At 36.8% G+C, this 144,179-nt stretch overlaps 2 long non-coding RNA genes across 3 annotated transcripts; one reads left to right on the forward strand and one right to left on the reverse strand.

The window, feature by feature from the left end:
* Positions 1-9,466: 9,466 nt before the first annotated feature.
* On the reverse strand, positions 9,467-22,045 carry LOC139827011 (uncharacterized). Of its 2 annotated transcripts, none has more exons than XR_011737188.1 (4): positions 21,964-22,045; positions 21,650-21,761; positions 16,804-16,924; positions 9,467-9,842 (listed from the first exon to the last, which is right to left on the reverse strand). It is a non-coding gene; the product is annotated as an uncharacterized lncRNA (long non-coding RNA). The 2 variants fall into 2 exon arrangements; XR_011737189.1 differs by lacking the exon at positions 9,467-9,842 and adding an exon at positions 15,504-15,567.
* A 20,182-nt stretch (positions 22,046-42,227) lies between these two features.
* LOC139827012 (uncharacterized) lies at positions 42,228-106,378 on the forward strand. The gene is made up of 3 exons (XR_011737190.1): positions 42,228-42,434; positions 104,957-105,112; positions 106,037-106,378. It is a non-coding gene; the product is annotated as an uncharacterized lncRNA (long non-coding RNA).
* Positions 106,379-144,179: the final 37,801 nt, after the last annotated feature.

The following is a 144,179-nucleotide window of genomic DNA, read 5'->3' on the forward strand; positions in this document are numbered from 1 at the left end:
TATTGTGAGAAGTTTCATGGCAGTAAAATCTGGGATTTAGCATTTGAGTCACATCAGTATTTTCTGAAGTTACAGGGTTAAATGTAGACATTTTCTTATAAAAGGAAAACCGACAGATAAAAGTCAGTCTCTGTTGCTAATTGAAAGAGGACTTCAAAATAAGGAGGAAAGGGTGGAGAAGGGATGTTTGCAAAAACAAAACCAAACCAGATCGTTTTTGGAGTTATTCCTGATTAGAGTTATCAGCTGAGCAAAATAAAATCACTGTCTCTCCACCTATCAGCTGCATTCCATTGTTACAGTGAAAGAGCTAGCTCTGTAACTAGGTGGGCTTCAATCAATATTCTTCCTCTAACTCTCTCTTTCCCAGAAAATCTTAAGACTACAAACTTTATGGCTAAGCAAAGAAATCTTGATATAACATATCAGCTGTCTCCACATGACCACAGTAATGATTCTCAGGAATAATACAGGTGTGTTAATTTGTGTCATGTAAGTGTGTGCACACAATTGTTATTTTCCAGCTGCTGAGGTATAGACTTGTAAATCCCCATCTCTCTCAGTGTGGGTGGAAGCTGGGTCAACCAAAAGTCTGTAGACTGTGGGGTAGATAAACATTTTAGAATATAAGCTAGAGTTTTGTTGTTATTTCACGGCACAGGAAACAGATATTCTTGCTATTCTATGTACCTTGTGTTCAATATATTTAAGACATGTATGTATATAATGTAAGCTACTTAATGTAGCACCATATCGGACGAGTATCAAGCAGAACTACAGTTAAATCACTAGCACAGTCCTTTGAAGAATATTTCTGAGGAAGTTAGAGTGTCTTGCCTCATCTTCAGTAATCTCAATTGTACATAAGATTCTCTGAGATGACTGAGTAGGGAAGCATAATTCTTCTGTTCGCTGGGCTCACCTTATGTGGTTTTCCTGGAAGTGTTCCACATCTTAACACACTTGAGTGTCATCTGACACCCATAGGCACTTCTCTTAGACAAAAATGGCACTGCTCTCAAGAACTTTAATGATCCTTCCAACACACTATCAAATTTAAATAAAATATATGCTTTTGTTCTTTTAGCAGACTGTCTCTAATAAAATGGCAATATTTCCATGTCAGGTCCCCCAACACCTGATATATGTGCTTCTGGCTTACTTTCAGAATCTGGAATAACAGGCTAGTAATGTTTCTCTTCACCCGTCTCTTCTAACATTCCCTAGCCATTATTGCCTACTCATCCCACTTAAGCAGTACTTTACAAGGCCATTGAAGATTACCTTGCTATTTGTTTCCCAAATTAGTTCAGCTGAAAACTTTGATTTGACACAAGTCCCCAGTCAACAAGGTTGAGCCACTGAAGAAGAATATTGAGATTAAAAAGTCAACTTCAGAAATAAAAAAGCTCACTTATAAAAAGCCTTCATCTCCTTCAGATATCTTCATAGATTTGACAAAAGCAAATTCATAAAATGCTCTTGTTAGTTGTATTTAATTAATACTCTGCAAAGTGTTTTGGATGTCAGTTATTGTGGACACCAGGAAATTTGTTTCTGTTGCGCTTGTGGCAGTGTATGACACAGCTGGCTGAATAATAGCTTTGGCAAGGCTGAAAGGTCAGGAACCCTCTGGGTTGAATATCCTCAAAAGACTGTTACTTATCTGACATAAATACAGGTGTGATAATCTGCAGAGTCTGGGAGGACCAGTATCCCTTACTGAGAAGCAGAGAGCAGGGAAATGTGTGTGAGAATGCCAGGTATGTTAAAACAAGACATTTGGCTGTCAAAACAAAATGCAATACTGTTACCTCAACTTTAGTATGAACACATGTTGTACAAGGATAACAGAAATTGCTAAATAAACTATGAAGCAGTTTCACTATTTAAAATAAATAGAATCCAGCAAAGCGAGTGTTTAGTACAGCTCCCAAACAAAATCGCTTGCTTGCCAGAATGTGTCCCTGAGTTATTTTGGTTAGCTGTATCCAAATGCCATGACTGTGTTTGGCTACTCAAGTTCAGAGCTTATTTTCAAACACTACATGTCCGGATTGAGCGTAGTAAACATCTTTACACTTTACCCAAGGTGTCAAATCATACCAGGCAATGATTTGTATCTTTCTTTTTTAGAATATTATAGTTGCAAAGATGCAAAGAGAAATGGAGTTTTCAAGACCCAAATGAGTGACATTGGTCCTTATGAAAAGATCAGATCTTTAAGAGAATAAATCAAACTTCCAGAAATTGTAGCCCAGTCACTGTTTGCAAATGGAGTAACAAACTGCCATGACTGCAACATTTCCTTGTCTGCTCCGGTGAGTATAACTTGTGGTGGGAGGTAAACAGAGGAATACAGAAGATCAAGGAAAAGGCACTGATTCCAAAAACTTCTGTATGCCTGGGGAAATGTTGTTTAAAGATGATACTGCTTCTGGAGAAGCTGAAGGAAACAACTGAAAAATTAACCTTAAATTATGTTTTAAGATCAATTGTATTTCTATATAGATATTCCTAGTGCTTACCTCATGGTGTCATTGGTCCCATCCCAAACTGAATAATCTGATACTTTTCATATGGTGTAAGCGGCTTGAGTCACTAATAATTTTGCAACAAAGGCTTTTGAATCAAAATTACCATGGGAATAATTTACAAGATCGGGGTTACTCTCGGGAGTGCTTCTAAAAATTTTTTTACTCTTTTAATCCAGTTTTGGTATCCAGTCATTATGAATAGTTCTTTGTGTGTGTATACATGTATATAAGCGATCTAAAAACACCCTAGCATGCTATAAATTGAAGAGATGGAGAATTCGAAAGAATAAAATTATCAACACTTCCTCTGCCTTCTTCCCTTTGATTCTATCTTGAAATTCTGAAACATACTATCAAAATAACAACAACAAAAAAATCCCTGTCTACTTTACATGAAAAATACAGTGTATTGACCTGCCAAAATGCTTCAGCATAGACCAGACTAGAAAGTCTTTTGATTGTGAGTTGAGATCACTTAAAGTATAGAACTTTCTAAAAGTATTCTTCCTCAATCTTTCATAAAATTATCAGGATATAATTTCCAAGAAGCTTTTCTTCCTTCTTTTTTTTTTTTCCTCTGTTCTTAATGCTTTTCCTGAACTTTACCTCCAAGAGAGTTTGCAGGTAAATTGAGTGCACAAGTGGAGGCAAGCATGGGGATTGGCTTACAGGTCTGCCCTGCGGTGCAGCTGGCAGTTCTTCTGATCGACTCTGTGATGTGGTTAGTTTTTCCTCTCCTAAGAACCAGATTCCTGTTCCTACAACGTGCCAAAATAAACAGCTGAGTTTTAAAAGGAACACTTCTGTGAAAGTGCTTTATCAGATCCGAGCTGCTGAGGAGGTGAGAGTCATCAAGGGGACACAGGGTACAGAAGTCAGGAAACTATGGCAAAAATGATTTTTTTTCCCTCTATCTATTTTTGTAAGTGAATTAATATTTATTATATGTTCATGTAATGTGAGATATTGTGGCAAGTAAGCCAATCAGAAATGGACAAATCCTGAGAGAGGACAAGTGGTCCAAAATGCATCTGTAGAAGAATTGCAAATTGGGAGTAAAACCACAGAAATGTTAAAAGACAGAAATATAAATCCATTACAGCTGATTTAAAGTGCCAAGATAGGACAAACGAGGCCAAAAATACCATACAAACCCATACTTTTATGTGTTTTGGCAATTCTCCTTCTGACCTGGCTCTAACAGGAAAATCTAAAATAATATGAACTTAATAATAAAAAAGAGAACCAAATATTGTAGTATAATTCCTATACAAAAGGTTAATTTCATGTTTGATATATACAACAAAATTTAGATGCATCAACCATCACTAGATTTTGACAGTGATGTTGGTAGATTAGCCCATATTAAATTTGGACTTTATGTCTGGGTTTTCATTTTCCATCTTCAGTTATTTCACAAAAATCGGAAACCATAAGCACTGAAAATCACAAGTGAAGCCTCAAAATAATCAAAATCCTATCTTAAAAATCCTAAGTCTCAAAAAGAAAAACAAAGAGAATTTTGAAAATGTATGTTGTGGTCTCTTGTTTCTTTGCGTGCGTATATCTAAGATTACAAAGTATCACCTGGTCATTATTTTACATTTTTTTGTGTCACTACACAGATAATTTGTTGTCGTTGTTGTGGTTGTTGCTGTTTCTTGTTTGTTGGTTTTGTGCATGTGTGTGGGGTTTTTAATTTGTATTTTCCCCCCATTTTTTCTATTAAAACGAAAACTACGATCTTCACGAAATATCTCAACTTCTGGAGCTAAGCACAAAGATTACCCCTCCTTCCATTAATATCATGCTAGGCTTGGAGTAAAGTCCAAACAGTAGAGAGTACTGGTTTTTCTTTTCACATGCTGAGCCCTTTAATCTCAGTAACCCAGTAAGTACTTGTGTTATGGGTGAAACCACAAAACACAGGTAAATCTAGGTGTGCCTGGCCAGAAGATCAAGGAATATGATTATTCCTCTTTAATATGGAATACCGCATTCAGTTTTGTGTCCACTCCCCAGTACATGAAGACATCAATAAACTGGAGCAAGTTCAACAGAGGGCCACCAAGAGAGTTGAGGCTACAGCAGTTGCTCAGCGAGGAAAAGCTTTTTAGCTTGGAGGAGAGACTGCTGCAGGTCATCTTCCCAGCATTTATGGGGAGTTCATCAAGGAGATAGAGTTCTTTTTTAGGGGTACCTGGTGGTGGAATGGCAGACACTGGTCAAAAGTTGAAATGGGAAATTCTGAGAGGTTATAAGGAAAAATTGTTCTCATCAACAAGACATTTTCCCTACTGAAAGTTTGTGAAGACTCTGTTTTTGGAAGATTTCAATATTTGACTGACAGGTCTCTGAGCTGGCTGGTCTGAATTCAGTTTGACCCACTTTGAAAAGGAGTTTGGACTAGACACCTCCTGAGGCCCTTTCCAACATGACTGATTGCGTGATTCTACATATGAATACTTAAATTTCTCAACCCAGATCCACCTATTACCTAATATGTCCACCTAATATGTCCATAGGTAACTCAGTTTTATTCATTGTAATTTTCTTAGGAGTTGAAATTTTGCTCCAGACGGAGTATTATTCAAACATTTAACTATGTGTAGTTTGAAAAGCTTCTACTCTATGATATTATAAACATAACTGACTCTCCAAATCAATTATTTTAAACAGTTTTGTTGAAAATGTTATTACCAAAGGTGAAAGAGAAATTATTGTCATTAATACTGACAGAATTACAGTAACATTACTAAGAAAAAACCAGACTTCTCAGGAGAGTAGGCCAAGTGTGACTAAGCAAAGCAGGCCACTTAAAGGAGAGGAGTGTCTTCAAGAGTCTCTTTCTCTTGAAGTGTAGAGGCAACAAAGGATGTGGTGAGGCTCCTGATTTCTGCATCTTCCTTAACAGATTACATTATTAAATTAAAGGCTGAAAAGTCTAATACTAGAGAGTAGTAGCCACTATTTAACTTAATATTGTATTGATTTAATTTATAGAGGCATAATATTATCCATGTTAGCCTTACATGTGCACAGACAGGTAATTCCAAATGGATGGTTAGTGTGCCATAAATACATTTTGAAAGGCAAAACTGGCTGAATGGTAGTTTGAGAAAGCTGAATAAGCCTGAAAATAGTGTGCAATTAATGTCAATTAACAGTCATCCCTCTGTTTTTGAGAAAAGAAACAACCTAGCATGATGAACAGAAGATATCAAGGATTTTTTGGGGATACTGTAATGGGCTTTTTTTGTTTTGTTTTGTACTTGTAAGTATCAAGTATATTTAATTAAACTGAAGTAAATAAACACCAACAGCTATGTAGGGAAATACAACTGAAGAAGCATGCTTTTTTAAAATGTTTTCAGGCTGGGTACATTTTTATATTAATATGCAGTGCTTATAATCAGAGAAGACAAGTCAACTGAGTTTTGCCAAAAGTTAGAAAACCTTAGTTGGCTGGCAGTACAGGAAACCAAAAATACAAATCAGCTTTATCACTTGGAATTTTCAGCATCACTGCATATGTTATGAAAAGCATATTAGTGCTGCTTAAAAGTAATAAATCTTAGGGGTTTTTATCATGTTACAAGCATACTGCACTGACACTAAGCCAATGAATTCTTAATTTCCTCTTCACGTACCTTTAATTCTTTCAGTCACTCTTTTTCATTTGATTGGATATCATGCACTATTTACCCAGGCATACTACTGCCCTGATTCTAGCCTGTTTTACTGCTTGCCATAGCAATGTCCATACATCTTTTATTTATCTTATTTCTTTCTTTTCTCTTTCTTTTGCTTCTCTTTCTTTTCTTTTTTTTTTTGTGCCTTCTCTCCTTTCTTGTTCTTTCTTCCATTCTGTCTGTTTTGCTATGCCTCTAACATCTGTCTGCATAAACCATCTACTCTTTCTGTCCTTTGGGCAGAGACTATAAGCATCTGTATACTTCTTCACTTGAGGGTAGTCAGGAATTCCCTTTACTACTTAGAACACATAAGCTTATTAAATATTTCCAGGAAAAAATTCCAATTGAAGTTGCATTTTTTTCATTTGTGTATCTCCAAAGCCACTGGGTTGCCCTTCCTTTTTCTGTGGAAACTCCTCTTTATTTGAATGACCTACAAGGAATATCCTCAATTCCTACTCAGCAGCTATACAAATAATTGTTAGCCATTTGCAGTTCAAGGACAATGTCTGTACAGCAAGGTATTTAAATGGGTAGAGTGCCTTTCAGAGGTCCCCGAAAATTTGAGATATCTCTGCAGCCCTGAGAAGAAGGTTACCCCAAATTGGAGGAAGAGTTTAAAATAACTGATTTGTGGGTAGGAAGAGTTTCCTCCCACAGCCAACATGAATAAATTCACTCCATGATCCCTCTGACTGGATGTGCTGCTGCATGGCTTTTGAGGCGTCTTGTCACCACTTCTGATTCAGCCACAGCTAGCTGCCTCAGACACTGAAAACAGTTGTGCTGCTGCCACTAGACGTGATGGGTCTACTTCTCCTGATTCCTTTCTAGCCTCCCTACAGATATACTGCTTTAAGCATATTTATTCAGCTCATTTGTGTGGTCTATTGTTTGACTGTTTCTGAAGTACAAAGACTATAAAAAACAAATCAGTTGTAGGAGGTGGTCTCTTCTAACCTCTCAAAGCAAAATTATATGCTTGGTGAGTCAAAGTCATTAATATCTTTCTTAACAAAGTAAAACATCAAGTTCTGTGATGATAATCCTAACAGTTGTTCCTTCTTAATTGCATTCTTCACTTTTTTGTTGTTGTTGTTGTTGTTTTTTCCCCAGTCTTTGGTAACATTTAAAAAGATAACAACTGTTTAACATAGATATGTTCCTATGGGCAATTATACTAACAAATGAAGGAGCTCATTGATGTAAAATAGAGACATGGCTGTGTGCTTTCACTTTTTTTTTTTTTTCCCTAGCTGCTTCTCAAATCTCTCAAACTTCTCCTTTCCCCTAAATTATTTTGTCAAAAATATCTAGTGCAGTTGCCAGTTAATTCTTGTAAATGCCATCTGTTACACAAATCAGACTTACTGACCCTTTTGTAGTTCTTGCTGCTGTGAATGTGTTACTACCTGCATTTGCATCAGATTCTTGGAATGTAGTTATATTTAGGTGACATGATATCCATAATTATGCATTATATCCATCAGTAGTTGTAAATGAAACTTGAAAAATTCAATTGCAGTTAAGATAATTTCCCACAACTCTAGCTGACTGAATTCTTAATCCTAACCTCACTGCTCCTTGGGAAACATTTTGCATAGAAATAACCAGAACCTTGCCCTTTCTTTTAAGTAGCCATATTAAAAGCAGTCTATTGCTTTCCTTCATAGTTACTTTCAACATCATGTCATAAAAACTTTCCGAGATATATTTCAGAAAAGTCAAAGGATGAAACAAGTATAAAACTGGAAGTGGGTCAATGAAGAAAATCTACTTGTTTCACTAGTCTGATGAGCATTAATTAGAGTTATTTAAGACCAAACTGGAAAAGGTCCCGAAAGTATGTCCTAATAAAACTTTAAAAGTGTCACCTTGCAGTCAACATAATTTATTGTCACTAAGTAAATGATGTGATACAGACCAGATTCTTTACAGCTAGAAGAGTGATTTGAACATCCATTAAACAGAGATTTAACTGATGCTTACCACCACTTATACATGGGTGATATGTGTTATGTCTTGCATTTTTATGAGTTAATGTGGTATAGTTAATGTTAGAACAAAGCACATCTTAGGAGAATGTAGCATAAAATCTGTTTCACAGATGTTTGATCTTGCATTTCATAGTCATCTCGGGTTTTTACGCATGTGTGGTGGGAAATAGTAGTTTCAAAGAAAGACAGTCCACTGCTACTAATCATGTATTAGCAGTTCACTGCAAATTATGGGGTAATAATTCTACCATAGCATTCTGTCAAGGACAAATTATGACAAATGACTCCATAATTAAAACCTTCCTCTGACTAATTGTAGGTGAAGCTGGAGTCATCTCTTCTTTTTAAGGTTGGCTAATACTATCCAACAAAAGACCCCACTTTCATGTCTTAAGAATTTTACCAAACCCTTTGAAAAGACATTTTCATAACAGGTTTCTGAATGTCTTCAGAAATGCAAACCATATGATTCAAATTTTTCTGAGAAATACATTGGGTTCCTCCCTTATTGATCTACTCTCTTTCATCAAAGCTCAAACTCCTCAGAGGTTTGGAGCAGAGTTGTGAAATGACAAAGAAGATCAGGTATTTGTCAAAGATTTATATTCTAATAGACTCTGAAAATGTCCGCATCATGGGAAGACATATGTTTTTAAAAAAGTGTTCACGAACACTTAGGGTTTTGAACTGCTGATCTGTGCTGTATCTGAGCATGGAACAAAAACTGAAGTTCAGTTTGTTCCATCGTTTCAGTTTCTCTATCATTTATTTCAACAAGGTTGAATAAACGTAATTTTAAAAAGACAAGAACTTTCTAGAAGACCTGGAACTGCAGATAGGACAAAGAACACAATCTAGAAATAAAATAGAAAAATCAGAAATAAATCTTGGCATTAGGGAGGAAAAGAAACAGGCTAACCAGACAGAGGCAAATTAGGAAACAGAGCTTCTAATGGAGACAGAAAGTGGGATGTGGGAAAATAGTAACTAGTGTATTGGGGAAAAATGAAATTCAGGAAGACTAGGACTGAGAACAAATGTGGGAAGAGGGCACAAATGAGCTATCAGTTAAAGAGTTAAAGGGAGAGGAAGAAAGGGAACTATCTAAGAGAGTGGCCTAGTGAATTAGGACTCTGACCAGTTAGAACAGGACTTTTCAGGCTATGAGACTGTGAGAAAAAGTAAGAAAATTAGGAAATAATATCTAGATCTTAGATTCTGGAATAACTTTTGTCTGAATCAGAAATTGCTTCAAAATATCTAATGATATGGTATTTGTTTAACACATTTAAAAGTTTCTATAGGTGACTATTTCAATACCTCAATAGTACAACAGTCCTGCAAGTGTCACCTCTGGTTTGGCCAGGGAAACAAAATCCTGAGACTTCAGGAAACACCAGTCACTGGCTTGTGCTTTGTTGAAGACGTGGCAGCAATCAAGGGGAAGATCTTCGTACAATAGTCCACATGGCAAAAACTGTTAAGCTGTAGTTCTCAGAGTACCAGTGCTTCAGGATGGTCAGGTTCCCATCATATGTTTGGATTCTGATAACAGGCATAAACTGGCAGAACAGTGCTTGGCAAGTTCAGCCCAATAACTGGAGAAGGGGACCCTAGACAGCAATAATAGTAACAAGAAGAAGAGGGAGTAAGAGGTAGAGTAGGAAAATGATAAGACATGAAAAACTTAAGGGGGCTACATCAGCCTCACGGTTGCCTTCAAAGGGCCGAATGTAGTTCTAGGACTGGATAAAAGTAGGAGTAGTTACATTTATTCAATTACATTTATCCAGTCCTAAAATTACATTCGGCCCTTTCTTCAAAGGGGCAACCGCAAGGCTGATGTGATCCCCAGTGAAAATGAGTTTGACATCCCTGATTTAGAGCATCACATGCTAGCTCTGGCACAAAGCTGCTATCTATCTGTGGTACTGCAAAATTCTATCATTTATGAACTTCTAGTTGTGAGAAATTTGCCATTTTAGTTGTCTATTTGCCTATACTCTCTCAGTGTACTTGGTCACTCCAGAAGTTTATTTAGAATAACTTGTATCCTGTATTTCATTTAATTGGTAGCCAAACTCTAATTTTCACATTTCTCAGAGTGTTAGGTTTTCTGATATTAAAATAAACTAACTTTTACGTTTAGATCTATTGGGAGTGATTGCTCTAATTGTTTTTGAAGAGATTGCATTATGAACTGTGGTGAAGTTTAGAAATATTTATCTGTGCAGACATTTCCTTTTCACAGTCATCCCAGCACATACATCTGATTGTGGAAGTTACTCCAGGTCAGAAGAAAGGGTTGCAGAATTCTAAGATGTAGGCTTCAGCTATGTTTTTTCTTTCAAATTTTAGGTATTGTCATCTTCATATGAAGAGTCACATTTCTGGTGAGCGTTGCTGTCTTTGCTACCTGTTTGCTCTTTATAATCTCTTCTATAATGCTCTAATGTCTTCTATATTTCTTTCAGAAATACTTTGTCAAATTAGTGACTGTGTTTTGGGAGGTACAGAGACTGCAAAAAACAGAATAAAAGGCTGCATGTATGTAATATAAAACAGTTTCTAGTAGGTTAGCTTAAAGTCATTCCATTAGGTTAATATCTCAATGAGGTAAGGTAACCCAGTTCTATTTTAATGGTCAGATGTTAAACTTCAGGAAACCACCTGTATTTCTGTGCTATTGACATTAGTGAAAAATTAATCATTGGACATCTTAACCAAAATTAGGTTTGTATTTTCACATTTCAATATTGAACTTGTTGGAAGTGGTTCTGAGAATTTGAATGTTAAAATTATTCTCATCCGATCAAGAAATAGAAGCAACAACAAGCGATTCATACCCAATTGTAAAACCTTGCATTTTTGATGGTCACAATGAACTGCTGAAATTGACCAAAATATATTTACACAATGTATTTGACAAATAATTTCAAGAGTACATACCCTGCAGAAACCTAATTCTGCATAAATTGGCTGTTCACAGCCAAAAACCATGCTAAAAGTATATCCTAAAATTATTAGCTATGAGGTATTTTCCTAGTTCTTCCAGTTCTTAATAATGATGATGACTTCCTCCTGTATTTAAATGCAGTCAGATACCACAGTACTGACCCCCATTTAGTATATACATAGACAGAGTGTTTTCTTTCAGTTGTTAACAATATTTTAAAACAGTGTCTTCATTGTATCCCTAGAGATGAATTACTGGCAAGAACAAGTAGCAAACACTGTAGTGCTCTTGAATGCTGAGCTGTATTCTGACTGCACATATAATTTTTTTTTTTAACATATATCTCAGGTCACTGTCAATTCAAGTTGTAGTTAAAGTGAGTTACTACTTCAGGGAGTATTCTTGCCACACAAATAAAAAATTAAGGGAAACTGAGATGCAAATTTTCTTCCTCAGACCAGCAGAAAAGAGGCTCAATGTACTCCTCTCTTAGTTTCATCTCCAAATGAAAACTGGAAAGCCTCTACATGCACTTATATGAGGCAAAACAAAGGTTTTTCCTGGTTTCTGGATTTGCTACTGTTCCATCCCTGTCTCCACACATTCTCACAGGATGCAGACAGAGATGGTGAGCCATAAATAATTTTATTTACATTTAACTGCACGGAGATCTTTCTTCCCCTGTGAACTCTCTGGAAGCTGTCAGTGTTTAGTGATAGTGGCATTCATCGTACTCCATTGCCATTTAAAAACATGTCTATTTGTCTGCAGCTGTTATTGAGAATGAAGATAAAGCTACAGAGGACACTTGATTTGCTTTATTCCCATAGAAGCAGTATATCATCAATTTGAGGTCAAACACCAAGTTAGAGGTGTTTCATTAAAATTTAACCTATGCTTCTAAACTGTCTCATATGAACAGGCGAGCAAGTCACGCAAATCACCGGGGGAGTGATTTGGAGCGAGTTAAATCATTGACCTGTAACCTCAGAATGGCTCTGTTAGTAAAACATTGGCTTTCCTAGTAAAAAAACAGAGGACAGAGTTTGAGGGCATGCAGGGAAGGAACGCTAATGTAATTTTCATATCTGTCAGATGAGTAACTGCAGCTCTCTTAGCTCTGTGTGTAAAATATACAATGCGCAATAATACACTAAGGACATACAAAGCCACAGCAGCCAGTAACTTGAATTAAAACATCAGTTCACTGTAAGGATTACAGAGATTAAAGGTATTGTGGTCCAGGTATAAGTGAAACTGCCTTTCTGTTTTCTCAGCCATACTCTACCACTTGTACCCTGCACAACCAGCTTGAACACTGATTTTTTGCAACTTTGTAACTGCAGGACCATTACACTTGTGCACTATGACAGATCACATCTGATCCTCACTGCAGATGCCATTGTAATATACCATACTTCTTTTTAATGGCAATATAATTCAGTAGTTTGTGTGAAAACACTGTCTGTAACAGACAGAATACTTGACACCTACACTCATTTTTTTTTCTCTCTCCTCTCTCTCTGGTTAATCCATGGCTCAGCTAAGTCAATTTATATTCCTCATCAGTGAAACTGAGATTTCAAGTCCTTGTTTAATACACCTGATCATATTGTGCCTCAAATCAGGCCCTACATGTCATCTGTTGCACACATTTGCTTACTGGTGCCAACTGGAGACTTCCTGCAAACATTCCCTGAGGCAGGCCTACTGCCCTCTACTTCCCTTGCCATGTGCCAACTGCATTGTTTGGAGCCAGTAATATAAATAATACTGATCATAACAAGGGTGTCCTGATCTGGTGATACTCAGGAAGGGTAGTCTATACTAAAAGTGTACAAACCGGCAAGCCTTCTCTGGAGCAGTGTCACTCAACTTGTGATCTGCATGTGACTGGTGGCCTGCCAGAGCACAGCAGGCACTGGCTGCTGTGTCCTGGCCTCCTCAGTGACTCTGATTCACAAGAAACAAACAGCTTTGATTATATCACAGATGCAAACACGAGTCTTATTCGTTGTTTTATGATATTAGTATTTTAAACTAAGATATTTCTAGGAACACTACATAAAGATTTGGCCGAAAAAAACCCCAAACAACGAAACGAAACCAAACAAACAAGACCAAACCAAACAAAAAGAAAAACCCAAACAAACAAAACAAGAAGAAAAACAAAAACAAAAGCAAAACCACAACTTGTTTACACTAGAAGCATAATTGTTGTGACTTCAGCCAGCTATGGAAATATAGCAGTCCATTAACTTTCTGCTAGCAAAGTAACCTAGTTGTCTAGGCAGTAGTGTATGTAGCATTGCCACAACTATTACTTCAATAACCTCTAAATGTAAAAGAAATTTTGTTATCTGCTGCAAATATTGATACGGCAGCTATAATTTGCTATATTTCTTTGTATCAAAATTTGGATACTTTTCATATAAGCCTTATGTTATGGATTTACTTCTTTTTTACTTGCAAGTCTACTCTGGTTCTCTCACAGTATAAATATATAACTAAGAAATATCACCTAAACCTAACACATCACCATGACTGTGTTGTAAGCAGGAAATCAGCTGTGTGAGATGTTACAGTTATTTGTCAGGAAAACAAAACAAAACAAAACAATAAAATGGGCATTAGCCTACAAATTCTCAGAAGTGTGGCTTTATAAAACCAAGGACAGTTTGAAAGAAACAGAGGTTACTACTTTCTTTAGAAATGAATTTCCAGAAAGACTTCCCTGCAACCTTTTTGTAAACATAAGAAAGTAGTTCCCTTTTATTTGACTGTTTCCGTAACAGTACTGTAACAATATTCTTAGGGGAATTTAGTTGCTGTTCCCAGCAACAGAGCATGACACACAGAAGCAGACTGGTCATCAACCTTTCAGATCATGAATGACGACACAAGCTCCAACAATTATCTGATAAATCATGTACCCTCAGGTTCTCTGGGGAAAACGAGCGGTTTGCTACTTTGTTTCACTAATTGAACTTGAAACGTCTGTGTTCATACTCCTGGGTGGACTGCCAAGATTCATTGCTATCCTTTTGAAAGCTACCTGACCTCCCATTGATGTCAGTCGCAGCAAATCGTCTGCCAACAAAATCATAGGGCAGGGGATACCATGCCAGACACGCACCATTCTTCCACTCTTCTGTTTGTTTTTTTTTGGAAGAAGAAAATATAAAAAAAATCATTTAAAGTGTTCAAGGATGAGTGTCTTTTCTTTATTACAGACTACCACTGCAAGTATCACAAGCTTTCACATTTTACTCTTTTGTAATTCTCTACCCTCCAATGCTTTCCTTTCATAAGGCTGGTTTTCATGGCAATTGTCTCCCACCTATCAGTGCTTTGTTCTTTTTTAAACTTATAGACATGACTTTTACACAGTGAAACACCATAATGACAGAATATGCAGCAAGAATGGCAGTCTTTTGTTTTGTTTTTCTACAAAATTATGCTCCAGAACACAAAAAATAGACAAATCCAATACATTTGATTTCAAAGGAGGAGTATGCTTGAATAGGGTAACCAGCTCAATACAATGTCCCCAAGTACAGGCATCCTAAACAGATACATGTAGTTAGGACAGAAGCTGAGCCTGCTTGTCTGACAGAGATTGGTATCAAAAGATCCCAAAGAGAGCATTTTGGTAACCTCAGAAGTATATATTAAGGATTTCTTTGGGCATATTCAAGGCTTTCGAATATCTGCTGAACATCTTATTGCTGAGCAACTTAAAATAAATCCTCAGACTCTCAAGGCACTACACTGACATTGAACCTCTCTTTCTATATTTAAAAATTGTGCATTTATTATTACCATCTGCCTTTCATACTCTCCCAGGTGCTCTATTGATCTATTAGGAACCGCTAGTCCTAAGTGTCTGGCTCAAAGAGCTGCATCTTTCTCTTGATTAACTCTGCAATGCTGCTTCATACTGGCATTCATCACAGCAGAGGCACTGTGTCCCTGGACACAAGAGGTAAGTAAGTGTAACAAAGCACTTCTTAAAGCACGACAATTTTCCAAAAGTGCAAGCAGGCATTATGAATGTACATTGTACAGCCAGGCTTTTAACACACCTAGTTCAAGCCCACTGCAAGGAGTGAAGCAGCACAATTTCCTTCAGTCAGCTCCTGAGGTAATAAAAGCCGGCGGAGAACTGTACTCTGTTATAGTTCTTCTTACTTATTTTTCTGCTAGGTATGTTAACCTTTGGCTTCATAGAGAAATTCCTTGTTTTGTGGTGAAAAATAAAATGGAAAATTTTATCACTCTGACACTGTAGTTTCCAGAAGTTCACATAGATACATACCCTGTAGCCATTTTCCTTCAGGAGATAAATAATCCAAGTCCTTACAGTCTCATAAAAGGATGAACTGGTTGAAAAAAATATACATCTTTCAAAAATATGTAGTTATATAATAATATCTTCATATTGTAATGCAGATTTTGAGACAATTACCTGGTTTTTCCAATAAAACAGGATCTAAATTGAAAAGTAGTCAAAGATTGATTATATTCTAGAATTTGTGTTTGGTATCTTTAATAAACCTGTTCAAAAACGTTGCTGACACTTTTTGGTTTGAAGCTATCATACCAAGGCTTCCTTTGATTGTTCTGATTTCTGAGAATGTATTATTGAAGAAAATAACACCACTTTTCATGGAGATTCTATTTGAGTAAACATACCTGCAGCTTTTGATGAATAAAGAGAAGTAATGGAAGAAATAAAGCAGAATAAATAATTTTAATAATTGAATTCCATAGATACCCTATATTTGACATGCAGTTTTAGGCTTGTGCCAAGTACCAATCACTGAGAAATATCCCTGTTTAAGTTTCATTACTTTTGGGAAGACTTAGTCCTATAAATCCCGTGGGTACTGATAGTAAAACAAAATGATACATAATGGCAAAAAGGTAATAGAATTGAAATATCTGAAGTGACAGGAGAACTCATGTGAGTCTACTATTTGAGATAAATATTTGCGACTTAATTACACAATTGCATCCTCTTTCTTTGGCCATTCAAGCAGATAGACTACATATACCATTCCTGAGCAAAATCTCTCTAACAAAAAGCTGGATTTCCCTGGGCTTTGTTGGGATTGCTTGGTGATGCACATAATGAGCATATTCCCACACTTGACAGCCATTGCACCTTCTTCCTACAAAACTTACTTACTCCTCAGGTGGGTAAACCTGTCACCTCTAAACTCAGTCCTCTCTCTTCCTCAGAGGTCTTCTCAGCAGTTTGCTGTGATGAGGAACACATATCATAGCACAGAAATAGGATGATACCACAATTGAAGCTGGGGTTCTGCCATCTCAGCAGAGGCCTGGACCCAGGGTCTTTAATACACGAGACGAGTCTAACGGTGCTTGTACTGAGCAGGGTTGCACTGAATTTTGTGTGTGCAGCCAGGTCTGTGTCCAGTCCTCTTTGCTCCCAGTCAGTCTGCCAAGGCTCAGTCATTTCTCCTGCTCACAGACTTCAGTGGCTTAGGTAATATTGCCTCACTGATTTATTCCACTGATGCATTATTTTGCAGTTAATTAATTTTGAAATACTTAATTTGTGAATTAGAGTGAACGTTCAGTTAAGCACTTACCGTCAAATGCCATTACGTTTTTTTTCTGAATCCAGCCAAAAGAAAAATTTAACGCCGGAATGAAGTAATTTTTCCTTATTCTCAATCCAGCTTTTATAGTGCAGCATTGACCTAGTTGTAACTGCAACAAAATGAAAACTAATACACAAAACATCCTAGCTCTCTACAGAACACATCTTACTGCACAGACAAATCTGCTGTTTATTCAAATAATGAAGGGTGAAAAACAGAACAAAATCACTTAAAGCATTTTGATGCAGGATGACAAAATCATACCTGCAGAATTAACACAAACACACATGCAGAGAAAACCAGTTTAAAACAGACTGTACATAGAAGGGATAATAAACAGCCTTTAGGGAAAGAAGTTGCAAGATATTTACAGGGTCGAAATCTATTTAACATCCTAAATAGTGCCATTTTATTCACAAACTCATTATGAATTCTAGGGATTGGGTTTGAAAACTCTAGAAACTTAGACAGTATCTTTCACCACTGTAGCTTTATCATGTAGAATTAAAATCCTAAAGGGCTGTGAGGTTTGACTTTTCAATATCTTTCTAGAAAGGCAACAAAAGTATTTCTCAACAGGTATCTACATACAATATATCACAGCATAGCATACCATTCCTAAAACAATATTTCAATGGCTCCCACATATTTTCTATCACTACTCACTGTTTCAAAGGCCATGGATGCTCATTATAAAGACTAGAATAGAAAGCAGTGTAAAAGTGAGTGATCTTACCAAGGGTAAGTCATGCTTGACCAACCTCATAGCCTTTTATGAGAATGTAACAAGGTGGATGGATGATGGCAGAGCGGTGGATGTGGTCTACCTTGACTTCAGTAAAGCCTTTGACACAGTCTCTCACAGCATCCTCACAGCTAAATTGAGGAGGTGTGGTCTAGACAATAGAGTAGTGAGGTGAGTTGCAAACTGGCTTAAGGAGAGAAGCCAGAGAGTGGTGGTCAATAGTGCAGAGTCCAGTTGGAGACCAGTATCTAGTGGAGTGCCTCAGGGGTCAGTACTGGGGCCAATATTATTCAATATATTCATTAACGATTTGGATGAGGGAATTGAGTGTACTATCAGCAAGTTTGCTGATGACACTAAGCTGGGAGGAGTGGCTGACACTCCAGAAGGCTGTGCTGCCATCCAGCGGGACCTGGACAGGCTGGAGAGTTGGATGGGGAATAACCTGATGAAATTTAACAAGGGAAAGTGTAGAGTCCTGCATCTGGGCAGGAACAACCCCAGGTTCCAGTATAGGTTGGGGAATGACCTATTAGAGAGCAGTGTAGGGGAAAGGGACCTGGGGGTCCTGGTGGACAGCAGGATGACCATGAGCCAACACTGTGCCCTTGTGGCCAGGAAGGCCAATGGCATCCTCAGGTGTATTACAAGGGGGGTGGTCAGTAGATCGAGAGAGGTCCTCCTTCCCCTCTACTCTGTCCTGGTGAGACCACACCTGGAATATTGTGTCCAGTTCTAGGCCCCTCAGTTCAAGAAGGTCAGGGAACTGCTGGAGAGGGTCCAGCGTAGGGCAACAAAGATGATTAAGGGAGTGGAGCACCTCCCTTATGAAGAAAGGCTGAGCGAGCTGGGTCTCTTTAACTTGGAGAAGAGGAGACTGAGGCGGGACCTTATTAATGTTTATAAAGATATAAAGGGTGAGTGCCATGAGAATAGAGCCAGGCTCTTCTCAGTGGCAAACAATGATAGGACAAGGAGTAATGGGATCAAGCTGGAACACAAGAGGTTCCACTTAAATTTGAGAAGAAACTTCTTCTCAGTGAGGGTGACGGAGCACTGGAACAGGCTGCCCAGGGAGGTTGTGGAGTCTCCTTCCCTGGAGACATTCAAAGCCCGCCTGGACACATTCCTGTGCGACCTCATCTAGGTGTTCCTGCTCCAGCAGGGGGATTGGACTAGATGATCTTTCAAGGTCCCTTCCAATCCCAAACATACTGTGATACTGTGATCTATAAAGTCTGTTAGCTGTGGCCACACAGCTCTCTATTTGGGAGTCACTGAAATAGGGAGTTTCTTTATGCCAGTGACAAGATAACTTTGTAGCAACAGTTCCTTTAGTTTAGTCAAAATATTTCTTATCGGCTATATATTTCCTTCTTAAAGGAGGAATTTCTGATAGGTCACGTAGTTTGAATCTCCTTTCTCAAATGTATTATATCCATATATGTAGATATATACATCTTCCTTTTCTTTCAACAGCTTAGGTATGAATTGATAAAAAAACAGACAATTTCAGAGAAGAAATGTCAACTAATCAAATCAGAGGGTATTTGCATATCCGTATTTCAGATATTATTAAAGGCAAAACAATTTCTACTTGAACTCTCCCAGCTGAGATGATGTAAAACTTGTCAGAATTATCTTCAGACTTTTTTTACATTATATAGTTTGATTCGACAATGCAACCTCAAAATTACTTGCTTCTTTTGCCACTTTCATGGCTTCTGATTTCTTTGCTGACTATTATACTGAGGAAACTAAAAGGAACAAAGGGAAAAAATTGTTAGTATGACTCATTATTACCTATAAAGAGATGCCATAAATTTGTAATTTAACATTCATGGCATCATAAATCAGAATTACAGTGATACTAAATTAGCATGATGGGAACTAACAGGAGTGAATTAGTGTGAGTATATTAAATATAGCACAATGGGAACAAGTTAATGGAAAAAGAAGAATATGGAAAGTATGAACTCTCCAATAATTAGGTAATGTATTGAAAAGTAAAACAGATGAAAACTGTGTTTATACATATGTTAAAAAAATTCTCACAGTCTCTGCCAGGAATCCTAACTTTGCCCAGGGCTCTGAAACATTCTACATACAGGCTCTGGAAGGGTGAATGGGTCTCACCAAGGAGCTGAGCTGTAGTGACTGGGCAGCTCAGCACAAACAGAACTGTGTGGCACACAGGCAATTGATGAATCTCATATTTAATTTCTAAGGGTGAATTGTATGCTTATTTACAAAAAAGTGGAGAGGAGGGGGAAGACTTATAACAGATGTAAAGGAAAAAAAAATCAAACAAACTTTTTGGAATAGTTCTTTTCACTTGAAGAAACAAATGTATTCCATGTATTGCCTCAGTTAGAAAGTATTTTTGTTTAGTTACTCTTGCTGTTCTTAGTAAGAAACATTGATTACAATTAGAGCCTATCCTGAGGAAACTATCCTAATTCAGGAAAGTGTTTAACATACACTGTGAGTATAACTACATGCTTCAACAGGGACAATAGACCCAAGCATAGTCTAAAGTGTTCCCGCAGTTGTGCCTGAAGGGTGAAGTCTCACAACATTTGCTAAATAAATCAAGATTCAGAGACTGTATTATAAGGAAACAATCTATGGGTTCCAGTAATCTTTGCATGAATTTTCAAAAGTGATTCCTTGTGGTGCAGTTTAAAAATACCAAATTTACCTCTATATTTTTTTTTTTTTTTTTTTTTTTTTTTTGACCGTGAGAAACGAAAGTGACACAGAATAGAGTTCAGTAAAAGCTCATTTTCCAGTTGCTTTTTTGTGTGTGTGTGTGTTTGTGTGGTTTTTTTATTTTTTTATTTTTTATTTATTTTCAGAGCTATCTTTGCTATCTCTACAGAACATCATAGGCATGAATAAAAACATGCTTATTACGTGTCTCAAAATCAGAAACAAAATTCATTATCTTGGTACCGAAATGTCAATGAGCATATTTTAAGCTTGTCTTCTTAAGGAACATGATACTTGGAAGAGAAGGTGAATAAACTTTGTTTAGTTAAGAAATAATAACATTAATTCTTTTAATCAGATTTCTCGGCATTTATTAATAATTTCCTTTGTTACAATATTGCTACTATATGCTAAAATGCTTGCTAAAATTAGTAAAAATGTATTAAATCCAAATGACATCTAAAAGTTGCTATGGTTTTCAAAATCTAATGCGATAAAAATATAGCAAAATTATCATATATTAGGATACAAATCTACCCTAATATATAACATTGCATTCATCCTTTATAAACAAATCATTAGGAGAAAAATAAATGAAAGAAATAAGTTCTTTATATCATTTATATGCAAGCTGAAAACTGTTTTTACAAGAGAGTTCTGTGATTTATTGGCCATAGATTATTAACAAAATAGCCCAATCTAAACATAAATAAATCCATTGTACTGTGAAGATGAAAGAATTATGTATTGTTGTAAAATATAATTTCTCTGAATTGAGTAGAAGCCAAACCAATTTTACAAGCAACAGCTGTGAAAAAATTTGCATGACAAAAATAATTCCGAAACAAAAGCACCAACAGAGTTGAGCAATAAATGTTCTGGACTATAGTTTTCTTGACTTCTAGACCAAATACTTGGTGTCAATATGGACAGATAAATATTGTAACCCTTACTCACCATTTGAAGTACAGAACTGCTAAATCAGTGACAATATGTATTAATAATATTAAAAGTTATTTACCAACATTTTCAGCATGTAAGCAAGATCATTCAGTAAAAATAAACAACAGAGTAAATCTGTATGTAAAAGGGTGATGGAAAATGTTTTGTTTTGCAATCAGTCTTGCTAACATCTATTATTTAAGTATGCACTTTCACAAAAACAAGGAATTTATATTTCTTTTTATTTTTCTTCAAAGAATGAAAAGACTTTCTGTGACAGGAACATCAGTATTTATACAGTAAAACCTTGAAATATAAATACAGCACAGCAGAAGAGCAGAACACAAACAGCCAGCGAGTACAAGTAGCTTAAGAAAGAAAATGCTGTGCTGTGGTTTCACTTGATTTTATTGCTGCATCTTCATTTGTACTCACTTGATTCAAGGTGCTTAAGCTTCATGAAAAAAACTGCAAACAGCCAAGCCTCACAACCCCCAACCGCAGGAACAGCTGGCTATGTTATAAAACACTGAAGAGACAGAGTATACTGAAAGGGAGAAGAAAAAGAATTATGAGCAGTCCACACTTTTTTTTTCTTTTTTTTTTTTTTTATGGATATAATGAGAAAGCTCACAAAATGTATAAATGCAAATTGCCTAGCTACATTAAACTGCTTTCTTTGCATGTACTTACTCTGAAGGGCATTTGCAAAGCATATATTTAGGTGTTTTGTAAGCCACATCACTCACTTAAAGTTTATGTGACACTTTCTCCAAAATCTCCTTCTGCTGAATAGAGCTGTCCAATACTCTTGTGATGAGTGGGCAGTAGTCAGGTTGCTGTGGATGCTTCACAGCCTTGCAGATGGGAAAATGCCAGTTTATGATTTGCTCAAGCCTAGAAATGGTCAATAAGTAAAAGATAGATTTGACTTTAAGAGAATTGACTTCTTAATGCCAGGAATTCTAGGGGATTCCTTCATCTCAGGCTCACACAGGTCTTCTTGGGTGTCACACACCAGGGTTCAAGTCACTGCATGCCTTGCACTGTGCATTCTTCTTTATCTGCATGGCTCATGGGAGAGATTTTAATGTGTTTTAGGGGGTGGCCAGACTGCTCTATACCTGTGCCAGGCTGTCTGTGCCAGCATTCTCAGACATAGGTACAAGGCAGCAGCTGGAGTCAATGTGAAACTGGAAATGCTGGTTCAAAAATCAGTGCCTCCCAACTCACTCCAGTCAACAGACTCTGACAGAGTAAATGCTAAAAAGAGTAGAACAAAATCCAGGTTCCCTACAACATCACCCTCTCCATAGAGAAGTCTCACTCTAGTAAAAACAAAAACAAAATCAAGCAACTCTATAAGCATCCTCAGTCTCCTTCCTTCTCCTGTGCAACCTATCCCATGGCCTCTTCACGCCCCACCATTGCTTCACACAGTCTGCCAGGAATGCAGCAGAACTACACTCCAAGGCATTACTCATATCCCTCTTTCCCTGTTCTCAGCTCTCCACAGGAAGGGCAGGAGAAATTAGCTCTGCTACCTTTTTGGTGGGAAAGATAGAAATAAAAGATTCCCCTGTTCCTATTGCACTTGTACAGGGTGAGTGAAGGTTTTCAGTTGTGTTTCCCCAAAGCCTTCACTGCATCATTTGGTGCTTTATGGTCCCAGAGGGAAGGCTGATGAAGAAACAAAGCCATTGCTAACCTCTCATGAATGGTGGGAATGCTCCTTCTTTTTATTTTATAACTGGACTGTGTTGATATTTGATAATTTTGGTCAAAGAAACTTGATTACATTGAGTAGATTTGCAATTATCTTATTTTCTGGTAAAATGAGTTCAGGTTCAGTATAGACTCATCTTTCTTGGATTAGCTGAGTTTATAAACTGACAAAGGTCTCTTTTTTTCTGATATAATGATTTATAGGCAGTAAGTACATCCTCTTCTCAAGATTTTCATAAATATGGCATAGCAAACGAAAACAACCGACCAACCAACCAAACAAATAAAAAAAAAAACAGAAAAAAAAATCAGCAACCAAAACACTCTCATAGAGGCAGTCCATATTCGTAGATCTCTGAGTTTCCATTCTTGAACAAGAAAGGTTTAGAATTTTTCTCAATGGAAAATATATTAGCATAGTTTTTAAGCTCGAGAGATATTTTCTTCATCCTCCTTCTAACAACTGTATATCACACATTAGTCTTTCTCCTGTATTCCCCAACAAACCAACACTGTGAAACAAAAAAAATCAAGTTTTATATATAAACATGGATATCTGACACCAGAAGAAAGAATTTCAACAAAGTTATGAATATTGAAGATGTAGTTTTACAATGGAAGCAAAGATAGCACTATCTGGTCCACTATTTATAAGGGTGTCCACCGTATCTCTTCAAACAGAAAAAGAAGAAAAAGCAGTGTAACTCAGTATTTGAAGAAGCAAAACTATTTTGTTTTATTTTTGGTTTTCAAAATCTTCAGTGTTTTCCCCAGCCCTGTAGGGCCCAGTACTGAGAAATCTACATTCAGCTGCCCACATGTTTCTTAAAGGCTGAAACTTAATTTCTTTGTTTTGTCTATTGATAAAATGTATTCCCTAGATATAGTATCGTTTTTTGAAGTTTTCACCTAGTTCTCTGCAGATAATGCACACTGAGAGTTGTGTCTTCCAAATCCCTTTCTGAACACTGAATAAGAATTATTCTGAATCTTGCTTCCATTTCTCTTCATGTTTTGGGGTCTCTTCTGCAAAGAGTTGAATCTCTCCATCTATTCCCAGGATGTTCACATCTTTCTCACACAGTTTGTTACTCAAGACATCTTGAGTAGCTTAGCTCCACCTGGAGAATTAACTTAGATCTCAGCATCACATAGTTGCAGATTTGTTTGCCATGTATGAAAACTATAAACAGCTGAGACTTTAAGGAAATCTATTCGTAAGCATTAGAGACTGACAAAATTATGTACATGTCTACATTTCTGAAACATTCAACAGCTGGTTTAGAGGTTTTTGAAGCTTATCATAGGTCTAGTACAGAAACTTCACATTTCTAGAAAATAAACTGTTACTTTCACTACCTCAGATGTTACTTAGTACAAGGATTTGAAACCGTGCTTATGCTGACTCGTGCAGGGGGAAAAAGGGTGAAGTGTCAGAAGGCCTAACATTGCTGTGAGATGCTGTACAGAGAGTATCTTCCTAGAGAAAATAAATCCTGTTGAAATGTAGAGACTGGCACAAGTGAAGCAGTTTTTTTTAAGATTTGTTTCTAAATCGCCTGAAGATGTTCAGTAAATTGCAAGCCTTGGGGATCATCATATGTAGATAAATTTCAACTTAATCTGTCAAACTGCTTCTGGTATGCTATTGACAAATTATCCAGAAGGATATTCTTAGTGCTCTCCTCTTCAAATTATGCCAACGTAAAATACTTGATAAATAAGGAAAGCTAGCAGGAAAATTACTATGATATTGCACAGCTGACCAGGAAATGTGTTTCCCTAGGTTTTCTGCCTACCTCTTTTCTATGAGCTTAGAAATTCTCGAAGACATCATTCTGCCAGTTCTCTATAGCCAATAAGTTGTTCAAATACTGATGGGGTATAGGAACAGCTTCCCTTTCTAAACGTCCAAAAAAACAGGGATATTTGATTTGGTTTTACGTAATTGCCTTTGATCTATATTAGTCATGCTTCCTCTAAATGTTTTCAACTTGCACATCCCTGATTTCCTTTAACTCCAGGCTTTTCTGAGGGTTCTCTAAGCATTATCTCTTACTTGCAGAAACAGGAGTTGAAGCAGGATCATTCCTTTGTGGTTGCCTCTGGGCTGAGTAAGTGGCACAGACCCCTCATCCCAGCCTTCGTAAAGTGCTGGAACTCCTTTATTTTGCCATTCTTTCAGAAGTAGGAGATAATGGGGTGCGAAGACATTTGTAAGTCCTGGACTTTTGCACTAGTGTTCACGATGGTGTGCAGAAGATCAGTAGTCACCTCCTGGAACAAGGGCAATTCCAAAGGAAAAGAGCTCATGCTTAATCAGGACAATTTTGCATTGCTCTTGTGAAAACAAGATGAAAATGGCAACTTTTTATTATTGCTTACAGCTTCATTAAATCTGACAACAATTTCCCATTATTGGAGTATTAGTGAAAATGAAATAATCCTTTGTGGGAACAGCACTTTTAGGGGCTTTGGTAAGGTCTCAGAGGGACTGGGATCATCAGTATGTTACGTTTACACAGTCAGGTCTCTCTTGAGAGAAACTGACTGATCCTGATGTGAACAGTACAGACTTAATATTAGTGCTGTTGTACCCTTCAGGGTTATATTGTCTTCACCTCTGAGATGAAATACATTTTTCCAGTGATGCTGTCACTGCTATTCCCTTACTCTTAATAGTGCATGACTGCTTCAGAAGTAACAGAAGTAACTTCTGATCACTTCAGAAGAGTTCCCTCAACAATTTCCGTCCCAATCCAAATATTACTTTCTTATTGACTCAGGGGCCTGCAATTGTCTTTTTTATCTGAAATGCAAGGTTCCAGTCATATAGTTGACACATCATTTGGTTTAAAGGAGATCAGGTGTATTGTTTTGCCTAAAACTTTTTAAGGATGCAAAACATAAGTCAGGTAAGTATTAGGTAAACATACCTGTGACTTCAGGTGAAAAAAAACTCTCAGCATGTAGCAAGGTAGCCCAGAAAAAAAGATAAAATCATTGATATTTCTGTTGAAACTATGGATAGGCAAATATAGATCTTTTCTGTACAGGCAATTTAACACGTAAGTAGAAAAATGCATTTAAAAATAAAACACAAATTTAAACTCAGGTTACCTTTGTGTAAAAATTGCAGTTTTAGGAAATTCAATATTGCTGCAGATGGGAGTGAGTTTTGTTGACCACTTGCAAAGAATCTACCACATAGGATATAAGCTAGGTTCTGAAAAATTACTCATAGGCCTAGTGAGTGGTAACATTAAACTTCATTTTACATTACTGAATATTCTGAATAGTAAGAGATCTTCTGAACAGTGAGACCTTCAGAGTGCCTGCATGATGAAAGAATGTACAACTTCTTTAGAAAAGTGGCTTATGTGATTTGAGGTCTGTTATCTCTTTGATAGTCATTAAGACTCAACTGCTTCTGAAAATTTTACTCATTTATTTTCAAGTGGAAGCAATTTCTATAGCTCATGTTTTGGTAGTCCTAAACAAGCAATTCTAAGAAGATTCTTAAAATGAATTTGAAATACAGGATCTCCAAGGGAAGAAGAAGAAGAGAAGGTAAGAAAGAAGAGTGTACTTTGAAATGTTATTTGTATCTTTTCACACCAACAAAGGTTAACTGAATCTTTTAATGATTATTTAACTGTACTGAACTCTTGCATTAGAAGTCTTTAAAGCTTTTTTATTTGTGAAGCAGAGCAAATTTCCAGAGTGCATTGACTTAAAAGAGTTTTTTTCCATTGTCTTCAAATTTCACTTTCATGGGCTCAGTGTGACCTCACATCTTTTTCCATACACTGAGCTGCCATGGAGCTTTCTCGTGATGGAAAGCTCATGCAAGCTAAGACAAAAACCATACATATGGATCAGTGTTCTGGAAAAAATTACTAGATACCTTTTGACTTCAACTGGACATATCAGAATTAAAATTAAATACAATAAAAGAAATATATGCATGCTTGCCTAGTGTTGAAATTACAATGAGGAAAATGGATATTTGCTGAATAAGAATACAGTACATGAAATTATACTCTTCATCTGAATGTTACATTTTTTATGTCAGGGGAAGGCCCTGGTCCAGAAAGAATGCCTATTTGTTAAAGTAATTCACTACTAAGTGTCAGAATCTAGCACTGAAAGGCAAAAATTACAGAATAGACTATCTCCTTTCTTTCCTTGTCTCTAACTGTATAACAAGAGTACCAGCCACAGACAGAAGAGAGCTCATAATATAAGTGCAATGGAAATGCTAATTCTGAGATAGTCAAAGATGTGGCCTAAAATCAAAAGTATTTGTTTACATATTCAAAAATACAGAATTTTATTTTTGTAACAACAAATCAGATAAGGAAGCAAAGTAATTCTTTATTTCTAGGACTTCACTCATATACTGATATCCTTTACTAAATTCAATAGCAGATGCAATCATGTCTATCTTTTACTTTGTAGAACTAACATTTCCTCTAAAAGAAGTTCACTAAGAACATTGTATATATGCCTGAAAGAAAGTGCATTTACATCTACCACATAGAATTAGACCAACATGACTTCCTCCTTCACTCCTTCTGCTAATGGCTGGTAAGCAAAATAAGAGTGAGGACTAATAACACCTCCTAGGATTCTGCACATCATTCACAACTGAATGGAAATTACGGCCAAATCAGTGTTAAATCTGGTTTAATTACAGCCCCAAATTTGGGCCATGTTTCAAACAAACTTTTGAAAGACCTGGACTGAGTTCTGAGTGTACTACTGTGCAGAGCATGTACATGCTGTAATGGATGTGTACAAAGGATGAAGGATTTATGGTTTTGGATCTCACCCAAGCTGAATTTTGAAGGCATCACTGAAATTTTCTTTGAACCCTGCACTTAAGGATAACCTGTGAAATTCCAGGTGAATCAAAACCAGTACAAACCCCTGTTTTGTATCCTCTTGTGAACCCATACTATTTCAGCATTTTAAATCCAAATTAAAAAAACCCACATGAAATAGATGTACATGGTTCTAGAAGGGCAGGGATCTGATTCTATAAAGGCAAAGGCCTAAGCTGGTTATTTTTGAAAGAGAATAATGAAAGACTGGATCAAAACTAATATTAAGATAATATAAAATATACTAAGGCATCTAAGAATAGCAAAGTTTGATCTCTTATGGGATGTTTTTGGTAGGCTAAGGAAATAATTTTCTCACTCAACTGTATTCAGACAATGTCTTCTCAATAAGAACAATTTGGAAATGGGTCCCTCAGGTACTGTAGGTACACAAACATTATTACACCTTCACAAGATACTAGCTTCTGCATTTAACCAAGATATATTGTCAGCTCCACTGGTCTCTGAAGTACCTATTCCATTCTCTGTCTAACCCAGAAATGTCCAATAACAACAGCACTGTCCCTATTTAAAGTGGATGTATTAAATCTCTTGATATACATATGTATCTTGAAAGAACAAGTCAATGAGCTGTGTGAAGAGACACCTTTTGAATGTTATTTCATTTGCAAGTAACATCACATTGAATTTACAAATGTTAAATCAAACCAAGAGTTTCTTGTTAGCTGCCAGTAGCACAAAGCTGTTTAGTTCCCTATTTTAAAATACCTTTGTATAGACCACAATACATTCTCCTCTACAAAGTCAGTGCAACTCTGATGTTATTTCTTAAAGCTGGGTGAGAATGCATGATGGTGCTGGCTTTATTCTACTACACTGGTAAAATGTCCAAACTCTCTTGAGGGATAAATTTTTTTCATTGCATTTAGGACTCCAAGGTGCTTCCATCTCCTGAAACACATACAAACAACAAAAAAAAAGTTTCCTTGTCTGCTGTGGAAAACTGAGGTGGCATTGTGCCAAGACTATATTTAGTAATTCACTAGGACATAAAATTGCAGTACAACTTACATCATCATATCTAACAGCAAAATGATGATTAATCTCTAAATCTAAGGACAAGACTGCTGCCATTTTTCCTCTGTCAGGCTTTGGCTTTGTAAGAGTTGAAAAATTGAAAAAGAACCAGTTCAAAATGAGGCATTATGTGACATAAGTAGTGCCATCTTTGATGAATGAAAACTTCGTCAGTTTTAAGGCTTGCCTCTTCGAACAATGTTAAGATGCTATGCATAATAAATAAGTATCACAGAATGAATCACAGAATGGTTGGGATTGGAAGGGACCTCTGGAGATCAGCTAGTCCAACCCCCCTTGCTAAAGCAGGTTCACCCAGAGCAGATCGCACAGGAATGCCAATCCTCCAGACTGTCCAGGTCTCGCACAGCTTTCTGGTGTATAAACCACTCCTCCCAGTTTGGTATAATCAGGAAATTTGCTGACAGTACACACAGTCTCTTCATCCAGGTCATTGATGAACAGGTGGAACAGAACACTGACCACTGTGTAACCCCACTAACTACGGACCTCCAACCAAACTCTCCACTATTAATCACAACCCTCTGAGCTCTGCCATCCAGCCAGTTCTCAATCTATCCCGCTGTGCATTCATCCAGCCCACACTTCCTGAGCTTGTCTATGAGGATGTTGTGAGAGACACTGTCAAAAGTCTTGCTGAAGACAAGATAGACAACATCCACTGCTGTCCCCTCATCTACCCAGCCAGTCATGCCATCATAAAAGGCTATCAGGTTGATCAAATGTAATTTCCCCTTGGTTAATCCATGTTGACTGTTCCTGATAAGCTTATTTTCCTCCAAGTGCTTGGAGGTGATGACCAGAAGGAGTTGTGCCATCACCTTTCCAGGAACGGAGGTGAGGCTGACTGGCCTGTAGTTTCCTGGCTCATCTTTCTTGCCCTTTTTGAAGTGGCAAGTAAAAAGATAAATTGATGACTATTACTACCACTAAACCAGAAAGTATTAAGATGACCAAGGTTATCCATTGTTCCACAAACAAAGACTTTGTTTATCATGTAATATCGTGTTCTATAACTCTGTTTTTTAAACATGTAACAATGATTTTTGAAACATAAAAATGAACGTCTTCAGATACAGACACACTTTTTGAGTATCAACTGACTCAAAGCATCTCAATGAAATTCTCTTATTGTTCAGAAATGATTAAAAGTGCCTAGTTTTTTTTTTTTTTTTAAAGTGTAAACCTGCTTAAAGCACTGAAATATTTGCACATTTTACATTTGGATATTGTAATACTGGTATAGGTGAATAGTGGATCTGCAAAATTCTTTGCCAGTGATTTGAAAGCAAAAAAAAAATCTTGATTCTTCTTTGCTTTATACTGACTGTAGATACATTTGTAGAGTTAGTAGCTATATTGGTATAAAAATGAGGAAGATTTACAGAATTTGTTAAATGCATATTCTAGTAGTATGCAACAAAGTGAACACAACTTCATTTTTACCCACTTTATTTTTTAATTTATTTCTGGTACTTTAGAGGTAGTTTTTAAAAACAAAGCCTTTACAAATTTGTGTCTCCCTGTTTTATATGCTCCAGTACAAATCTCCTCCTTTACTTTTCCCCCCACAGTGTTTCTGTGTATAATTTTCTCTATACAGATCTTTACTCTTTTTAAATGTCATGTTGTAGTCCCTTTCTCTTCCTCTTGCTTTTCTCTCTTCTCTGTCAGACAAAATATCATCCTGCAAATCTTTATATTGCATTAAAATTGATTTGAGTGAGCTTTAATGGAGAAAAAGCAGAATGTTGAACTCTTTTTGGAGCAAGTTCTGTTAGCACAATGCAGTTGCTGTATAGTACAGCATGATGCTATGTAGAATATAAAAAGAAAAACTGAAGTGTGAATATTTTTAAGCTCTATGTTTCTAAGGTTAGAGTTTTGCAGAACTGACCAGGCATTGTCTTATATTTGTTACATCTGATAGTACTTTAACTGTCTAGAGTTTATTTAAATTAAATATTTGGAATTGTATTTGTATTTCTTAATTTTGGGAAATATGCTAAAGCCTTTTAATTTCCATATCAAACTCTGTCATTTATTGTTTTATTTTCAACATGTTTGATACCAAACAAGTAGGACAAAAATTCTAAATCCAGAGAGTATACTTTTTTATGTTGTCCAAAGGAGAAAAATTTGGCCCAGTGTTCTTATTTTCATCCACTATTTAGAAATTCTACTTAAAAGAATGTATTAGCAAATTTCTCTTGTGCCTGGAACTCTACTGAATGTCTAATCTAATGAAATCAAGAAAATGAAATTTCCAGTCTCAGAAAGTGTGTTAACTCACCAATGACCTTTAGCATACGGTAGTCTTTCTGAAGTCAACCTAAAGCTTGGTTCACAGTTAGTAACATAGATGGATTAGATGCCAAGAGAATATTAAGAAAGAAATTGTGGTGGAAGACATTTCAAAAGTTGAATCCCAGAATAAAAGTCATGTAAGTGTTCACCTGCACAGTACACACAGCTAAAGACCAGGAAATGGCATCCACAGGTGGTATGTTCAAAAGTGACCCAAAGAGAGAGACATTGATTCCCTAGGGATATTAAATAAGAGCTGGCACTTCTTTCAGAATTACTTTTGAACATTCCAGCCAAACAGATGCCACATAAAAGTTTCTTAAGAAAATAGTTAGATAAGATCTATTATGATGTTAAATATGAATACAAAAATAGGTGCCTAAGGCTATGGGAGACAGATAATAACAAAAGACAGTGAAAGCGTGGATGAAAATATTTTTCTAGACTTAAAACAAATTAAAAGCTCAGTACTTTTTATAATAAAACTAAAATGGATAAAAAATAAACCAACAGCCCGTTGGCAGAATTATTGGTGTCTCTGAGTCTCTGAAGGTGTGGTGCAGAGTCACAATTTTTATTGACACAAAGTGATTCAACATTTTGCTAACAAAAATAAAAACAGTTTCCCTAAAGGATAACAACTAAAATGTACCAGATTGTCTCAAAGGGCAGTGAATTTGTCAAGAAACCTAGATTTTTGACTTAGCTTTCATGTTTTTTTCTTTCACGTTGTTGATGATGTTAGTGAATATTTGTCATTTATGGTATGGAAAATAAACTTGTTGTGTTAATGGTTTGATATTCAAAATCAAGCTTTCATTGTGGAAAGATTATTAAACCACAAATTTTATTAGAGGTTCTATGAACATTTCTAATCCTCTCCTGTGTATTGAAATCAGATTACTTTTTCCTTATTGGGTTCTACTGACTCCAACTCAGATTGTTTCACCCAATAACACTACCCAAACTTTTTATTCTACTACTGTTTACAGTCTAGAAGAGACAAAATGGTAAATAAAAATATTACAACAATGCCTGAAATTCCTGATAAACTATATATTGATAAATGGAAAGAAGGAGACCATCCCCATCCCAGGTGGGTTATGATGAATATTGTTTCAAGAAGAGGGCTTTAGGATAGATTTTTGACCTTGTTCAAGTTTAAAAACTTATTTCCTCCTCCTAAGACTGTACATTCTTTATGTTGTGTTCTTTATTTATTTTGTGCTTGACCATATAAAGAGAGATCACATAAATCTAAGCCTCTGCATTGCTTGGCTGAAATCAACAGAACTACTTCCAGTTGCACAAAATCAAGCACATGAATTTTTGTAGGATTGGAATCTCACTTGAAGAGACCTCTTCAAGCACAAGGAATGTTATCTTCATATGTGACGTTTAAAGTATGGATGAAATTGAAAACAACATTGTAGGCAAACCCTATTCCCAAAGCTATGCAAGCACCTTGCTCTCATTGGGAAGATCTCATGGGTCCATTCAATCAATTAGATTTTAATGACCCTGCTTGTCAGTCATCTAAGCTTCACTTTGAAGGTTAGAGGACATGTGATGAAATTCTACACTAGATCAGAGAAGAATAATTAATAAACATTATACTCATGCTAAGAATGACAAAGTTAGGCATACATTTGGTATTTCAGTATCAAGTTTTAATTACTTGATTTCAGGACTATGCCAGCAGTATATGCTAGCCAGTTTTAAAAATTATATGAAGTATGGAAAACCAAAGAAACGTAATATGTAGTTTCTATTGGAAAAGGTTATGTATAAATTTTGTAAATACATACACGCAGGCATATTCAACAGTTGCAAAACAAAATTAAGGAATGTGCCTTACCCTGAATTTCCATTTTACACCTATTTCTTCCACATTTTTCCTTTCTTTTTACAAACTGCACCTATTGTCATGACTGTTAAACTGTATCTTCAAGGCACTTGAAAAGTTTTGACTTTAACCGAGATATGTAATAACATTATATTAGTATTCCAACAAACAAATAGCAATATGTTCCTTGACAGACAGTAATATATATATCAAGATGCTCTGTGTGTACATATACATACATATATACACACATTTATATAAAAACATAAACTTTCCTTGATAGATGATTGTATATACATATGATTATACAAACCACAGAGGATGTTTTCATTTATCTTACTTTCAGGAGACTGTTAAAGTGTATAATTTTAATAATAATAATAATAATAATAAACACAAATAAATTAAACCCTCCCTTGATTTTTCTTTCTAACTTTTGTTCAGCTTAAATATGGGATTGTATAAGTTGAAGTCCTCTGTCAGGCTGGTCACAAGGGTTGTCTTCAGTAAGAAAACACCTGTGTAAATGGAGGCTCCAGACCCACATTCCATGAGGTACTTCCATGTTGCATCTGCCTGAAGCAGTCTCTAGAGCACAAGAAACCCCACAGGTCCACATACCATTCCCAAGCAGGTTTTCTAGCAGTTGCTCCACACTGCACTTGTTTGTTTTACACAGCACTCTAACACACGACAAGGACAAACATGTAGACCTGTTGTTATCAACATTGCTTTTGCTAGAGAGTTAGTGCGTAATAGCTGCAAGGTTTGGGAAAGATGAGATACTGAATCAGAAACTCTGGTGAGAGTTACTCATGGGGAGAGGCACAACAGCAACAGACAACTGCTCTGGACACTTTTCCAGTCTTGTTTCAAGAGCTGGCAACAACTCCAAAGGATTTATTCCTCTTTATGTATTAAATGTGAAGGGTAAATTGTCTTCACGGCTTAGACAGGCCTGTTGAACCAGTTCATAACTGAAATTGAACCCCAATTTTGACTTTCAGAAGTGTCTTCTTGGGGATGGCTTTTAGGATTACTTATTCAAATCTTTCCAACACTGTTTCTCAGGGAAAGATCAAATGGTAGTAGCAGTACTCATAAGTACTAATTAACTTTTAGGTCTTCCATTGCCACAACGAAGCCAATGGAATAGAAATGTATCGTGAAGTCAAATTAATCTGTTCTCCAATGACTTAAAAAAATTGGGGAACACAATCCTAGATGGGTATTTAGGAATTTATAAATATATAAGTAGTGTTAATGTACTCCAGTAGCTTAGTCTAGCTGTATAAAGATGGGTTACTGAGTTGCAGTTTAATCTCTTTAAGAAGGCAGAACACATTTGCTTGCTGTACTTTGGTGTTAGAAATAACATAAGCTTTAATTGATGCAACAAAGTGGCTCTCAATATTTTCATATTCATTACTCTTACTTCTTTTTGTGTCTCATTTGCCTCTGCAAATGAGCCCACTGTTGGAATACATTTTATACTACACGCCGATGTCTCTACAGGACCTATTCTAGATAAGTCTGTGGGAAATCCAGACAACTAACCTTGACGGAGCTACAGAAAACTGACCTCCTTCTAAAAGCAAACAACCACTTTTGCCAAAATGTGTTCCATCAAGACTGAATGTCTACCATATTCTAAACATGTACTTACCTTGGCTGTAGCATATGTAACCTTCCTTATACTTAACATAGTAATCAGTTACAGAAGCTATATTAGCTACTGTGAATGACACTATAAATTTCTTCTATAGTCTGACTGTAAATGTCTGGAATTTCATATAAGGAGTTATGTGAAGATTCTTTTGGAAGAAGGACAGATGAATGACTCATCTTTAAACTAAAGTAGATTGCTTCCTGCAATTATTCAGGAAGAGCTAACTAGAAAAAAACAGTTTCCACAAAAATCAGATGAATTTAACATCAACTCTGACTCCTTCTGTACTTCAGATGTTTAATAATGCCAATAATTGCACAAACTAGTTTTACGATGTTACATATAGAAAACAGTGCCCCTAATTTCTGTTTTCTCTGAGCAATCTAGATAGAAATTGTTGCTCAATATGAACATTCCTTTAAATAAATTCAAACCTATGGTAAACAGAACGTATTTTTCAATCATCAAATACTCTTAGACAACAGTATCACAGGTCATTATTTTTATTTATGCAGTTGAATGGGAAAGAAAATGTAAAGTGCAAAGTGTAAATTCAAATATTTTCTATAGTTATGGAAATAATTGAAAAAAAAAGAATATAAACTAAATAAATACAATCGATATTGCAAGTTGTCAAATCACTGCATTCTCAGAAGAATTAAAAAAACAGAGAACAGCTGTTATGTTTGAAGTGTTGTGGGAAAAGAGCACTTTGCATATTTTCAATAGCTTATTTCTTTCTGAAGCCCTTTGCATGATTTATGTTAAAGATAGACTGAAGTTAGGTAGGTTCAAATTGGTCTATGAAAGCCTGCCAAGCAAAGCATAGAGAATTCCATAATTCCTTCATGTGATGACTTTTTCCCCTCAAAAGCACTGAAAAATAATATAACAAGGCTACAACCACGGACAAACACACCTACTTACATGAATACATGCAAGTCTCTTCTTTTGTGCTCTTCTCAAATGTCTTCCAGTGCTCCAAGACTGTTACTTTGCCTGTCAAATCTCAAGTTGGAAGAAAATACATCCCAAATCCATTAGCAGGTAAAGACATCATCAACATTGCTCATGCCAAATCTTTCTTGCACCAGGGGAATTTTTTTCTGTTACAAACTCCCAGGTTCATAGAAAACTGTCCTAGGACAAAATGTCCATGCTCATTGCAGGCAGGTTGGACTAGATGACCTTGGAAAATCCCTTCCAATCCAAACTGTTCTATGATCCTATGATTTTATGGTTCTATTATTTTATGATAGCTTGCTTTATCACATTTAATAAAGGCTTTTTGTGGAAGAACAACTGGAGGTGGATACTTCATTAAAGCTGTTCTGCCAAAATGAAGTCTACCACATTGTCTTAGCCATGTGAGCACAAGGTCTCTTTCCATGGAAACAAACACACACTCATTTCTGCAGATAAAACCCTGCTTCCTGAGAGCCAAATCCACGTCTTTGTAGACATCACTGTTCATTTGCACAACATGCTCTTTTACACCTGCTGGCAATTACACTGTGCATCAGCAGGTCACCAGGAGGAGGTGACATATACAGAGAAACTGCTGCATTTGGAAACCTTCAAATTGAACTTAACCTTCTCAGTTCCCTCCTATTGTCATTACACCTCAGGGCTTCAGCAAGATACAAATGTTGAAAGCTCTTTCGAAGCAGACAGAGGATCCTTTGGGGCCCTAGCCTGATTGTTTGGAGTACTTGTGCAGCCTTCTAATCTGCCCTGTCTCTTGGTTGCCCTAATTGTCGCAAACCTAACCATAAAACCAACTTGCTCATATGGGATGTTGCTTCCTCAGCAGTTTTTAGTGTTCCCTCAGTGGGAGGCCACTTGTCAATCAAAATTAAATTCCAAGCCATATTCTGCCAGTGACTCAGAACTAACCACCAGAGACTCAACTAAGGTCAAACAAGATACATGCTTTACAGCTTAAATGAAAGTATCTTTTCATGCCAAATAACTTTCCCTAATGTTTATACAGCCCATATCTCCATCCTCAGTTGTTTATTTAGAGATACCAGAAGTGCCATAGGCAATTACGTTTACACATCATATAACAATATTAGATAAATAGAAAAGAATTCTGTCTATAGTTATGTTCTCTATATTTTAAGTATTTCTTAAATACTTTTAAAGAATTTTTGCTTAACCAGGATCCAAGAAAAAGATGAGATCAATTCCAATTTGAACAAGGAAGTTCTGCAGTTTATATATGACAGAGACAAGGACTAACTGATTTTTGGGCAGTGTAGTCAATACTGTGTCCTGAAAATAACTGTTTATCAACCCACAATAGAGTCCAACTGAGGGACTTTTTTCCTATGATCACATAACATTTCTGTAAAGAACACGTTGCTAGGTTTTTATCTGTGAGAATTTCTGATGCAGCAATGGGGTACTGATGTGACAATTTCTAAATGTCGTACTAAAATAATGCTGAGCAGATATTACAAAACACTATTTATTAACAGTTATTTGTTTTTTATGTCTGCTTTGATTTTGTTCTTCAATTTCCTAACAGTAGAATTTATTGACAGAAAAGCCTCAAGAAGATAACTTTGATACTGAAGGACATTTACTGATTTAGAATGTATGTTTTTATGATGACAGATATTTACACTAAACTATCATTCTGTCTGTCACAAAACTGAAGAAAAAAGATTAATTGCAGGTGATCTTCTATAATCTAACAAGAGTCAGGGTGTTCTGAATTTTGGAGAACAAGCACACATGTAAAAATTTACAAGCAATTTATTGGCAGAAGCACATCTGAGTTTTGTCAAATAAATGGATATGACTGATCACCAGCACCTACATATAGTTAAGGGATCATTTCACAAACTGCCAATGAATACCTATGACACTACTGAAATCCTAGTATGAGAGGGAGGGAGAGATGGAGAAGAAAGAAGAGGGAGACAGGGAGAGAAAGGGACAGGAGCAAGGATGTAGCAGGATAGAATGAATTTCCTATTCAACTATATACTGGTGTGATTTCTTATTTTAGCATAAAATCAGGTCTTTATTAGGTCATTAGAAAGAAACCTGATGTAAATGACTTATCACATTTTTATAAGGCATTTGGTGAATTCAGCGTTAGAGCAGAGCACAATTTAAAAGCCTGGTTAAAGTCTGAAGTACCATGTAAAGATCTCAGCTATCATTTATCCAGAGAGTAGGTTCCTCCAGGAATAGGGTTTCATAAGATAATGCAGTAAAACTTCTTTTCCTTTCTCCTTCAAGTCCTCATGGGAAAGATCAATGTCAAGGGTTGGACTAATCATGGGAGAGACATATAAGAGTCTGTTAAAAATACATAAATTAAAGTGAAGAAGTTCTCTATACATCACTTACCTATGACGACACAGTAATCCGGACTCAAAAACCACAGTACTTTATTACAAAACATTAAAAAAAACCCATATACATGCATTCTCTAACTGATTTTAAAGGTATGTAAGACAGCTATACCCTTGAAATAGTTTGCAGGACCTCAGTAACATTAACCCCTTTTTATGCTTTAGAAACAATCACAACAAAGATTCAGTTGTCTTTTACGTGTTTGTGTACTGTTAGTAAATACAGCATTTGGTATCCAATTCTGCCTACTTGCAGTCCTCATGTTTTTAGTGTCATACAAAGGCAAACCAGGAAAGGGCATTATAAAGTATTTATCTCTGCTGTTGTTGAACCCAATGAGAGTTTTCTATTACTGAAACCAGAGAAAACAAATAAACCTGGATGAATAATGCAGTTACCTTATAAATTTTTGGAGATTAGATTAAAATCCTGATGAGCAACTTGTATATTGAATTTTGTTAACATTGAGCAATGTGTATTAAGGGTAATGTATTACACATTTGATTTCAAAGGAAGCTGGGAAATAAACACAAAGTTTGAAATTGCAAAAGGCCCGATACACTATGAATCATCCTTCTGAAATGGGATAAACTATGGCACTGAGGAATTATTTTCTTCACTGAAGGGAAAACCTAAAAAAAAAAAAAAAATCTTTCCCTGAGAAAATTAGGAAACCTCTATTGATTCAACTTGAGGCATTTAAATATAAAGGGAAAAAAATAAAGGCAACAAAATAAATAAAAGAGTTACATATCCTTCAGACTAAATCATTGAGCCTGATCACATGAGGGGAATGTTTATGAAAAGGAAAGAAACATTATATATTGTGCAGTTTACTGGTTAACACATTCTTCAGTAGGTGATTGCAAATCCATTTGGCACTTTTCTCATTGACCTTAGAATGCCTTGAGCAATTTCTGTTTTGCCAGGTTCATGAAACCTTATCAGAATGGTTTTTGCTAGAGACTGACGGTCATGGTGCCTTCTATCAAGATCTACATAGGCAAGTAAGACAAAACAAACTGGTGAATTACTAGAAGTGTGTACCACAGAATAGATCCCTTCCCCTCTTACCTTGTTTCACAAGTCCAAATAAATAAAGGAGAGAATATGAGACATTAAGGTAAAATATGGGAACTGCCAGCCAGATTTTGTTTATTTTTTTTTCCTTCCCAAAGTAGAAATAAACATTCTTCGTTAATACATTATCTGTTCTAGATTTAAACTTTTTAGCATAATAAGTTTGTAAATTTTTGGAACCATTCAAAAATAATTTAGGTGACGTGATCTCTGCTATTTTGATGAAAGATATTTTCTTTCAGACCCCTCTCCCCCTTTTGTTTGTTTGTTTCTTTTTGTTGTTGTTGCTTTTTTTTTTTTTAATTTACTGGAATTATTGTTAAACTATAAATGATCAGAGAATTGTTTTTCCCTAAATCCTCATATTGTAAAAAAATAAGCAAGCAATGGCTTTTAGTCTAGCACAAAAGCCTCCAGATGTTGTTAGGTAAATCTCTCTCCCCGTGTACAAACACCAATGAGTAGACACCACGTTTGTTAGTGGCAACACTTTCAGACTTATGGTCCTCCACTCTCCCCCTCTCCTCACTGTTCTTCCAGTTGTCCATTTACTCTGTTCCCGTTAATGCTTCAGTGTTGGTAATCACACACACAAAAAGACTGAAAAGTTACTCCCACTATATGATTTGTCTCTTTGTGTGTTGGATGTCCAAAGAAAGTTCAAATTGCTAAATATTTTATGCAACTCGTTCATTGTTGGAAAACTGTCAATAAAGTCCAGTAGAATCCAAAGCATGCCAGGTGCTTGAATTTCCAGCTAAGACCAGTTTCTGATATCATACACCGTCTTTAAAATCTGTTATGCTATGTTCTGTTTGATCTTTTTAAAGAACACAAAGAACACTGGATTTTCCAAACCTATTAGCAGCTTAACAGATAATTAATTTACTGTAATTCCAAAAAGCACTCATTGCATTTCTGCACTATTTGTTGCCTTGTCTTGTAATCCATAGAAAAACCTGCAGCCTAAAGGAAGTTAGAACAGACAATGACCATAAAACTACTAATGAATGTTTTCTATGGGGGATTTTATCTTGAAGGCTTTATTCAGTGTTTGCTCATTAACATTTGTCTACTTTGACGTACATCTTAAAAAGAATAGCTCTCTCTTATATATACACTTGATAAAGCAGAGACTTAGTTAAATATTTTCTTAGTATGGAACTTTGTTTGAATGACTAACTATTTGTTTTGAAAGTTATTTGAAACAGGAGGTCACTGAACATGGAAACACTACAGCAAATTAGTTAATGATTCTGGCTACTTGCCATTAAATACTACAGTAAAAAGTACAGGAAGAGGGCTGGATACTGTACAATTTGAACTTCCTACAATATTGTTTCTGAAGAATGCTAAAAGAGGCCTTTAGATAAATTTCAGGAATGGTATTTAAAAAAACAGCCTTCATACATAGAGCTCAGAATTTCCAATTTTCACAACTGAAATAAGTTGGTTAGATTTTTCCAATTTCAGATACCTTCCTAGCAAAATATTATTTTAAACAATGAATTACTTCTCCTCTTTTATATTTGTTTTTGTTTTCTGTTCCTAAAAAACATACCTTAAGAGAGGAAGATATCTGTGGAACCTATTTCTAGGAACATGCTTTATTACTATTTGAATCTGATATTTTCTTCTTAGAAGAAAAAATGCTTAAGTGAAATAGTACCTTTAGCTCTCTACAGTAGTATTAAGACTAATGATTTCTCACTTATTACAAAAGCAAAACTCCAAATGCTACCTATAAACTGTCATACCCTCTTGAGCTCTTCTTCCTTGTCTCCTGGGCATTGACTTCTAGTTCCGGTAAACCTCTGTCTCACTCATTACGTTCTCTAACCAACTTACGGTTTCACCCATGATGTCTTTCATGGTAAGCAGGTGTTTCCAATTGAAGTAATCAATGATAGTTCATTATTTTGACATCTCGAGGTTGTTGATGTTTTTCTTTTTTTCTGTATCCTAGTAAAATTTGGATAATCAAGGTTATGTTTATCATATGAAAGAGTGAGCTAAGAGATCTTTAGAGTTTCCTTTAGATACTACTTCTCATCCTCTGATGGAGTAAGAATGAGAACAGTCCTAATGACACAGAGGAACAGCAAAATAAGACACATAAAGCCTCTCTCTGTGCCTATGTGGCTATGTCAAGGAAATACAGTCAATGCATCTCTTTGAGCAGCCTGTTGGATTTCACAGTTGTTGATGAGATGCTCTGTGGAGTCTGTTCACAGCCGGGGCTTCAAGCAGGGAAACCCTCCTGACTTTTGAGCCCAGTGCTTTCCAGCATATAACTGTAAATCTAGGAAAATATGGAAAAGTTATGCTTGAATATTGCATAGGAATAGTAGAAACTTTATGTTAAATTCTACAGAACAAATAATCTGCTGGCAATGAAATTGAAGTTATGAGTTTCTTTTGCAGAAATTACTTGAACTTTCCCTTGTTACTTATCTGAAAGAAGGAATGCACTGGTCCTAAGTGAATCAAAAGTTTAATTTTATGTTTAAATACATTCTAACATGAAAAACAACAACAGAATACAGATTTGTTTTTTAGAAAAACATTTTATTCCATGTGTCTAAGAAGCTTTCCTAAACTGTAATTGTTATAGGAGACTTTAAAGATTTTTAAATTCTTTTGAGGAGTTTCTCCATTTGTAGAAATATTACATGAAACTAATACGTCAACAATCTCTCTCTTATATGGACATGGCCATATTCCTGCCTATTTTTGACACTTGTTGGAAAGGTTTGGAATATTCCCTTTCATGGTGACTCTACTTTTGTTTGGATTATGAACTTCTGCAACATGTAACTCAAAAGAGATTCAGTTTCCAAGAGTAAATAGAGATTGATGAATTGTAGTGATAATTTCTTTATGAAGCAAAGTGCATTCCAAACATTTTTCCCATGACAAAAATGTTCTATTTGCATAAATAGGCTATGTATACAGAGTATATATATATATATATACAGAATAATCTTGCATAGATCTTTGACAACGTAAATTTCTCCCACGACCTGATATTTCTGTGTTTAAAAATCCTATTGCAGCAGGAAACTTCAATGCTAATAAGAATAACAGTTAATAACATACATATAAATGGGGACATTGCAGGCATCAAGATGCTATTTCTTTTTAGAAGATATACATACTTATAAAATAGGAAGCAGTCAATCATCAAGACTCAATGAACTCTTTCCTGTACTGTTACAATAAACAAAATGCATTGTGTTCTGCTGTTGCTAAATAACAACTTTGGAAGTAAGAGACGTGAGTAAATCTAATTTTTTGTTTGTTTGTTTAATCTTTTTTATCAGTGTTGTTCTTTATTGTTTTGTGTTCTACTTCTATTGAAATATAACATCATGATTTTATTAAATTTGGGAAGAATATGTAACAGTTGAAAAAATGCCTTCACACTGTAAAAATGGTATTCAGTCTTTGACACTTTCCAACTTCTCCATCCAGCTAGACAAGCTTTCTGAAACATTTATTCCTGATTAAGTGGAGAATGAAGATAGGCCAACACAGTAGATGTAAGGTATACTGTGTCTTTGACTTAAACTCTGTAACCTTTTAACATTGAATAAAAGGTCTGCTGTGTTAGACAGGTAACTCTGATTTTTACAGAGATTGATGCCTGCTTGAGACTTTGAATGAAATGAGGTCATCTGTTTTGTGTTCAACTACAGAATGAGGATTTATTGTCTCAGTTTATTTTATAAAAGTATGATTATTAATCCTTGTATTTTCATGATCTTCAAACATTTATTTAGTTATAGGTACTGTACATGAATTAGTACTGATGGGTTTTTTATTATTAATACAAAATCACAGTTACAGTGTGGTCAGAACCAAAAACTAGAATTGCTAAGCCTTCCCTGTTAGAAAGCAGTAAATTAGTATAGAATAAATTAGTATAGAATAGCATTAAGGGGTAAAAAAGTAATTCAAAATTATGTTGCAGCAATTAAAATAATGATTTCAGCCAATATTTGCCTTTGAAGAGTAAGAGATTAGTAATTTGAATACATTTTTTTCACATAAATAACCTCACACTTCCTTATTTTTTAAAAAATGTGCAGACTTCCAAAGGATATGTGGATTTATTTCTGTAATTTTAGTAAAACCATTCTTTCTTCTAGTAAACTGAAATTCATGGGTCTGAACTGCTCCCACAGAAGACAGTATCATGACCATTATCTGCTCCTCCGCAATCTAGAATTATAAAAAAGTTTCCTCCTTTGTCATAGTATCTACATACCAGGATAGATTTCTAACGTATACTTAATTTATGTGCTTTGACAAAAGACAGAACGTGAGTATAAGTATCATAAACATGCTGGTTCTGGTTGTCTGGTTAAAGGTAAGTTTTTTCATATACCTAGGGGACAAATACAACTTCTGTGACAAACAAGGACTATAGAATGTCTCCAATAAGAATTTTAACCCTATTTTTCATTTACATAAGTATTTTTCATAATAAATTGTTTCATTTATTAAGTATAATTTGACCTATGCCCCTCAAAACACAGAAATCATTATATTTTTCCCTTAAAAATGATAAAAGTACTTTCTCCAAATAAAAAGGTGGTCTCTCTATACTTTCCACGTAGCAGTAATCACTGGGGTTTATATTCTTTGCACATTTTTAATGTTTAAATGTGATTAAAGGCTCCTTTGATAAAAAATATGCTCTCTACTTCCTTGAATTCCTACATTATTTATGTTGATGCTGCTACTATCTTTTTTTCCCAGTACGACAAAAGTCAGAGGCCCCTTAAATTTAATTGTTCCCTCATAAAAGGTCACAGGTTGTTAGGAACCTCATGTTGTGATAAGCTAAATTTTTATGGGAGGTGGAAATCTTTGCTGTCAGTCACTCCCTAGCATGGTACTTGCAAGTACTTTGGACACTGAGATGGAAAACGCAGAGTTGAGGTTTATGTATCAGAGGAGGAAAAAATTAAACCTCAGAACAAAACAAAACAAAATACAAACCAGAGCTAGTGCCAGAAACCATACACCAAGGAACGCCAACTCTCTCCCTCTTTAACTACTAGGTACATGGCATGAAAGACTGCTTCCAGATCCCACTGAAGTTTGTAAGGATGTTTGCAATCAGCATCAGTAGGCAGGATCAGACCATTACTTTTCTAGCTCTGGGTAACCACAAAATATTAGAAACTAAAATGATGGCAGACTTATTTAAGAAAAAGTGGATTGAGGCATTTCTTCATAAGATTGTCATGTTACATTATCACCTTCCCTCTTTTTGATGCCCTTGTTGCTGGTTTTCTCATGTCAAAACTCATGTATTTCCAACCATAAAAACAATTACGGCAGTAGTTCTTCAAATGCCATATTGTGATACAAAGATGTTGCAGTAAATATCGAGCTTCTCCAACGAGTTGTTGCTGGTGGTCATGCTGGGCATGGGACAGTGCTGCAAGAAAGAGCAGGCTGAAACATGTAGGGTAGGGAAAAAAAGAGGCAAAACCAAGAGAGTTTTCTCCCCATTCCTGCCCTTGAGCTTGCCACAGTCACCTCCTTCCAGCCATATTTCCTGCTCTGCCCCAGCCACCTCACAGAAATTCAATTTCCAGTCCCTCAGTATGTTGGAATAACCTCTCAGACTTCCATTAGTGTACAAATATACATATATAAAACACAAGAAAAAGTGTGTGTTGCAGAGAAGAGGATGAGAAACGGAGTAGAATGACATGTGGAAAAGCGTATGGAGAACCAGGGACATATGGACACCAGGATATGTTTTATTGAAAGTATCAGAGATCCTTGTTTGATATAACTAACTGGCAACATGGGTATTTCAAGGAACTATATCATGTCACACAGCATTTTTCCTGTACTATACCTTTAATATGGCAGATTGTATACACATTTCAATTTTTTGTTTTCATACTTTTGGCTAACAATGTATTAGTAAAGTCATAGGAACATATGAAGAAGTTGAGAAAAGGTAGGGAATAAAATATTTTGCCACAGAAATTCTGTATATGAGTATTACTTATTTTTCTTTTCATAAATGTGCAGTCAGCTCTAGTAGCTCAGTTTATGTTTTGGCTTCAAATACCAAATTTGGCTTGGCTCTGCAACCAAAGATTTTGGTTTATCAGAGGTTAATGGTAGCTTGTCCATTGAAGTTACCCCTATAAAGATATTTGAATGAAATTTTAGAATGTTTTACATAGTTTTCTGATATTTTTTTGGTTGCAAAATGGAGAACATGAATATTAATGCTCAATCAAAAATTAACCTAGAATGCTGACTGTATATAACATAGAAAGCAAGAATGTAAAATACTTCGCCTGATCCAGATCATTTGATAAAGATCACTCAATTATAAATGACAAATGCTAAATAGCAATTCCTTTTCAGTGTTTATGATGCTGGACACACACAAAGAAGAAACATAGAGACAAAGTCTTCATTTATAAGTGTCTTGGGTCTGGCTGGAATGCTGTTAACATTCTTCAAAGCAGCCTGCATGGTGTTGTGTTGTGTTTGTGACCAAAGTGGTGTTGATAACACACCAGTGTTTGAAGTATTTGCTGAACCATGCTTGCATGGCTTCAAGATTTTCTATGTTTCTTACTGCTTGCACTCATAGTAAGTGGTTTGAGAGTGGACAAGAGGCTGGAAAAAGGACACAGTTGCTCAGACCATATGATGTTGTACTTATAAATAAAAGCTGGAGTTTTGGTCTTTCCAAAACAGCTATTACTTGGAGGGTGGATGAGCATTATCCTGCTTATGATAAGCTATGAATGATTGAACAACTGTCCTGCATATTTTTTTTTCCTCTTTTCTCCTTCCTTCAGCTACTAAACTTCCTTTCTCTCAACCAAAAAAGTTCCTTGTTTTTTTTTCTCTTTCTGTTCTCTCCTTCATTCTCCTACATTCTATTGGGGAGTGCAGGAAGTGACTAAGTGGATGGGTGGGTGGGTGTTTAGTTGCTGATCAGGGTCAACACACCACAATATGAAACACATGTAAAAACTGTAGCCAATGGAAAAGGTCTAAGCAGAAATTTTAGCTGCTGTACTGGAAGCAAAATAGCTGTGTAGTGCTGAGATAGATTCACTACCACATGTACAATACTGGTTGTGGCTCTAAAGCTTGCATCCATGCAATACTTCCAATGTTTTTCAGCTAGCTAGAAACTTCTTTAATTCTTATCCAAAGATGAAAATCTGAAGTAATATTTCTTTACTGATCCTAGACAAGTAAATAATTATTTTAACATCTGGTTGTTATTGAAAGAAAACCATATGAATGTGTGAAAAACTGTATTGTACAAATCTTACTGTTGGACTATTGATCATTAAGGAGCAAATATTTATTTTCCAATATGGTCTTGAAGACCAGAAAAGTCCTGGTGTGCTTTTTCACTGCTTTCTGGGATTGCAGATTATCCATCTAATTTCTTCATAACCTAAATAATCTGATGACACATAGTATCAAATTGGAAATAGAAATTTTCTGTGTCTGAAACATAAGAAATTCCAAATTTTTATAATATTTTCTACATCGTCTTTTAATAGTAACTTTTGGTCATCATTCTCCTTTTGGATTGGAAATTTACAGTGAAGGTTTCTTTTCTCACAGACATAGTGACCATTATACCATCCACTGTACACACCTAAAATAATTTGATCCAAAGATTTTATGAAATCTAACATAGAAAAATCATATGCCGTATTTAAGCTTGAAAATAACCTGTTATAACACTCTTTATAAAGGAAGTTCCACCTCACTGGAAAACCATGCTTGCTATCTGCTTTTTGTCTGATCCCAGAGTTGTCCCTGCTTTGGGCAGGATCGTGGAGTGGAGACCTCCTGAGGGACCTTCTCACCTGAGGGATTCTGTACTGGATTGTCAAAGTATTTTTTGTCATGTAAATAGACACAAGGATGGATAATTTGAGGAAACAATTCAAAAGAAAGGAAAAAACTTGTGTGGTTTCCTCAATAGTTCAGTATAAATTGTCTTTCCCCTGCTTCCTCTCTGTCTTTCCGTATTTGCTTGGCTTTGTTTCTTTCTGATTCTGGAAGGAATTGAATTCTTACCCTGACACCAAGTTCTTCAGGCTCCTACCAGTTCTGAAATTGTATATTCCATGACAACAATATTGAAAAACCATATTAATACAGTGTTACCAACTTTTCCTCACTTTAATTCATGAAATGATACCTATATCAAAGACCATCCTAAATCCTGTCCTGAAAAAGGCTTTGGTTTCAACAATTCTCTTCTATATCAAAAGAAAAAGAGAACTTCATTTGCTCAGCTACTTCCTCTCTCTGTTTTACAATGCTAAGGTCTCCTACAATGAGAGAAGTGGATAAATTACCAATAAAAATGCAAGAGAGATGCACTGAGGTTACCCTATAAGCAAGAAATGACAAGAAATGTGGGGGATAAGCAGAAGATGCTGGAAGACCAAATTAATTGTTGGATAATGGGAGAGAAGAAAATATGAGGTCAAATTGGTAAACCCAGTACTAAGAAGCAGATCTGAAGGAGGGAAATTTGCGTCAGACAATGATCATCTGACTTGTTCTTCTAAATTATGAATGGTGACCAACAATGACCATCACACATGCTAATAGTGGACTGACATAATTTAAGAAATACAAACAACACAATACAGTTTACGATGTAACTCAGGAGTATGGGACACTGTGGGAACTCTGTAGATGGAAAAGTGCCACAGTGAAACCAAAAGCCTTTAAAAAAACCCTGAAAAAAAATTACACAAGTGCTTGTGTGCAAACTAAAAAGCCTGAACCAAAGTCTATTGAAAGCAACATTAATCTTCCAATTAACTTTAGTAGGCTTTTCATGGATCTTATTCATGATCATTAAAAATGAAAAACAGGAGTCTCATGATTCATCTCTCATTACCCCAAATATTCATTTAATGAAATCACTACTCAAGTGAAGTTGATGAAGCTCTGCCATTGACTTACAAGAAGCCAGGACCCCTGCCAGGATGACACAAAGTACAAAAAATTGAGGAAGATTCTGCTCTTACCTTAAGCACAGGTAACAAATCTGATCTTTAATTATCATACAAGATGATATCATGTCTCCGGAATAATCGAAAATATTCTTTTTAAAATCCGGCAGTCTCACTTTTCTTAACTTCAGAATAATAATGCCATATTTAAGTTTTATAGAGCCTGACTATCACACTGTACAATTGTTTTTTTGTAAGAGACATGTAAGGCATTATTTGTACAGCTACTTAGTCATTAAAAGTCATATTTTTTCCAATTAAAAACATTGACTGGAAAAGTAGTTCATATGAGAAGCCTGCTTTCCTCTTTCTTAATCATCCAGAAAACAATTAGTTGTCTATGTTTGAATACTACCAAAAACCTTTGAATGATTATATAGTTAAATTAGAAAATAAGGCTTCCCTTTTGTACAGGACATAGGTGTGTGGAAACAACACCTCTGCTTCAAATATTTCACGCAAAAATTATCTTGCATTACTCAAAACATTTCTAATGAAAATGAAGAAAGCCACAGTGTGAAAACAATGTGATATTCCCTCATATCTGGTAAGAGGAAGGTGGAAAATTGTTGTAAACATAATGAACCAATATCTCAGGCCTTGTCCATCTTCTTTATTGTTCCAAAAATTGTCCTAAGCAGTCAGAAAACAATCCAATATAGTTCACAGGGATATAAAGAAAGCATAACATGCTTTTGCCAAATTACTCACAGCATTTCTGACAACGTCAGAGCAAAGTGTCCAGTTAAAAAGTCAACATATTGGTGAACGTGATATCACATCTAACAACCAATCCAGCTCTGACAAGACATGACAACCCCAAAACATTGGAAAACCACTGTAATTTTGGCCAATGGGAACGTGAGGTTAACATGTGTTTGTTTAATTCATTTTTTTATACTACCAAGCTTGTAGAAGAATAAATTTCATGCTGTTTGACTGTCCTAGACAGTATTTTTCTACATATTTGTCATTTTTCACAAAAATTCAGGTAAATAGGTGATTAGATGTAGATGAGACATTCTTCACCAGTACTTCAGAGGAATTTGGAGTGGATGACACCTCAGAATCACAAAAACAGACTTACATTTGGAAAATTTATTTAATTTATTACCAATCAAAATCAGAGTAGGGTAACGAGAAATAAAAACTAAATCTTAAAACACCTTCCCCCAGTCCTCCCTTAGTCCCAGACTTAGCTTCACTCCAGATTTTCTCCACCTCCTCCCCACCAGCAGCTCAGAAGGACAGGGAATAGGGGTTTTGGTCAGTTCACATGTTGTCTCTGCTGCTTTCTCCTCCTCTTGGAGAGGACTCCTCACACCCTCCCTCTGCTCCAGCATGGGTCCTTTCTATGGGTTGCAGTCCTTCAGGAACAGACTGCTCCAGCATTGGTCTCCCACGGGGTCACAGGTCCTGCCAGGAGCCTGCTCCAGTGCAGGCTTCCCAAGTGATCAGAGACTCCTTGAGCCTCATTCACCTGCTCTGCCGTGGGGTCCTCCATTGGCTGCAGAGGGACAACCATCCTCACCATGGTCTTCACCATGGGCTGCAGGGGAATCTCTGTTCCAGCACCTGGAGCACCTCCTGTCCCTCCTGCTTCTGTGACCTTGGTGTCTGCAGGGTTGTTTCTCTCACATAATCTCATTCCTCTTTCTGGCTGCAGTTGCTGTTGACATGCAGACCCAACACATCCACAGACAAAACTCGAGGTATAAGATTAGTTTTAGCATCATGGTCCTGTGACTGATCACAAGCTTGGGGAAGCCAAACAGCAGTTTTGGTCTTTGCTATTCAAAATGTACCCCTACCCTGTATCTGTTTCTTGCCAGGTTTGACAACTGCAAACTACCAGCCCAACTTATCTTAAAAAATACACATAGTCTTCTCTATAGGCAGTCTGTTTGGCCTGCCCAGTGCCACGAGTAGAAAAGCAAGTCAGAATAACACTGGTAATTTTGAATTCTCATAGTATACATATTTCAAATGTAATGCTGAAAATCAAATATATCCAAACTCTTAAATGGAGTGTTTTCTCAGGCACAAAGCAACCAGGACAGCTCCTGTTTAGCCAATGAAAACATTTCTAGGGCACAACTCAAAATTGGACACTGCTGTATTTGTAAAAGGCTGAGTATAATGACTGTGCCTGTGTGGGCTAGTTCCACCCCACTGAAGAAACAGTCACCTCCTGGTGTATTCAGGTCACTGAGGTAACAACCATAATATTGTCTGAGGATGTTTAAAGAAAAAAGGGGCTAAATACATTTGCCTAGTTATTCAAACTCATGCACCAAAGGGAGGGGTAGTAGACAGGAACTTTAGTATCAGGACAGACTACTCATTTCTTCCCAGTTGCCTCCTTACTGACAGGAGAGTCCTGAGCTGGATGTTTTATAGTATTTTTAGGCAAACAAAACAACTGCTTTCCCTTATGAACTAAGTCTTAACTTTAATTCCCTCTCAGATCTGCTGATCAGCTAAAAGAAAGCTAAATTTGCTCTTCATAAATATTTTTTTAAATTAAAAAGACAAGTTTAAAAAGAACACTTGTGAAGTCCCCCATAGAAGTTAGATGGATTGCACAAGGCCTGCACTACTGAGAGTGGAATTTGAGGGGGACAAATACTGATTGGATATTTGAAGCAAGTCATTTTATATATGTTACAGTTCTTCTAAAATGGAAAAAAAAAAAAAGTCCTCTCACTTCATCTACCCACATATTTAAGTGTGGAGAAATGTTTTTGTGTCAGTTAGAAACTCCACATTAAACAGACCTCTCATTTCAATGGTGATCTACAGGTATTACAAAGATTTAATGTCAGTGATGAAAACCACTGATTCTAATCCCAGCTGAGTTTAAATCAATGTGATACAACATTACAGATAACATTGGTTAACATGACTGTAAAGTCTTCACAGACATTTTCGTCAATTTCCTCTTTTCTGAAAATGCTGCCTGCAAGCCAACATCAGGGACACATTAGATTTTGGAGACTATCACAGATCTTCACACAACATAAACATGTTGGAGGCAGGTATTTATGAAGTAAACTATTAATGAACGTATTCATTGACTTGAGTATTTCTTTAGTGAATCACTTTTGCCAAGTAATTACTTTTTAGATTAAGATTGTAGTAGCTCAATTACTCATTCTTACTAAAACTTAGCATTAAATTATTGAAATATATTAATATCTTCTCAAAAATCTGAAACAACATCATGGCTTTATCCTTTTCTCTTCTTTGTACTTCAATTCATTTTCTAATACCAGGTTCTGCAATTGTCTTATTTCATGCGTTAAACTTTTAATATCTATAGATTGTCTACATACTGGGATGTGAATGTTCTACTATGCCTCCTCAAATTACCTGTTGACAGAAAGCCCTTGTATTTAACAAAGCACAGTGGTTTATATTATCTTGTTTGTAAAATCTATTTACACAGCATTCACCCAAATAAAGTAAACGCTATGTTATATAAACTACTTTTATAGACAGAGCTTGTGTTGTTACACCCTGCTGGGAGTTAACTGTGAAAAAATTTCCTGGAAGACAGTGCCCGTTGTTTGGGATACACTTTCAGAGAATGAATACTCAAGGGACACACAGCTCATTACCTCATACCATACTCAGCTGAGTACGGAATGAACATTTTGAAATAAATAAATATCCTACAAGTTACAGCATACTAACCTGCTCTTTGTCATGTGTCTAGGCAATAGAATATTTCAGATACTACAATTAATGCCAAAGAAAAATTCCTTGTGAGACAAAGCATCAGCTTATTCAGACCATGAGAAGGTCAGACAGTTTTTCTGGCCTGGAAGTGTTCTTGTATTGTGAATTTCAGTGTAATCTATACATTCCATCACACCACTGATGGCAAGTATTTTGGGTCTACACATAGCAGAGACACAGAAGAAGATAACCAGCTCTTCATATCTGCAAATTCCTCAGCCATGGCCTTGTTCTAATTCTTCATTATCATGAAAGAATTCTGACTTGCTTATTGCTGTTGTGGCAAAGGTCATTTTTCTAGATTTAGCTGTTTTCCTTTGCACAGAAACCTGCTCAGCTGGGATATCCTGCAGAGTGCTGTTCATTTATTGATAAATATACTTCCTTTCAAATTTGTCAGTCACTGATACACAAGTCTTAGGGAGTCCTCAGAGTTAAAAAAAAAAAAAAAAAGAAACTTAGCAAAAATAGATTTACTCAGGTTATATTTAGGTTAAAAAAAAGTGTCTAAAACTGTGAAGAACAAATTTTTTAAAAGGACTGTGCTACTTAGACACTTAAGTTGTATATATTCACAATATGGTTTAAGATTGTAAATATATTTTTAAATGGCCTTTAGGTACTGTTAAACTTTTCCTACTTCTTGTCATTTTATTAACCCATTAACTGATGGCAATCAGTACTGTAACTCCATCTCTGCATCACTGTTCAACTTTAACAAATGTTTATTTATGTAAAGAGTCTTCTTTATGATTCCAGTGATTTCAAGATGGATCTGCCTTCACCATTTCTCACAGTATTAAATGACAAAGTATGAAGAATTTGTTACACAAATATCACTCCATGACAGATTGCAGATCAGAAATCTTCCCCAGAGAGAAGGTTTCTCCTAGTCTGATTGACTGAATGTCAAACTGTGTGGAAATTGCATGAATGGCAGCAGAGAGCGTGCCCATCTATAAATGACCTATATCTAGATGATGGAGATGAGGGTTAACCATCCAGACATCAATTCCATCCTAGGAGGAGCGTGATGATGTAAGAGAAAGGGAGATGGAAAGAGAGAGGAAGCAAAAGAGTGAAAACAGTCAAAGAGTGTGAACAAGAGAGGTGGGGTGCATGCACGAAATACCAGGGGTTGGAGGAGCAGAGAGGGAAGAGAGTGCTCACATCTGCCGGACATGCCTGCCTCCCTAAATGCCCCTTTACTCTAGTATCCTCAAGCTTTGTAGAAAACCTATTCTTCATCTCTTCGTAGAATCTTTCCCATGTGGCTTAGCTGTGCAAAAAAGCATTAAAAAAAGTGTGGATCCTGCCATGAAAAGTTTGACTTCTTAGTTGCACAACCCACAGAAGAAATAAATTTGCAGCTCTCAAGTTTTAAAGATTTTGACAGTAAAACATTCTTTTACCTGCAAATCTTTTAAAAGTCAGTGTGTATTTTTTGCATGTCTACTTACACATTGCCATGAATGTTTTTATATTTGTATCAAGGTATTTAGTTGGAAAAGGTTAACTTACATGGCCATTGCCCATGATTTAGTTCATTCTTTGGTAGCCACTTTGGAGTTCCCTATAAGGATCTGTGTCTTGGTTTTCTAATGCTTTTTACTTTCTATCTTTATGATTTGCAGGACAAGTGAGAATTAGTTTCCTTCTTAGAAAAGTTTTTTTCTTAAAAATTCATTTCTTTCTGCTAAGAAAGAAACGCACGAAGCAAAAAGATTGTAGGCCCTAGTGTGTTTAATTTGCTTCATGGAAGAGAGGAGAAAATATACATACTATTTTTGAAAAAGATCTCATAATACATTTCTGTCTCACTGCACCATAAATTAGAAATAGGCAATCTGAATTACATAAAAAAAATATGAACATGATTTTCTTTCTGTTTTCTGTAAGCATTGGAGTCATAGGCAACAAGATAGAAATCATTTTTGTCTAGAATGAAGCTAGAATTCTAGTGTCTTTAATGTAAAAAAGTCATTCTGTACTAATTATACTATTCTTACACTACAGGAACTGAAATGAATTAATTGTGACTAAATTGTAACTCACTGTCATTGTTTAGCCCTAGCTGGTGACTAAGCCCCACATAGCCACTCGCTCACTCCCCCTCACATCAGGATGGAGGAAGGGATCAGGAGAGTAAAAGTGAGACAAGTGGGTTAAGATTTAAAAAGTTTGGTAAGTAAAGCAAAGGCTGCACACACAAGCAAAGCAAAACAAGGAGTTCATTCACCACTTTCCATGGGCAGGCAGGTGTTCTGCCATCTCCATGACGACAAGGCTCCATCACATGCTATGGTTACTTGGTAAGGCAAATGTCATCATTTCAAATGTCCCTCAGCTTTATATGGTGAGCATGACATCATATGGTGTGGAATATCCCTTTGGTCAGCTGGGGTCAGGTGTCCCAGCTGTGTCCCCTCCCAACTTCTTGTGCACCCCCAGCCCACTCACTGGTGGGGCGGTATGAGAAGTAGAACAGGCCTTGGCTCTGTGTGAGCACTGCTCAGTGGTAACTAAAACATCCTTTTGTTATCAACACTGTTTCCAGCATGAATCCAAAGCTTAGCCCCATACTAGCTCCTGCAAAGAAAATTAACTCTGTCTCAGCTAAAACCAGCACACTGAGTAACCATAACAGCAGTTTCACTACAGTATGTGGATTTTAGAATTAAATTTTTTGTACTTTCTTTAGTCCAAAGTTTATCTGAAGCATTCAGAATTGTAAGAGTAGACCAAGAGTAAAGAGCTGACTGAAATTTATGACTCTTCATCCAAACACAACTATCAAGAAATAAATTCTTGACACATTCTCAGGTACATTCTTGTCAAAAATGCCAAAACCAGACATGCTATGATTTGATTTAAATTAGGGTTCACTGCCTTGTGCTGCTTATGAGCCAGATATGAGAAATATGACTACAATACTGAGTTTTAGATCACTGAAATGAAAAATACTTTAAGTGTCACTTCAATATTAAACTACAGTCTAGGAAAAAACCTTACCTTGTTGGGGTCAAACTTCACGGAGGATTGAATACTTCTAAAGTATTCACTTTCTGCTATAACTATCTTATGCATCAAAAGTCTTGTGATTAGATGATGAAGATGGTTTATTTAGAATCACAGTTCACTTTTCCTTATGATGATGTGGATATTTTAACAAAAAAAAAAAAAAAAAATTGAGGATTCAACAGGGTTATATAGATACTACAGAATGTTTAGTTTTGAAGAGACAGCGGTAAAACTGAGTTAAAAATACATATTAAAGTGACAGAACAGCTTGCCACCTACAGAACACTGGAAAGATGGCAACACTTCAAGAGGTCAAAATGAGTTCTAGTACAAATATTTTGTTTGTCAAAGGTAAGGCTTTGTGTTAGGCCTCACACAGAACAGATATATGGTACACCTGATGGTAAATACAAAATGGTATATATTTCAGAAGAGAAAAACTTTCCAGTGGAATTCCATTCTGATTTATGAGGCAAGGGCTTCCCAACATCTAACAAGCTGAAGAGAAGAAATGATACATGGATAAACTCATACATCATCTTCTCAGAAACAAGAAGCTCATTTAAAAAATACTTAGGAGTTTGCTCCTTTCCACAGATATCAGTGAGACTTCAACTTGCACAGAAATGTTCTATATATCTGTGGAGGGGCATTGACAATATAAAGGTCAGTTTTAATCCGGATAGTCCTACAGGAGCAGTTTGTGTAAATATTGACTTAACTTTTTGGCTAGGACACATGCACATTCATCTCCTTGACACTCTGGACATGGGAACTGTATTCAAAGTCTTTTAGTTGAATGAGTGGGAATCATGTTGTGTAGACAATGAACTTAGACTTGGCAGATAAGGTTACTCAGAGATTTTTATTTGAAACTTATTCTAGAAACAACAAAAAGGTACTTATTTGTTTCATGAAAATTTTATTCCTGTGCTGACTCCTTTAATAATTTTTTTTCAGTTCTGTTGACTTTCTTCTTCTACTTCCTTAACCAATTTCCCACCATGTGATACTTGCAGAGATGAGAGGATGATGAAACAATGAGATGATGAGATGAGATGAGATGAGATGAGATGAGATGAGATGAGATGAGATGAGATGAGATGATGAGATGAGATCATACTGCCTTTTGAGCAAATGGAAATGTTTTCCTTACACAGTAGAGCATGATATTGTTAGTTTTCCTAGGTTCTGTAGGTAATGCTCAAAATAGAAATAAGATGAGAGAGGTGAGTGGATGAAGTATGGAAAAGAATTTTTTTTTTAACCATTTATTGCAAACTGTAACACATTTCATAAGACTTTACAAAAGGGTAAAGCTGATGTAGATAAGAGTTCTTTTTTCATAGAGGACATTTAGCTTTCTAGAATAAGCACCACAATCCTATAGAGTCCCTTCTCAGTTCTTCACCATTAATAGCCTCCAATTTCTAACTACTGCCAGCTGAGGAACAGTTTTAAATTCAGTGACGTTGTTTACTTGTTTCATATATTTATTATAGTAACAGAAATAGAACATGAAATTTTTCAGAGCTGACACAACTTGGTAGGTACATACTGGGCTCACACTATGACATCCGCAATGTTCTTGTAATAATCCATTCCATCATCTTGATTTCACATCAATCATCATCAGACTTCCCAATCTTGCCATCTATCCCGTTCAATTCAGAACCAGAATTGTATTCAGAAGCAAGCAGAATCCACACTGGAATAGGTTCTTGGGTCTGGGAGATCAATAGGTCAGAACTGCTGAGTGTATGGCTGAGCACCTCAAACCACGCTCTGATACTGATACAACATTGCCTGGAAAACTGAATGCAACTAAATATATGTGTCAATTCTGACAACCATGGTGAGAAACATCAAGATACCAGTAACCAACTTCACTGACTGAGCACCTTGAGCTGTGCACAAAGGAGATCACACTGCCTACTGCACAACACCACTGAAAAGAACACATCAGATTTGTCCCAATGACATATTTGTGACCTGCACAGGGATTATGGGGGATGGAAGCAGCAGTTTTGCAAATGCTATCGAACAAAAAGGAAAAATTTGGCTGATGCTAGGCCTCAGGAAGAAGGTGGTAATCATAAAAGTTAAAATTACTTAGGTACAGAAAAACACAACTTGACATATAGGGTCTAGCTGGGACTACTTGCATTGTAATTACAAGTGCCTTAGTCCTCTCTTTTGCTTTCAGCGTATAAGTTTCAATAACATTCTTTGATTTTAGTCATGTACTTCTGACATGTCTTGAGGCATGCTTACATTAAGAAAAGTTTAAAAGAAAAATGCTTTTTTAAAATAGCATCTGGAAGTACTGGAAATGTTCTTGAATACCACACACTCTTTTTCAATGCACCTTTTTTCTAACTGGCTTCAAAAAAATCAAGTTTTAAAGGAATTACCACTTTTGTAGTTCCAAAATGTACCTTTTAAGCTTCAAAAACATAAAATTTTCTACATTTTCAGATTCAGAAACATATTTTGTCTTATAGCATAGTTTAACAACTTAAATTATGTATTAGAATAACTGAAGGATTAAGAGAATCTGCATAATGCAATGCAAAGGGAAGAAGACGAGAGGCCGTTGGCAAAAAATATTCTTAAAACATACAAATTTGTTCTAAATTTTATCGTTTTGTGAAGTGAAAAAACTGTAGGTAGTAAACTACTGTTTCTTTTTGAAGAATTTTAAATGCAAACACAAGTTTTCCTTCCAGTTTTATGTTATACTTCACTAACAGCAAATCTAATTTTGCTAGAATTTTTTTCTGTATAAAAGTTTCTTTCTCCTTTGTATTTCCCTATGGGATGTTTTCAATGTACTTAGTCTGCACCACATAGTACATGAGCATTATTACCTTCTTTCTCTTGAACACACTTTGCTCTTTCCCAGTGTCAAAGTCTTTACAAAGAGCACTGAACTGGGAATCTTTTAGAACTTCTGTTTAATTGTAGCAGACATGCCAATTCAGGATGCCAACAATAACATACAGTAGATGTTGTGTGTGGTTTTTTCATAGCTATTGGGATAGTGTTTCTTTGACAAACTGGATAATGAAGTAGGATGAGGTGAAGGGCAACTTCTGCTAGACATGTGTACGTGTTAGAAGCCATGTGGCTGAAAGATTTGAATGGCTATTCAGTGAAAAACAAAAAAAAAGTGTCCTGCTAAAATGTTTCCAGTGTCACTTTTAATTAGAATAGCCTCGACAATACATAGTGGTTCATCCGTTTAACAAAGTATGGAAGTTTTAGCCTTGAAACACTTGGTTAAGCAAGTCATTAACTTTGGGGCCCACTCATCATGTGTCAATTCAAGGGTTATGTGCCTTTACTATATATCAAAACATATGTTTTCCCATATTGCTAGAAGTGTTTGTACTAAGTCTAAGTCTAGAGGTGAACATAGGTGTTATCAGCTTTCAAATAACTTCAGTGCCATCTGTCTGAGGAGGGTTGCACAGTTAACTTGAAGAGCAAAGGTGAGGAATAGGTGCACCGCTGCTAATATAATTTCCTGTTCTTCCTGATCAGGTTCCTCTCACTTTCTGAGTTAGCCTGAAAAAGTGATAGTTCAATATGTGTGCCTATAGTCTATTAAAGAAATTATAATCTGATATAAGAAAAAATAACTGGTAAAATAAATCAGTCATAAAGAGTTTTTGTTATTGCTTTGAGAGATATGTGACTTTGGAGGCATAAATAAAGCACTTGATGCATACTCATCTTACACATTCTCAGCAGGCCTTTCATTTCACTGGTGACTTTTTTTAGCACTTTGTGCTCTCTTCCATGGTTCCAAAAGCATTGGCCTTTAACTCACCCTCTGCTCATGCACATTGTTGAGCAAATAAACAAATGCTCCAAAATACAATTTCCTTGATGAAGATATATCTATCCAGCTGCATGCCAAATTTCAACAGCTCCTGAGGAAGCAGAAAAGTTACAAAGTACATGACATGCCTTTGACAAACAATGTCAAATATGAAGACATACTTATGACCGATGGCCTAGACTAAATGAAGTGAGAGTTTCACTTCTATATCAACAACATTAACTAATGTGCAGCCATTATAAATAGCTACAGCTACAGCTGCAGGCATTATACGACTTCATTATGTTGTAGATAAAGATTATCTCATGATCAAGGTAGAACAGTTGCAATTCGTTTTGAGGTGTATCTTTTAATGCAGAGAGAAGAATATTATCAAAATGATCTTCCATACTCAAGCTACAAAGAGAATAACTTTTCAAAGGCAAAAGTCTAGGGCTACCCTCTTAGGAAAAAAAGTCCTCCTAGTCTATGCAGCCTTGCTGCACCTCACCCTACTTTTGATTATTTGAATACTTTGAGATATTTTAATGCCTTCTCAAATTTAATTACAACAAAGTTTTTTTATTAAAAAAAAAATCTTAAATAAGAAAGGAGAAGACTCCTGAAAATAGAAGGAAGGATGTTAAGGAAGGTATGAGCAAGGACGAGTAAGATGCAAAGGAAGTCAGCATTGCCTTTAAAATGAGGGTTTTGCCAGCTTTGCTTTTCACTTAAGTGGGCAAATCATTCTCCTCATGAAGAAAAATTTCAGACTTCTGCAACAGGGAAGAAGAGTGGTTCTATTGTAATATGGACAGAGACTAGTAATGTATTTCTATTCTTGCTCTGTAGTACTTGAGAGGAGTGAGTAGCGCAGAAACAGATTGTCCTTCTGAAGGTTTTCTTGTCTCATCATCAAAGATCTGAAAAGAAATATGCCTTGAGAGACTGCCTTGTTCAACACTGTCCCGGTTTCTTGAGATTCTATTCCAAGAGAAGAAGCGAATGAGCTGGTGCTGTGAAAACACCAAACAACACACACTCCATAGATGGTGCTGCTAGGGAGAGTTACAAAAGCACCAGATAATGCAGAGAAGGAAAGGCCTGAGACCAGTGCAGAAATTTCCAGGATTCTTTATTTCATCTCCTCTGCAATTGTTGCCACAGAGCAATCATCCAGACTGCTGTTCACAGGTACATGAAGGATCCCTTAAACCATTTAAAAAGAGCTAAAGCATCATCCAGAAGGTGTAAGTGGAGCAGACTGGGGCCCAGAGTTGCCTGGAAGAATTTCACCTTTGAGTTCATCCTGAAGGCATGCTGGAACACTTTTTGAATCATAGTTCTTCAAGTGGAAAGAAGAGATGTCCATGAATTAATTAAAAATTTTGCTAAGCCCTTGGAAGCATTGCCTTATATAACTATCAATATGTTAAAAAAATACATGAATAACATAAGAAAAGCACATGCTTAACTTCGCACATACCTTGACATTGATGAAATATGTAGAGACATAGATATGCTTTTATAAAGCAAGCCATTAAATGTTTCTCGTTAAACTGTTTTTCATTTTTCTGGCACCTCTGAAATGCTTTTGGCATCCAAACACATGAGTTCACTACTTGAAGCTGCTAAAACACAAGGCCTGATACTATGCTCTGTAACATTTTTCATCAGTTCCTTTTACAACTCCTAGCTGCCTGCCAAATGTTCAGCTAAAAAGTCTTATCATTTAGCCCTCTGTTTATCTGTTTATTTTGGTTCACCCCCATCCCTTGAAACTGGGAAAAGCAACAGCATACGTCACACGTAATTCTACAAATCTGTTCTGTCTTTTTGGCTGTTCCTCAGTATCTCAGCAAAAAATGTTTCAAAATACACTCTATTTTTTATAATTAAAATAAATTTGAGTACAATTTAATATGAATATGCATGGGTTTTGTTCTACCTTGACATATGTCTTCAATCAAATTTTGTTATTCTATCGGTTCATGGGTAGAAACAGGCTCACTGTTTCTCAAACCATTAAACTGACTCATTTCCATGTTGATTCTGGACATATCACTGTTATCAGAGGAATGGTTCAGCGCTTCAGACTGATTTTGCTGAGAAATGTACTTTAGAACTATCGTTTCAAGCCCCTGTGTTCCAAGCATGTTGTATCTTTCTTTTTCCCCCTGCAATAATAACAACGACACTAATAATGATGACATTTCTCTCAGTAAAGGCATTGAAGAAGTTCAGCATCCATAATACCAACTTGAATGGGAACAGAAATCTCTACATAACTGGCAAAATTATTACCCTCCCTCAAAAAATTTATTATCAAAATTCCCAAGTGGAGTATTAGAGGTTAAAAAATATCATTCTTTAACGAAGCAGCAAAGCCATCCTTTAACCACTTTGCTGACTTTGTTATCCTTTGCAAGGCAAGTACCAAAGATCTAGTGACTGCTGATTGATGAAGCCTATTTTTTCCTGCAAATTCCCTGCAGTCCAGAGAACCATCTCCCTGTGTGGATGGATGGTAAAATTTTTGGCATTCACAGCTCCTGGTTTACACAGTTACCAATTTTTCCAAACAAAGTAGAAGAGTATCTCAGACCGGGAGCAACAAATGTGTTGTTGTTGTTGTTTGCAGATTACAAAGCACTTAGCAGAAGTACTTTCAAAGGCAGTTTTTTTTAAAAAGAAGAAAAAAACTGCATTATCCACACTGTGAAATTTTTCCCAAATGCAAGGTGAGGTAAAAAATCCGTGGTGGTTCTAATGCTTTTTAACTGGTGAGGAACTCAGCAGGAAGCTCAGCAGTGCATGTGCACATGTGTATATATGTACATGGGCGTGTGCATGTATGAATATGGACATATGCACACGCATGTGTGAGCATGTGTGTTCCTCTGTGTGTGTGGATACATGGCACGCCTACAACAGAAGTTTAAGAAAACATTATAAACCAGATAAGTATATGTTCTACAATATTGCAATAATACTGATAAGAAAATAATAACTGTTGTGCATTAGAAACAGAGAAAATGCCCATTACCTTGTAAAGGATCTTGTTACATTCTTGTATAGGTCCTTCAAACACTAGGTCTGATCTGCCACATGCCCATCTCTCACCTTGAGGACAACCAGTGAAATGCCCACTAAGTGCTGCTGTGCAGGCATGTGAATACATGGGAACTTTTAAATATTTGCTGGACTTTTTTTTTTTTAACAAAACAGTCTTCTCAGAAAAGGAAGGTACAAGCACAGTATTGTGCTATAAATTGTCACTACTCACCTGTGAATGAAATCGCAGTAAAACCAGAACATCAGGAGCTTCTATCTTTTTATTGTGTGTTGCTTTCATGCAACATTCTAGAACCTATGAGGACCAGGTGGTCTCCTGTACACTTAGGGAGAAATCTATGTGCTCGGCATGCTCCCTGAAATGCCTGTACACCAATGCACGCAGCATGGGGAATAAGCAGGAGGAGTTAGAATCCTGTGTTCCATCAGAAGGTTATGATCTAGTGGCAATTACAGAAACATGGTGGGACAGCTCACATGACTGGAATGTGGTCATGGATGGCTATGTCCTTTTCAGGAAAGACAGGCCAGCCAGGTGTGGTGGTGGAGCTGCTCTCTATGTGAGAGAGCAGCTACAATGTACTAAATTCTGCCTAGAAGCCCATGAGGAGCGAGTTGAGAGTGTATGGGTCAGGATCAAGGGGCAGGCTGGCAGGGGTGATACTGTTGTAGGTGTCTATTACAGGCCACCAGATCAGGCTGAGGAAGTTGATGAGGCCTTCTATGGGCACCTGAGAGTGGCCTCACAGTCTCAGGCCCTGGTTGTTGTTGTGGGTGATTTTAACTTCCCTGATGTTTGTTGGAAGGACCATTCAGCCAGCCAGCCACAGTCCACGAGGTTCCTCCAGTGTATTGACGATAACTTTCTCATGCAAATGGTGGAGGAGCTGACCAGGAGAGGAGCGCTTCTCGATCTCATCCTCACTAACAAGGAGGGTCTGGTTGAAGCGGTAAAGGTTGAGGGCTGCCTGGGTTGCAGTGACCACGAGATGGTGGAGTTCAGCATCTTGTGTGGTAGGACCAAGGCAATAAGTAGAATTGCAACCCTGGACTTCAGCAGGGCTAACTTCGGCCTTTTCAAGCAATTGCTGTGGGAAATCCCATGGGCAAGACTGTCTGAAGGAAAAGGGGCCCGAGATAGCTGTGTGGCATTCAGGGATTGCTTCTTCCAAGCTCAGGATCAGAGCATCCCCACACACAGGAAGTCAAGAAAGGGAGCCAGGAGACCTGCGTGGTTGAATAGGGATCTGTTGGGTATGCTCAAGCAGAAGAGGAGAGTTTACAGGTCATGGAAGCAGGGGCTGACCACTTGGGAGGAATATAAGGCTGCTAGTAGAGGATGTAGGATGGCAGCTAGGATAGCCAAGGCCTCCTTAGAATAACAGTGGGCGAAAGGGGTCAAGGACAGGAAAAAGAGCTTTTTCAAATACATAGCAGATAAAACTAACACCAGAGGCAATGTAGGCCCACTGATGAATGGGGTGGGTGCCCTGGTGACAGAAGATACAGAGAAGGCAGAATTGCTGAATGCCTTCTTTGTCTCTGTCTACTCTGACGGAGGCTGTCCTGGGGAGCCCAGTACCCCTGAAGCCCCGGATGAAGCCAGGTCAATGGAGGAGTTTGCTTTAGTTGATGAGGACTGGGTGAGGGAGTAAGTAAGAGGTCTGGACATCCATAAATCCATGGGTCCAGATGAGATGCACCTGCGGGTGCTGAGGGAGCTGGTTGAAGTCATTGCTAGACCACTCTCCTTCATCCTTGCCAAGTCTTGGGAAATGGGAGAGGTGCCCGAGGATTGGAGGAAATCAAATGTCACTCCAGTCTTTAGAAAGGGCAAGAAGGAGGACCTGGGTAATTATAGACCAGTCAGGCTCACCTCTGTCCCTGGGAAAGTAATGGAATGGCTTGTCCTTGGTGCCATCTCAAGGCATATCAAAGATAAGAGGCTTATTAGGGGCAGTCAGCATGGCTTTACTAAGGGTAAGTCATGCTTGACCAACCTCATAGCCTTTTATGAGAATGTAACAAGGTGGATGGATGACGGCAGAGCGGTGGATGAGGTCTACCTTGACTTCAGCAAAGTGTTTGACACAGTCTCCCATAGCATCGTAGTTGCTAAGTTGAGGAGGTGTAGTCTGGACAATAAGGTAGTGAGGTGGATTGCAGACTGGCTTAAGGAGAGAAGCCAGAGAGTGGTGGTCAATACTGCCGAGTCTAGTTGGAGGCCAGTATCTAGTGGAGTGCCTCAGGGGTCAGTACTGGGGCCAATATTATTCAATATATTCATTAATGATTTGGACGAGGGAATTGAGTGTACTATCAGCAAGTTTGCTGATGACACTGAGCTGGGAGGAGTGGTTGACACGCCAGAAGGCTGTGCTGCCATCCAGCGGGACCTGGACAGGCTGGAGAGTTGGGCGGGGAATAACCTGATGAAATTTAACAAGGAAAAGTGTAGAGTCCTGCATCTGGGTAGGAACAACCCCAGGTTCCAGTATAGGTTGGGAAATGACCTATCAGAAAGCAGTGTAGGGGAAAGGGACTTGGGGGTCCTGGTAGACAACAGGATGACCATGAGCCAGCACTGTGCCCTTGTGGCCAGGAAGGCCAATGGCATCCTGGGGTGTATTAGAAGGGGGGTGGTTAGTAGATCGAGAGAGGTCCTCCTTCCCCTCTACTCCGCCCTTGTGAGACCCCATCTGGAATATTGTGTCCAGTTCTGGGCCCCTCAGTTCAAGAAGGACAGGGAACTGCTGGAGAGGGTCCAGCGTAGGGCAACAAAGATGATGAAGGGAGTGGAGCATCTCCCTTATGAAGAAAGGCTGAGGGAGCTGGGTCTCTTTAACTTGGAGAAGAGGAGACTGAGGGGGGACCTTATTAATATCTATAAGTATATAAAAGATGAGTGTCATGAGGATGGAGCCAGGCTCTTCTCGGTGGCAAACAATGATAGGACAAGGAGTAATGGGATCAAGCTGGAACACAAGAGGTTCCACTTAAATTTGAGAAGAAACTTCTTCTCAGTGAGGGTGACGGAGCACTGGAACAGGCTGCCCAGGGAGGTTGCGGAGTCTCCTTCACTGGAGACATTCAAAACCCACCTGGACATGCTCCTGTGTGACCTCACCTAGGCATTCCTGCTCTGTCAGGGGGATTGGACTAGGTGATCTTCTGAGGTCCCTTCCAATCCCAAACATACTGTGATACCGTGATAAACCTGACTTGGTATATGTCCATCTCTATGGCTTTGGGGGTTGCCAAAGAATAGCTGAATGAGGGCTGGTTTCTGTATAAGTGCAGGATGCCATCTGACCAGGGCAGTACTGTACCAGTCCAGTACCAGGCTTGGAACTAGCATGTGCTCTAGTCACAAGCCTCTGTGTCAAGATTAATCTAGTGACAAAGAAATAATTTCTTTTAAAACATGCATTTGAACTCTTCAACTGTACTATCCAAGTGAGTATTCAGGTTTCATTAGTTCAGGATGACATGTTTAAGAAGACTTTTTCTGCAGCAGAGACCTCTTATCACCTGGAGTGATACTGTAGTCTGTTCTTCAACACTCTTCATATCATGTGAAGTGCACTCATTGCCAGGACAATTTTTCCTTTTGCTCTGCAGTCCTCAGCATATCTCAGCTCCTCTGTTATCTCTGCTCTCAGCGCTGAAGCTCTGTACCATCTCAGAGGCTCTGAATAACCCTTCTGTCTTTCAGGTTACCTCGTTTTCGCAAGTATGGCTCTACTGAATGCAACTAACAAGGCCAACTTGACCTTGTTGGTTTGTTTTTCCAGGATTATTTTTGTAACTTACTGCATGGGAAAACCTTAACATTTGGCTTACTGAGGCCAAAATTTTTATACATGTTTCTTCATAAGGCCTGGGACTTTTTTAATGCACAAATGACAAAGGACATCTGAAGGTCATTTGTTCATGTACAGGTACCTTCTTTGAAATTTGTTGGTTAGAAGGAGAGTACAGAAGTTAGAAAGAGAGACTGGAAAAATAAAATATTTTCTGGAGATACAATGCTTGTGGTATTTGTAAGCTTAGTTTCATGGGAAAAATAAGAGGGTAGTGAAATCTGTGCTTAATCCTGTCAAATATTGAGTCCTGGATGCTGTACCCCTATTTACTCCTGCTTGCTTCTGGGTCCTGTGGCCCATAATTTCACCTGTATTTTAAAAAAAGATATAATTATGATTAACAGAACAGTTGCAAAAATCACTCATTAGTGAACAGTGTTTTACAAGTGTAGAATACAGCAATAAAACTTCTACTTCAAAACCGGCTACTGCTCCACTATGCTTAGTAACAATCTCCTAGAACTAATTATTTTACGACCCAAAAGCACTAGCAATTTCTTAGTCTCCACACTTACCAGTTTTGTTTGTCACATTGTCAAAACTTTGGCTTCTTTAATCCATTTATCTTTAATGTATCCCTGAAAAAATGGTCAGCTAATGAAGAAGATGATTATTTGAATCATGTTGATTTGTCAACTGGTGTAAATATTGAATGATTAAAAATTGGAACAAAATCACAGGTATGTGAAACACATAAATGCCAATTAGCAACCATACATAGAATGAGGTATATCCATGCAAACTGGTATCTAGATTGTCAAAGTGCAACATGGTAAACTTTAAAAATTATTAAATCAATCAGAACCTAAAATGTTTAAAATGTGGTAACAATTCAGGGAAACCATATCTCCAAGAGTAGAAATGATCTGAGACAAGATTTAAGAAAAGTCTTTTCTGAGGCAAGAAAATGAGGCTTAATACATGGTGGCTGTTTGGTGTCAGAAAGCCTCAACCACCTCCCTCATACCACTTGTCCTTGCCAGACTCTCTGTGCCACCTTTTGCCTAACTCCACACACACACACACAACGTTGTGCAAGTAGGAACAAGTTATTGAATTTATTTCAGTTTAGATTGTGCAGATAGTATCTTCAATGTAGCCATCTATGTGCAATGATAAATACATTGTGAGTTTCATAAAGGAAATACGTTCTGAGTTTCATAAATTATTTTTTTAGCCACAGAATAAATCCTAGCAGTGGAACAAAACTGAAGAATGTATTTTTCCCACAGAGAAGTTTAGAGTAATTTTAATCATAATTCCCTATTACACTACTTTGAACCTGAAGTTAACAGAGGATGTTAATAAAACCTGGTTAACATAAGGTTTTAGTGATAACTTCTTAAAAAATGGGTATATATAGGCAAACCACCATAAAATAATTTAAAAAATGCCTTTTAGAGGGGAAAAAGAGCTAATGTCAAATGGCTGAGGAGCCTAAGAGGAAATTAAGAAAAGGGCTTGTCCTGATGGGTTATAAAATGAGAATGTATTTTTATACCATGAAAGAGAAGCTAATGCACATCTGATATTTTATCATACGCATCACCCGTCCCTGGATTTTCTCAGTAGTTGGCCAAGCTAATCATTGACTAAACTTTCCTCTGCAGTGAGACATGTAAATCAGGAAACTGAACTTTCTTAGCTATATTTTTTTTTTTACCATCAAAACATTCTTGGAAAAATCAAGCACTTCACATATAATCTTAATATTTTAATATGGAAATAAAAATATTCTACTAGAAAGCTCCTTTCAGACTTCAGGTTTTTGTTTTGTTTTTGTTGTTGTTGTTTGTTTGTCAGTTTTTGTTAGTTAATTTGTTTTTACTGGAGAGAAAATGTCCAAAATATTTTCTGATGAGTCTAAGTGCTGAGTAGTGGACACGCTAAATTTAAACTGCATTACACAGTATGCTGAACACATGATCTTTTTCAATCTAGCTGTCTGGAAAAGGTTTTGAGAACTTACCCTTTACTTCTCCAATGTGAACATGTAGGCCAACTGTTTCAGAATACTTACACGGTGCACGCTGGTAGAGACCCGTAAGGATCAGCAAGTCCAAATCCCTGCTCCTTGCAGGACTACGTAAAACTAAACCATATGAATAAAAGAGTGTCATCCAGACGTTTCTTGAACTCCGACAGGCTTGGTGCTGTGACCATTTCCCTGGGGATCCTGTTTCAGTGATGGGCCACCTTCGCGGTAAAGAAACTTTTCCCAATATCCAGCCTAAAATTCTGATGCAGCTTAGTTCCATTTCCTCATGCCTTGTCACTGATCACCAGAGAGAGGAGATCAGCACCTCCCCTACCCCCCTTGAGGAAGTTGTAGACTGCCTCAGCCTTTTCCTCTCCAAGCTGTACAAGCCAAGTGATCTCAGTCACTCCTCATAAGTCTTGCTCTCAACATTGTCTTCACTGGTCTTCTCTGGACACGCTCTAATAGTTTGATGTCCTTCTTCATTCAGCATTTGTATTACATGGTGTGAGAGACTGACACCAAAAACTAATCTGGATGATCTGAAGTTCAGAATAACTGGAGAAGATATCTGGTAACAGCAAAAAACAGCTGAAGAGATGTGAAAGACTTGTCATTTGTGATTCTTCTTGGGCCAAAGTTTTTGTTAAATGTTGAAAGGGAGGAGTTTCTTCACACTAGAACACCTTCCAGGATAAGTAGTTGTGAAGGACCAACCAATGATGAGTGCGTATAAATTTCCCCTAAACATATAGTGCACTTAGAGATTTTTAACACTGACTAGAGCTCTAAATTTGTAAAATGCACTTGACTTAATACTTTGTTGCAGAAACTCTCAAATTAGATTCTTAAATGTTCATCTAAAAGTTAAAATGTATATCCATGACTTCCTCTGTCAGAATGAACACGAAGAATGAATTCATTTTGGACAAACTGGAGCATAACAGTAGACATGAAGAGAAATATTCTGTTAAGCAGTAAGTGCTGCACGCTTGCAACAAAAACAGAACTCCCCCATTCAATTTTGCAGTGCCTTAATATCCATGCAAAGTGTGTGAGGTCAGGAGGCCAGCACCAGATGTTTAAAACTGTAATGATATTTCAGTAAAGATTTTAGTCAACAGGATTTGTAAAACTGGGAGTTGTGATTCACAGCAATGGAATGCATTTTAGCTTTAAAATTTCTATTTTTCACAAAAAGAAAACCCCATCGTCTCAAAATGTCCTAAACATAAGCACACCTTTTATAAAAATGGAAGATAAAAGAGAGGTATGTAGCTCAAATTATTTAAATAGTTTTGGAAACTAAAAGTTATCAAATGTAATTTTCTTCTTTTGCTGTGTTCCCAGATTAACAGTCTACAAGCTTATTGCCATAAGAAAGTATTTATCACAGTCTAACAAAACTCTAGCATCCTTGGAAAATATGACAGCCAAGTGGAATTTGTGCAGACATGTTTCCAAAGTTCATAAATGGGTTAAACTCTCAGAAGTTTAAACTGATTCCAAATTCCTTGAAACCAACCCAAAGCAAATGCAAAAAGAGAGGCAGAGACGGAAGAAGAAAACTTTCCCAACTGTTTGACACTTTCCAGCATGCTACTGTGCATTAATTATTTACATACTAAAGCCCTGCACTTACCAAAGGTACTGAATAATAAAAGTAATGAAAATATAATAAATCATTAACAGTGGGTGTTATAGGCACATAAAAACTAATTACATCTCATTCTGTTTTTGAAATTGCCACATGGTCAAATTTTAGGATTTGAAACTTTGCACATCAAGGGCTTTTATGTTTTGCTTTATTCTTCTGGATACAGTGGAATAATGTAGAATTAATTCTGCTAATGCATGCATGACATGGTGACTAGTGACTGCTTATGAAGATTTGCAGACACTCCAGTTAGAAAAGCCCATTTTCAGACACTTAAACTTTACTAGTCTCTAAGATCTAGGTTGATATTTTTCATGCCACTGTCAGGTTGATTTATTAATTTACTTTTCAGCTATGAAACATAAACCATTTCTAAGAAAAAGACCAGAGAAAATGTATTGTTTTACCCACATTAATCAAAGTAATAATAATGATGCTGATAAAAAAAAAAGGAAAAAAAAGAAAACAAAACAGCTAAAAAAAACCTGGTGGAAGCCACTGTTCAAAAAGCAATTTCACAAGAATACCACTGAAGTCCAGATGTGTCTGTCTTGGTTATTCCCAGTATGATGAAGCCAAATTTAGCCAAGTTTGAAAACTTAGAAACACAACTCAATATGACTAGCAACAGATTTGTGCATGTGAGCATTTCTGTCCTGGCAAAAGAGAATCAGCACTTCAGACTCTGTAAATGTTCCATTTGTACTGCCCACGAATGACCTAGAATTGCAGAAACCTGAAAGATCTCTGGGTTTTTGTGAACTGTAGAAGGACAAAGGTGGGACACAAATATTAAACAATAAACCTAGGAGGGAAATGAACAACTGGAGCCAGTGGAAATGGAGAATGCCCATGTGGCTGGAAAGGTGACCACATGCCAATAAGAGAAAAAAAATGGATTATGAGTCAGGAAGAACTAGCACTAGCTAGGCAAATGGACTGAGACAACAAGGAGAAAATGAGGTTTGGAGGAGTGAGACAAGTGATGAAAATGCAATAGAGTCAGGAAAAAAGAGAAAGATCTGTTGGAGACAATGCAGCATAGATCAGGGATGAGAGTAGTTCCACTCTTCTATATCACATTTCCTTCTCAGACCTTGCAAGTGAGCCAAATTATAACAAGTCTTGTGATTTGTGTCTGCATAGGAACTGCTACTAATTCAACTGGGAAAGTGTCCCACAGTAGTCTCGGTCTCTGTACAGCAGGGCAGCTGACTGCTGCTGTGCTCCCTGTTCCATTTCTAGAATGAGCAGTAGAGCTTTGCGGTCTGGATTTTACCATTCCACAATGCTGATTTTCTTTCATGTCTCTAATATGCCCACAGACTAGAATGACCACGCTGTTCCATGTTGTTTCTTGAAGGCCCCACTTGGTTTCTCTGTGGCACTCTCTCATGCACACACACACACATGTGCACACATACAAACAAAGAAGGTAAAATGAAATCTGACAAGTAATGTAGGTGAAAGCTGAGAAATAATACAGTTATTGTTTCCCACATAATCTTAATTCAGCCTTTTGTGCATGGATTTTGGGGTACAGTTTATAAAACTATTGTATCATTTCGAACACTGAATGGACCTGCACTGGGAAAGAATGAGAGTCGTGACATGGAGACAATGTTACCTACAGAAGTGAAAAGGAGAATGAGACAGAACTTCAGGAAAACTGGTTATAAATGACATGATCAGAAAAATTCAATTTCCTCAAAACCTGACAGTTTCTTGGTTGTTTCCAGTTCTGATTTCAAATAAATTCACAACATTCTTCATTAAAAAAAACCCCAAAACAATTACAACCCTTTTGCCCTTTTTGTTCAGTTAGATGTTATTCAAAGAGGATGAAAGATATGTTGAGAAGCCCCTCATTACCAAAAATAATTAATGAAAAAAGAAATGCTTAACTCCAAACACATCAAACAAAGCATGTTGCCAAATGTTGAAACATTATTTTGTTTTTCCCCATGTTCTCAGCAAAGACCTTGGAGAAAAAAAGATATAATCTTAAGAAGTCTTTTGATTTCAAAAGTTTCTCCAAGTTCTAGTCTCATGACTTCTGCAGCCTTGGGGAAAGAGATGAGACAATAACATGCTCCAGACTTTCAATGTGATGCTGGACAACTCCCTGAAGCTGAACTTTTTCTAGGTCAGCTGCTAATGAACTGTTCTTCAGTTTCTGGTTGTCTAGATTTACGTTCCTGGATGTGACCCACAAAAACAATGGATCCTCACAATGACAAAAAGGTGATAGAGACTGCACTTTGAATATTCCATGTCTGTCTTGAGTTACCTGAAAAATATCCAGGTTCTGCCTGTCTTAAATTTGGCACCTAAAGCTAATGACTGGTCAGCCTTCATGTCTGTACTGTAGTTTGCAATTTGCACTGTGGGACTGACTATAATACTGCACTGTGAAAATGAAATATTTGTGAAGTGTTTGTTCTCAATTGACATATCCCATAATAAATCTCAAGAGAAAATGAATAACATTGTTTTCAGATGTGGGTTTGGCTAGTATGCAGGAAATGGGCCACACAGTGAGCAGCAGGGAAAAATTATTGAACAGTTGCTAATTAAACCAAGTAGAGCTGTGCCAATTTGTCCAGTCTGTGCACAGAATTATACAGAAATCTTGTGAGGGGAAGAGGGGAAAATAGATCTCCTAGTGCACATGCAGAAGAGGTAGGAACTGGGTTTATGTAGGAAACCAATTTCCACATTTCCTTATTTTCAGGATTTTACTTTACTTTTTCCACTTTTCACATTACTTGTGAACAATGTCATTTATAGGGGAACAAGCTACCAATATTTCATCTGCAATGTCAGGATTGCAGCATGTCAGCTTCTAGTGGCAGGTGCAACTACTTTAGCAAACTGATGTTTTTACTATCAACAATGTTATAGAACACTCCTGGCACACAACCTTCTGGATATAGGAGACACGGTGAGGGTCTTTTGAAGGTTATTTATTTATGTTGGAACAATATTGATTTTCACTCTCTTTAGTTTGCTTATGTAATCTACATTAGAGGCAGTGTAAGTTGTGCACAAGGGGCTGTGAGGAAGGACTGCATTTGTTGTTGACATGGTGCCTTTTCCACTCAACATAGGGTCACGTGGCCTGGCAAAGAATCTGCTCTGAACAGCAGCTGCCATTCAGTGATTGACACAAGTGTTTCTCAACTCTTTCCCAACGGTTCTGTGACTTATAGAATAACTCCATGACTACAGATGACCTCCAACATATATACCTGGAGACTTCCCAGAGGGTTGCTTCTTAATGTATTTACAGGTCTTTGACCTTCATAGCTGGTTAAAAGAAGGAAGAGAAAGCAGCTGTAATCCTTCCAGACATCATCAGTCTGAACAAATACTGTCCTAACATGACTCCTTCTAGGCCACATGCCTGGTTGCAGATGCATATTCCTGTATATCAATATTGTCTCCAGATACCTGGCTACTGAAAGACAGGTCCTGACTAGTTTCAACCAAAAAGATAAGAACTTTTTTAGACTACATCCTTATAATTTAGCATGTTAGAACAAAATGATAACCATGAAGAATTCTACCACATCTCTTTTCTGTATATAAGAATCTATTCCACATCAATCAGTCAATCAATCTTTTAAATGTCTGGTTATTTAATTTCTCAAGTAGAATATCACTCTTGCTATCAGCACCATGTTTTCCTTGTAGGCTTGGCAACTATCAGCAACCAACAATCATGAAGGTTTTTCCTGGCATTTCTTTGTCTGGAAGTTGGTATGAAAACAGAAACAACTTTCGTTAGCTGCAGTGGCTATTAGAAACCTCATCTAATTCAAGGGCTAGACAAAAATGAGCAATGCTCAGTGACCTAAATTCCTCACCTATTAACACAATACATATTTTTATTAGAAACCAATGTTTTTAGAAATTTGAAAAGGATGGAAATCCAAAAGGAACAGAAAAGGGGACAAACCTGATGTTTTATAAAGCAACATCTATGCTACTCCTTCCAGCCCCCTCTGTTTCCATCTCTTCTTCTCTTCCCTTCCCCCATGCATCAGGATACTTTCAGGAATAATTGTCAGGTATTCATTACTTCAGTGTCCCACTTGGATTATAAAATACACATTAACACCTACAGACCTGAATTTCCTTCACAAATCTTGTTTTCAAGGCTACTTAGCTTGTGTAGATACTGGAGCCTGTTAGCCTCAGGGACCTCCCAGTCTGTACTAAAAGAAGTATAGCAAAAAAAGATTCTCCTTAAACTCTTAAAAATTCGTTCAGCAAATAGCATATAAGGAGTATCAAGGGCAGCCTGTTTAACCACAAATTGGTTAAAAAATAAATGTTTCTGAACTATTTCTCAGAACCTATTTATCCATTATTCTATCAAGTACTTGAATGAGGTCTAAAAATAACTGTTATGTAAAGCACAGGCTATACACACTGTACTTCCATTCACTTCAGTGCACATGTAACAAACTCAACTGAAGCTGAAAGCTGTAGAGACAGATCTGGCTATATCCATGTTATTGGATCCAGGCCCTTTAGCATAAATTGCACAGGTATAGGGAAATGGGAAGTTGAAACAAAAAGGGAAATTAGAGATTCAAAGTAATTCAGGAGACAGTGCATTAATGAAGAAAAGAACAATGGTGAACTGAGTAAACTAAGTTAAAATACTTGGCTAGAGTTGTGTTACCTTTAAAATTCCAAGAGATGTAAACTAAAAAATTGATTTCTTCAGTATTTTATTAAGGTCCACAAAATGTGTAACACTAATATAATCAAATACTCAGTGAATTATTAATAACCATGATGGAAAGGACAGAGAAATTACAGAAAACTAAAGAAAACAGTTTCCTCTAAGTTTAGAGTGATCAAAGTTGTAAAAAGTAAGATAATTTCATAAGGAAAGTACTAAACACAGAAGCAACCACAAGGAAAGGAAAAGTATTTGCCATCCTCACAGCTAAATTGAGGAGGTGTGATCTAGACAACAGAGTAGTGAGGTGGGTTGCAGACTGGCTTAAAGAGAGAAGCCAGAGAGTGTTGGTCAATGGTGCAGAGTCTAGTTGGAGGCCAGTATCTAGTGGAGTGCCTCAGGGGTCAGTACTGGGGCCAATATTATTCAATATATTCATTAACGATTTGGACGAGTTTGCTGATGACACTAAGTTGGGAGGAGTGGCTGACACGCCAGAAGGCTGTGCTGCCATCCAGCGGGACCTGGACAGGCTGGAGAGTTGGGCGGGGAATAACCTGATAAAGTTTAACAAGGGAAAGTGTAGAGTCCTGCATCTGGGTAGGAACAACCCCAGGTTCCAGTATAGGTTGGGAAATTACATATTAGAGAGCAGTGTAGGGAAAAGGGACCTGGGGGTCCTGGTGGACAGCAGCATGACCATGAGCCAGCACTGTGCCCTTGTGGCCAGGAAGGCCAATGGCATCCTGGGGTGTATTAGAAGGGGGGTGGTTAGTAGATCGAGAGAGGTCCTCCTTCCCCTCTACTCCGCCCTTGTGAGACCACACCTGAAATATTGTGTCCAGTTCTGGGCCCCTCAGTTCAAGAAGGACAAGGAGCTGCTGGAGAGGATCCAGCGTAGGGCAACAAAGATGATTAAGGGAGTGGAGCACCTCCCTTATGAAGAAAGGCTGAGGGAGCTGGGTCTCTTTAGTCTGGAGAAAAGGAGACTGAGGGGTGACCTTATTAATGTTTATAAATATATAAAGAGTGAGTGCCATGAGGATGGAGCCAGGCTCTTCTCAGTGGCAAACAATGATAGGACAAGGAGTAATGGGATCAAGCTGGAACACAAGAGGTTCCACTTAAATTTGAGAAGAAACTTCTTCTCAGTGAGGGTGATGGAGCACTGGAACAGGCTGCCCAGGGAGGTTGCGGAGTCTCCTTCCCTGGAGACATTCAAAACCCGCCTGGACACATTCCTGTGCGACCTCACCTAGGCGTTCCTGCTCTCTCAGGGGGATTGGACTAGATGATTTTTCGAGGTCCCTTCCAATCCCAAACATACTGTGATACTGTTTGATACTGTGATAATATATCCAATGTTCCCCAAACCTAAATCAAGTTCCTCTTATAGGTGAAAAGAAAATCCACTGTGTCTCCAAGCCAAACGCAAGATCAGTAGCAGGAGGATCTGCAACTGTAACATCCCACCAGTCATCAGTACCTATTTCTAGATTAAATATTCCAACTGGTATTCAATTTACTACTGTCTCCTCAATAAATCTGTATTTTATGTCATGGTCTTTTAAACTACTTTTGTCTGCACATTTTGTTTCGTCTGCAAAAGTCAGCTTTGGGACTGTCATCAGAACAGCACATGATGATAGTAAAAGATCGCATGCAAGGTCTATGTGCTCAACAAACGCCTGACATCACTCACCATTTTGATTGTGTCTGCATCACTGATATAATTTTTCTTTCCCCTCAAGATAACAATTCCTACTTTTTAAGATGTGCCAGAATGACCACATAATGACTGCAACATTTCCTTTATGTCTATTTGACATCACCGAAATATCTCAAATGAAGAAAGTATATTTTTAGAGTAGAATATGACTAAATTATCATGATCCCACTTGATGTATCATCAATTCAAAACTACTTCAGTTGGAATTCTTAGGAATGATTGAATAGGACCACATATTTTAGAAATATTTTCTTCTCTTAACTCACTTTGGTTTATTTTAAAGTCTGACTTGTAGAAAATAGACTTCTTGCTGTTTTATTTTGTCAGAATCTTTTTCATGACAAATTATCTCTTTTCTTCACTTGTTCTCATGTTGTGCTTAACATTTCTTTTAAAGAGAACAGAGCAGACTACATAGATCTCTTGAAAAACTATGGAAAAAGATTTTACCTTTTTTGGAGGAAATAATCATGGCTGGAGAAAGAAGATTCCGAGATTACAGGCTGAACTCAAGGCTACAAGAATTTCAAGAAAGATCTCTAATTCTGTGGCTCACATGCTGACTACTGAAAGGAGGAGGGAGCACCCAGCTGTGCCTCAGAGACTGTGAGATATTTCCTGGGAAACAGAAGGGTGCCTGAGGACCTTGCAGCAAGGTGAAAGACTGAACTGAACATGTAAATCAAACCTTGGAACCAAAGATCTATCTTCAAGGAAATTTGGCAGGAAAAGAGCCAATTATAACCTCTTTATTTTTATTATTCCTTCCCTACATACACTTTGGTATTTTAGAGACTTAAAACCTGATGGTTTTAAACTAAAACTGTGTTCTTTCACATCCATCCATAGTTCCTGTGAATACAGAATTTCCCCATTACAAAAAGTGGGGGGAGGAGGAAGAAATCCTAAGACTAGTAGATATCAGACATGCAGATCTCAGAAATTAGAATTCTTCTTAAGGTACATAGTTCTTTCACTGCTTAGTTTATGATTACTCACATTTGTAATGGTGTTTTTCAAACAGGTCCATTTATAACAGAGAAAAAGACCAGAAATAACTTATTATTGTGTGGAAAGAAGAGCCAAAATGTTTGATCTCTTCCTTACTTAGTATTCTGAAATGGTTTTGAAAGCTTTACCATAAATGGAGCTCAGACATTCTCATAGGAAATGCATTTTCAGATGAATATTATCTTCTGGGTTTATTTAATTACTACCATAGGCATTTCTAGAGAAAACCAATGCTTCTAGCTTGAGGAAGAGGATGATACACTATCATAATCCAGACCTCCATTCAATGAAGCTTTATTTTCCTTTAAAAATCACAAATGACTGCTTATTTGGTGAGGCACTAGTCCCACTTAGGTCTGCAACTGAGAAGGCTCAGCAAGGCCAATGTTTTTCAGAAAGACTACTGCCTCTTCACATTAACGTAGGTCAATTCCTATTTTTACCATCTGTGTTCCTGCTGAGAGCTGCCTCTCATCCTTAGGAACTCACTGAGCCTCAAAATGAGAAAAAGCATACCAAGATAACACTCTCCTCTGTCAGTTCTCCTCCTTGCAAAACTCTAGGAATGCTTAAAACCTGAGGAATGCTTGGACTATAAATCTAAGGGAAGAGGGGTTTTTTAGCCTTCATATTGGAAGAGTACTGATGTGGCAAAGACTACCTCTAAATTAGTATAGTTTGCTGTTTAGAATCCTGATGGTTACTGGCTAAACATGGACTTTTCAGAAACTCAGGAGAAATATTGGGGAAGTGACAACTGAAAGGCAAAGAAGATAATGATGTTATTGCTATAATATTAAAATACTTGCAACAGTGAATTTTATTGAGTCTACATCACAGATACGTTAAGTCTGGAATACACAACTAACTTTTGTTTGTATATTTTTGGGCTTTTTTGCATCTTCTACTTACTAAGTAGGTGGATGTAACTGTATCCTAAATTATGAATATTCTGTATAACAATAAAATGAAAGAGAACTAAAAGGAGGTAAAAGTCAGCATAATCTCACTAGCAGAAGAAAGAGGAAAAGGTGTTTACCAAGATCCTGAAAATTACAAGCCTGGTACTTCAGTAATGAACTATTTACACAGCAGAAAAAGATGACCACAGTAAGCTACATGCATCACAGATCTGTTTAATTACTAAAGCTTCAGAGAAGCAGCTACATTCTTGTGTGAAATCTGTCCTTTCAATTTCCATACAGATATCTGAAATTTCTCAGTACCACGGGGCAGACTGATGGCAAGAACTGATTTTATTAAGCTGATCTTGTAGTTTCGTTTAGATTACTGAAAGAACATTTTGCAGAATCCTGCAGCCTCCTCCTTTTCTATGACTCAGTTCCACACAACGCCTTTGGTATTTCTTTCCCTTTTCACTGATATTCTAATCAGCTTTTTTAGCACACTAAGAGAAGAACAAATGAGCCAAAGAAACCCACTAAAATATGCCTTTGGTTATAGAGCTATCCTTTCTCACAATCCTGAAAATGAAATAAGAATTTTGTATTTTTGGTGCATAAGCTCTTCTGGCACCATCTTCAAGACTATGCAGAAAGACTTTTCATAATTACAAAGTGAAAGATGTGTTAATTGTTTAAAAAAACTACCTGTTCTACCAATTGTCACTACAAATCTGTTTGTTTTCAGTTTTCAGTTAGCAATAATCCATAAAAAAGAAAAGGATTTATTTAAAAAAGAGAAGGATAATTAGCCACCTATAAGGGAGTACTTAGTTTAAAACAGACAGATTCAGATCCCTGCTGAAGAATTGTATCTTATCAGATAGTGATTCAAAGAAACAGATCAGATCATCAAGAAGGGTGTAACTACCTAACAGAAAATTATTTGATGACCCTTCTATGAAGTGATTGCTCAGGAGAAAGCATCACTTATCATAAGACTGTCACCTTGTCAAAGCAGATGACTTAATTGGTAAACAAAATGTTATATGGTGGCTGCAAGACAGAGTAACATGTTACAGTTGTGCAGGTCTATCCATCAGAAAAAAAAAAAAAAAAAAAAAAAAAGCAGCTGCCAAACTCAATAGCTTGAAGTGAGTGATGATTTTTCAAAACTCCCTCAACCTGCTGGTCACAATTTTCCTAATACCCCAGGATACCATTGGCCTTCTTGGCCACTAGGGAACATTTCTGGCTCATGGTCAAACTGCTGTCCACCAGGACTCGTAGGTTCTCTGCAATGCTGCTTTCCAGTAGATCAACCCCCAACCTGTACTTGTGCCTGGGATTATTTCTCCTCAGATGCAGGACCCTACACTTGCCCTTGTTGAATTTCATCACATTCTTCTCTGCCCACTCCTCCAGCTTGTCAAGGTCTCGCTGAATGGCAGCACAGCCTTCTGGTGCATCAACCACTTCTCCTAGCTGCTTATCATCAGCAAACTTGCTGAGGCTGCACTCAATCTTTTCATCCAGGTCATTGATGAACAGGTTATACAAGACTGGGCCCAGTAGCGCCACCTGGGGAACACTGCTAGGTCCAACTGCCCTCAGAGACAAGGGACTAGAACACAGCTGGCAGATCTTTAAGGATGCTTTCCGTCGAGCACAAGACCTCTCAATCCCCAAGTATAAGAAATTTGGTAAGGAGGACAAGAGGCTGGCATGGATCAAACTAAAGGGCAAGAAGGAAATGCACAGGTGGTGGAAGCAGGGACAGGTATCCTGGGAAGAGTATAGGGATGCTGCCTGATTGTGCAGAGATAGGGTCAGGAAGATCAAGGTGCAGCTGAAGCTAAACTTGGCAAGGGATGCAAAGAATAACAAGAAGGTATGTCAACCAGAAAAGGAAGGTCAAGGAAAGCCCACCTCTCCAGTGAGAAAGACTGGTAAACTGATAACAAGAAATGAGCAGAAGGCTGAGGGAAACAACTTCTTTGTCTCAGTCTTCACTGAGTCTCTCACTCTTCCCACACTTCTCAAGTGGAAAATGAACTGCAAGAAAGGGACTGAGGGAGCGAAGTCCCACTGTAAGTGAGGATCAGGTTTGTGACCACTTAAGGAATCTGAACATACATAAGTGTATGGGACCTGATGAGATGCATCCCAGAGTCCTGGGGGAATTGGCTGATGTAGTTATCAAGCAGCTCTGCATATTTGAGAAGTCATGGCTGTCAGATGAAGTCCCTGGTGGCTGGAAAAATAGGAATATCACACTCATTTTTAAAGGAGGACTTTGGGAACAACTGACATATCAGTCTCACATCTGTGCCTGGGAAGATCATGGAACAGATCCTCCTAGAAGCTATGCTAAAGCACATGGAGGACAGGGAGGTAATTTGAGACAGTCAGCATGGCTTCACCAAGGGCAAGTCCTATCTGATCAACCTAATGGCCTTATAGGATGGAGTAACTACATCAGTGGACAAGGGAAGGCCTATGGATGTAGTCTATCTGCACTTCTGTGAAACCTTTGACATGGTCCCCCACAACATCCTTCTTTCTCAATCGAAGAGGTATGGGTGGGTGGACTGTTCAGTGGATGAGGAACTGGCTGGATGGTTGCACCTGGAGAGTAGTGATCAATGGCTCAGTGTCTGGATGGACACTGGTAACCAGTGGTGTCCCTCAGGGGTCCGTACTGCAACAAGTGCTGTTTAATATCTTCATCATTGACACATACAGTGGGGTCAAGTGCACCCTCAGCAAGTTTGTGTATGACACCAAGCTGAGTGGTGCAGTTGACACATCTGAGGGATGGGATGCCATCCAGAGGGACCCAGACATGTTTGAGAACTGGGCCAATGCAAATCTCATGAGGTTCAACAAGGCCGAGTACAAAGTCTTGCTCCTGGGCTGGGGCAACCCCTGGTGTCAATAGAGGCAGGGGGATGAAGGGATTGAGAGAAGCCCTGCTGAGAAGGACCAATGTGCACTTGCAGCCCAGAAGGCAAATTGTATCTTGAGCTACATCAAAAGGAGTGTGGCCAGCAAGGTTGAGAGAGGTGAATCTGCCCCTCTGCTCTGCTGTGGTGAGACCCCGCCTGGAATCCTGCATCCAGCTCTGGAGCCCTCGGTACAGGAAAGACATGGACCTGTTGGGGAAGGTCCAGAGGAGGCCACAAAAATGATCAGAGGGCTGGAACACCTCTGCTGTTAGGACAGGCTGAGAGTGTTGGGATTGTTCAGCCTGGAGAAGAGAAGGCTCCAGGGAGACCTTATTGAAGCATTTCAGTAATTAAAAGGGGCCTATAAGATGAGGACAGAATTTTTAGCAGGACTTGTTACAACAGGATAAGGGGTAACGGCTTAAAACTAAAGGAGGGGATATTGATGCTAGGCATGAGGAAGAAACTTTTCACAATGAGGGTGGTAAAACACTGGCACAGGTTGCCCAGAGAGGTGGTAGATACCCCATTTCTGCAAACATTCCAGACCAGGCTGGATGGGGCTCTGAGCAATCTGATCTAGTTGAAGATGTTCCTGCTTATTGCAGGGCTGTTGGAGTAGACAACCTCTGAAGGTCCATTCCAACCCAAGCTGCTTGATGATTCTATTAACTAGACTCTGCACTGTTGATCACAATCCTCTGAGCTCTGCCACCCAGCCAGTTTTCAGTCTGCATTCATCCAACCTGCACTTCCTGAGCTTAACTATGAAGATGTTGTGGGACACAGTTTCAAAAGCCTTGCTAAAATCAAGGTAGACAACATTCACTGCTCTCCCCTTGTCTACCCAGCCAGTCTTATCGTCACAGAAGGTTATCAGGTTGGTCAAGCATGATTTCCACTTGAAGAATACATGTTGACTTCTACTAAGAGCCTTCTTTTCCTCTCCATGCTTGGAGATGTCATCCAGAATGAAGCATTCCGTTACCTTTAGAGGGATGAAAGTGAGGCTGACTGGCCTGTAGTTTCCTTCTTGCCCTTTTTGAAAACTGGAGTGACATTGGCTAAGACTTTTGGATATTGATGAAAGTAATATTCTCCATAAGAGCAATTAGTTTCCACCTGGCTTTTTGTCACGATATTTTCATCCCAAGAGCTCCGAATGCTCAAAATAAGATACATATTAAGTAAAAAGTATCATAATTTTATTTTGTCCCAGTATTCCTTCCGTTATTATTTCCTGAGGAGACTTATGTGCTGTACTTCAGAGTTTAAAAGAATACAAGAACTCTAATTTAGTACTTATGGAATTTATTTTGTCATTTAATGTTCTCTCAGCAACATGATAGTAGACCAACAAAGCTTGAGGAAGATTTGTTTCAAATACAGAGGGAATTGTGCTCTGTTTACAGATTTATTGATTATACTGGCTGTTGCTTAATCAACATATAGAAACCTGACGAATTTTTATTACCCTTCCAAAATACTATTACAACACTGACTTTCTGTAAATTCTGTAAATTTACAGTTTCATTGGTTTTTCTGCATTTTGAACTTTGAGCCCTATGTGTTCCTTCACTCATTCCAGCAGCTAAACCATATGAAGCACAAAATCCAGCATGACCAAATCCTATTTTACACTCTCAGAGACTCAGAATGCTGAAGTCATCAATTGTATATACAAAAATTAGAAAGAAGCCCATGTTATGCAAAAATATTCATAGTCAGATAGCTGTAACTAGATTGACAACTTGGAAAAATTGTGTGGATTTTTTACTTGTTTGTTTTTTTTTGTTTTGTTTTGTTTTGTTTTGTTTGTTTGTTTGTCCGTTTTGTTTTGGTTTATTTTTAAAGAAAAGCTAAATTAACTCCATTAATCAAACAGCAGACTTTTGCTATAATCATGCAACAGCTAAGAAGGAAGGAAAGGTTCCTGGCAGGGTCATAGTGACAAAATATATTTGCATTTAATTGTCGTCAAAAAAAAGAAAGCAACACATAGGTCATCTGCCAAAAGATCTGACTGCCTGATGAAGGAAAAGTTCTCACTTATAGCTTAAAATGCAGCAGGGAGAGCATTCTTGGTAAGGTTCTGCCATCCTCTAGGAATCCAAATATTCCTTTTGAAAGACTATCATAAATGTCATGAACAGATCAACTAGGAGGGATTTTTCTTTCAGTTGTGTTTTTTTTTTTTTATTTTAAGAAATTGTACATCAAGTAAATTTATACCTAAATAATACAGTACTTACATACTCATTTCACTCAGTGTGCATTTAGTATCAGGACTCACACAGTTGTGCCTACTGACATTCTCTATTTGCATTGTCTTGTTTAGAGACAGTACTATATTTACCCAGTTTCATATTTTTAATTAAACAAGTTTCAGGCACAAAAGTTTATGTTTCTGATTCTATTCTTACTGGAGGCACTGTAATTTTTCCATCTTTAGCATGAAGTGAATTCAGACATGGTGCAGTACATGCTGTGGTAGTGAAAATTAAATTATATCATCCTTTCGTCTTGCATTTTCTGCCGCAAATTAGCACTTATACTTTGTTAACAATGACTGAAAATAGTACATTTAGTGATCAGCAAACTAACATTGCTTCATATTTTCTAATGAAGCTGGTTTTTCAGAAAGCTTGTTAAGCATATCACAATCTAAGATTACTAACTGAGCAAGATTACCAACTGAGCAAGATTTAGTTCCAAAAAATGTTTACACTAATCAGTTATTTGTTATAGCTACAGCAGAGAATATCTGACTAAGCAAGACTTCTGGGTTTTGTTTTGAATCAAAGTCTTATGAGATGTAATCACTTTTTGTTCCTTTGTATTTTTTCTTCAAATCTGTCAAATGTAGAAATGGAAATATCTAATACGACACTAACTTGTTATTCTAGAAAAATGATGTTTCATAAAGAGTCATGTTTCTTTAGGAAATATCCATTTTTACCAGAAGGAAAAGTATTTTCATGGGTGTGATACTGGCCAATTTGCCAATCAGTAAAATAAATAAATATATTTTTTGAAGAATCTGGAGCTTTTATCTGCTCAATTCAAAACGAAAACAGAACAAAAAGAAATGGAAACAAAACCAAACCACCAAAAAACATATGTAGTTCTGAATTCAATAGTGTGGAGTTTCATTTGATTCCTGTAGAGCTGGTTTGACCCATCTTATTTAATTGGACTTTTCAATGAATTTGGTAGTGGTAAAATGTAAAGGAAGCGATTGTTTCAATTTTTAGTAAGCTGGTGTTGATTTTCATAAATGGAACCAAATATCATTATAATTATTTTACATGGCAACACTAGGAAATACTACATCACTTTGGAATTTCAGGTAAATTAAAAACATACTGAAAAGTGAAGCCCCAGGCTGCTCCACAAGGGAGTCACAAGAATAGGAGAATATTACAGGATTAAAAAGAAAACCAGAACACCTGTTTTCTTCCCACCAAGTAAAATGCCAATACACCTGAAACAGTCTGTTCAGTTACTTAAAATAATGTACGTGGGAAGTGTTGTTTGTCTGGAAACAGTATTCCTCGTTCTCTAAGTGTTGATATAATTTTAAAAACATTGCTTATGATAGAGAAGATTTTGCATTGAAAAATCTCTTGAGACCTGAGAAGATGGAGAAGAAAGTATATCTTCTGCAGAAAACTGTCATCTAAGAATGTAACAAACTAAATGAAATACGTATATGAAATATATTTTTTGCTCCATAAAAAAAAACCAAACAAAAACCTTTATGAATAGATTAACCAATGCTTTTGCACTTGCAAAGAAAATTGGTTTACATATTTATGTCAAGTTTCATTTTTCAAAATATTTCTACACTCTCTTTGATAGCATTTGTTTTGGCTGATACCATTACTCTTTACTTCACTAGTTATATTATGTTTGTATCATGTTTATATTGTAAACATTGTAAAATGAAATTAGGAATAGCTTAAGTACATTTGCAAATTAGAAGTTCTCTGAGAGGTCATCTTTGGTGTTTATGCTTTTCTTGATTTTATAAATAGCAAACAAATTCTGAACATGAAAAAATACTAAGTTAGGCATTTAAACAAATATGTAATAATAATGATAATAACGAAGAATGTTGAACTTGAAACTTTCTATCTTTAAAATGCAGACCCATGACATTTCTTACAGTTAATTTTAATTAGATTTCTCCTGCTATACCGTGTCATGAAAAAAAAGTTATTTAATTTGTAAAAAATGTTATTTAATTGGCCTAGCAGCAGTATTATCAAAAGTTGAATAGGCTGCCTATGAATTTATAGGCAAAGTGACAGATAGTCAGCTTCTCCCATGCTGTCATCTATCTCATAATTTTCCCCACATCATTCTTATATATTTTTAATAGGACAAGAGAAGGAAAATGAGGGGTGCTTTCCGGTTCCTTTCCCATCCTTGCTTTTATACAAGAAAAATAGAAATAGTGCTTTCCATATAACTGGGATGATCAAAAGGCAGAGGCAACTTTTCTGTTAAATCTGTTCCTCTTCTCCTGGTCTCTACAGAGATAAGATTTATAGCTTGGTCTATTGGTATATAGGTCCTATGATGTTTTATGCTGTTTTCCCATACTGACAGATGCTATTTGGAAACAAAAAGAGAAATGGGAAAGATTTATTACTCAAATGGATTACAGTGGAAACCATTTTACAAAATCTTAGGATTTTGTCCTGCAAGACAGAAGAAAGAAATATGTCAGGGTCAGATTTAAATGTTAATCTAAATTTTAAATTTTTTTTTTTTAACTGTAAACAGCTCTTTCACAACTAATATATCTCATCTGAAAAACAAAACATCTGTATCATGGAAAAAAACCCACCAATCTAGCAGGCAAAAAAATGACAATTGCACTTGAACAGATTTACTATGTGAAATAAGTCATACACATTACAAAAACATTCCTGATAACAGTGACAGATCCACTATGCAGTAGTGTTGGCTTAGGAGCCTTGCTTAAAATGCCAAATTTCCAGCCTTCATGTGCTAGCAACCTGGGTGGACACTAGTTTAAACACCAACTTTCTAAAACTAAACACTCTCAGCTCAAGTTATTATTTCTACACAAATCATTTTGCTGATGTTTCCAAGTTAGCAAAACCAAAATAATGCCTGAAACATCAGTAGGCATCAAACAGAAGAGCTTAGTGGTTGCATTTTTACCGACTTGATAGAAAGGTTAGCTTCAGCTAAGGTGTGCAACAAACCCATGGTACTGAGCTCCCTTGCTATGCACCTGGCCATCTAGCTGTGTCATGAGGAACCCAGCAACCTCCTTCTGCTTCCTGAACTGTTCATTCTCACTTCCCAACTTCTGGTCCTACTGTTAGGAGTCATCGTGACACATAGAGCTTTACTGAAAGCAAGTGGAGGTAGCTTGAGGGACCACTGTCTAAGACAAAGTGCTCTTTGCTACAGATGGTAATGAACTGTGTAAAATCCCATTAGTTTTCAAAGTTAAAGGCCGATCTCATTTTCTTTTACCATTGGTCAGAAGATCACATCATTCTAGGTATTGCTCTTCAACCAGTTACAAGGCCTTGAAAAATGAAATAATCCTCAGGTTTCCTGAGCCAAGCGTATTCCAGTCCTGAAAACATGTTCAGTATCTGTGGTTTTCATTAAGTTGTCTCTAGTTACTGTAATATCAAAGAAAAAACAAAAATGTGGAAAAGGAGATTCCCATTTCTGGAGCTACCACAAGACAGCAGGAGCATAAAAGATAGGTTCCATACCTTTGCACATAGTTTGTGACGGGCTACAGCAATTTGAGACTTCCAATAAAACATCCTTCCTTGTTTAATGGAACGACAGCTAGATGGATCGAGTAGATCTTCAGCTGATGTAATCTTTCCTGATATATTATAATATTTATGGGTGTGTGCATTTATGTATGTATGTATGGTACAGACTTTTCCAAATTTTCACTCAATTTTAGAGATTGTAAGTGCAAAGCGAAGGCGTGCAAGTACTGATGTAATAATTCTGGTTATGGGACAAATTATGCAGGTCCACCCTTTGGCAGACACAACTCAGAAATGCACCTGATATTTTCAATACTTACTTCCTCTCCCTTTGACACATTAATCTGTTGTTGGAAAGTCAGACATTTCCCTCTCCCTTCTTTGGCTGGTGCCTGAGCTGTCTTGGCCAGTAAACAACTGAACAGTGCAGCTGAGCTGGGGGAAATTATACATAGCTGTCAGCTGGACTAATGGAAAGAATACACACCCTGGAAATTATGGTCTTTCAATATTGTTGCACAGCAACATCCTTAGATCCAAGATAATACGAATGTACCCCCTGTTCAAGCAAATGTTTTCCTATAGCATTGCATAAAAGCTCCTTTTAGGCTGCCATGTGATGTGAATTGTTTTACCCTTCAGATGATGAGGTATTTGAGCAAAGTGACATTTTATGTACTTTTGTACTGCCCAGCAGAACATCCCTTTTACTACTGTGTTCTGTAGCAGAACAAAGCCCTCCGTCACTGGCAGCAAGAGAAGTAGGACGTCATGCTCTGTCTGGAAAAGCATCTTCAGTGAAATTGCTTTATGTCATAAAATTTCATTAATCATTTTTCAACAGAAGCAAGTAGCAGAAATAGAGGCTTTTCCTTTATGATATGCTTTATGGGGAGGGGAAGGAGTCCACATCTTTACCTTAACAGTTCAGATTCTCATTGTGACAAGTCAGCTGTTCCAGCATCAAAAGTCCACAGAAAAAGTCTCCAGGAATACAATAGGTAGAACTGTCCTCATTTAGTTAAAGATAACCACCAAAACGTACTTGGAACTTCTGGATAAAAGTGGCTCTATCTTCCAAATTTCTCAGGCATCCAAGTCCCACACACTTGGATCTTCTTAACATCTAATGCTTAAACTTTAGTCTAATTATATTTATAGACAGACATTTGTGGTAGTAGGTGAAGCTAACGTAAGATTTCTCTTTTTCCAATGGTCTTTGTGAAAAGATCTTACTTTATAACTGCACTTTATTGTAGAGGCATCAGTTTTGCTCTGAGTGTCAAAGTACTCCAGCAAAGAAAGAGGGAAAAGCAACAACATGACACCCTGGGGACCAAGCTCGTCTCTGCACTTATTCTTACAAGTAATCCACCATGGAAGTTCTAAAGGTTTTCTGGTGAATGACAACACTAGAGGAGACCTCTCATCTCTCAGTTTTCTGATTTTCTGTGTCTAGAGATGTGACCACAGATTGTGATCTTTCCTTCAGTCCAGGTGTTATGGGAAATCTGTTTCTTTTATCCAGCCAGCTCTCTATGAAATTTCTAGGAAGTTAATTCCGTTCTTTTACACAGCCACCAGAAAGCTCTGTCTGTTCTTCTTCAACAATAATCAAACTGCTAAGTCTATCAGTGTTCTGATTAACACCACACTCAAGGGAGCCCCAAGGTTTTGGAAGGAACACCAGAAACACTTGAATCTTTCAACATATTGGCAGACAAAAGGAGCATCTGGACAAGTAAGAAAGCAAGGGAGTGCATTAAGCACTTTAATACAGTTTACTGTAAAGTAAGCCCTGAATGGCAAGCCTAGTACCCTCCTGACCACCATAAGGAAGTTTGACATACTTATTTCCGTCACCTCAGAAGGTAGCCCTTAGGATTGTATCCTCCATCAGAGGAAATGATGTCCAAATCAAATAAACCAGTGTTAGAACAAATCCATATGGCAAACTTGACACTTCTACATATACAAATTAGGGCTATATTATTAGGTGATCAACCTGAGAAGCCCAAAGAGGGAATTTCAAGACCCGGAGCCAGAGAACTTCAGTATCATTTTTCTTTCCTGATCCTGATATGATGAGAACAGTTTGGATTTTTGCTGAGAGCAAAAACAACTTATTTTTCTCTCCTCATTCCCATTGTCACTAAAAGCATCCACAAATGATTAGGCAAAAGAGTGAGTGAAAGTAGCGAACAGTTCATATTTACCAAACATAGGCCTAGGTTAAAGATATGATCAAGATTAGAGACTTAGCAGTCTGACAGGCAATTCTGGCATTTACCATTCTTTGTGTTTTGGTCACATTGATACATGATTAGACCTCTTTTGGAATTCAATGGTGTCTGGGATTACAAATCCCAGTGCTTGTGGTTTCTGGAAATATGCCCAGGGGATGGTAGAATTTGGCCTCTCAACCTCTTGTCTGGTCTCTGTGCTTGCATGTATAGAAACCCAGACACAGCTATGCTCTGCAGTCTAGATCAGCCCTTTGGATGTAGGTTCTTAAGGGAAAAAAATACACCTCCTGTGTTCTATGTAAGGCACTACGCAGTACACTTCTGAACACTGAAAGTATTAATCTGTCCTCCAAGTTAAGCAGCACTGGAATCATGGATAAACCAGCTTTCACTACACGAACCGTTGTCTGTGAAGATGACAACTGAATGAGTTCAGGCAAATTTTATTAGCTTTCAACAGGACTTGGGACACTGTAATGATCCACACTTTTTCGTTTTCAATGGAAGATTTATGTACCTGCAAAATACATTGGCTCTTCACACTGATAGATAGACAGATTGGTGTTATGTTTCTTGCCAGAATATTTTTGGTTGTTGAAAGCTCTAAGCTGAAGAAAGGGGTAAAACAGAACAATATGGTCTCTTGCAATGGTTTGCATTTGTTTAATGAAAAGTCACCACATTGTAAGATAACTTGGGTAAATATAGCTAAATATGCAGAAAGTCAAGGATGTACTTAATATCGCTGTGACATCAATTATCCTGTTCCTCTCATACAGCAGTTTGCTGTATAGTTACGTAAACCTGGGATACATCCAGATTAAACACATTCTTGCCTGTGTTGCCTTTTTTTTCCAGATTGTTCCACTGGAACTTGCCCAATCCAATTTATATCAGCTGACTTAGTAGTTTCCCCTTATGATATTTCTTCTGGAAATGCAGACTTACAAAAAAGGTCATGCTTTACATGCCATGTTTCTCCAATAGCTGCTTCCTTCCTTTTATTTTCAACTGCAAAATAATATTTCCTAAACGTATTTGGTGCGAAAAAAATCTAACCATAACATTACCTGACCAAAGGGAGACAACATTGTAAAAGTGGAAAAATTAAGAAGCAATATGAAAATACAGTTGAAAACTAAGGGACATGTAGGGTGTTATGAAGATCACACTAATACTACACCATCCAAACAAGGACCTTCACTTTGTGTTGAATTTGGAGTTACACACTTTCTGGAAGGAAGGTGGTTGAAGAAAACATAGCAAGGAGATAAAGAGGAAACAGATCTCTGATCCCTTGGAAGCTACTACTGTACTTTTTCCTGCCAAAATTCATTGCTATTTGGATGGTTCCTACATTATACTTTATAGGCAGTGTCTGGGTTATGGGGTTTGTTCTCTCCATCACTTGTTGTTCTACACTGGTCACAAAATACATCAGACATTAATTCTTTCACCATTGTATGAGGCAAATCAAAGTCACAAGCATAAACATTCATACAAACTTCAGAAACCGCAGTATGGATATTTTTGCAGAAAACATTGTAAGTTACTTCCTGTAAAGACTACTAGTAGTTCAGAAAGGAGTGTTTTGAATGAATTCTGAGTAGTTGAATAACGGTACGGGGTATTTATGAATTTTCTGTACACAATGAAGAAGTGAAGGGCTGCATTTTACCATCTTTTAGTATAGCTTGACTCCAAAAGATTTACATGGAGAGTTTTACACCTAATACATATGTAAACTGCAGGTGGCAAAGGATTTACTTTGTTCCCTACACCTGCCATAAAACCAATGTGGAAACAATAATAGAGATTTGAATTACCAGTTCAATCCAAGAAATTATACAGGTCCTTTGTAGCAAAGAAGACCTCATGTGTTTCCATTTTGAGAATTTAATTGGGAGATACATTTCTGCATGTCCCCTAGATAGTGCTAAATTCAGAGGAGGGGTGTGACTACAGCTATTGCATCCAGTAAACAGTCCACTAGAAACACAGTTACAATCTGGTCTAGATATAGAGAATCTTGATTTTGTTTTGAGTTCATCTTTGTGTTTGATTATTTAATTTAATTGTTTCTAAATCTTATATTCTTTGCATAGTTCTGAACCAAAAATACTGAAAAGGGCTATTTACTGGGCCTTTCAGGATGAGAAAATAATAAAATCAAATGAAAGTCAAGTGTCCTGCTGTTTGATCTGACAAACATTAGTGCCCAAAGTAGAACATTCTGACTTATAAACTCTTCTAACTGCTAACTGTTCCCATTCAAAACAGGCTGACAAGCTTGAAACCATGAGTCTATTAGTAAAGCAATCATCAACAGGTTTTTTCTCTAAACACATGTGGCATTTTTTCATGACAACATTGTCCAGCAGCTCAAAGAAAGAATGCTGAGAAAAGACTAACTGATCCAAGCCTGTTTTACTGTGAAGTAACTAGATGAAGACTTCTTTCTTTCTTTCCACAATTAACGGTAACAAAATAAAGAAATGTAACTGTATTAGCACAAATATAAAACATTATTCCCATCAGCACCAAACCTTTTTAAGGTATTGGATCAAATAAAGACAGTGAGAGTCAACTGGAATTATTCTTAGTGTTAGTCTAGACTCAGATCAGCAAGAAAAAGACATAACATTGCCAACAGGACTAAGGAGAAGAGATGGTTTTACTATTACAACAGTTTTATTTGTTTAGAGTTTCATAGTAACCAAGCTAATCTGAAAATATAGAGCTCACAATGCACAGGGGTTTTCATTGCATAACTGGATGCAAACCACAATATGGTGTGTCATATTTCAAACTTTAACCACAAAGTGATGTAATAGAAGAGTTTGATATGTTATCTAACTACAGACCTATAATCAGCAAACATATTATATTTATGAGCTTTTGCTTAAGAACTAGAAACTAATTGACAGTTCTAAATAGTTGCATTTTCTATTATTAAAAATTCAATGGAAGAAAAGCATACCAAGTGTGAAGGGCCTTACTTAAAAAGGTAAAAACTTCAGAAAGAAGTAAGCAATAAATAAATAAAAGTCAGTTATTTTATATAGTGATGTATATAGCATGGTTTAGGTATATATGTACATATACATGTAGATACATATATGTATGCTTATATGCATGCATATATTAATATGAATAAGTATGTATGTTTATATAAAGTAATTTTGAGTGGAATGTTTTATAGTTAATATTAGTTTTAAAGACTTTTTCATGTACATGTTTTTATAAAAGCAAAATTTACATTACCATACCCAGAACATCAGAAGTTGAAGAACTGTATCCATTTCAAAAGAAAGGATTCATCTGCGTATACTCAAGTTTGTACCCATGTAAAAAAATTTGTATTTCTCTTGCTGTTTGTGTTAGACTAACCAAAAGAGTGTACCCATCTTTTTATTTTAAATAAATAATGTTTTTAATATTCATCGGTAGATACAGGATTCATTGTCCCTGATAGGTCTTTGATGCTGATCTAATAACTCTTGTCCCCAGCTTTCCCGCTCCCCACCCCCTTTTTTAAAGAAAGAGATGCTAACTGGAAAGGATCCAGCTGAGTTATATTGTAATTAGAAGAGTTATACGTTAAACAACAGATTTGTAACAATATGGCTCACAGTCAGTTCTCATTTACTTTCATCCTTGGGATTGGTCCCATTGAAATCCCAAGAATTGTTTTGAGTTACACCCCTGAAATTAAAACCAGAATGAAACCTGTGGATTTTACAGACCAAATCACATGATCATTTGCTGTTAGTCAGAAGTTTCTGTGTATAGGCACGGAAAGTCATAAATCTCTTACAACAGCAAGGATTTTTGGCCAGTTGTGATCATCTTTCAGTAGTGGATGTTCTTGGTCCCAAATGAATGTGAAGCAAGAAAACATAAAAATCTGCAGTTTTACACTGCCTGGATGGGAAACTAGGTGATACTGGGTAGACTTGAGAAAAATTTGCTTTGTGGCATTCAAAGGAATGAGTATTTGCAATCTATAATTTTTCAATATTTATAAAAGGAATGTAATTTTGATTCCGAACTATGAAACAAATCAAACTGATTGAAAGGCTTTTTTTTTTTTCCCGAAAAAAACTATATGCAGTGACATATCATATGTTAGAAAGGCAAAATAAGTGTCTGGAATAGTTGAAATTGTTGTTTAGGCCATAGTGCATGATGTTTCAAAGCTCTGTTGTACCAAGTTGTGGTTTGGAAGGTGCAGCAAATCCATTATATCTGACTCTATGTATTTTACTTAGCTCAATGACATCTGTTCTGTAGCTAACAAAAGCTACCAAGTAGTTCACATTCCGTATTCATCAATTAATACCTTGGTTTATTTGGGATGATATGTTCAGAGACACAGGTAAGTGATCAGAAGGATTTCAATTGGGCAGATATTGATGGGTCACAGAGAGGAATGTTGGAATATCCCCACAGAAACATTTACCCAATTCCCTGGGCTGGTTCAGCAGCTTCAGGTACACCTGCCTGTGGGAAAAGCCTAATGCTAACAGGACTGAGTCTTGGAGCTGAAGGTCATTAAACTGAGAGGAATTAATTACTTCTCAAGTATTCCTCTCTATCTCCACCAAGGGACATTTTGTTTCCAGCCTTTTGCAAAGGCTTTTAGCATAGCAAAAAGCTTAAATCTTTCAGTAGTCCCTAGACAGACTGGTCCTCATACCAACTGAAACTTCGGCTGTGTTGATAGCATTCAAATGCCACAGTGAATGGTTACATTCTTGTTATTCTCCCTTCTCTGATTCTATGAAAAGTATAACTGAAGAAGGCAAAAGACAGGACAATTTTCTCGCTACTGAAAGCACATGAAAAAATTACGAGAATCGAAGTATATTTGGTAACAAGTACATCAGAAGCCTGAAGGTATAAGAATAAGCACAATTTCCTTAGAAATTTTAAATAGCTTATACTGCTCCAGAGTCTGGACTGCAACCAGTAAGGGCAACAGTTAGAAGAAGAAATTTAGTAGCACTTTAAATAAAGGGAACATGATCTAAATTAAAAGTGAGCAACAATGGCTTTGATTTAATACCCATCTGAAGCACACGGCTACTCATTCAACATTCAACATTGTGCACCAGCAGCTTTAAATGTATGGTGAAGTCCTCCAATAGAGCTTTGCAGGTTATTCTGTTTCAGTAATAAAAATCTTGTCTATGTCATCTGAGTAAAATGTAACAAATATTTTTTTAAATTACAGCAGACTTTTTGTAAAACCAAAATAGAGTAAAAATATTTATTACCTGGTCTTATGCAAACAATTATTTGTTTATTTCGGACTCATAGAACACTATGAACAAAATCAACTAGACCACAGTCCTTTACATGCATACGTGAGATCAATATGAATAAAGATTCACAGTCACCTACACCCAACTATGAAGCCTTCAAGATGTCTTTCATAATTATCCATTGAAACTTCATCTTTAGCTTTTAAGTACTGAAAATAGCTCATAGTGATTTTTAAATTTAGTCTTCTTGGACCCAAACCAAAAAGATTTATCTCAACTCTGTGCATCTCTGCATCCCTTTTCATTTTTTTGCATGACAATAATACTTACAGACCCCAGTGACATTAGAGCTGGAACTGTATAAATGTAAAAGTCAACCAATGCTACAGATTGTTTTAAAACATGGTTTTTTTCCTGTTTATGAGGCTGGTGGAATTTTATGGCTTTCCTCACCTATTCCTTCTGTCTACAATCATACATTTGCAAGGTTTACCCAGAAGTATCTGGTTTAGTATAACCTTGCTTCTAGCATCCATAATGACACTGGCAATGATTGATGTAACTGGCTAAGATTTTGGGATGCTTAAGTGTTAGAAACTATGGAAGAGAAACCACTTTTTCAGTTTGTGCTCATAATTTGTCTGCCAGATGTAATAATTTTTGTTATTTTGAGTCTCTAAGTTTTAGTCTGCTTTTCTGTTAGTCTTCAATTGAAAGAGCAGTAGCCGTGATGCGTTGTACTACTGTCAGCAAGAATCAATAATCCTTAACATAATGTGAACCAGCAAGTTTATCTCCAGGAAACAAACAAACAAAAAAAACCCAAAACAAAACAAACAAAAAAAATGAACCAAACCAAACAAACAAAACAAAGAAAAAAACCCCAAACAAACAAACAAATCCAAAACAAGCAAGAGTTTATATATCAGAAAGAGATGTATTATGGATCAAAATAATTCAAATCCTGAACCACCTCTTCTAAACCTGAATGTCCTTCAGTCCTACCTAGTTTGTGTTTCTTATCGGCACAAAACAGTGTAGGGTACTAATCTCTTCCCTCTAGAAGCATAATCCAGCCTTTCAGTTTACTGCCTCTATTCATTCCGAGCTTTGTGAAGCCTAAAGTTCTAGGCACCATAGTCTGATGACTAAGAAATAGGAAAAGGGAGACAGAAATTTATCACTCTCTTCCTGTGAGAATGTCCTTCTCAATCAATAAAAAATGGTCTTCTAAAGTACCCCTTAAAAACATCTAAAAGGACCTTTGTACCCATAAAGTGAGATCTGCGCTTGTTGCCCATCTAAAGATTCCTTAAAACTCTTAGTTTAAATCGGAGAAAACAAGACAAGACAAGAAAGGTTTGTGGTCATGTGCTTGTTGAAGTGTGAGAAACAACGAAAATAACAGCATCCTGGTTTTCATGAAAAGTAGAGTGGTCACTAATTTTTATAGAGACTTTACTAGGACACACCCTGAAAAGATGAAAAGCAGAAGCACATGCAGATCCTTGCTCCCAAGGTAAGTCTTCAGGGAGCATAGTTCGATTTAGAAATACAGCAACTCAGATGGCCACATATAATAGTTTAATGACTATTGAGAAATATTATTTCATCTATGTTGGCCAAATCAATCGGAAATTTTTCAAAACAAGTAAAATATTGCGAAACAGGATAAAGTCCTTTGAAGCTAATAGTGATTTTGCAATCTACCACAACCCTCAAAATGTCTCAGTCCTTTCTGTAGTCACCATATTAGAGGTGGAACAGTAGCTTAGCCTATGTGACAGCTTCTGTGAAGAGGTTAAAATTAAGGACAGCGATTAGTCCCCATTTCAAATGCTGTTTTCTGAAATGGATACGTTTTACAGAAAGCAGAGCAAGAATATTAACCCAAGTCAAATGCACTGTAATTGACTCATCACACACTGAAAACCCTTCTCAATTGACATAAGTAATATTGGAATCAAAGTGTTGCTGGGCTGCATATATTATAGATACAAACCAGAGCTTTGCAATTCCCCTCTGTACCTCTCTGCTTAGTAATTAACAAAATTATAGACTAATACAACTTTCGAAGTCCAGAGTTCTGCGTCTCTTGCCAACTCACCTCCAACAGAGTTGGTTTTCGTAAGTAATTATTAATGCTGTTAGGTGATAAAACACCATCATGATGAAGTGCTACGGAAACTCTGTCTTATAGCGTGAGGTGTTATAAAGATTCCAAGGAGATCATAATGAATAATTCTATAAGATTACTCCTTTCTTGTAATATGAAGAGGCAAATGATGTGTAATTGAGAATGTTACATTGAAGGTACATTTCTTATTCCAGAATGATTCAGCAGATGAGGTGTAAATGTTAAACCACCACAGTGATGTCATCCCCCCACACATAAATCTCTGGAATAAGACCCTGGCAACACAGGTAATGATGTTACTGTACTAAAAGCCAAATATTGTTTAAAGAGTTGCAGCACAGACTTCCCCACTGCTAGCCAAGTGGACCTGCCAAAAAGTCTTCATGAGGCTTAATAAATAATAAGTTAACTCTGATCCTTATGTCAATAGAACAGCTGAGTCAGACTTTATAACTGCAGAGACCATGCAGTAACACAAAAAAATTTTCGCATCACTTACCTAGCAACACTATACCTATCAATCTTTGCATTTGCATGATTCAAGTAAAGGCTTCATCATGTTATTTTTGTTCATACAGGTATGCTTGGATTGTCTGACAGGAAGAGTCTTTATCATTCTTTTATTTCACTAGAGAAAATGTAGGTGTGAATTATTCTTCTCCTAGCAGCAATGAAGAGCAAACCTGATCATCTCAGAGAGGAGAGGCTTTCTGGTGAGCTATGCACTTCCAAGGCAGGAAACATTATGGAGCATGTCTTAAATCCAGGTATACATAATTTGAAAACTTCATTGCTGAGTTAGTGTTTCCTTCCTGGATAGCTGATGCCTCTCTAGTTTAAAAAGCCGTGATATATACTTCATAAGAGTCAGCATGGCAAGTAATGCCTTACAAGTGGTAGAACAGAATTTTCCCTTGATTTCATTACTTTCCCTTCTGACAGAACAAGAAACACCTGTGCAATAGATACACAAAAACGTATTGGAGATCATTGTTTCTTATCAGTCAAGAATATTTTTTTCTAAACATTTCCCTCATCAGCTACACTTATGTTCCTGGATTCCAAAGGCCCAAATTAAATTTGAAACCAAATTTTATTTTCAAGAAGCTTTTATTTGTATTCTTGTATTTCATCATAGCTCAAGCTATAACACAAAGTCGTGAAGTTCTACCAGTTCATAAATTTTAATTTCTTACTCTTTTTTCAATGTGTCTTAAATATAAAGTGAATTTAAAAAAATGAGTCAAAACATTAAAACCCCACTGCCTTTCCCAAGAGCAACAATAAGAGATGAGATTCTTAAGCCAGATCTTATTCAAGTTCCTGCTTACGCATATTTGTACCAGAACTACAAATCAGAACAGACCTTTTCTTTCTAGTGACATCAGAAATGTTACAGAAATTGAGAATATGACTGTATCTCAGCAACTGCCAGGAGAGATCAGAATGCGCAGAGGTCCATAACCATAGCAAATAACAGGATTAAAAGTTGTGTACACCAGAGTGAGAATTTTCATGGAAAATCTAAACAATCTCTGTTCACCCTTCTGTTTGGCTTTTAGTCTGTAAAGTTACGGTGTTCTAAATATTAATCTTCTACTAATCCCATTTGCTCTGGAAATTTTAAATCCTTCTGAAAAACCTTTCCATGGAATTTGACCAAGCTCACCAGTTATTGAGTGAAGAGATATATTGGCACCACCTGGCAACCAAAACTTCCTTCTCTTATACCAAAACCTACCTGCATAATAAATAATATGTAGGATAGTACAGTACCAAATTTGTGCCTTATTTTCAAGTGGTGAAATGCAATTCATTTAAGTTTCAAAGATCAGATGTAGAGCCAATGTATAACAAGAGAGAGCACTGCTTTATCCCAAAAAAGCAGACAACCATGAAGTATATATGTGTATGTTCCAGTTCAGCACTAAACCAGATGGACTCAGATTAGTGTTTTATTTTTCATTTTAATTACTTTGGAGCTTTTCTTTAAGTTTATTTTTAAATAATCTTAGTCTTTTAACCAAGTAGAGGTGATCTCACAGTTAGTGCAAATACTGTTATAAGCAGATTTATAGTCCTTCTTTCTTTCATCCTCTGCCCTCTTTCTTACAGTCATATTAGAGGTTTAATTTACAAGTTTGATTTATGATTGATTGTGAGAAATGGAATTCAGTATGAAATCAGAATGATCACAGGACTGTGAAGAGTTTCTTAATACTTTAGCTAATACATAAGTAACTAATAATCAGTGGTCTTTGGACATGTTACAAACATTTTCATATTTTCTGCATTAAAAATGTATATTATTTTGTCATCTTGTCAAAGCTCAGGAAATCCTAGACAAGCCCAAAGTTGTTACAGTAACTCTACAGGAAAAAAAAAAAGTCACACACACAAACAAAGACCAGATTTTACTACAGGTTCAAGTGCTTGGTAGCCTCCAACTCTAGATTATTCCCTCCTACCACTACCATGTCCTGCTTTTCTTTTAAAGAGTAACAATAAATACCTGTTTATACCATTCTGTATGAAGGACAACTTTCAGAATGAAAATTGTTGTACTTGTGACCTGTTAAAGGGGATATTCTCTTGCATGCTCTTTTAATAGTATCAGAGACTTTTTTTGAGTGGCTTTTTGGTGCAATGATTAAGTAACAAACAAATATGTAGTTTAAGCAATTTTAAAAAGAGAATAGGTTAGTAAATTTGACTAGCACTGATATTTTCTATTTGAATTAACTATAAAAATGGCAATTTATTTAACAAAATGTTTTGATAAATTACTTATTTTCCAGTTGAGCATTAAAAATATTCGAAAGATTGGAATGTTCTTGTCTGAATATTTCAACTATTAAGAATAAATAATTTGATCTTCTTATTGTAGTAAGAGTTTGTTTTTCTTGTCTTTCACCATATAAAAAAAATCAGCTGTCTGAGGTTCCAAGGGTTTAAAATGTGGGTGTATTAAAAAACTCTCATGATTTTTTTTGGTACGTCATTTATCTTACATGAAGATTCAACCTTATAAATATATATTTTGTTCCATCTCGAAACAGGAAGAATTTTTGAAGTATCAGAATGTCTTGCAAAGTGAAACAAAAATAGTTCTTTCTCCTTAGTAGACTTGCCAGACTACACTTTGTTTAATTTAAAAGCAGGATTAAATGAATTACATGTGACATGCTGCTACTATCACAGCCAATGGTGACCTTTATTTAAACAAAAATATTTCTCATTGTCGTCAGACTTCATGTGGTATATTTAACTTACTCCCTGTCAGGATTTGAATGGCTACTTTCAGTGGTTTCAGCTGGACAAGCAGTAGAGTAGAAAGAGATATTGTGATCACAGTGAAGGGAGTTCAGATACAAAGGAGATAAGAAGTTCTAGGTCACAGCATGTTCCCTTAAAGGGCAACAGTCAGGAAATCGAAACCCCCCTCCTCCTACCTGGAATTTGAACTAAACAACAGATGGGGCTGGAGAAAAGTCACGTAAAGTACAAAACATGAAGGCCAAGAAGGTGATTGGAAGTAGTCAGCATGGATTTACAAAAGTAAGTCATACTTGACCAACCTGATAACCTATAATGAAATACTTGGCTTGATAAATGAGGGTAGAGCCATGGATATTGTCTATCTTGGCATTGCCTCCTAAGAAATCCTCATAGAGAAGCTGATGAAGTACGGGCCAGATGAGCAGACAGTGAGGTGGTGTGAAAACTGGTTGGACAGTTGGGCGCAGTGCTGTGATCAGTGGCACGAAGACTAGCTGGAAGCCAGAAACTGGTGTTTTACCCCAGGGGTCAATATTGGGTCCAACCCTGTTCAACATATTTATTAATGATCTGGATTTTGGGCAGAATGTACCCTGAGCCAGTTTGCTGATCATGTCAAGCTGAGAGGAGTGGCTAATACACCAGAGGGTCATACTGCTGTCCAGAGGGTTCAACAAAGGCAAGTCCATAGCCCGCCACCTGGGAGAAATAATTCTGCAATACTGAAAAGACAAACAAACAACAACCACCAAAACCAAACAAAAAAGTGCATACGATAAGTGATCTATTACCAACTTGTTTTAATTTTCTTTGTCAGCAAACCACTCCTGTAAACAGCAACAACGATATTCTTCCATTTTCAATTCTGTTTTTCAAAAGCCTTTAGAGAGAAAGTCTGAGAAATAGGAGGTCAAAGTGTGATATGCAGCAATGGCTACCATTTCTAGGACGTTTATCATAGCTTAGAAAGCAGAGATGAGAATTAAGTAGAGATGGCAAAATTCCATCTAGTGGGCATATTATGAACTTTGCTTTCCAAAACTTACTTTGAGCCTAGTAAGAAGCAAAAGAGTGGGGACAGAGGGGAAAAGGGAGTATGCTGAACAGCATAAAAAGTATTAATTCTGAAGAACATGGTCCAGTTTTAAGCTTTTCCATTATGATTAACCAAATGTTTACCATAACAAGTAGCTTTCTGTCTACTTCCACTTAACCTTGCCTTTCATACTTTCATGAAAATGCACAAATTAAAATTAGGCAGACATTAGCACCTGCCTTCAAACTCTCAATAGCTGTAGAACTTGAAAAACCTAATTAAATAGTTCTGCATTTTGTATGCAGTGTACAACTTGGGACAGGCAAAGGAACATGGCTAGTATCAACCTTTCAATTCTATACACCTATTCAATGACACTTGCCCACCTTTTAAATCAAGTTTCTGAAGGACATACGGCTACTTTTTTTGATATGAGTCTTGAGTCATCAGAGGATGGAATCCCCAAGTGTTTAGTTTCTAAGCTAGAATTAACATTGACTAGTGTTTCTCCTCATGTCCTTGGACTCCAGTACTCTGAATTCAAACTAGTTTGTTTGGTGCATCAGTGTGATTAATTTTAAACCATCTTTCTGAGGAATTATATAGTGAATTTGCATAATGGTTACCACAGTATGATTTTTATTTGTGTCGTGATGAGAGTGTAAGATGAAGACAAGTGTTCCCAACACAGAAGGACTTAGTGGGTGTGTGAGAAGCATTTGATATCTGTGATAAAACCAGATTTGTACTCGTAAACCAATAAAAGCACGATGGACAGAAGATATTATAGAAAAGGTTGGTGAAGCAGGGATATATTATGATGGCTGTTCCTCACATAACAAATATCTGCTTTCTTTATATCCCTTACAGGAAAGATGAATGATATTTATCCCTGTCAATGACTCTGGGAATTTGTGGTCTACAAGTGCACCATGTTACATTTGTTACAAGCTCATGAAGAGTGTCTGAACAGAGTAGTAATCTAGAAAGCATATTTTTCTGCTTCATGCACAAGAGAGGGTCAAACTGAAACCAACAGATAAATTTCCCAGGCAGCTTATAGTACCACTCAGACCACACTTCCAAATTACAAAGCCTGCAAAGAGCATTTGAAATATATGTCTATCTGACAAGACAAAAATCTGAGGCATGCCATGGGATAAAGTCAAACTTCAAAGCATCTTTCCAAAATCTGTTTGTTAACAGAAATTCTGAAAGGACACTTTGAATTAGCTATGCAATATAACAAAAAAATACAGTCAGATCTGTGTTTTTATGTGGTTATCTCTGAAACATCTGAATGTCTTCTACTATAACCCCAGCCTGGCTGAGCTAAGCCATGATTGGATAAATTTACAGATACCAAACAGATGCTTCTGTAATATACTGGTAGCCTTTGTGTAATAAAAGACATATATCACATGCCCTGGCTTAATTAACTATTGCTATACATGAAAAGAAAGTTCCAGGTTGCCTTTCATTATGTTTTTAATATCTGACTTGTCTTTATCAGGCTGTTAAGGAGAAGGGAAAGATAACTGTGTTTAATATTTTCTAAAGTAATAACTGCTACTCTTCAGCACTTTGAGATTAGGGAAATATATGCAGTATTATAGGAAGAATAATAATAGCAGGGTACATACTCACAAAAGCAACATTTTCATCTCCCCTCACTGAAGGGTTGCAGGTTTGTTTTCCACCCCTCATTTTCAGAACCTTTCTGAAGTACAGCTTTGTGGAAGTAAATCCACTTGAAAGAGGAATATCTCATAGTTCGTATGGAAGGTCATGTTCAACCACAAAGAGCTAACATTACAGAGCATGATTTTCCCTATCTATCCTAGGGAGCCAATCAGATGCTCAGAATCCGGCCCAAGAATTTCAGAATGCTGAAAATTCTGGTTAGATGTTTATGGAGCTGTCTGCACTCATGATTTGCTTAAAAGGAAATACACCAAACTCTATTTTTCCACAGGATTTTCTTTCTTTATAAATTTTCATCAGTTTATGTATATATAATCAATTCAAAATTTGTAGGAACACACAACTTCTAGGAAGTTGATTTTTTATTGTCAATGCTGCAGTAATATTTTAAGAGAACACTTTCAAAAGCTTACTGGATTAAAATATTCCCCATATCAGACATGTCTAAGAAAGTGATGCTTGATTTTCTTCATAGCCTATACCCTGAGTCAAGAGATGTTTTGGCTTGCAATGGATACATGATTTCAACATGACATCATGCATTTCGTATTGCTTTTCTCCAACCACTGACATGCACAAGCTGTTTAGCTTTATTGTCGGTGATTTTGATAACTATGGTTTCTCTTCTATTTTCAAGTTTACTCTTGAAATCTTCCCTGAAGGGTCTCTTAAATAACCAAAACAATCAAACCCAAACAAACCAACAAAAACAATAAAAACAAACAGAGAGACCTATTATTTGCCTCCTGTTACTGTTCTCAGCTGAGATGCTTGTTCATGTTGTACAGATTTTACAGGAGGCTGGTCTAAGAATGTACTCATGTACATTACTGTGAACTTGAAACATTTGATTAAATCAGAAGAGCTACTTTCTTTTTTTTTGGGGGGGGAGAAGGGAAGGGATGATAGGGGGTTGTTTGTGGGTTTGTTACCCCACTGAAAATGCATAAAGAAAATAGAAACTGATTTTAGAAGTTGTAAAGTGTTCTAGAAAAAATTACTCCAGAATATCCGTATGCCAGCTATGGTTGAGGGGAGAGAGAAAGTGGAGTCTTAAGTAGTGTTCAAGTTTCTTTTTAACCTTTGGATTGCCTCTAGCCACTGGAGCCAGGTTGTAAACTACAGAATTGCTGAGGCAGTCACTGAGTATCAATGAGCCAGTGGTCTGGGCTACTGTTCAAAGGGAATTTAATCTGAGCTAAAGGCCCAGCAAATCAGGGTCAGCAAACTTATACCAGTTTACGCCAATAGAATATATGTATTTGTTCATATCAGCCATGTTACAACATCCCCTCTTCCCATGCAGAGTTCACAAATGTTCCAGTTTAAGCACTTTATCATGATGATTGTGAAAAGTTTTGTTCTCTGAGGTTTTTACTGCAGTTTACCGCTAGACACATGCTTAAACAGAATAAGCAATGTCAAAGATTAAGTGGCAATTCAGGCAATGACTCCTCTTATTTTATTTTGTTTTTTAAAAAAAGGTCACAAATACCATATAATAATAAGATTAGTGTTTCCAACTCAAAGCCCCTTTTTACTGTTGGTCTAGAAAATTATTCCTTTACATATTTTTTCTCCAGTTACCACTTGGTTCTCTTCAGAATTCCTTCTCCCCCTGCCTTCTCCACAGTCTGTGTTATCTACAACCAATGAATCACAAACAACATTAAAGTTTTCCAACGTTTTCTCAAGAAAAATGGGTTTGACACAATTCAGAGATCTGCTATCTCATATTCGTGCAATAGATATGATACTGCTTTATTCTGTCTGTAGCTGCACACCTTGAGGAAGACCCACACAGAGCATGTGACACTTATAGGAAGCTTAGATGAATTATCCTATGTCTCAGACAAAGGAACATCTATTCATCATTTCTTGGCAGCATGTTAGCCAGTCTTACCATCAGGTGAGAAACAAGACAGCAAGTTCTAGGGATACTTACATAATGCTTTTGTGGGCTACAATGAGAGCATCTCTGTACCAGCCTGTTTGAAAGAATAGGTAAGAAGTCCTTTAAAAGGTGTGGATATATTCAGGTAACATCCACTGTACAACAGTAGATGAGTATTTCATTTAAGTAACAGTAACTTACATTTTGACAGAAAAGCAAAACCACCCTTCAGCACTACTGCCTTAGATAGCAGTGTAGACAATGTAAGTTTTCATATGTCCATATGTTCAATGTGGACATATAGCACTTCTGTATTACTTGAAACTTATTAATATATTCACTTTGTTAGTCTAATAAAGTGCCATTAGTAACCATATGCAAGCTCCTACACTTTTTTTTTTTTTTGTAAGGAATGATTGGCACTTTTTGCAGGACTCTTATCAAATCTGGTCAGATTGTATTTCGTATACATTCTGTGGTAATAAACTCACCATCAAATCAAGACACGTGATACCTCAAATGCCATCAAAATCAGCCATCACCTTCCTGACTAACTCCTGAACTTGGCCTACCCACTTTACTATGGTTTCAGGGAAGATATCCTGATAGTCAACATACAAAGAGCGGCTTAATACAAAGAGTCATACAAGATCACATGCTAATGAAACACTTCACTGTGTTCTCAACCTATTCATGCTAAAATATGCATTTCTGTATGTGCTAACAATGAAACAATTACTTGTATACAAGATGGGCATCACTGTTCTGAAAGAAAATATTGTCTTACTGGGATGAATGCCTATACAACTCATTACTCTTTGCATAAAGAAAAGTCTATCTTTGTATGCAATAATATCTTCCAAAAGGAAAACAAGAAAAAAAAAAAAAAGAGTCTATGTGTGATAGTGATTTAATATGCTGTTTTTATGCTGTAAGATAACTTTTAGTATCATTTCAGGATTTTCAACAGACACAGCTTCAGTCATAAATATTGACATGACCAACAGGTAACTGCAGAACCACGGAGCTCCCACCACTGTCAGTGAACACTTTCCAATGGCATACAAGAATCCTGGAACTCAGCAGATCTGGCTCAGCATTTCCCAAAAGTGCAGTGAGTTTTGTAAGCGTATTATCGTTGTTCTTCCAAACAGCATCATCCATGTGGGGCGCAAAACATGAAATCTCCCTGTCTCCACTCCGTGGGTCCATTGCCTATGTTTGTGCCCACCTACTTTTCACCTGCTTATCAGTGGAAAGTAAAAGGTACAGGAGAGTAGGGGGTAGCAGAGTACCGCATGTTAGGGGAAAAACAGCAAAGAGCACAACCTTTTATTTTCCTGTACTGTCTGTCCTTCTATTTCTCTACTCATTACTGGAGTGATTCAGGACTCGAACAGTTTCTTTTGCCTTGATTTGCTGGCCTTCAGTAGAGGCTTTATTTATAACATCCAGCAGTCGCTTGTGCCAGTGTCAGAAGAGTGCTATTCAGCATCTAGTATTTCCTTTTCAGCTATACTGAGCCAACTTTAAGGTCCTATTACACCAACTGATCTTAATGAAACAAGAAGTCAGACTGCTCATCTTCTGAGGTTTAAGGATAATCAGGTTCTTTACTCTCCAGAAGTGAAGGAAAAAAAAAAAAAAAGCAAAGCAAACTTCTCTTTGATTATTAAGACCACCTTAACAATCAGTACAGCTATTATAACAAATCCCTATGATCTTGGTGAAAGAACACTGGTTAAGGGTTGTCAGACATTGGAACAGGCTGCCCAGCGAAGTGGCTGAGTCACCATCCCTGGAGGTGTTTAAAAGACATTTAGACGTGGTGCTTGGGGACAAGGTTTAGAGGTGCACTTGCCAGTGTTAGGTTAATGGCTGACTTGAAGATCTTAAAGGTCTTTTCTAACCTAAGTGGTTCTATGATTGCAATAATTGACTAGAATGCCAAACTACTTCAACATTTAAATCCTGGATCTTAGCCACACCACTGGATAAATGTATGCTTTTTTTTTTTTTTTTTTTTTTTTTTTTCCAGGCAAGAAAAAGGAACACTTGAAAAGCCAATGATATTTGGTCACACAAACTTTTTACTTTCACTGAGATTTCTGGTGAGATAAAAAGGGAAAACAAATCTGAAGAATACTGGTACAGAATTAAGGCTGTTGGATTAGTTGGGTTATACTATAATCCAGTAAATATAAAAATTTTGATTTGGAGTTGCAGAAGGAAATTCATGATGAAAAAACCCAATATCAGTCAGAAACTGTTGAGGCTGTGATTCATGCTTAGTTTCTGTTTTCATCTCTTACAGTTAAGGTTAAAATAAATTATTTATATAACATAACAAAGATATTTCAAATGGCAGGAATAAATACATATGACAAGTGAAGCTGGAGATTTTTTTGCTTGCCATGTATTTAAAATACATTTCACAATTAGAGAAGCAATTAAGTGTCACTGCATTGTTATGCATGAAGTAATCTCAGATGGGAAAATGAAATCACACAAAACATTTTTGATTTTGAAGGAAATCAGTAAACGACTAGATTTAATGAATACCACTGCAAGACATTGGAAAGCATTCCTTCAGGATACTAAGAATTTTCTCCCTTTGAGTGCTTAAAATTAAAAAAACATCTGCTTACAAGAGCTGATAAATAAGCATATTATTCAACAACATTAGAATAACATTAAAGTTGTTTGCCCATCTTTAGGTTACGAAATGGAGAGGAACCTTACAGTATTGTTGTGTAATGTAAGAGAGCTGTATTAGCCCATTTGTTTATTTTAATATCTGTGAAAAAACCTCTTATCCAGGCATTAGAAGTACTAAAATTCAGGGTCATATTATAACAGACCTTTCGAGGCTGCAGAGTGCAAGACTAAACCACAAATGGTCTTCCATCATAACTATTTGAAGCTGGACTAAGAGGAACTGCAGCTACCATTAGTCTCAGCAACATAAAGGACTGTGCCAACTCCCTGAGGAGCACACTAGCCTCATAGGGGGATATCTTTTCTTCACACATCAGATAGATAAGATAATCGGCTGCTTTGAATTAATGAAGTTTTTAACCTGACTGTCCAGATAGGCCGTGGGATTCTGATGTCTTCAAAAAAATAAAAGCAAAACCAAACAAATAAACGGGAAACAAACAAGAAAACCAAACCAAGCAACCAACCAAACAAAAAACCACCACCACCAACAAAAAGCCAACCAGCCACAACAAAACAACAATAAACAACAAAATCTACAGTGGACAGAGTCCCAAAGGCAGTGATCTGACAGAGGTTTTACACATGTGCTGATAATGTGTACCGACTTCAGACAGACTGTGGCAATATAGACACATCACACAGTTACTTTCATCAACTTGAGTCTTGCAGGAGTTGGGAAAAAATTTGCTTCAAAATTACTTCTAGTTCTTTATACCAATCTACCACAATTTCAACTGCCTGCTTATTCTGCTTTGCAACACTTTTTATTTTATGGGAATATGAACCAGTAAGACTGGTGCAGAAACATTTTCTATATTCAGGCTAAGGATACATTTGTTTGAGTTATGCAAAATATTTTTATACAACACATTGTATAGCTTGTAGGTATATATTACAGACACTACAAGGGTGACTTCCAGCCCTTGGGCAAAAGTGAAAAAGTGATAAAGATTTACTACCCGTAAAATAATCTGTCCTTCTATAACATGTTGATGATTTCAAAGCACATGTTCCTTCACTAACATTGAAAGTTGCATTTATAGGAATTTGCAGACTCTAATGATCCATTGCATTCAGTGAGCATACAGGATTTCACTTAATATTTTGTTGCAGCAAAAATTGCCTTAGAAATATATTTGTACTCTTTTGCAACAGCTTCAATATAAAATAAATCATCACATTATGAATAGTGACAACAAAAAACCACAACAAAATTGTCTACATAATGTCTACAGGTGAACCTCTGTCCTTCCTACATTTAAGTTTAGTGCAAACAAAGCCTTATGATAGAAAGGATTGTAACTTTCCTGGTTCTCACATACCTCTAAGAAAACCTTGCAACATGTTAACATATTAGCAAACTTGACGTTTTTACCTTCTGCCTGTCAGGTTTCTTAGTAACTCAGGTTACTTAGTAACTTAGTACAAGTAGAGAACTAAGAGATTTGTCCTCAGGCAAAAGCTAAGAGATGTGATCATCATACTGTCTTATGCTTGTATTTGATTCAAGATGTCATTCTTTTCTTTGACTACTGACTGTTTGAAAAGTCTATTAATTTGATTTATGCCACTTTTTGGCCAGCACAGCAGGAAAAAGCAATTAAATATACTGTACTTCCCTCATTTCTAATATACAAAAAAAGCGCAAAATTCTGAGTCAGAAGTTTCAGCAGGAGTCACAGGAAAAACAAAATTAAAACCATTCAGTCATCTCATGGAACAAAAAAAAATATTTCTTGTAGTCACTTTATAATCCATGATAAACCCTTTATGAGCTGAAGAATCCACTTATTTCTAGACAGACAGCTTAAAACCTATAAACCAACTCAATTTTGGAAACAGATTCTTGCCAAATGGAATTTTATGTTCAAACCTGCATTAATAAATAGGCATTCTGCAACAGAAAACAAATTACATCTCCTGAATCAAACAAGGGTGTGTGCGTAATGTCCAGCTGTATTTTTTTGTACTCTAGGATATTTTCTTGAAATATGAAGCAGGATCTCAGACTGCTGCAAACTTTCAGAATCCATTCAGCTGCCAAAAACAGTGATAATCAAGAAAAACTGCTGTACTCTTCTAACACATTTTAACAAACTCAGAAACAAGCAAACAAACAAACAAAACCAAAACAACCACAACAGTTTAAAATTCATGCAATCTGATGATTTACATATATTAAAAATACAATGAATTTTGAAAATACTCCTTCCAGATTAATTGGCATCATGTTAGCTACAATTTAGCTGTCAAATGCCTTATATAAGCATGCTATGAGCCAGTACCTTGAACTTTACAAAATCTGCCTTTGACAGCTGGAGGAACTCTTCCAAAGCCAATATTGTTGCTAATCTATTCAGCTATATTTTTCTTTTCCCTTACTCTTGAAGAAGACATTTCTTCAGCTGGCAGAAAATGCTATAATCACCTTAACTTATGACATTGATAAAGCTTCAGATTGCTGAGCCGCAGTAGGACAGGACTGATTAAGCTGATCAAACCAGTATTTGCATCTACTCATGTTAAAAAACATGAAAACATGTAACAGCTGTTGGCATTGCAGTTCCTCTTGCTTTACAGAATAATCCCCTGCAACTGTACAGGCGGGTTGCAGATGAAACAGAAAGCAGCTTTGCAGAAGAGAACTGTGGAGTCCTAAAGGTGAGCAAAAGCCAGCAGTGTGCTCTTCTAGTGAAGAAGGCCAACCACACACTGGGCTGTATTAAAAGACTGCAATCATTAGGCTACAACAATAACTTCAAAGGAAGTTGCTACATTAAAACAAATTTTCTCTAGGGGGGGGAAGAAGAAAGAGACAAGTGTGATGTATATCTTAAACTTTGTAACATGGCATTCTGATGCTTTGGGTATGTTTGCATTCATTTTCTCCCACAGACCAATGGGAAAGCATCAAACACTTCCCACAAAACACTTCCTAAATAACTGAAAAAAAAAAAAAACAACCACCAGATGACTTTCTTATTTTCATTTAATATGATTCCATGAACATCTACATGTTGAAGAATCTGTTCTGACAGAATACCAAGGAACATACACAGGGGCATAGGATGCAGCAGGTGCTGTCAGTTTCAGTGATGCTGATATATTTATTTATATGAGTACAGCCTGGGTGATAAACTGTCAGTCAGCTACAGGCAAATGTTCAAATTGAACATCCTTTACAAAATGGCAGATACAACCAATACCAGTTATACTAAATAAAATTAGGACAAAGTTAAGATTTTGTTAATTTTTGTACACACCAGAATCTGCAATGTTGCAGCTGGCATGTCCTAGGAAAACCAGGATAGTTGGTACTTCTTTTTAAGCTGTTGTCTAATAGGTACATATTAATCCTTCTCCTGCAGTCCTGAACTTACATATACCAGTAAGTCATCAGCAAACCTTTCAAACAAATACAGTTTATATTGAACATTTATATCCTGAAGGGAAATAGTCTGTCATCAGTTTTTACTGCAAAGCTCTTGAAAAAATACCAACAAACTTCTATTCATTTGCAGATGACAATTTTTCATAATTCATGCCAAAATTTATATCATAAATCTGAATTTCTAATTCACCAGACTCAGTATTGTAGGAGCTACTCTTAACTGTCCTGCACCAACACTGTAGTACTTTCAGTCACCTCATACCAAGATACTAGTAAAAGCTTTGACGAGGATATTAATTGTTAGCTGGAGAGAAACATTACCTTGAGCATTAGACAAATCCTTGCAACTATGGGACTCAAGGTGATTACTTTCACAGTAATTTATCCAAGGAGAAAAAGAATTTTATTTGAAAATGGAAGGAAGCAACCACAGTTAAGTTAGGAAAGTCTGACCTGAAAACGGAAAACTGTAAAAAGAAAACATTACTATCAGTAAACCACTTTTGTTGATGGAAAGTTTTTATGCTACTGTATTTTCTGCTATGTAGTTTCAATTTCTGAAGTATCACTTCCTCACATAAAGATTACTGGGACCTTTGTCTGGTTCCTGCTAGTTTCATGTGTTGTAGCCTACATAAAATAATCACATACTGTTTGGTGGTATTTGAATTTCCGGTATTATACACCTGGAGTATTCAAAAGGTACTCAGAAGTGCACAGAAATAAAGTAATATTTTTGTGATTTGAGACCACCTAGCCATTACTGGTTTAAAATGGTGTCCTCTCAGTATAAGGCAAGTAATCTTTTACTTCTTGTTTCTTAGCTACATGCTGAAGGTACATTGTATCATTAAAAAAATCTCCTTAGGAATAAACAGAACAAATTGCATAGTTGTGTTTCCACATGTCATTCCTAACTTCTGTTTCATTGTGTAAGTGGTGTTAGTTCATAATTTGTGCAAGTACTAGTAAAGCAATAGTAACAGGACTGGGGAGACCTTACTGCTCTCTACAGCTACCTGAAAAGAGGTTGTAACATGGAGGGTGTTGGTCTCTTCTCCCAAGTAGCAAGTGACAGGACAAGAGGAAATGGCCTCAGTTTGCACCAGGGGAGGTTTAGATTGGATATTAGGAAAAAATTCGTCACAGAAAGGGTTGTCAGGCATTGTAATAGGCTGCCCAGGGAAGAGGTGGAGTCACCATCCCTGGACGTGTTTAAAAGATGTATAGATCAAGTTCTTTGGGACATGTTTTAGTGCTGGAGTTAGATTAACGGTTGTGCTCGATGATCATGAGGGTCTCTTCCAATCAAAACGATTCTATAATTCTATGATTTTGTTTATCTTAGTTGGTCTAAAGTAGAGAAGAAACTGGTAAGCATAGATAAAGAAGCCATAGGAAGAAAGAAAAAGTTAGCTAAAAATAAGCTCTCCGCAGGTTTGGTTTTGTTGCTGTGTGTTTTTGTTTTGTTTTGCTTTAATTTTTCTGGGTTTTGTTTGTTTTATTTTATTTTTCCTGTTTGTTTGTTTTAAACAAACTTACAACAAGACTGCAATTCCTCATGTTTTCCAGTTCTACATACTGTGAGATGTTATTGGCTTATGTTAGAGAGGCTAACCACCTCCTGGCCACACTGGGAGCACGCATGCTAGTCACTCATTCCTGTGACATCTTAAAAAAAAAAAAAAAGTATTTAGCAAACACTGGATGTAGAGCTTTATTGTTCTTTAAAATCTATATTATTTTCATTGATAGCTTGGATGACAATATATTTCAGTGATATTTCTATACTTTTAAAAAAAATAATTTCATAAATTGTCCAGTTATTATGTAATTAGAATGTTCCACAGAATCACAGAATGGTTGGGATTGGAGGGGACCTCTGTAGATCACCTAGTCCAACCCATCTGCTAAAGCAGGTTCACCTAGATTAAATTGCACAGGAATGTGTCCAGGCAAGTCTTGAATATCTCCAGAGAAGGAGACTCCACAACCTCTCTGGGCAGCCTGTTCCAGTGCTCTGGCACACTCAAAGTAAAGAAGTTTCTCCTCAGATTCAGCTGGAACTTCCTGTGCTTCAGTCTGTGCCTGTTGCCCCTCATCCTATCGTTGGGCATCACTGAAAAGAGTCTGGTCCCATCCTCTGGACACCCACACTTGAGATATTCATAAGCATTGATAACATCCCCTTTCAACCTTCTCTTCTCCAGGCTGAACAGACCCAGCTCTCTCAGTCTCCCCTCATAAGAAAGATATTCCAGACCCCTGATCATCTTCATAGCCCTTAATCATCTTTGTAGCCCAGAGATTTCTGTGAGAGAAATACATGGTTTGGGGCCAAAAGCCTAAAGTTCAAATGGAAAGGTTTAAACAAGGAGCAGGAAATGGATAACCAAGCCTTAGAAGGAGTGGAATACATTTCTTTGGGACTACAGCTTGTTCTAAAGTTTGTTATAAAGAAAATCCATATAATCATGGACATGGTGGGTATAGACTTCTGTAGACCCTTTGTTCTCCAATTTCAGCTTAGTCACACTTATCTTCTGTGTTTAAGAAGTGAGCTTTGTTGTGTTGTTCTTCTTTGTAGAAGGGGATATAAAAACTCAAAAAACTCTCTGTTTAAAGACAGTTTTTTGTTTCCAATTTCTGTGTTAGTTTGGTAAACAACAAAAGAAAGTGAAGGAAAAGAAGCCACAGCAATCCTTATACAATACCCTGCTAGGCATTGGTAACCTAATCAATCTTCTAAAAAGCTATATAATGCATTTATATAAAAGTATAAAACGCAATTTCAAAAACGATCCTGATGACAAAAAAGGAAATATCAGAATACATGTTTAGAGAATCATCAGTAGGACAGATGACCTATTCATCATGCCTGAAAATCCACTTGAGGAGCTATTTCAAAATCCACATAGGTCTTAAACTCTAACCTCTTTGCCCTATGGTCTTTAAACATCCCAGTGAATCTCAAAGTTAAGGACTGAAAAAAAAAAAAAAAAGAATCTAAGCTACCACTTAGGAAGAAAATTATTTTGTGAAAGTACATGTCATATTCATAATGAAACTTGATTAAGCAGAAAATCTGTTCTTATAAAACATCTTCAGATCTGCAGTTTTCTTTAAAGTATAAAAACTGTTGATCAGTTCTTTGCCATCACTGTGCTAGGCAGTGCAGTGTTTTATAGAAAACCAGCTAAAGCTGAGATTGCATCTTCAACTTATTTTTTAAAGAAGTTGCTGAAGTTGTACTTCAGAGTGCAGTAGTCTAGTTCAGGAAGCACTACTGCTCAAAGGAATAGCAGTGAAATTAGCTTAGCCTACAAAAATAACAAAAACTAACAAATGTATATACCTTGCACTTTATATCTGGGGAAACAATTAAACTTTTGAAAGAATAAATAGGTAACTAAGATTTGGCAATTTTTAACATTACTTGGGGCTGTGGGGTTTTGTTTGTTTGTTTTTGTTTGTTTTAATTAGTATTATTTTTTATTTGACTCCTCTGTTGAATAGGCAGGTGCTCAGGAGAAAGATTCCATTTGATTTAGCTTTTGTTTAAAATTTACTGCTTCTGTGTTGCTCAAAACCACAAGTTTTTTCTGGGGAAATATTCCCTGGATGATTAGACGCTGAATGCACCTATTTTTCTAAAGTAATGTCATTGGAAGAAAGATTTTAGTACCATATGTGAATGTAGGAATATACAACCTGACCACCAAATCTCATCCTGGAAACCCTGTGAGGTGAGTCTCAGGTAAGTAAATGGGATTACGGAATGTGGTTCCCCATAGGTTTTACAGGAATCAAGAATGATGATTAATATAGGTGTCCCATATTTCTTTACTGGTTAAGCTGTTTCTTTCGGCCACGGTTGGAATAAGATATTTAAGTGCTGAAATCTGAAGTGTTTCATTTTTTTTCTTTAAGAAGATCCAGTATCCCTGTAGAAGAATCTTAGAATCATAAGTACCTGTAAAACACGGTATGTCTTTCACATCACATTTCAGTCAGATTCACATTTTTCACCCTCCTGAACTGATCTTTGAAAACTGAAGGTTAAAAATATTTTATGCTTTCACTGTACCAACTGAAACAAAAACAGTTTTGAGCCGTTAGCAAGTTATGAGAGACTACCCAGAGAGATTTCACAAGGCTCCTGTCTATGGAAAAATATTTTGTTTTCTACGCATTCCATGTGTGATCATCAGTCAGTGGCAGACATTCAAAACAGATGTCCACAATTAACAATCCCATAATTCCTGGTTGGTGTCTCTTGTTGCATGTATACTGATATGCAGCTATTGCCTCAGGAGTGAATTTCAGGTCAAATTTACCACTTGTATACACTGTCTGCTGAATAGTCTCAGGGCTTTCTTGGGTAATCTAGCAAGTATTCCTGGGGAAAACCTGTGATTTTCCCAGAACTTGAATATCTTTCTTGCTACCTAGTCCAAGAGCTTTCTGTTAGCCTGTTTTCCATTGCAGCTCCTGTATTGGATCCATATCTAGCAAACAAAACAGCTGGGTGTATTTCCTAGGAAGACCTTGACTTCATCTGTCAAGATAACGTGCACTTCGTAGCTAGCCTGACTTTGTTGGTCTACTCAATGAAAGAGTAAAATCTTGAGAATGCCAAGAACTTCAAGTCACTCAGGTGATGTTTTTACTTAGGAAATCTGATTTAGCTATGACTTCAAAACTACTTGAGTTAACTAGTTCAAACCTAGTTTAAGCAGCCTGTGAAACAATATCCTCAGGGTACACCACCAAAACATCGGTGGGGTTGATCAGAACATTGAAGTAAGAATTTGATATCATGGGCCTGTTTGCATCTTATTGTTATTGCTATAATTTATGTTTGGGTGCTGAGGAGTTTTGTATGATTTTGTATAAGACTATGAGACTATAAGCACCTCAGTAGAACAGAGAAAATATGGCAATTTGCAGAAATACAGCCTTGCTAACTTACCCTCCATTCTATATACTTCTGCTTACATATTTTCAGTCATTACATTAAAATACACATGTAATAGATATTTTATGGTCAAGATGTATGAAGGGAAATTTTATTTTTAATTCTTGCTCAATTAATACTGTGTCTTGACAAAGTATCACCACTGAATATACATTTAAAAAATAGATCCTAACAAGTTAGAAACATACCTTCAGAAACATTACTCCATCTGTTTTATCACCCTTTATCTTATCCCTACACTATACTGAATTCAGTTTCCCCTGCCCTCTTTTACCTTCTGGTGGTGAATGGCCTCTGGAAAATACTGGGTGTGGATAGACTTCCTTGCTCACTAGGGAAGAGAGGAGTTTTCCCATCCCAAGAAGTGTTGGTTGTTATTGTTCCTCACACCCTCTGAATCACATAAAGTAACTCTTTACTTTTCAATATCAGTCTTTTCAACACATGGCAAGTGAAAAAAAAAAAAAAAAGTAGTTAAAATCATGTCCTCTACTAAAAGGCACAGAAAATACCATTTCCCAGGCACATGGATAAACATCACCCTTGACACCTGAACACAAATCCTTGATTTCTGAGAGAAATAGTTAGGTAAATGTAAACAGTAGATATAAAGAACGTAACTTTTTCTCCTCAGTGAAGTCAGTTAATTGTGAGATTGTTACTTCTTCATGCTTTCGATTAAGTTCTGCATGTTCATCCCTGTTATTCAAAGGGCCTCATCAGTAGTACATGCAGTTTGCATACAAACTGCACAATGCAGAGATTTTGCATGATAAAATAGTCACATGCTAGCTACTTACCATAAAACACAGGAGGGTGTACTGTGTATTTTTGTGTGAACAAAGGCGGCTCCACCTATTTCTGTTTGGGATTTATCACCAACCTTTCTCATACTCATTCCAAAGATGGAAAATAAATTAGATCATACGAAACTCATAGGAGTTGTTGTTAAAACGGTTTGTTGATCATACCATTGTCACAAATGTACTAGAGGGAATGCCAATACTTTACACAGTTCTCTAAGGCTAATATTCTTTAAAATATAATCTTCACATTTTGATAATGAAATTACTTGTAATTTGAACTGTGCAATAGACACATTCTCTGTGAAAGTTACGTATTGTATTCTTCCTGTGGCTAAGAAACAAGCCCCAACCTTTCCTTCCTTTGACCAGTATTTTTCTTCTAAAAATTATGTCCTATAGTTCTGGCAACAGATTAAACACATGATGGAAGGTGTACAGTAAGGGAACGAAAACAATATGGAAACAGCGTAAGAATATATTTTTTTTGCCAGAATTTCTGGCAAAAAAAGAGTTTCATACCTGTTCAGGAAGTGAGAGGAGGATGTGAATACATTTTCCCTGAATTTCACTTCTGAGCATGCCAAAAAACTCAAGAATTTCTTAAAAAAGGTCTGTTACGCATGGATAAATGTTTGTCCTTAGTTCTAGGGCAAATACCTTTCCACAATGTTTGACCTATAGCACAGTCTCAATGAGAGTGAGAATATTACCCAAACTCAGGATTTATAACATTAAAAACCACCTACCATCTACATTTTTAAAAGCCCAAATAATGTATTGGTAGAGATTTAAGTAATTCTAGACAGCTGCTTTGTAGAATGAATTCAGTTCCTTACACCTAATTCTTTGCTTGCTCTGTACAGGCCATCAGTATTTTCCTGTAAAATACATCTAATTCCAGCCACAGCCAAATCTTCTATTAGAAATTAAATACATTTCATTTCTTTAACATATGTTCCCCCCACCCCCAGATATTATTGTAAAAACTCAAGAGTAAATATGTTCTTGTATGAAAGCATTTACACTTTACAGTGTGAAGTGTGATAAAGCCTCAAAGATTTGGTGGTAAGTTGTTAAAAGGGATTAAGTAGATAGCAGTGAATACATCCAGAACTAGGATAAAAAGTAGTTTATTAAACACTCATACATCAAATAATTTATTCGTTTCATTGAGCTTATTTTGGGTGCTTACTAAAAAATGTTGTTACATACGTATGTGAGAGAACAGATTCTAAGTACAAATGAGAAAAAAATTAAATCCACAATAAGAACCATTGCAGAGGCCCAGGGTAAATACAAACCAAGTGTAGTCTTATTCAAGCATCACAGTTTTGCAGATCTTGTTTATGAAAAAAGCTACTGATTTATACTAGGCTTATTTGAATATTTGGAAATATGTTTTCAAGCTGTGTTTTATAAAGCTCTCCCACACAGTCAAAAGAAAGCTTACTATCCCCTGAAATCCCCATTTAATAATTACAAATTATCTGCCTCTTCTGATTCAATTCACATTCTCCCCATTTTCCCATACTTGACATTAACTGAAGTTGGCTTACAGAAAGTGAATGCTTTGATCACTCACTCATCTAATTTGATCAACAAACAGCATTCTGGATAACTAAGATGTGAAAAATACCACCGTAAGTTGAAACCCACCCTTTGAACTTTAGCACACATTGCTACTTGTTCACTTTTATTTTCCCAGGCTTCTGTAGACCTTTTTGTTATGATATGATGAAAGCAGAACTGAAGACTTCCACTTATTATTTCAGAAGGTGTGTCAGGACAAAGCCAGACATGGAAACTTCTGCTAAATGAGGGGGAAGGGAGGGCAGGGGTTTTATTTTTTTCTAAGGTGAGAGGCAGGTCTCAAACAATAAACTTTACACAGGAAAAATTATTCATCTCTGATATTATTCCAGGGAAAGAGACTGCTAAGCCTGAACATGCTGGAGGAAGTTTTACATATCTCATTGACCTCCAACACTCTTATGAGAAAGTGCCATTCAAAAACCTTGCTTGCTGGCTCATTTACTCTTTTCTGCAGGAACTTGGAAAAGGATCCACCAGCATTCTTTTTAGGAAGCATTTTATTCCAAAGGAAAAGGCAAATCACGTTTTACCCGTTGAAATTTACTTTGCCAAAAAGATCAAATCCTGACTTGTCATACTGCCTCAAAGAAGATAAACTGCATTCCCTACCACCTACTAAAGGACACACTAGCAGCTCTCTTATTCAAGTACGCGTGAATATATATGTAGTCACATGAAAAAGAGAACTTTTATCTGATAATATTCCAGTATTTCTAACATCCAAGCCCTTCATAATTTTTATTTAATTCCTCTTGATTTTGAAAGAGTTTAGAGATATCTGACTAAGGTACAAGGGTCTAAGTCCGAACTCATATTAGCATTTAGTCTTCCGATGTCTATAAAAATCCAAGGCAACTAGATACTAAAATAACTGTCAGTCTGAGCCTAAATAACTCATCAAAGAGATAGACAGGAAGTCTGTGGCAGAACAGGGAATCAGTTCCAAGTCTCCAAAACCCAATATCTCATGTATTTCTTTCAGCAGTAGTTTCAATTTAAGCAGCTGTTTGGCCCAGTTATTCCTTTCCTATCTCCCTCCCCTGCAAACATCACCTTTTCCCTCATGCCAGTCCAAATATTAGTGTGATGCTTGGTGAAATAGATGAGGGAACAGGCACCGGACAACATGATCCGTATATGTTCCAGAGCCAGAAAAAAAATGCTGCTAAATCAAAGCCATTCCAAGAAAGACATTGTTTTAAAAGAGGCAGATATGAGAGACAATTCTAATGAGAAAACAATGTAATCTATACAAATATTCTTCACCTGGTTTAGAGCCATTGCTATTAACAAAATAAAAATTAAAAAAAAAACAAACAAAACAACCAAAAAACCAAAAACCAAACAAAACTCAAAAAACAGCCAGTTCCATGACTAGATTTACAAACAATGGAATTACAAAATCATGATCTACTTTTACTGCAGAAGGGCTACCAAAGCTAATTTGAGAGTTTCAAGCTATTATCTCAATACAGTTTGTCCCTTCAAAAGCTGGTATCATTATGTTTATCCTATTTCTAACTGAAGAAATAAGTTCTATAAAAGATGGATAACACTACATTTGGGCATGTTAGAATCTCTCTTTCAATTTCCACTCCCTTTTTCCAGTCTCAATTATTTCGTCTACTCTCCGATTTGTTTTCACCAGTTCCTATCTTTAAATCTGCTTCCTGCCTTCCATCACCATTCTCTCTGTCCTCCCCAAGAGATAATTGCCTTATTGGAAAGTGAATTGATAGTTTTGTAGTGAATACTTTCAAAGATTCACAAAGGTTAGTATGGCCTGAAACACAGAAAGCAATTTGGTCACTCCCAATAATATTTGTTATATGCTCACACTGCTGAGAGGCATGTTTCATCAACATTAGGGACCTTTTATCCACCAGGCTGTGGTGGATACTGAAACTATGTCTTAACAACATTCCTGGCCTACCTGCACCCCTTGCAGTAGTTTAAAAAAGTCTAGACTAAGCAGCATTTTACATAACAACAAGTCTTGAAATAAAAATTAAATTTTTGATTCAGAATGATGTGGTAGCATTTAACACAGATCCAGAGAATGGCACACAAAAGCAATGGACAAAAATGTGTCAGTCTGTCCATCAATCTATACCAGTCAAGCAACGGTTGCAACACTACCACCACAGCACTAATCATATAGCAATTAATCATATCCGTTGTAGATTAATTCATAAACTGATTTTGAATTGAACTACACGGTGAGGATAACTACATTTTGGACTATAAGAGGTGTAGGCTTATACTCATATTCAGCTGAATACTTTCTCTAACTCATTTATTTTACAAATGCTTCCTATTGCAGTCTGGGAAACACACATGTAGGAAAGGAATTGTTTTCTAAACACTGGGTAGATTTGTAGAAGAGGTATGGCTGCCAAAAGTGTTAAATGCTTACACATCTGTTTGTGTGGCTTTTGGTTATTTGTCACAAGCAATGAATCTAACTATTCAAAGTTATCTATTCAAAGTTAGCTCCCCAAACCAGTATTTTCTTTTTCCCTTCCTGGTTACAACACATAAGATTCTTCAATTTGGCTCATTTGTCTGTATAACTTCTCCATAGAAAATAAAGCCATTGATTTGCTGTGACACTAGATAATTGGTTTCTTTCCCATATCTGATCTTTACTGACAAATTAGTCTCTCACTTTAGATTTCTTTATGACACACTATAAAGTTTCCTTAACTAACCATTTATTGATTTAACTTTCTGAAGAGTAGATTTGTTAGTGGGAAGGACTTGATAACCCAAAAGGTATTAAAAAGCTAAAATGATTTTGTTATGATGCATTATCATAAACTGAATAGACCACAATTAAACAAAATTGCACCTCTGACAAACTGGCTGTCAAATGCCAAGTAGCTGTCAGTTTCATTCTTCTAAGCCAAAACAAGACACATGTTAGTAACCTTTAGGCCTACATTATTTGATTTGTATAATAGCAGGGCTATAAAGAATATAAGAAAAATTGAGAATTGGTATTACAGTTTATTTCAACAGCTGAAAATTGGTTACATTACTGTGAATAAGGTGATGATAATTTTCCTCTGGGTCAGACAGGTTTCGCAAGGATGAAGGACTGTGAAAAAGCTATCCTTAATGTTATTAATAAATAATTTACTTGATACTATTTATCTCAGTTTCTTCCATGGAATAATTATTTTGTCTCTGCTTGTACATATCCTCACATCTTTCAGTGTGTAATATTCAGGGATCTCAGAAAGTGATGCATTTTCGTTCTTTCTTTTCTTTTTGCAGGATGAATATTACATGCCTGTTGAACAAATTTGATAAAAATAACCAACAAAACTCTTCTACCTGCCTAGTCAAAATGGTAGGAATCACCAGTAAACCATTAACAGATATCAGCTTATTACCAAGAACCTGCGCCATGGCACAGAATAACTATTCTGAACATTTCTAACCCGCATCTGACAGCAAATACCCTGAGAAGATATCAGCCACCTGGAGGTAAAAGAACGACATAGTTCTTAAAATTCCCAAATCTTTTTGCCAACCTAAGCTGAAGCACAGTGTGTTAGCACATTTGAGGCACCTATGGAATAGTCTGCTGGGTAGATGTGGCTTCCTGATACCACCCGAGAGTATTTTAAACAGGCAAGAACATGAAATAATCTGGTCCAACATACATGCAGTGACTGCATCCACAGTTAAATAACAGAGCGTATAAAAATGTACCTCAGATTTTCTGCCAGCTAATAACTGACATATTATTCCATTTTGTGTTTTCCTGAGGGCATTGGCACTTCATTTGTCAAAGGCAGCCCTCGTTTATAACCAGTAGTTTGGATGTCCAAACTTTTCCACACACATATATCCTAGAAAAGTAAGAAGTGGCTGCCTATTTTATCTTCACTTGTAGATAAACTCTCATAAATGAATAAACTAAATTTTGAGATAACACACAAGAGTTTGGACTCACAATCAGGTATCAAACTATATTAGATTTTAAAAGGTTTGGGAAATGAAGAGGTGGATTCTGTGTTAGATGTGGTAAAAGAAACAGAACATAACTTCTGGCCTCATGAGACTTAGTCTTATTGCTTAGCGCACAATAAAGGGATGAGACTAACAGAACAAAAGAGAATTTAAGACAGTAAGAAAACAGTCAAGTGAAAAAATTACAAGAAAGAGGAAAATCACAAGTCAATGTGGAAAGGGTATATCTGTATTGTTAAACATAATAAGCAATGTTAATGAGAGGGACTGCATTGTTTTTCCTTAAGGGCAGATTTAAAAATGAGTAAAGCAGTGGCTTTATGAGCAGTGAGATCCTCAGGAGAGAGACCAGAAAGCTGACATTTCCTTCAGGTAAAATGGTTAAGGATTTTAACTGATGTCTAATGGCAAAGTTCAACCTAACTGCATTAGAAGGCTGGGACCCTGAAGAAAAAAACTATAATCAGAGTTGAAAAATGGGAGTGTGATCACATTGATTGTACATGTGTTTAAGAATTAAAACAGGGAAGATGATTAAGATATAAAGGGGGAAAATAGCAATAGTCGCAGCCTGAACATTAAGGTGACAGTACTCAGTACTTTACCAGTGCTCAACAGAAATGCTTATCAAATGCTGGTTGTTCAATTTTTGTTGTAAAGGTAAATATTGGTGTGGGGTATTAACATGGCAGCCAGTCCCAGCTAAGACTTGCTAGAGTAGAAACACAGAAATCAGTGGAATCCTGTCTTTCCAGTGCAAAGCTGCCTGTATTGTCACTCAGAAAAGGAGGAAAGAGATGAAAAAACAATGATAAAATAATTCCAACCATCTTAAAAACAGAGGCAGACTATTTTGGCTTTGCATTTGAAGGAAACAAAACTACATCTTGAATCTTCCTGAGAAGACGAAGAGGTGTTCTTTTCTATCAGCTGAAGGTTCCCTAGTGTATTTCATTGTCAACTATTAAACACAGTCAAAGAAAGAAGAGGTCTTATTTTATAGGAGAAAGCAACTGTGTTAACGTACAGAGACATAGGCATGCCACGGTAGTGACAACAGTGAATCCAAATATGAAGCTTGGAAGCACTAAAACAAAAAAGGGTTAGGAAGGGCCAGTGATTCCTGCTTAGTTACATGAATTTGTTTGAAGGTACTTTGTCACAGCAGGCTCAGACCTTTACATGAACCTACAGCATGCAATAAAAGATCTGTAGGGTAAGAATCAGCTGTTTTAAGGCTTGTACGTTCACATATGTTTGTCTGCTGAATAAAAAGACATACATCTTTCCTGTTTGGCTGTTCAGTAACTTCTTACTGCTCCTGAACAATTGTTGCCTCTCCCAGTTGATGCTGTATACATCACAAAGCTGTGCAACACTTTGTTGTTACTTAGAGATTAAAATATGTAAGTTCAGACATGATTCTGCTTCCTCTACAGCTGCAAATCAGATTTTTCCATTAGCTTTTTTTTTTTTTTTTTCTGTGCAAGTGATGGTTTTAATGTTCTTACCACACTGTAAACACCCAGTTTACAGAACAGAAAGATGACTACAATGGTGACATCAGCTCTTTGCAATGAGAAGTAAAGAAAAGACTACATCTGGAAGAACATAATGAAAACATTCCTTGTAAGGAACTCTCAAACAAAGAGCATAAAATTTAACTCAGCCAGGATGAGATTTTAGCTATTAAGTGTGACTGGGTTTCTTGTGGGTTTTTTTGCTGTTTTTTGTTTGCTGTATTTTTTAATGCCTTCTGAGGGGATTTGAAAGTGATTTTGTCTACAACTCTTAACATGTGGATCAGTAGTTCAGTTTAAAAAGAAAATTTGCATTTATTTTTTAACATTTTAATATATTGAAACTTAGGACAAGGTCAAATATTGCCTTCAGAGACATGGGTCTTGAACACCTTAAAATTCACGTATTTTCAGAAAATGTGAGCTTCATGTAGAATTTAAGTCAGTTGGAGGACTAGTTTTCTTTCACAGTCCACCAATACCACCACTTACAAAGAAAAACATATTTATTTAGCAACAGCTCTCTTCACACCTGTCTTACCATAACTCAGTGCTCCTCCTACCCTAACACCTTTGAAATCATGCCATGTCTATAAGTTACAGTTCATCTCAGACAAGTATCAGGGTTAAATTTCACTAGCTTGTGACTATTTTAGAAACAGTGAGAATGTTTTGTAGGTCCAATACTTGAAGTATGAGACATGGCAGCTTTTCAAGGAACTAGGAGTCAGGGCACAAAATTCCTTTTTTTGAGTGAAAATCTGAGAGGGTGGAAAATCATTGCACATTGGAAGAAGACTTCAATATTTCTTAAGACAAGAGCCCTAAAATATTATTTACAGAAACTGATGCAATACTTCTGCTTGGATTTTCAAAACAAACTCAAGATGATGTTCCACTAGCTGTCTGAACCCTGACAGCGCCAGGAGCCAAGCAGCTTAGATTCATCCCATGGCTGGAAATTTGGCTCCAGAAAGGCAAATTGTCAGTGAGGTAGGCAAGTTTCCATGGAAACCTGCCTAGTTTCTGTCAAGAGTAACTAAGAAAAACCAACTTGTTCCCACAGAATATTTTTATGATATTGAATCAGCATTTTTTTCAAACAGTTCTATTAATAAACTACCTAGACTTGTATCTGGGGGCTAGTTTTGAAAGATTGACTCTATACAGACTAACTTACTGCGATCTCAAAGTGAATGAGTCTGCTACCGACTTACTTATCAGGAGTTAATCTCCCAAGGCATCATTCTTTCCACCTGGGCAAAGCCCTGACACTCTTCTACATAGACGTACATAATACACAGACTTGTATAAAGGTGCACAAACTCGCAAATCCCACCTTAAGGAGTAAACTCTCTGTTTCTTATTCTTATTTTCAGCATCACGTTAGCAAATGTATTACTATTAATTCAGTGACTGTAAGGAGGTTTCTTAGCCTAGACAAAATAGACATTTACAACTATATTATCAACAAGTTATTTGAAGAGCATTTTTTTTTTTTTTTTCTGGAAGGCTGGTCAAAGACCATATTGTTTAAAGAGCATAACAAAACAGACATGCAGGTGATAAGATAAAAAATCAGACAGAGATCTCAATGTTTCAGTAAAACATTGGTAAATTCAGGATTATTCATTGTGAAGTAGAAGAGGATGCACAGAGTGTGATAAGAAACTAGTACACTAGCACTTCAAGTTACATTACCTTAACAACTAGTCTTCACTATGATGAAAGACAGGACAGCAACAGATGATAGCCCACATTTATCACTAGAAGACACCAGAACTACATTTGGTCTGCTGAAGATGCAGGCTGTGTTTATACACCCTTTCAAAGGAAAGCATATAGTTGGGGAACATACAATATAACTTTCACTGTAATAGCAGTAATGCGATTTGTTCCTCAATTGCAAATAATTTATATCCTTGAACATCACAGACAGAGACCTCAGGAAGTACAATGTCTCTCCCAGTCACATTCATTTGTTTGGCTTGCAGGAGGGGTTAAAAATTATTATATTGACATGTTTTCTCTGCAATCTACAGATCTTTATCTTTCAGTGTATGACTATGAATTTCTTTCCACTGTGCTTTTTGTTTGTTTGTTTCTCTTTGTGGATGGGGTGATGAGAGGTAAAATTAGATTTTACCACTGTGCAATTTACTCATTCTACACCTGAGAACCTCCAGGGCATATTCTATAACATATTGCTTCCAGGGTACTAACTTTATTTTAGATGAAAAACAGGAGGCACATGTATGGCTTTGTGCATTAATAATCACGAAAGAATTCAAGCTAATATTAAGATTAGAAATTATGTATTTTGCTTTTTTTCTGTTAGTAAAATTTTGTTGAGATTCTACTTACTCTTGATGAAATAAAAAGGATTTGTGGTTTTGTTTGAATTGAGAAGTATTAAAAAAATTGCTTGTAACAGTCTGTAAGAGCAACTTTTCTGGTAAGACAGCATTATACACTTAGCTCAGAATTCTTACATGATGCTTCTCATAGATACTTAGGAATTTTCAGAAGTAACAACCCCTTTAGACCCTTACTAGCTTTCAGGAATACAAGTAGCTACACTAGACTTGTTATACCAAACACCAGAACTAAAATTTATTTCAAATATAAAGCTAATTGGTCTAGTGGTGTTGCATAATTAATTACTGTAGATCTAATTACTAGTTACTGTCAAAAAAGCATTAAAGACAAAAGCACTTACAGTGATAGATCAATTACATACAGTGAAGACGCATATAACATTGGAAGATCAGGTAAATCAAAAAGCTGGACACTGTTGTGTTGCCAATGAACTATTGCATCATTAAAAAGTATCATGCAAGCTGGAACAGAAGATAAAATTTTGCCAGAGTGTGTACTTAAATACTTGGCACTAGCTCCATTTCATTTCATTACTATTCTTAATCACATAAAAAGCATCCAGAACGGCAGGATATAATCTTTATCATATCTGACGTCAGTAACTTAAGACAGATAAAGAGATATTTCTTGGTATCTCATCCCCTTAAGGCCTTCTCAGTTCAAAGAAAAAGATTCTTTAGAGTATCAAACCTAACAAAGACTGAGTTAAGGCTTGGATAGGTGCTGGAAATGAAGTTGTCATTTTTTAGCCAGGGAATTACAGTTTTTTCCTACATAAAAATGAAGCTTGAAGTTCAAAGAGGAAGTAACAAAATTACTTTGGCACGCAGGATTGCAAGCCTGTCTCTTCTCTTTCAAATGTAAGCACTACAACTTTTAGTTGAGCATGTGAGTCACGATACTCCCTAGTGACTTAACTGTACTACCAATGTTTATCATGCTAGCTACCCTCTCTAGGTAAATAGTCTGTGTATAGACAAATCACTCCACAGCAGTACATTACATCTTCAGGTTAATTCTAAGGTCGATGATTCCTATGTGGCTTGTTCTACTGTAGTCTCTCTTCCAGCAAGGGAAAAAAAGCTTTCCTCCTCTTTTTAAAACTTCCATACAGTTTTCTACTCGATATTTCTGTCTCATAAGTGGGCTCTTTCACTTATATTATTATGAAGGACTTAACATCACAAGAATGTCCCTTTTCTGCTAGTCTTTCATGTTACTATTAATAGTAAGAGTTGATGCAAGCTATTATCTGAAGTTATTTTTTAATTCCTCTCTCCCTAGTCTTTAGAAAGTCTTGGTGGTTCCTTGTCAACCCATCCTTCTGTCAGTCTATAATCCATAACAGACAGAACCTGGTCTCATGGACTTTGGCAGATGAGTAGGAAGTATAATTATTGTGTTTTATTGCATTAAGATGGAGACATTCTGCAACCCTTAAGTCAATACCAAAAATAGTTTAATAAGACAAAAAAAAAGTTTAATAGTTTAATAAGACAAAAACCTCATTACTACTAATAATGCATATGAAATATAATATATAAAATATATAAAATATATATTATATTATATAAAATATAATATTTAAAAATATTTTAAAAGTAAGTGATACTCACAAAACTCCAGTCATGCTGAACAGCCAGTCCCAGAGGGGAGAGCACCCTAGTCCTGAATAGCTGATTATGGGGAGAGAGCGAAAAAGCAAAAGGAAGAAATGACTTACAGGCCAACTGGAAAATGGCAGAAAGGCAAAAGCCTGAACTAACACCAAACTCCCAATGAAACAGAACTCCCGAATGGAGCCAACCAAACTAATGAACCATAAGACACTAACAAAACTAACAGAACTAACTAGTCGGAAAAGCCCACTCCAATTATAAACAGAGCATGATGCTAACGGTAAGGAATATTTCATGGATCAATCCAGACATTAGTCTAAGTGCTGTCCTGCTTGTGGTTCCCTCTGACCGATTTGCACCTGTAGCTGGATGGCTGTAAAAGTCCTTGGTTTCCCTGACGACTGCCAAGATATCAGTGAGTTCGTACATTCTTTTCATACCAAATCCTAAACACTAGAAAGCTACTTAAAGAAAATCTTAACTCTGTCTCAGGGAAGAAGCAGCCTTATATCATTATCCTCATCATAAATCTAAACAAAAGACCATGCTAGCTGTGAAGGGGAAAATAATCTAACTGCATGAAGAAAAATTAATTAAATTTGAGTTAAAGCAGCACAGTCAGAAGCAGCTATTTTACATCTTGCTGAAAAAGGAAGGGTGCATGTTTTCTTGACATTGGAATAATTTAATGTTCCAACCAGATGCTACAAATTCAAATATCTTTTCAGAGCAGTTATAAGAAAAAAATCATTTCAGGCACAAAATCTCAAAAATGATGACAAGGAAATACTGTTTTGCACAGATTGTATGAAGTACCTATGTAAACAACAGCCAGTGTATACAACTATGCTGTTAAAGAACTCCGTGTCTTCATTACCCTTTGTTTGGAGTTTAGACCATGTGTAGCGTCTAGTCCTATTTTGTACAGAAATCCTAGATATAAACATTCTTGAAATTAGTTTAAAACTGTCATATATATGATGAGCTTGCATTGAGCAGGAGTTTGGACTAGATGACTTCCAGAGGTCCCTTTGAAACTAAGATATCCTATAATCTTAAGTCTGTCTTATTAACGAGCTAGAAATAAGACAAACCTGCACCTATTCAGTCACCTTTCTAGGTGATAGCTGTTCAGAGATTTACGGTTTGGTTTGCTTTGTTTTATTTTTTATTTTTTAACATTAATTGAGTGAGCGCTTTTAGAATACTTAGCCACACTTTTGCCACAATTTACAAGTACTGCCAAGTGCTACAAGTTATTTCATAAATAGAAATTTGTACAAGAAAATGAAGGGTCCTAGATCAGTTAGTGGCACAACATACAAGTAGAGCACAACTCAGTAGTAGTATAGTTTCAGTGTACAATTTTAAAATGTAAGGCTCAAACTAGATCCACTTTACATGCATTCAATATTTCCTACTCCTTAAGTTTAAAATGCCTACTTTATCTCTCTAGCATAAAGCAAAAACAAAAACTGATATACACAGAATTTTGTCACATAATGTGTGTGTGATTATGTTTTAATATCTCCAGATTACTTCTGGAGTTCTTGCCTTCTAGTGTTTTTTTAATTTTTTTTTTTTTTTAAACTCATGTTCCTCCAGACGTTGGACATACTCAGTACTTTTGAACAGAAATTACATATTAATTTGCTGAAAAAAGTAAACTATTAATTCCCTCCACAAGTCCACTTGATAACTTCATGGAACTCAGATGACCTTTTGCTCTCTCTGCTGAGCATGTCTGAGCAATGTTAATCAAGCAGTTCAGATTACAAGAGTATAAGGAAAAAAAATGTAATCTTGCCATCTATGAATTTACCATCTATAATCTTGCTATTTATAAACCTAAATTATGTCAAAGCTCAAAAAATGTATCTTTGGAAAACAGTTTTATTATCCAACCCAGCAAGATGTAAATGTTAAAAAAGAGGTGTGCTGTTTCAGTTGTATACGTTTCCATAGTTTCCCATCACATGCAGAGAGATGGTGAAGTGGAAATGCCGGAGGAACCAGCATTTCAAGAAGAAAGGTATGAATATGTAACTGTTTTAAACCCAAATCAAGCTTTTTCAAACCCAGAAACCAAACTGGATAATTTATTAGTCAAAGTGTGAAATGTTTTTTTGACTCATACTTGAATATCTGTGTCTCACAATTACAAATTCCTGGTTCTATCCCTGGACAGAAAACTATTGTAGAATGTGTAAACTCAGAATTAGTTTTCTAAAACCTAATTGAAAATTATCATTTGCTTTAGATGTAGTGTAGTTACCAGCAGCTACAGTGCTGGTAAGGGTAGTGTTCTCCACTAATACAGAAAGGATGGGGTTTTTTTACAGTTTAATGTACTTTGCACAAAAGTTTAACAATCAATAGTTATTCCACAAGAAAGAAAACAGAGGGAAGAATGCTTATTTGTTAGCTAAAGGTCATACAATTGTAGTAGAACCTGTTCAGACTGGGTGAGACCATACTTTTTGTCTCATCCATTAAATTGTTCTTAAGCTTAAAAATATATTTATATATGCTTATATAACAGGAAGCTATTTGTTTCTACTGACACCTCTAAAAGAACCATTCAGCCTACAATGCACTAATGATATACAAGCTTTCAGACTGGTTAGATACGCATTTACAGACAAGTCCATGACAGTCTGAAATACCACTAATATTACTGCTATAATATTAATACAAATTTCTTCAGAAGCTTAGGATTCTTGTAGATAACAGAAAGTAGGCTAGAACAAAATATTCAATTTAGTATTATGCCTTTATTGATAAATTCCAGTCAATTAGAATATTAAAAAAAAAAAAAAAGAAATAGATAAACCAGTAGGCAGAACAAGAAGATCTTATTTAATTTATCAGTAATGTATTTAATTAATCTGCAATTTACACCAAAGATACCTCACTTTGGAATCTTCTCTCTCTGTTTTCATTAATGCATTGATGGAAATTCTGATTCCTCTTTCATTCCTTTCTTCTCCTATCTCCAGGCTCTCTTTCACCTTGTTCTTTAACCTTGGAATATCCTTGGTAATTTCATTAAAATCAAAGAGAACAGAACTGAGTGCCAAAAACATTCATTTTAAGTCTGAAAGCATTTGCCTGACCTTAAATATCTCAGCAGTTATCTATTTCAGTAGGTCTTCAGGTACACCTAAGTACTTTATTCAAACTGTTATAATTTAGCACTATTTTACAAGGGACAAGAACAAAATTATTTATAGAGGAACAAACAAACAAAAAAAAAAGATGAAATTTCTGCACAATGAGCAACAGGCATAAATTAATATATAGCCTTATATTAAATCTTGACGTCAATCTCACACATATTAAGGTGAAAATAACAATTACCTAGTGATGGGATTTCATTGAGGACCTGAAATTGTAAGTGAGATGACTCATTGAGTTCTATGACACTAAAACTTATTAGTGTTTCTACACTAGAATTGAAAAGAAATATGTTGTGAAGGAGATGAAACTTCTTTCCCTAATCTGACTCTGTTTTGGTGTTGTGTTTGGTTGGTAACCCACATGAGCTGAGGTTATTCAGGGTGTTGATGTTTGCTATGGTATATTTTCTTTAATTTTAGTGATTTCATCTATAGGAAATGCAATTAAGCAACAGTCACACTTGTATCTTATATTTGTCCCCTTCCTCCCCTGTTTTGGTGTTTAACTGGGTGTTTGAATAGGCCAGAAAATGCTCTAAATTACACAAAATGTAGGATCTGCTAAACAAATGTGGGACCTTTAGACTGAACTCATCACGACCTGTTGGCCTCCACACTAGAGAAAAATGCTGCCAGACTGTAATCTACTAAAAACTAATTAACATCACCTAATGCATGAAAAACATTTACTAAAAAGAGGAGAAATGAGAGAAAAACTAAAATCCTTTACAAAATTTCCCTTTGTATGCAACCTTTTCTGTAGCATCACTTCCGAAATCAAGATAAAAGAGAATTAAAAACAAATAAACAAAACTAAACCAAAACCAAACCCAAAACTAATTAAAAAAACCCCACCACAACTGCAATGCTCTTTATTTCTCTAGGGAGGTGGCTGTATTTGCTTCTAAACTCCTAAACTGACAGCTTCTAAACACACCCAGCACCTGTGCACTGTTTCCTCACACAGTGACAGCAGCTGCTTTATCATATCCCCAGAGGACTAGAAGCTCTTTTTCATTCTCTCTCTCACTCCCCGCTCCTCATCTCCTTCCTTCCCCAACTCCATTTTCCCTGAAATATTTTAACATTTGGAAATAAATAATATATGCATAGCAAAAAATAAGAGGATTTTTTTTCTATTTATGAATGATCGTCAAAATGTTGAATTTTTATTTACAACCTAATGAAAATATATCTTATTAAGAAAGGATAGACCCCCTAGCCAAAGAGATGATTTTGATAGTGAGGAATAATTCAGATGGATACTTAACCATTATGAAAACAATCATATTAAGTATCTGTTAATGTGTTTTATTTAGTCCTCTTCTTCACATTCGGAATATATTCACACAATATGCTATTGTATTTTCAAATTGCACTTGGAAAACGAAATACATGCTGATCAGTTAGAGTCACAGAATATTTTACGGGACCCATAAGAATCGAGTCCAACTCCCTGCTACTCACAGGACTACCTAAAAATAATTCATATGACTAGAGACTGTAATCCAAATGCTCTTCAAACTTGTGAATGTTATATATATACATATATATAACATATATATATGTAAAATATGTATACTACACAGTTCTTATGTTTCTAGCTTGAAACCCCACAAAATGCTAAAGGAAAAATTCTGGAAGTAACAGATTCAGGATTAGGTTTTCCTAGCTAATAAACTTTCTTCAGGGCGGAAGCAGCAGTATGCAGGGGTTTCAAATATCTTCACTATGGAAAATCTAGAAAACTGAACACTGAACTTTTCATCTCAGGAAACAAGCTGATCTGTTTCCTTTCAGGTTTTGTGGAGTTTGGAGAGAAATTTCGCCAGGCCTAACCTTTTTGATCCCAAAAGCAGACTGTTGTCACATGGATAGATGGGCATTCTTTAACACAGTTACGCTGCAACTGGAGTGTACAAGCACTCTCTCATCCAAAAATCCAGCTATTTGAATTCACTGAAACATTGATCTGACCTTTATGAAGCTTATTTGGATAACTTTTCCAGTACATAAATAATAACCCAGAGTATGCTGAAATTTGAAGGATGGGATTTTCCTGTCTCCGCTAGCTTCCTAAAACAGCCTTACATTCCTAGATCCCACAGATTCATCTTCCCTTCTCCCGCATCCTCTATTCCCACCGTTCACAATGGCCAGTAAATTCAGGAGTGTCTGGCAGTCTGCCTGGGAACTGGAACACAATTGCAGCTTATGCTTGTATGCTGATAAAAAAAAAAAAAGAAAAAAGAAAAAAAAAGTTCTGTGCAGAGTTTGACAGTTAAAAGATGGCAAGAACCATTCCCACCCAGCAGTCTGCATGTAGCCACTCTGTTTTGATAAGATCAGAGCACTTTGCTAGCATAAACATGTGTTGTTTTTATTCAGCTGCAGTCTGAATAGGGTTTTTTTGCCTCAGTCTTTTGAGTGGTAACATTAAACCTACTCCGTAGTCTTCTCTGCTGCTTGTGAAGCAGAGAATCTTGAAAGGTTCTCTCCGCAGAGACATGATCTCTCCAGAGACTGGGCATTAAAGACAGGCAGTGCTTCCTAGAAAGAGATTTTAGTGAGATTTGGAGTCATACAGCTGGCTGTCAGTCCTCTGTCTTCTAGTGACACCACAGTTGCAATGAACTCTCCATTTACGCTGAGACTGATGGTCTATCCAGTGCTAGAGCATAGACTGACTCCTGGTGTGTTGGTCATTCAGCTCTTGGTTGAAGATGCTTTGATAACTGGAATATTAATGCCAGACAATAGAAAATTATTTGAGCTGGGTAAATATGGAGTACCTAAATACAACCATTTGTTTTGAAGAAGGATTTATGTATACCTTGCGTGCTTGAGTTCTGTTAGGCAAGTCCTAACCTATCTCCAGTGACATCTAATTGAACTTATGGTTGGGGAGTTTTAACCAGCTTTACCAGCTTTTAGGTTTATGAGTCTTACAAAATAGCTTTGACTTGATTTCCTTCTGTGGATTTTTAAATTTTGCTGCAAAGAAACAGATTAGCTTTCTCATTCTAAATCAGAAGGTTACTTGCTTAGAAGGAGTGACTCATACAAACTTTACAGGGAAACCTAGGAAAAGAAAAATCTTGAAAAAACAATAGCAGGTGAATTTTTCTCACAGCTGTTCTGAAGAGTTTGTAGTTGTACAGTCTAGTTAGATATTAATGTCAGTAAAACATTGTTTCTTTAGTGGCAGATTGTAATTAAATCCAACATGAAAAATAAGCTATATAAACATTTTGACAGATTTGGTGAAATAAGTAGGATTAATAGACATTTGTATAATAAAACACAATAAATGTTATAATTCCTTAGGAAGTACAGAAGGCAGCTTTTAATAATCACTGTACTGAGTAACAAAACAAAGTGAAGAATAATTTCTTGGTGCTGAAATTAGAAGCCATCACACACCCTGTTCTTCTGACTACCAAATGGGTGCTTGTGCCAAATAAAATTAGTGGTTGATTAATTAAAAAAAAAAAAAATCCCAAAGGACTAATGATTAGGAGCTTTGCAGCATGCTGAAATCACAGAGACCAGACCTTCTACACCCAGTTCTCACAAAGAGTAGGCTACAACCTGTTGCCAACATGAATCTGCTATGTAAGTATAACTGAGGAGAAATGCCCAGCTGCATGTATTTTAAGATAGCAAAATGTCTGATTATCATAATCTTTATAGTTACTTCATTTGTAAAATTGCCATTTTAAGTACCACTAATAGCCAACTAAATTGAAGCTTTATTATGTATCTGGGCTGAAATTTTCAGAATCTCTCAAAACACTATGTCTTAGCTACGGTTCACACTACAGAGGCAGGTGCACAGACACATGCTGGATGCCTAAACATCTTTGAGGCCTATAGTCTGGAGTCTGGAGGTGCCACTTTGGTTACTCACACAAGGCAAGCTCTTCGGGGAATACCATCTAACCTTTAAAAACAGAGCTCATGGTACATTTGCTCATCTGACACGAATTTCTTTGACAGATATGTTTAAAGCACTCTGCTAAATGGCACCCAGAGGAGTATGGAGTCAGATGTAAGCTACTGAAGGCAGATAGAAGGAATGTGCTGAGCTCAGGGGAAACCCCTCACACACACCCTCACCACCATGGTGGGGTTTTGTGGAAGCTTCTGGGCTCACCTCAGGGCAGGCCCTTCCCTCAGAGGAGCCCTGCCAGGATAGGCTCTGTCAATCGCCTTCATGCTGGTACCGCGTCCTGTGATCATGGGTTCAAACCCATTCAACAGCCTTTGGCTGCCTGACATGGGGCTCTGCCAGGCTCCCCCCACAGCACTGACACGACCAGAGGGATGGTAAACTGCTGATGAGTCCCAGCTGCAGTGCCCACCCACATCACTTTAGGACCTCTTCCTGCATTGTCCCAGTACAAAGGAGGCTATGTCACCCTGGTGCACACTGCAGCACACACGTGCCAGTGGCTGGTGCCACAGAACAGCCTCAGGATCCAGTAACTGGGCCCATAAATCACCCTGCACAGACATGAGCAGGTGCTGGGTTATTGTGAGTGCACAGGTGTTAAAACATAGGCAGATGTTTATAATGTCAAGATTGCCTGAAAGCATCAGCACTAAAAGCTCACCTTTGACTAACAGCTCATCAGTGCCAAACAAGTATGCAAAATGATGAATGGTCATGAAACTCCGAATCGTGGGAAATTGCATCTGACTATAATTGCAACCTGCTATTTCACACACTCCCAGAATGTGAGTGCCGGCTGGATCGAGAAAAAGAGCAGGAAAACCTTGCCCAGTTGTTAAAAACACTCCTCTGGCTGTGCTACATTGCCCTCTGCCCTTCAGACAGAGCTGTCTTTCAGGAGAGGCCAGGGAGCCCAGCCAGATCCAATACTTTGGACTGTGTAAGTTCTCAGTGCATAATACATGCAGAGAGGGAGACAAACAACTTGAAAGGCTGTGAAATACTCTGAAAAATAAATGTAAGCAGTGGATTTATTAACTGGGTTTCCTCTCTGAAAACTGCTGGCCTTTCAGGATCAGCCAAAATATGAACCTTGAGAGCTAATGCTCTACTACACAGAAATTTTTAGCATGCTGGCATTTATTCTAAATAGAGTAATACCATACAAATTCCTAGTTTCCTTAATTTTCACTTCTTGGGAGAAGACTATTGTATGGTGCTTGCCTTTCTTCTCTCTGTGTTGTGTTCCTAACTCATCTCCCATTGAATAAGTTGCTAGCTCACCAGGTGAACACTTAGAGAATACAGGTACGTTGAGACTGCAACTACCTTTTCTCATTCCCTCCCTCCCATGCAGAAAGAACATCTACTTTTTCTAGCAGTCCTAAGTTTGATCTCCGCTTTTCAGAATACAGCAGTATGTCCCATTGAGCCAAGTTCTTGCTTGCCCTTTGGGCTTATTAACAGATTTAACTGAAGAACTGTATAAACACAAAGTGGGAGGTCTCAGTGCTGTATGACCCATTTTTTATAATCTCAAAAACAAACTGAGAAGATAAACACACCTAAGACATGCATCTGAAAATTAACAAAAACTAATCTATTATTATGAGATAGTTAGAGAAAAAATATGGAAGTTTTTTGACTTTTCATGTATATGAGACTAGAGTTTGTGTTTTAAACATAAAAATTTGTCCCTGCTGAATTGAAACTCCAAATACAGTGCTAATATGGGGAGTTGGGGTGGAAGGGTAAGGGAGCAGTGACGATTGTTTGTATATGATAGCTTTTCCAAAACTTGCTATGTGAAAGAAGTCATATTGTGGAATTATCGTATTTGTTACTAAATAATTGAATGACTGCATTTTAATCTGGATGAAAAGATCAGGGGTTCAGATGAGTTCCATGTACATCTTATTTATACATTTTTTCATCCCCCCAAACCCAAAGTTTGTTGTTGGAATTTGGTTGCTCATTTTCAAAACACAGCAGCAACCAGAGGCAAGTAGGCATAGAAGTGGTGCTAATGTGACCCAAGAGCAGGGGTCTGTCCTTTGTAACAAAGCTTCATTCATCTGTGATAAATTTATGCATACATCTTCAGTTTTATTTGTCTTTACAAAGGCCATTGCTCCCTTAACAAAGGGTATTACTGGGGCAAATAGCAGGAACTTTGAAGTTTATCATAGTTTCTTTCCTTACAGTCTTTAATTTTCCTAATGTGAATGATGGTGCAGTTCCAACTGGACCTTAATGAGGTTTGAAAGATGTCAAAAATGCTTTTTCAGAAACTTGTTCCTGGCATCCTGGATACAGAACTGGACATGATTAGCACAACAAGTGAAGAAACCATGGAAATGGCAAGCATTTTTCAAGCATAAGAGGGGGTTACAAAGGAGAGTATTAATCAGAAAAAAAGTGATCAATTATTGACAGTATGATTTCCCCGAACATCACTGAAACTCCTGGATTTCCCTGGTGATCTAGTAAAACTCATGTAGCTGTGAAAATCCTACAAGAATATATGTGGTGTTAATCTGTATAGCAAGGATGAAAATGATGGCACAAACTGATAGAAAATCTTAATGCAGCCTGGGAAGTGACTAAATATAGATGAAATCTGGAAAGAGCTTGATACCAAATTATCTTTTTTCTTTATTTCAAAGTAGAATTTATTAAAACACTGTAAATAAATAATTATCTTTTACAAACATTTTATCTTAAGTAAACTCTTCAGAATATTTATTTTTTAAAATATTCAAACCAGTATGCTCACTTCATCCACTGTTGCTCTTAGATTTGCATGAGCGTAATCCAAACATAATGGCAAATTTAAAAATTTTCTGACTGCCATCTACTCTAAATCTTTACAGATTTATATGCAATTCTGTATGGACAAAAACCCATTTTTTCCACAGCACTGTGTAGGAAAATCATTTCTTAGAACTGTTTTGTTGCGACTATTATTTTCCAGGCAAATACATCTGTATGTTGTCGATTTTTGTTGACAGGGAGGCAATGGAATAGTAATAATCAGCTTGCAGGCAGCTTTCAGTGACTTCCTGTATTACATTTCAAACCGACAAAGTAGTCATCAGGCATAATGTCACCATTTGTCTCCATTTAGGCTCTTGACCTTTAGATTGACCATGAAAGAAAGGAAGACCAGTTCCTATCCATGTTTTGGCAATAAAAGTGATTTTCCTGCTGTAGATACACATTTATTCAATAGAATTTGCAGCCCAATTGACGTCCATCTGATCTGGAAATTTCCTTCCTCTTTACTGGAATAGGAAGCATATATAATTATGGGCTAGTCCATTAATTAGTTTTAAGGGAGGAGATTACAAGAGAGGAAAACACTGGCTATATAGATAGAAATGCTGCATTTTAGATAACCACTGAAAGGGCAGAAAATATGATGTTGCATCTTTATGGCTTTTGAATGGACACATTTGTTGCCAAAATGAGTCTAAATCCACTGACAGAAGGCAGTAATATACTACAGCTCTTGTGGCACTGCCCTTCTATTTATTACGCAAGATGTATGTTGGACAAAAGAGGATGATGAGCTGGACTTACTGCTCACTTCATAGGCTCAGTTGCCAACATAGATAAATTCATAAAAATTTTCCAAAAATATCAGAAATATTGTAGAGATTACAATATATTACACAAAGGAAAGAAGATAAGAGCATATTTCACTTGCCATTAAGTGGAGATAAAGTCTATAGTAAGCCATAATCTCCAATTCAAGTTCTCACATAACAGTGGAAGATACATCTTTCCTTCCCACATCTGCTTCACTGAAATTAGTTTTATAATTACTGAACAGAATTTTGCAATTTCTGAACATAATTTTACAGTCTAGTATTTGTATTACATTTCCAATAAAGGACAACTCACCACCTTCAATCAAGTAGTAAAATCTGTCTCAGATTATAGAGCTCTTGATTGACAAGAAAATTAGATGCCAGTTGTTTAGTTGGGGTTTCCCAAGAGTAGCTGGATGTACAAGACTCCAAAAACAGAGTAAATTTGGCAGTCAAGCTCAAATGCTGTGCAGCAGAGGCATGCCAAAGAGAACTGCTGTAGTAAAAGCTGTCTAGAGGTTTATGGAAAAACTGGTACTCAGAGCAAAAAGGAAATGAGCTTCAGAGAGCCATCTCTCCTTTCTTTGACAGCTGGGCCACTGATACGTAGTGGAATTTGGTCTATAGTTTCGTTATTTTGCAGAAGGCCCTGTATTCAGGCAACCACAGGACCAAAAGAAAAAAACACAAACCTCAGCTGACACTGATATACTTGTGTATATCCACAGCAGGACTTCAGTAACGTGCTATCTGAATTCTTCATTTTCCCAGTGTTTAAGTTTTGAGGAAAATCCTGGAGATGAATAACACATTACAGCTCTTTTCTAGGACTGAGTAGTACTTAAGAAGGTATTTTTCAGTTCTTCGTCAAGAAGTATTCTTCATTGTAGGAGGTGGCACAAAATTTGTGTCACTGTTGTTAGTTGCGAGTCAATAGAAACTACAGCTGTCTCAGCTTCCTGTTCACTCCCCTGATTCCCTTTACAAGTGAATCCCACCTCAGATGAAACCCATGCAATTCAGTGCCAGAGGTTTACTTGTACACACTCTGTATACATATGCATACATGTTTTATAAACTATGTTGATGGCCCTCTTCATTTTGGTTACATTTTGAACTGACAGTAAAACAGAAATAAAGGTATTTTAAAGGACAATTAAGTATAGAAGAAATCTACAGAGAGCGCAAGAAGCTGGCTGTGGCTCTGGTAAACATGTGGAAGCGAAAGGACTGCCCTAATCTAAGGAAATCTTGAATAACTGAAAGTGGGAGAATGTATGGTGGTTCACATTTATGTGAACACTTGTGATTAAGTCTGATGAGCATGTCTATCACAGAGGAAGAGGAGAGTATTCTGAACATTGTTATGTTTTACTTCTTTCCTCCTGACTACCAAATATGCCAGAGTATGTATTGGCCAGTGTGTAAAGGAGTTATAGGCAAGCAATGGCATATAAATTATGCTTTTCACCATTACTGATGATAACAGAATGGAAAGGTCTGTATATTTCTGTGCAAAGACAAGTACAGAATAAAAAATACAATGACATAAGGAGAGCAAGAAGAACGAGGTGCTTGAGAAAAGACTGTAGTGATGAGGAGTGCAATCACAACTGTTTTTCAAATATGTAAAAGGACATTTCAAGAGGAAAGAGTTTTAAGTGTCCTCCATGTCCAAAGGAAATAAGATTTGGGGTAACAGACATAAATTGTAGCAAGTGATATTCGTTATAGACTAAAGGGGGAAAAAAGTTTAAATGCTAGCATTTCAAAAATAATTATTATGAATCATTGGAACAGATGTATTGGAGCAGTTATAAAGTTTGTGTTATAAAATATCTCTAAATATAATCTAAATACCTCTGTATTGGGTTTGCATGGCAAGGTTTTGGTAGCGGGAGCACTACAGGGGTGGCTTCTGTGAGAATCCGCTACAAGTTTCCCCCATGTCCAACACAGTCAGCGCCAGCTGGTTCCAAGGGGGACCCACCACTGGCCAGGGCTGAACCCATCAGTGACAGTGGTAGCACCTCTGTGATAATATATTTAAGAAGGCCGCAAAGTTGCAGCCAACAGCCATATTACCATTTAAAAGTTGAAGCACAAGCTTGGAATTTTTTGCAGTTAGTAAATTCTCTTGCTGGTTTTAAGCAACAGTAGTATCTGAGAAAAAAGTTGGTTTACAACTTTTAGTCTCTGACCTCTGGAAAGCACTTATGCAGTTTATCATTGAAAGACAGATAAAGCCCCTATCCTTCCACCCTGCCCTCCATTCCCAGTACAATTTCCTGAGGTTTAAAAGTAGCATACTCGCACATCTCAGTGCAGAAACAGCATACAAGTTTTTCCTCCTGGTCTGTTCACATTTTTCTTATTTGTACACTGATCCACTCAAGCAGAAGGAAATTGTGTCCTACATGTGACCTTAAAGTTTAGACAAATTATTTGCTTCCCTTTCTACCAAAGGCTAAAACATGCATACAGATATGAACATCTAGAAGACAGCAGAGATCTGTGTTTTATGTGCCTATAGCTTGTAGGTTTCCATTTTCAGCTCTGATAGAACAATTGATGTCGATTGGATTCTGGATGAAAATCTGACCTCATTCCAGAATCAAGTTATGCTTGTATGAGTGAAATAAGATTTGAGACTTACGTGACATTATATAATATTAAAACAAACAGTTATTTGCCTTATGACAGCTACTGTTCTGACATATTTATGCACTCTTGGCATGCGTGCATATCATAAGCTCAAAAGTATCACACAGAAAATATCCTGGGCAACCTCTTTTGTGGCCATAACTGATCACCCCATCCCAAGTATGCACAGAGGTATACCCCTGCATACCCCTGCTTTACTTTCTTAGCCAAGGCTAAGCACATTCTTCATTCTGAAGTGGGAAAGGACAGTAGGCTGTGGGATACAGTAATGACTCTGACCCTTATATAGGCTTTCTGTTATTTTAGCTTTACCTACCCTGAATTACTGGGGAAAAAAAAAATAGAGGAAAAGGTTCTAGAATTAAACAAAAAATAATTTTTACACTGGAAAATGCAATCGCTTGTTATATCCAATGCCTACCAAGTAGCTGCCTTCTACATTTAAGGAAAAAAAAAAGATAGCTACCATCTCCAAAGCAATGACTGCATGTGCCCTGGTGGGTGAACCACTAAGCTGACGTCATGACTCTCATTTGACTAGTATTGCAGTCTCCTGAGTTTTGACATCCGGTTGCCTAAGTTGGGAGACATTTGGGATGCTTGTCTCTTCTATTGTCTACAAATGTAATACACAGCCTTTAAGAGACTTAATTGCCTTAGTTCTGTTTAGGTTAAAAGATATGCCACTTAGGATTTCAAAATAGTGGTGTTGGAGAGCTGAGTTTAGGGAAAAAAAAAGTGGTGAATGTATTATGTAATTTAGGCAAAATCCTGAAGGAATTTAGGAAAAACCTTGCATGCAGCCTGAGTAGAGTTTGTCTTTGGATAAGCTGGAGCATGATACTTGCCATAAACTCTTATAATTTTGCTGTCTTGAAGGCTGAAATGGCTTGAAATAAATAAGAATTCTTCTTAGGTACATAATGAAAGTATCGATCAATCCTAAGAAAGTATTACTAAGAATCAAGAATGAACGGAGGAAGAAAAATGATCTTACTGTGAAAACTCATACAGAATTTAAAAGGATGCAGTTGTTTCAGAATGTGAATATAAAGTGTGATACCACAGAGGTGGCTCTGTTGCTATTACAGTGCCAGATGAACACTAAACTAGCCAAGATTCATGTTTAGAGTTACGTGTGCAATCACATAATCTCTGCAACACAGTTTTAACAATGACAAGGCTTTTTAAAAATGCATGAAGGCCTGTTGCAATAGGACAAGTGGTAATGGTTTTAAACTAAGAGAGGGGAGATTCAGGCTAGACATGAGGAAGAGACTTTTTTTCTAATGAGAGTGGTGAAACACTGGAGCAAGTTGCCCAGAGAGGTGGTAGATGCCCCATGTTTGGAAACATTCCAGACCAGACTGGACAGGGCCCTGAGCAACCTGATATAGTTGAAGATGTCCCTGCTCATTGCAGAGGGGTTGGACTAGATGACATTTGAATGTCCCTTCCTGCCCAAACTATTCTATGATTCTATGACAACTGCAAACAACAAATTAAGCTACCATCATCTTTACATCCAGCTCTAAAGTGATGGCTCTACCCATGTAAGAGACAAAGTATTGTGAAAAAGCTCAAGGAGTAGTCATGTTTTGCATATTGCATGATCTCCCAAACAGGATTGATTAAAGTGGGATAATCACAGAGGAAGGAAAAACTGTGTGCATGTTATAGATTTTGTGCCTGGTAGGATGCCCTGTGGATGGTAACTGTGGACTACTGAAAAAAATTAGAAAAAATGTCTTTGCACTTTCATTAGGGGAATGTTCCTTCTCCATAAACTTTGAACAATCTTCGAAAGAGAACTCATTTTGATTCGGAAGACGTCACTTATGTCTTCAAAAAATCAGATACCTCTGTTAGGAAAAAACAATCAAGGCCAAAATGCCCTAAAAGGCCTAATAGTTTTACTTCTTAAATACAATCATAATTAATCACTATATTTTTACACTGCCAGGTAAGTGATAATTCAAATCACAGCTTACATCAGGTATACTTTGTCTAATGGGAGAAGGAGATAGCAAGTCTGTTTAGGACATAACAACCAACTTGCTTTGATCCCTAGATAGGCTGCCTAACAAAGGGGAATAACATTATTATCAGCTGAGTAAATAGTTTGAAAGCTTGATAAAATTTTGCCTGTGTTGTCAAATATTGATGAAAACATTTTTTTGATGTGTATTGTTAAGTATTTTAACATAACACAAAATAATAACATAATAAGTAGTAACATAAAAAAATTAAATATTACATGTTTAAAGCAAATTTTATCAAGCTTTGGACTGTATCTAGCATTAGGAAAATCTAAAAACTCTGAATATATATATATATATATAAATAGATTTCATTATTTAGATCAAGTTAACTTCTCTGAAAATGACAGCTTTTGCAAGAAATGTATTTGTAGTGGGTTGACTCTGGATGGACACCAGGTGCCCACCAAAGCCATTCCCCTCCTCAGCTGGACAGGGGAGATAAAATATAACAAAAGGTTCATGGGTCAAGATAAGATCACTCAGCAATTACCATCATGGACAATATGGGACGCAACTCAAGAAAATTAGTTTAATTTATTACTAATCAAATCAAACCACCTTCCCCATATCCCTCTCATTTTCCTGGGCTCAACTTCATTCCTGAATTCTCTACCTCCTCCCCGCTCAGTGTGACACAGGGGGATGGGGAGTGGGGATTGTAGTTTGTTCATCACACCGTCTCTACTGCTCCTTCCTAACTCAGGGGGAAGACTTCTTACACTCTTCCCCTGCTCCAGTGTGTGGCCTCTCCCACAGGAGACAGTCCACCATTGACTTCTTAAACATGAGTCCTTCCCATGAGCTGCAGTTCTTCATGAACTGCTCCAGTGTGGGTCCCTTCTGCAGGGTGCAGTCCTTCAGGAACAGATTGCTCCAGTATGGGTCTCCCACAGGGTCACAAGTCCTGCCAGCAAATCTGCTCCTGCATGGGCTCCTCTTTCCATGGGTCCACCTGCTCCTGACAGGAGCCTCTTCCGTTACAGGTTTCCTATAGGGTCACAGCCTGCTTTGGGCATCCACTTGCTCTAGCATGGTACTCTCCCTGGGCTGCAGGTGGATCTCTGCTTCTCTGTGGACCTTCATAGGCTACAGGAAGACAGCCAAACTCATCATGTTCTGCACCACAGACTGCACGGGAATCTCTGCTCTGGTGCATGGATCACACCCTCCCTGTTCTTCTTCAATGACCTTGATGTCTGCAGGGTTGTTTCTCTCACATGTTCTCACTCCTCTATTTGACTGCTGCTGGTATTGTGCAGCTTTTCTCCCCTTCTTAAATATGTTATCACAAAGGCGTTACCACCATCACCGATAGGCTCAGCCTTGACCAGCAGTGGGTCCTTCTTGGAACTGGCTGGCATTGGCTCTGTTTGACACAGGTTCTCACAGAAGCCACCCCTGTAGTGCCCTTCCTACCAAAACCTTGCCAAGCAAACCCAGTACAGTGTTATTGTAGAACCAGTCAGTAATAATGTCTACCTTTACAAATATGTTAGAGTTTAATTCCAAGGAAAACTATTTTAATGTTTGCAAAAGTCTTCTATTGCTGACAGAAGAGTTACAACAGTTAAATTTGATACAGTGTTTATTAATACTAAAAAAAACTAACAGATTTTTAAACTCTCATTCTCAGTTATAATGACCCAACTTGTATATAAACTTTACGAATTTACATGTGATTCAAAAGAAGACAAAAATGTACTTTTATATTTTTATCACTGGAAACCTCAGAAACAAAAAATCACAACACCAACAGTTTC

Source organism: Patagioenas fasciata, chromosome 1 (genome assembly GCF_037038585.1).
Source record: "Patagioenas fasciata isolate bPatFas1 chromosome 1, bPatFas1.hap1, whole genome shotgun sequence".
NCBI classification, from domain to species: domain Eukaryota; kingdom Metazoa; phylum Chordata; class Aves; order Columbiformes; family Columbidae; genus Patagioenas; species Patagioenas fasciata.